The sequence below is a fragment of the Rhopalosiphum maidis genome, chromosome 1 (assembly GCF_003676215.2).
Source record: "Rhopalosiphum maidis isolate BTI-1 chromosome 1, ASM367621v3, whole genome shotgun sequence".
NCBI classification, from domain to species: Eukaryota; Metazoa; Arthropoda; class Insecta; order Hemiptera; family Aphididae; genus Rhopalosiphum; species Rhopalosiphum maidis.
In genome coordinates, this window is record NC_040877.1 from 83,777,982 (window position 1) to 83,922,160 (window position 144,179).

Genomic DNA, 144,179 nt, shown 5'->3' on the forward strand with positions numbered 1-144,179 from the left:
TACAAAAATATCGTTTTATCAACAAACAATAAATATAGAAAAGAAATGAATATTTATTAATAGATTTATCATTATTTCGGTTAACATGACAACGAGTTTACCGTGGTCCGCGAGGATGGCTAGAAAGTCTGAAAGAAAGTACAACTATGCAATTTAAAATATTAGCCGAATAAAATTATTTAAAATTGCTGTATAAGGCACATATTGTTACTATAATAATTGTAATATTGTTCCGTTATCACAACATTTTATCGTGTATTATTTTTCTATTTATTGCTTTATGTTATATTTTATACCCTCATCATAATTCTTAAATTCAAAATTGTTATTATTTAATCATTTTATGTTATAGTTAATTAATTAAATAACTTGTAATATTATACTATATAACTGTAATAGCTTAAATAATTATGTTATTGCATGTAAGAATTAGTGAGCTTCAAGTGAGCACTGAGCACTGAGTAGGGAATAAGGGACATACATTATAAGAGCACGCAGGGCTTTAGTTTGGTAAGTACAAGTATGTTGCTGCAGAATGCTAGAATGCTAGATATGTCTGTAAAAATAACAAATAGTTATGCCATAGGCGCAACTAGATCTCTAAAACGTGGGGTGCTACAACACTTTTAAGTACCTATATCTAGTTGCTTATTTTTCTCAGTCTTACCGGTGTATTCTTACAAGTAGTGTTCTTCTCGATGGTTCTGACTATACTACTTGTTGAACCCATTTTGCTGCCTCTTCTTTTAAATATATCTTGCAATAAGCTTTGAACATTTTTTAACGATTTTACAAGTCGTTAAATTTTAATAATTGATTTATATACTCATAAATAAAAAATAAAACAGTAATTCATTGTGTAAATACGATTTTCAATTTATTCATATTTAAATAACAAAAAAGCTTGCCTAAAAGGCTAACAACATTATACATTTTGATTTTAAAAAAGTGTAAACAAATGAAAAACAAATTCATTTCAGAAAAAAACTTGCCATAAGAGCAGTCAAAAATGTAATACATTTTGACAAGAAAAAAATTGCCATATGGGCTAACAATGAAAAGTTGAAAAGTTGAAAAGTTGAAAAGTTAAATGAATGAGAAAAAAATATCCGGGAAAAAATCGCCATATGGGCTAACAATGTATATGAATGAAATATGAATTAAATTTTGAACAAGAAACAACGATAACGTGATAATAAAGAAACAACAATAACATGAAAATAAAGATGAAAACAAATAAAAAACGTCGACAGGACGACACGAAATCAGGTAAAGGGGGGGGGGATACGAGATGGCGATTCGGTGCAAAAAAGCAATGTATTATAGGCCACTGGTCGCCTCCGCAACGTTTTCCGGCCGGCCCACGAAACAGACGAGTGTCGCGAGATCGTTTCGCTCGGCCGCACGATACGACGACCACTAGACGGCAGGGCGAGGCCCGACAGCTTCGGCCGCGGGAGCGATGGTTGACGGCGAGCGGCTAGTGCGCGATGTCGTGCGCGCGTCAGACGGCGGTGCAGACGGCGACTCCTGGACGAGCGACGGAGACACAAACGGCACGGGGCGAGCGAAGAAGATTCGAGCCTGCGGAATCGGCGGCCACCGGATGGGCGCGACCCGGCCGGCTTCGGTTCGCCTCGCGACGAAAAAGAGAGTGACGCTCTCCCCCTCGCCACTGGCGTGTCCCGTTGTCGGCCGCGTCTGTCCACCGCGGTAGCAGCCGCGGAGTCGCGCGCCACCGGATCCTGTGAAACGCACAGTCTCCACGGGCCCGGCGCCGCTGACGTCCGTGTTCCTAGCCCAATACGATCGTCACTCACCTGGTGCCGAAAAGTCTCCGCCGCCTCCGTCGTGACGAGTCGTCGCCTGCAGCGCCGCCGTCTGACAAGGCGTACCGCCGGGGCGGGATCGTTGCCCACGCCGGTACCGCTAGCCGTTCGCCGTCGTCAACGTCCACCATCGTTCCGCACGCGAACCGAAAGCTGCCGGGCGCCCGCCAAACCGCCGTAGTGATCGACCGCGTCGACGACCGAACTCGCGAAGCCCGCGACGCCCGCCCGTCCGCGAGTGGCCGGAAAACGTGCTCGGGCGACATACCGCCGCGCACCGTCCGTGCTCTTTCTCGTATCCCCCCCCCTTTACCTGATTTCGAAACCGTCGACCTGCCGACGTCTTCGGTGGCCGGGGGGGAGGTGGTGCTTGCGGACGCCGTATCAACGCACGCAGCAGCACAGACGGAGAGCGGCGCGTTTGACCCGCCGCCACGCAGATGCGAAATAACGCCTTCTGCGAGGCAACGGATCAACGCGGACGCTTTCGTCTGTAGCTGCCGCGAGCGGATCTGGCAAACCTGCCAAGTCACTCACCTCCTTGCCCAATTCCCGTAACACCACCGGGCAGTCCACAGCACCGCTCTCAATGACGTCTGGTGGCAGTTGAACGTCTTCGAACAAGTCCGCGGTATCAAACTCCGGTGTATCGATATTTCCTTCGACCAAGTCCGCGGTATCCAAATCCGGTGTATTGATATTTTCTTCGCCCATTCCAATGTGTAAAATTTCCACGACAAAGTTCTCCGACATATAGATGTTGGTGTCAGCTCTTTCACAATCGTTTTCCATCCTTTGAACGATCATTTTTTGAACGTCATTCAAAGCCCGTAAAACGTGAATCGAAATGTCGTTATCGTCGATTAGGTCAAACCTGTCGTTCATCAATTCGAGTTTGATAAAACAAACTGATGTAGACAGTGCCATTGTGAAACGTGTTTAATATTAATAATGATATGTGAGACTGTGTGGAAAAATGAGATACGATGTTTAGTGCGTAGGACTGATGAAAAGCAAGTGAGCTCGAAACATATTTCGTTCGTTACCGGCGCCGGATTTTCGATCATTTCCCAGACGACGGGTGTTGCGATGTTTTTATTACTAGCCAGCGAGTATCTAATCGGCCAGTATAGATATAGTATTTTAAAACGACGATTTTAATTTGTAATGTACTTTTAGGTGTGTTAATCTTTAATCATAATAATATTTCATTTCTCTCAATTGAACTATACATGGGTACATTTTAAATGACACTTTAATACCTAAATAACTTAACAAACTTTAACTTAAGTAGTTGTGTAAAGTCAGTGAGTTTAATATATTATACGCGTTCGTACGTCGGATAATTTCCAAGGACTATACATATAGTTTTATCATCCGTGGAGATATTTCCGATCGATTGATTGGTAACGTAAATATAACATGACAACGCAAAAGTTTGGACGTCGTTGTTGTTTGTTTATTTAGAAAAGTATTTAAATTTCGAAAAATTACCGATGATTTTTAATTTCTTAACCTAATATGTATATGACGTAGATGATTTTGTGATTGTTCTTTTACTTTATCTTTTCATTTAAAATAACTCACATATTACATTATAATACAACCGTCGACAATTATAATATAATAATTTGCGGGTATACGGAGATCTATTAATTCACCGTATTATAATATTATTCTTAACTTAACCATCCACATATCGTTTGTGTTTCACTTTGGGACACCAAACTGTTTACACTACTAATGTCTTGTATTATTTTGTCCGTTCGTAAAGTTTACGAGTGTCTACGGCGTGCAAAAGTTTGCCTGCACCATGGTACCACGATATTCAATCGATGCGCCTTGACTTGAAGCTACATTAACATCACTATATAACTGGAGTCACCAATTAATATTTTTGAAGGGCCACATTTGGACTTTGAAAGTTTTTCGTGGGCCTTTGAAATTCTAAATAGATATTCACATTATTTAAAAACCAATAATATAATGTCGTGATATTGAATATAACATTATGATTTACGATTGCAGGTTTCATTCGGCTGTTTAAGTCTAACACAAAGTTATACAGATCTAGTCCGACACGCGTAACGGATATCATTTTATGTGTAGGTCTGAATTTTTTGTCTACAGTTATCAGATAGGGTGTCACGATTATTCAAAATGTGCCAATAATACGTGTTTAAAATGTCTACGCGTGTACACCCGAAGTCAAAAAATAATTACGAAAATCTGTAAAAATGGTTTTGTGGACGAATGTGTAATAGCTACAGTGCAAGCAAATTCCGCTTAGACCGAACCAACGGTGACGACTAAATATCAACTAAAATGATATTATATTTCAGAATTCACGCATATTATATGAGCCCCCCCCCCATATGTAAAGGAAAGCATTATATCTTATGTACCTATACAAATATATGTAGATAAAACGCCGTTTCACTATTTATGTGAGTACTTTTTTTTTTTCATTTTTAATCATTGTATCCGTAAACTGTATAATTGTTTGTGTTAAAACTTTTTTCTCGGAAAAAATATTAAATTTTGTTTTTAAACAATATTATTAATACGGTCAACAGTAATCTCTTTATCCATACATTATCGACGCATAAAATATTAAAACATTCATGTTACAACGTATAACGGATTTTTTATTTTTTTAATTAGCAGCACAGAAAACGATTAATTTTGTATTCAATTTTGTAGATTTATGCGTTATAGAAATTCACTGACAGAGTCAAGTCGATATCTTACAAATTAATCATAAAGAACGTTGAAGACGTTCGGCGGTATCCGCTCTAGGATTCGGTTCAGTTGATCGTACCGGCCGAAAACTCGGCCCTTTGATATTATCCGATTATTTGACGGGTTTTCGACAAACAGTATCCGTGAGCGATGTGCATAGTACATGAATCATTCCCGAAAACTTCGAGGAGTCTTTCACAGTCATCTTTGCGCCGAATAGAATCTGTGAAACGACTATGCAGAATCACCAAACAATACGGTAATATGTTCACGGACATAAAGTCGCCAGGCCGAATTCCTGCCAAACCTTTCTGACGGGGAACTATAATACATTATAACCGGTACCGCAGGAATACTTCAGTTTGTTGCACTTTTAACTGGCTGTTAACGCGATTTGGTATAAGCACGACGACGACTTCGATGCGGAATAATTCTAAACACTTGGTGAACGGTTCGTGACCAGCAATATAAATGTGACAGAATAAATTTGTGCAAGACCCAACTGACTGTGTGTAAAATTTAAAATTAATTATAAAACTACGATTTTTAACATATCTAGTCATTTTATTTAATAAATTGTAGCAATGTCATCTTTGACGTTTGCAGTGGCTATTCACTTTATACCCATGTAAAATGTGAACGAGATTGTTGGATTTCTATGTTTCTAATAAGTAAAATATATTATGGAAGTATAAAATTAGCTGAAATATTAATCCCGTTTTATTTATCAAAACCATAAGATGATTTTAATCTCCTCACGTGTTTGTTAAAGTTGTAGAAATTCATAGGGTATACTCATAGTGGTTTACGAAATATTCGTAAAAATAAAATATCTTTTACAAAAATATCGTTTTATCAACAAACAATAAATATAGAAAAGAAATGAATATTTATTATTAGATTTATCTTTATTTCGGTTAACATGACAACGAGTTTACCGTGGTCCGCGAGGATGGCTTGGAAGTCTGAAAGAAAGTACAACGGGGAAAAATTGTAAGAATTTAATATGAAACATCAAAATGGCGTTATGAAATTGAAAACCTTATATTATAATAGCATAATATGTATCCAATTGTTTTAAGGATAATATAATTTATTTATTTGATAAATATTTTGGGCACGTGTAATAGTGCATATTAAACTTCATGCATATTGTATACAGTATAATCAATTGGTAATTTTAGCATTATTTATATTACTATAAAATAATTTACTTTTTAATTCCTATTTTATTTAAATATTGCACATGCTTACATATACAAAACATATAATCAAATTACAAAATAAATTTTTTATATTTTTATATTTAAGTATGTTTTTAAAATAATGAACTTGCATACATTAAGCTTATTTTCATTTATTCAGCACTATATTTTTGAATTCACCATTACTTGTTTATTACTTCATAGTTAAATTGTTGAATTTTTAAAAATCTTTTTAATAATTTCTAATAAAATGTATTTTCAAGAACCTTTTGTAAAAAAAATTAACGTCAGGTTCTATAACTGGATATGATCGCTCCCCGTGTACATATTATAATATCATTGTTATATATTCATTCATCTTGTTTATGTATCTGATTTGTTTATTTTGCCTTAAAGTATAAATTTTAAATATTTTTTTAAGAATAATAATACTAACAAAAAATTCTACCCTTTGGTAGGTATATAAATACAAATAAATGTTACGAATAATTCCATTTAAAAAAAAATTCTTTAATAGGTACCGGTATTATACATAAAAATTGTGTACTTATTTAGTGGTGTTTACTACATTTGCAAAGTTTTTTTTTATTGTTGTGTTCAAACAATTTAATGTTATGCCTAATATTGCACTCAATCCATTTTAATTATTCGTTTATTCCATTTATTCAAACTCAACTTTTTATAATTTTATTTTATTACTCTATTATTTAATATTTTTTCATTATTATTTATTACTATTTTATCAATATTAAACTTATTACTCAGGTTTAAAACATATTTGCCAGTAGTATTGACAACATATAAAACTGGTTGGGCTAAGCCTACCCAAGCCCCTTTTCTAGTTGCGTCTATGCATCTTCACGTAGTGCTCAAAATATATTATAATGGAGGAGAGTAAAAAAATACGAGGTCCTTGAAGAGAAACGCACGTGGTTATAATTGAAAAGTCCTCGAGGTGGTAAGAATAAAAAAATGGAGTTGGTCTTCTTGTTAAAGTTTTAGTATATTATGTGTACTTCGTATTAAAGTAGAACCAGAATAGATCTAAAAATCAGAAATGAGGGAAGGGCTAAATTTTTTTCAGGAAAAAAACTATTATAATTTTATTACATAATAGTTAATAGGTTATAAGCAACAATATAGCATTATATAGAAAATATTTAATAATAATATTAAAATTTTCATTTATATTTTGAATTTATAAAATTTAAGACGTACGAACTATATTTGTTATATAAATAAATAACTTTTCCAATGGTGACTGCCTAAAGCGCTAAAAATATCCCTCCCCGAATCCAAGCCTGAAGCAAGCAGCTGTTATTGAGAATTATTTTTTCGAATATATTTTATGTCATCAGCAAATAAAAAAAACTTAACATCAGAAATAATTTTTTTGTTGAATTAATAAATATGATTTAATTGTAACTGGATTTAAAACCCTAGCTGGTTGTTTTGGTACTTAACTTATAAAACTAGGTAAAGTAAATTATTATTTATTTCATTAATTTATAGGTTATTTCAAACTTATTAATAATTTTAAACTATATTAAATTATTGTTTATCTATTTTTAGATTATCAACACTTAATGTGTGTGTAACAATTTAATTATATGTTTATATTATAATATTTGTTGAATGTTTAAGCATATTTTATAGGTACTTACAAATAACCAATAGATAAAAAACTTTCAACTCAATAATATAATTTGTATTTTATATCTACGTAAACTTTTTAATTTCATAGACGATAGCAAAATTGGAATTTTTGTAACGAATACTCTATACGTATATATTATATAAAAATTATTCAGTGGAGGATGAATAATCGAATTTCAAACGAGTGTGTCATCGAGTTAGGGGCAATAACTTAACTTAATAATGTAAAAACAAATACGTATGAACAATCAGTGACTTGTGGTCCCCTGTAAACTGCTATAAATGTATTAATTGTAATATAATATTTTTGTGAAATTTAGTCAACTTAAGTAAACCAATTGAGTGTTTAGTAGTCTTAGATTTAACCAATGTGCCTGTGTGCAAAACAAGTCTAGTTATGTATTTTAAACTATAAGACACAAAAGTTCAACAGGTTATAAGCAGGTCTAAGTAAAAATTTAACTATTTCAATAAATACTAAATTAATTAATATAATACTCAAACTATTTATTATTTAAGCTTAATTTACACGCTGATAGTATATATATATATATATATATATATATATCAATGATTTTTCAATCTAAAGCATTATAGTTTTTTTGTTTCAATGTTAGGTTCTATCGTACAGTTTGATCTATTGTATTTTTAGTATTACATTGCAATGAAATAATATCTATCATCACTGATACTTACATTTTTTTCTCTGCACAATATTGTTGTACGCGTAGGTACATTAAACGAAGTAAACATAATCATTTGTGGAGTGTTATTATATTATTTCATTTTATTATAATATTTGTATCTATAACTTATGCATAATTATTGTTTTATTGAAATATCATGTATTTTTATCTGTATATGGTGTGTGTAAACGTGTTATTGAAAGCTGTATACATTGTATTGTAACTCGTAAATATTTTTACTTAAAGAACCTTTATATAATATATGCCTATTATGTACTTATGATATTATGTAGTAAAAGATCAACCGAATTTCTTATAAGTACGACTTCTCAGATATCGAATTTCATACCAACTAGGATCATTGCAAATTATATACGATATAATATAATATCATAGTTGAATAAATTATAAATTGTAATTGAGAAAATGCAAATAAAATTATACTTTCATTTTTTTATTATTAATTTTCATTTCATAGTATTTATGATATTTCTTATGATTGTTTTGCGACTCATAATATTAGTGATCATTATTATTTCGGTGTAGTAATTAAATGTCCTACAAGTCGTCACCGTGCAATTTAAAATATTAGACGAATCATATTATTTTACATTGCTGTATAAGGCACATATTGTTACTATAATAATTGTAATATTGTTCCGTTATCACAACATTTTATCGTGTATTATTTTTCTATTTATTGCTTTATGTTATATTTTATACCCTCATCATAATTCTTAAATTCAAAATTGTTATTATTTAATCATTTTATGTTATAGTTAATTAATTAAATAACTTGTAATATTATACTATATAACTGTAATAGCTTAAATAATTATGTTATTGCATGTAAGAATTAGTGAGCTTCAAGTGAGCACTGAGCACTGAGTAGGGAATAAGGGACATACATTATAAGAGCACGCAGGGCTTTAGTTTGGTAAGTACAAGTATGTTGCTGCAGAATGCTAGAATGCTAGATATGTCTGTAAAAATAACAAATAGTTATGCCATAGGCGCAACTAGATCTCTAAAACGTGGGGTGCTACAACACTTTTAAGTACCTATATCTAGTTGCTTATTTTTCTCAGTCTTACCGGTGTATTCTTACAAGTAGTGTTCTTCTCGATGGTTCTGACTATACTACTTGTTGAACCCATTTTGCTGCCTCTTCTTTTAAATATATCTTGCAATAAGCTTTGAACATTTTTTAACGATTTTACAAGTCGTTAAATTTTAATAATTGATTTATATACTCATAAATAAAAAATAAAACAGTAATTCATTGTGTAAATACGATTTTCAATTTATTCATATTTAAATAACAAAAAAGCTTGCCTAAAAGGCTAACAACATTATACATTTTGATTTTAAAAAAGTGTAAACAAATGAAAAACAAATTCATTTCAGAAAAAAACTTGCCATAAGAGCAGTCAAAAATGTAATACATTTTGACAAGAAAAAAATTGCCATATGGGCTAACAATGAAAAGTTGAAAAGTTGAAAAGTTGAAAAGTTAAATGAATGAGAAAAAAATATCCGGGAAAAAATCGCCATATGGGCTAACAATGTATATGAATGAAATATGAATTAAATTTTGAACAAGAAACAACGATAACGTGATAATAAAGAAACAACAATAACATGAAAATAAAGATGAAAACAAATAAAAAACGTCGACAGGACGACACGAAATCAGGTAAAGGGGGGGGGGATACGAGATGGCGATTCGGTGCAAAAAAGCAATGTATTATAGGCCACTGGTCGCCTCCGCAACGTTTTCCGGCCGGCCCACGAAACAGACGAGTGTCGCGAGATCGTTTCGCTCGGCCGCACGATACGACGACCACTAGACGGCAGGGCGAGGCCCGACAGCTTCGGCCGCGGGAGCGATGGTTGACGGCGAGCGGCTAGTGCGCGATGTCGTGCGCGCGTCAGACGGCGGTGCAGACGGCGACTCCTGGACGAGCGACGGAGACACAAACGGCACGGGGCGAGCGAAGAAGATTCGAGCCTGCGGAATCGGCGGCCACCGGATGGGCGCGACCCGGCCGGCTTCGGTTCGCCTCGCGACGAAAAAGAGAGTGACGCTCTCCCCCTCGCCACTGGCGTGTCCCGTTGTCGGCCGCGTCTGTCCACCGCGGTAGCAGCCGCGGAGTCGCGCGCCACCGGATCCTGTGAAACGCACAGTCTCCACGGGCCCGGCGCCGCTGACGTCCGTGTTCCTAGCCCAATACGATCGTCACTCACCTGGTGCCGAAAAGTCTCCGCCGCCTCCGTCGTGACGAGTCGTCGCCTGCAGCGCCGCCGTCTGACAAGGCGTACCGCCGGGGCGGGATCGTTGCCCACGCCGGTACCGCTAGCCGTTCGCCGTCGTCAACGTCCACCATCGTTCCGCACGCGAACCGAAAGCTGCCGGGCGCCCGCCAAACCGCCGTAGTGATCGACCGCGTCGACGACCGAACTCGCGAAGCCCGCGACGCCCGCCCGTCCGCGAGTGGCCGGAAAACGTGCTCGGGCGACATACCGCCGCGCACCGTCCGTGCTCTTTCTCGTATCCCCCCCCCTTTACCTGATTTCGAAACCGTCGACCTGCCGACGTCTTCGGTGGCCGGGGGGGAGGTGGTGCTTGCGGACGCCGTATCAACGCACGCAGCAGCACAGACGGAGAGCGGCGCGTTTGACCCGCCGCCACGCAGATGCGAAATAACGCCTTCTGCGAGGCAACGGATCAACGCGGACGCTTTCGTCTGTAGCTGCCGCGAGCGGATCTGGCAAACCTGCCAAGTCACTCACCTCCTTGCCCAATTCCCGTAACACCACCGGGCAGTCCACAGCACCGCTCTCAATGACGTCTGGTGGCAGTTGAACGTCTTCGAACAAGTCCGCGGTATCAAACTCCGGTGTATCGATATTTCCTTCGACCAAGTCCGCGGTATCCAAATCCGGTGTATTGATATTTTCTTCGCCCATTCCAATGTGTAAAATTTCCACGACAAAGTTCTCCGACATATAGATGTTGGTGTCAGCTCTTTCACAATCGTTTTCCATCCTTTGAACGATCATTTTTTGAACGTCATTCAAAGCCCGTAAAACGTGAATCGAAATGTCGTTATCGTCGATTAGGTCAAACCTGTCGTTCATCAATTCGAGTTTGATAAAACAAACTGATGTAGACAGTGCCATTGTGAAACGTGTTTAATATTAATAATGATATGTGAGACTGTGTGGAAAAATGAGATACGATGTTTAGTGCGTAGGACTGATGAAAAGCAAGTGAGCTCGAAACATATTTCGTTCGTTACCGGCGCCGGATTTTCGATCATTTCCCAGACGACGGGTGTTGCGATGTTTTTATTACTAGCCAGCGAGTATCTAATCGGCCAGTATAGATATAATATTTGAAAACGACGATTTTCATTTGTAATGTACTTTTAGGTGCGGTAATCTTTAATTCTAATAATATTTCATTTCTCTCGATTGAACTATACATGGGTACATTTTAAATAACACTTATAATACCTAAATAACTTAACGAACTTTAACTTAACCAGTTTTGTAAAGTCAGTGAGTTTAATATATTATACGCGTTCGTACGTCGGATAATTTCCAAGGACTATACATATAATTATAAATATAAAATATATAATTTTATCATCCGTGGAGATATTTCCGATCGTTTGACTGGCAACGTAAATTTAACATGACAACGCGAATGTTTTGGTGTCGTTGTTGTTTGTTTATTTAGAAAAGTATTGAAATTTCGAAAAATTACCGACCATTTTAAATTTCTTAACCAAATATGTATATTATGACGTAGATGATTTTTTGATTATTCTTTTACTTTATCTTTTCATTTAAAATAACTCATATATTACATTATAATACAACCGTCGACAAGTATAATATAATAATTTGCGCGTTTACGAAGATCTATTAATTCGCCGTATTATAATATTATTCTTAACTCAACCGATCACATATCGTTTATGTTTCATGTTGGGACACCAAACTGTTTACAGTACTAATGTCTTGTATTATTTTGTCCGTTCGTAAAGTTTACGAGTGTCTACGACGTGCAAAATTTTGCCTGCACCACTGTACCACGATATTCAATCGATGCGCCTTGACTTGAAGCTACATTAACATCACTATAAACAGGAGTCACCAATTAATATTTATGAAGGGCCACATTAGGAATTTGAAAATTTTTCGTGGGCCTTTGAAATTCTAAATAGATATTCACATTATTTAAAAACCAATAATATAATGTCGTAATATTAAATTTAACATTATGATTTACGATTGCAGGTTTCATTCGGCTGTTTAAGTAAAACACAGAATTATACAGATCTAGTCCGACACGCGTAACGGACATCATTTCATGTGAAGGTCTGAATTTTTTGTCTACAGTAATCAGATCGGGTGTCACGATAATTCAAAATGTGCTAATAATACGTGTTTAAAACGTTTACGCGTATTCACCCAAAGTCATATTATTATGATAATTATGAAAATCTGTAAAAATGGTTTTGTGGACGATTGTGTAATAGCTACAGTGCAAGCAAATTCCGCTTAGACCAAACCAACGGTGACGACTAAATATCAACTAAAATGATATTATATTCCAGAATTCACGCATATTATATGAGCCCCCAATATTTAAAGGAAAGCATTAAATCTTATTTACCTATACAAATATATGTCGAAAAAATGCCGTTTCACTATTTATGTGAGTACTAATTTTTATTCGTTTTAGTCATTGTTTCCGTAAACTATATATAAATTTGTTTGTGTTAAAACTTTTTTCTCAGAATATATATTAAATTTTGTTTTGAAATAATAATAATACATTTGGTCCATATTAATCTATTTATCCATACACAATCTCTCAGATAAAACATTTAAATATTCATATTACAACGAATAACGAAATTTTTATTTTTTTTATTAACAACACAGAAAACGATTAATTTTGTATTCAATTTTGTAGATTTATGCGTTATAGAAATTCACTAACAGAGTCAAGTCAATATCTTACAAATTAATCATAAAGAACGTTGAAGACGTTCGGCGGTATCTGGTCAAAGATTCGGTTCAGTTGATCGTACCGGCCGATAACTCGGCCCTTTAATATTATCCGATTATTTGACGGTTTTTCGACGAACAATATCCGCGAACGACGTGAGTAGTACATGATTCATTCCCAAAAACTTTGAGGATGCTTTCACAGTCATCTTTGCGCCGAATAGAATCTATGAAACGACCAGAATCCCCAAACAATACGGTAATAAGTTTACGAACATCAAATCACCAGGCAGAATTTCTGCCAAACCTTTCTGACGGGGAACTATAATACATTATAACCGGTACCGCAGGAATACTTCAGTTTGTTGCACTTATAACTGGCGGTTAACGCGATTTGGTAAAAGCACGACGACGACTTCGATGCGGAACAATTCTAAACACTTTGTGAACGGTTCGAGAGCAGCAATATAAAGTGACAGAATAAACTTGTGCATGACCCGACTAACTGTGTGTAAAATTTAAAATTAATTATAAAATTACGATTTTTAACATATCTAGTCTTATTATTTAATAAATCGTAGCAATGACATCTTTAACGTTTACAGTGGCTATTCACTTTATACCCATGTATAATGTGAACGAGATTGTTGGATTTCTATGTTTCTAATAAGTAAAATATATTATGGGAGTATAAAATTAGCTCAAATATTAATCCCGTTTTATTTATCGAAACCATAAGATGATTTTTATTTCCTCACGTGTTTGTTAAAGTTGTAGAAATTCATACGGTATACTCATAGTGGTTTACGAATTATTCGTAAAAATAAAATATCTTTTACAAAAATATCGTTTTATCAACAAACAATTAATATAGAAAAGAAATGAATATTTATTAATAGATTTATCATTATTTCGGTTAACATGACAACGAGTTTACCGTGGTCCGCGAGGATGGCTAGAAAGTCTGAAAGAAAGTACAACGTGGAAAAATTGTAAGAATTTAATATGAAACATCAGGAATGGCGTTATGAAATTGAAAACCTTGTAATGAGGCGTGAGATAATACCTATATAATATCCAAATTTATTCTATTATAATAATTGTGCAATGTTATATACAAAGCAGTTTAGAACTTATCACTTTAATTTATTCGTTAATGTATAACGAATATTAATATAGTTGATTATTTAAAATTAATAAGTTAATACGAACACTTCAAAGTCATAAGAGTTTCATTTCAAAACTCAATGATGTGTGAATGAGCTAATATATATTAAATTAACTATATTATATTAATCAATCCAGATTTATGATTGATTACATATAAATCAATCTCTGCTTAAAGTGATAACATAATATGTTGAAAATAATACAAATATCCAATAATTGTTTTAAGAATAATATAATTTAGTTTATTTGATAAAATACTTTGTGCACGTGTAATACTGCATATTACACTTCTTGCATATTTTATAATATAACATGACAACGCGAATGTTTTGGCGTCGTTGTTGTTTGTTTATTTAGCAAAGTATTTAAATTTCGAAAAATTACCGAAGATTTTTAATTTTTTAACCAAATATGTATATTATAACGTAGATGAGTTTTTGATTATTCTTTTCACTTAATAACTCGTATAATTAATAATACAACCGTCGAATACAATATGATAATTCACATTCACGGAGATCTATCAATTCACCGTATTATAATATTAGTTCAACCAACCACATATCGTTCGTGTTTCACTTTGGGACGCCAAACTATTTACACTACTAATGTCTTGTATTATATTAAATAGGTAATAATATATATCTTAGGTGGAGTATTTCACTACACAGCAGGTCTGTAGACCACGAACACTTATTCTTTTGTCTGTTTGTAAAATTTACGAGTGTCTACAACGTGAAAGAGTTTACCTACACCACTGTACCACGATATTCAATCGATGCGCCTTTACTTGAAGCTATACATTAACATCGCAATATAACAGGAGTCACCAATTAATAATTTTGAAGGGCCACACTAGGACTCTGAAAATTTTTCGTGGGCCTTCAAAATTCAAAATAGATATTCACATTATTTAAAAACCAATAATATAATGTCGTAATATTAAATTTAACATTATGATTTACGATTGCAGGTTTCATTCGGCTGTTTAAGTCTAACACAAAGTTATACAGATCTAGTCCGACACGCGTAACGGATATCATTTTATGTGTAGGTCTGAATTTTTTTTCTACAGTTATCAGATAGGGTGTCACGATAATTCAAAATGTGCCAATAATACGTGTTTAAAATGTCTACGCGTGTACACCCGAAGTCAAAAAATAATTACGAAAATCTGTAAAAATGGTTTTGTGGACGAATGTGTAATAGCTACAGTGCAAGCAAATTCCGCTTAGACCGAACCAACGGTGACGACTAAATATCAACTAAAATGATATTATATTTCAAAATTCACGCATATTATATGAGCCCCCCATATGTAAAGGAAAGCATTATATCTTATGTACCTATACAAATATATGTAGATAAAACGCCGTTTCACTATTTATGTGAGTACTTTTTTTTTTTCATTTTTAATCAATGTATCCGTAAACTGTATAATTGTTTGTGTTAAAACTTTTTTCTCGGAAAAAATATTAAATTTTGTTTTTAAACAATATTATTAATACGGTCAACAGTAATCTCTTTATCCATACATAATCAACGCATAAAATATTAAAACATTCATGTTACAACGTATAACGGATTTTTTTTTTTTTAATTAGCAGCACAGAAAACGATTAATTTTGTATTCAATTTTGTAGATTTATGCGTTATAGAAATTCACTGACAGAGTCAAGTCGATATCTTACAAATTAATCATAAAGAACGTTGAAGACGTTCGGCGGTATCCGCTCAAGGATTCGGTTCAGTTGATCGTACCGGCCGAAAACTCGGCCCTTTGATATTATCCGATTATTTGACGGGTTTTCGACGAACAGTATCCGTGAGCGATGTGCATAGTACATGAATCATTCCCGAAAACTCCGAGGAGTCTTTCACAGTCATCTTTGCGCCGAATAGAATCTGGGAAACGACTATGCAGAATCCCCAAACAATACGGTAATATGTTCACGGACATAAAGTCGCCAGGCCGAATTCCTGCCAAACCTTTCTGACGGGGAACTATAATACATTATACCCGGCACTTTTAACTGGCTGTTAACGCGATTTGGTATAAGCACGACGACGACTTCGATGCGGAACAATTCTAAACACTTGGTGAACGGTTCGAGAGCAGCAATATAAAAGTGACAGAATAAATTTGTGCACGACCCAACTGACTGTGTGTAAAATTTAAAATTAATTATAAAACTACGATTTTTAACATATCTAGTCATTTTATTTAATAAATTGTAGCAATGTCATCTTTGACGTTTGCAGTGGCTATTCACTTTATACCCATGTATAATGTGAACGGGATTGTTGGATTTCTATGTTTCTAATAAGTAAAATATATTATGGAAGTATAAAATTAGCTGAAATATTAATCCCGTTTTATTTATCAAGACCATAAGATGATTTTAATCTCCTCACGTGTTCGTTAAAGTTGTAGAAATTCATACGGTATACTCATAGTGGTTTACGAATTATTCGTAAAAATAAAATATCTTTTACAAAAATATCGTTTTATCAACAAACAATAAATATAGAAAAGAAATGAATATTTATTAATAGATTTATCATTATTTCGGTTAACATGACAACGAGTTTACCGTGGTCCGCGAGGATGGCTAGAAAGTCTGAAAGAAAGTACAACTATGCAATTTAAAATATTAGCCGAATAAAATTATTTAAAATTGCTGTATAAGGCACATATTGTTACTATAATAATTGTAATATTGTTCCGTTATCACAACATTTTATCGTGTATTATTTTTCTATTTATTGCTTTATGTTATATTTTATACCCTCATCATAATTCTTAAATTCAAAATTGTTATTATTTAATCATTTTATGTTATAGTTAATTAATTAAATAACTTGTAATATTATACTATATAACTGTAATAGCTTAAATAATTATGTTATTGCATGTAAGAATTAGTGAGCTTCAAGTGAGCACTGAGCACTGAGTAGGGAATAAGGGACATACATTATAAGAGCACGCAGGGCTTTAGTTTGGTAAGTACAAGTATGTTGCTGCAGAATGCTAGAATGCTAGATATGTCTGTAAAAATAACAAATAGTTATGCCATAGGCGCAACTAGATCTCTAAAACGTGGGGTGCTACAACACTTTTAAGTACCTATATCTAGTTGCTTATTTTTCTCAGTCTTACCGGTGTATTCTTACAAGTAGTGTTCTTCTCGATGGTTCTGACTATACTACTTGTTGAACCCATTTTGCTGCCTCTTCTTTTAAATATATCTTGCAATAAGCTTTGAACATTTTTTAACGATTTTACAAGTCGTTAAATTTTAATAATTGATTTATATACTCATAAATAAAAAATAAAACAGTAATTCATTGTGTAAATACGATTTTCAATTTATTCATATTTAAATAACAAAAAAGCTTGCCTAAAAGGCTAACAACATTATACATTTTGATTTTAAAAAAGTGTAAACAAATGAAAAACAAATTCATTTCAGAAAAAAACTTGCCATAAGAGCAGTCAAAAATGTAATACATTTTGACAAGAAAAAAATTGCCATATGGGCTAACAATGAAAAGTTGAAAAGTTGAAAAGTTGAAAAGTTAAATGAATGAGAAAAAAATATCCGGGAAAAAATCGCCATATGGGCTAACAATGTATATGAATGAAATATGAATTAAATTTTGAACAAGAAACAACGATAACATGATAATAAAGAAACAACAATAACATGAAAATAAAGATGAAAACAAATAAAAAACGTCGACAGGACGACACGAAATCAGGTAAAGGGGGGGGGGGATACGAGATGGCGATTCGGTGCAAAAAAGCAATGTATTATAGGCCACTGGTCGCCTCCGCAACGTTTTCCGGCCGGCCCACGAAACAGACGAGTGTCGCGAGATCGTTTCGCTCGGCCGCACGATACGACGACCACTAGACGGCAGGGCGAGGCCCGACAGCTTCGGCCGCGGGAGCGATGGTTGACGGCGAGCGGCTAGTGCGCGATGTCGTGCGCGCGTCAGACGGCGGTGCAGACGGCGACTCCTGGACGAGCGACGGAGACACAAACGGCACGGGGCGAGCGAAGAAGATTCGAGCCTGCGGAATCGGCGGCCACCGGATGGGCGCGACCCGGCCGGCTTCGGTTCGCCTCGCGACGAAAAAGAGAGTGACGCTCTCCCCCTCGCCACTGGCGTGTCCCGTTGTCGGCCGCGTCTGTCCACCGCGGTAGCAGCCGCGGAGTCGCGCGCCACCGGATCCTGTGAAACGCACAGTCTCCACGGGCCCGGCGCCGCTGACGTCCGTGTTCCTAGCCCAATACGATCGTCACTCACCTGGTGCCGAAAAGTCTCCGCCGCCTCCGTCGTGACGAGTCGTCGCCTGCAGCGCCGCCGTCTGACAAGGCGTACCGCCGGGGCGGGATCGTTGCCCACGCCGGTACCGCTAGCCGTTCGCCGTCGTCAACGTCCACCATCGTTCCGCACGCGAACCGAAAGCTGCCGGGCGCCCGCCAAACCGCCGTAGTGATCGACCGCGTCGACGACCGAACTCGCGAAGCCCGCGACGCCCGCCCGTCCGCGAGTGGCCGGAAAACGTGCTCGGGCGACATACCGCCGCGCACCGTCCGTGCTCTTTCTCGTATCCCCCCCCCCTTTACCTGATTTCGAAACCGTCGACCTGCCGACGTCTTCGGTGGCCGGGGGGGAGGTGGTGCTTGCGGACGCCGTATCAACGCACGCAGCAGCACAGACGGAGAGCGGCGCGTTTGACCCGCCGCCACGCAGATGCGAAATAACGCCTTCTGCGAGGCAACGGATCAACGCGGACGCTTTCGTCTGTAGCTGCCGCGAGCGGATCTGGCAAACCTGCCAAGTCACTCACCTCCTTGCCCAATTCCCGTAACACCACCGGGCAGTCCACAGCACCGCTCTCAATGACGTCTGGTGGCAGTTGAACGTCTTCGAACAAGTCCGCGGTATCAAACTCCGGTGTATCGATATTTCCTTCGACCAAGTCCGCGGTATCCAAATCCGGTGTATTGATATTTTCTTCGCCCATTCCAATGTGTAAAATTTCCACGACAAAGTTCTCCGACATATAGATGTTGGTGTCAGCTCTTTCACAATCGTTTTCCATCCTTTGAACGATCATTTTTTGAACGTCATTCAAAGCCCGTAAAACGTGAATCGAAATGTCGTTATCGTCGATTAGGTCAAACCTGTCGTTCATCAATTCGAGTTTGATAAAACAAACTGATGTAGACAGTGCCATTGTGAAACGTGTTTAATATTAATAATGATATGTGAGACTGTGTGGAAAAATGAGATACGATGTTTAGTGCGTAGGACTGATGAAAAGCAAGTGAGCTCGAAACATATTTCGTTCGTTACCGGCGCCGGATTTTCGATCATTTCCCAGACGACGGGTGTTGCGATGTTTTTATTACTAGCCAGCGAGTATCTAATCGGCCAGTATAGATATAATATTTGAAAACGACGATTTTCATTTGTAATGTACTTTTAGGTGCGGTAATCTTTAATTCTAATAATATTTCATTTCTCTCGATTGAACTATACATGGGTACATTTTAAATAACACTTTAATACCTAAATAACTTAACAAACTTTAACTTAAGTAGTTGTGTAAAGTCAATGAGTTTAATATATTATACGCTTTCGTACGTCGGATAATTTCCAAGGACTATACATATAATTATAAATATAAAATATATAATTTTATCATCCGTGGAGATATTTCCGATCGATTGATTGGCAACGTAAATATAACATGACAACGCGAAAGTTTGGACGTCGTTGTTGTTTGTTTATTTAGAAAAGTATTTAAATTTCTAAAAATTACCGACGATTTATAATTTCTTAACCTAATATTGTACATGACGTAGATGATTTTTTGATTATTCTTTTACTTTATCTTTTCATTATTATGATATAATACAACCGTCGAATATAATATAATTATTCACGTTCACGGAGATCTATCAATTCGCCATATTATAATATTATTCTTAATTCAACCAACCACATATCGTTCGTGTTTCACTTTGGGACACCAAACTTTTTACACTACTAATGTCTTGTATTCTATTATATAGGTAATAATATATATCGTAAAGGTGGAGTATTTCACTACACAGCAGGTCTGCAGATTTACGAGTGTACGACGTTGACGTGCAAAAGTTTACCGGCACCACGGGTACCACGATATTCAATTGATGCGCCTTTACTTGAAGCTTTATTTACATCGCAATATAACAGGGGTCATCAATTAATATTTTTGAAGGGCCACATTAGGAATCTAAAAATTTTTCGTGGGCCTTCAAAATTCACATAATTTAAAAACCAATGATATTTAATAAAAATAATAATTTACAATAATAATACATACAATGTATTAATATTGAATATAACATTATCATTTACGATTGCAGCTTTCATTCGGCCGTTTTAGTCTAACACAAAGTTATACAGATCTAGTCCGACACACGTAACGGATATTATTTCACGTGTAGGTCTGATTTTTTTTTTGTCTACAGCGATCAGATCGGGTATCACGGTAATTCAAAATGTGCCAATAATACGTGTTTAAAACGTCTACGCGTGATGTACTTGCACCCGAAGTCAAATAATAATTATGAAAATCAGTAAAAATGGTTTTGCGGACGAATGTATAATAGCTACAGTGCAGGCAAATTCCGCTTAGACCGAACCATCGGTGACGACTTAATATGAACTTATCTATATGATATTATATTATGCAGAACTCACGCATATTATATGAGCCCCAATGTGTAAAGGAAAGCATTTTATCTTATGTACCTATATAAATATATGTCGATAAAACGCCATTCCGTTATTTATGTGAGTACTTATTTTTTTTTTTCATTTTTAGTCATTGTTTCCGCAAACTAGGTATATAATTGTTTGTGTTAAAACATTTTTCTCAGAAAAAATATTTAATTTTGTTTTTAAATAATATTAATACGGTCAACAGCAATCTATTTATCCATACACAATCAACGCATAAAATATTAAAACATTCATATTACAATAAGTATAACAAAATTTTTATTTTATTAATTAACAACACAGGAAACGATAATTATGTATTCAGTTTTGTAGATTTATGTGTTATTGAAATTCACTGTCAGTGTTAAGTCGATCTTACAAATTATCAAAAAGAATGTTGAAGACGTTCGTCGGTATCCGCTCAAAAATTCGGTTCAGTTAATCGTACCGGCCGAGAACTCGGCCCTTTGACATTATCTAATTATTTGACGGATTTTCGACGAACAATATCCGTGAACGATGTGTATAGTACATGAATCATTCCCGAAAACTTCGAGGAGTCTTTCATAGTCATCTTTGCGCCGAATAATCTATGAAACGACCAGAATCCCCAAACAATAAGGTAATAAGTTTATGAACATAAAATCGCCGGGCAGAATTCCTGCCAAACCTTTCTGACTTGGAACTATAATTCATTTTACCGGTATCGCAGGAATACTCCAATTTGCGGCACTTATAACTGGCTGTTAACGCGATTATGGTATAAGCACGACGACTTCCATTCGGGACAATTTACCTAGGCGAACAGCCGAGAACAGTAATATAAAAGTGATAGGATAAAGCCTGTGTACCACTCGACTAACTGAGTGTAAAATTTAAAATTAATTATAAAACTTTACTATTTTTAACATATCTAGTCTTATTATTTAATCAGATGTAACAATTTCATCTTTGACGTTCGCAGTGGCTATTCTCTTTTTGCCCATGTACTCGTATAATGTGTACGAAATTGTTGGATTTCTATGTTTCTAATAAGTATAAAATATTATGGAAGTATAAAAATTGTTGAAATATTAATCCCGTTTTATTTATCAAAACCATAAGATGATTTTAATTTCCACACGTCTTTTGTCAAAGTTGTAGAAATTCATACAGTATACTCATAGTGATTTACGAATTATTCGTAAAAATAAAATATCTTTTACAAAAATATCGTTTAATTAACAAGCATTAAGTATAGAAAAGAAATGAATATTTATTAATAGATTTATCATTATTGTGGTTAACATGACAATGAGTTTACCGTGTACCGTGAGGATGGATGAACAGTCTGAAAGAAAGAACAAATGGGAAAAATTATAAGAATTTTTTATAGAATTTAATATGAAACATCATAAATAGTATTATAAAATTGAAAACTTTGTGATGAGGCATGAGAAAAACCTATATAATATTCATATTTATTCCATTATAATAATTGTGCAATGTTATACAAAGCTGTTTAGAATCTATCACTTTAATTTTTTCGTTCATGTATAACGAATATTAATATAGTTGATTATTTAAAATTAATAAGTTAATTAGTACACTTCAAAGTCATAGGAGTTTTATTTCAAAATTCAATGATGTGTAAATGAGCTATTATATATTAAATTAATCAATCCAGATTTGTTATGATTGATTACATATAAATCAATCACTGCTTAAAGTTATAACATAATATGTTGAAAATAATACAAATATCCAATTGTTTTAAGAATAATATAATTTAGTTTACCTATTTGATAAAATACTTTGTGCATGTGTAATAGTGCATATCACAATTCATGCTATAGTTGCATATTTTACACAGATTAATCAATTGGTAATTTTAGCACTATTTATACAACTAAAAAATAATTTACTTTTTAATTCCTGTTTTATTTAAATATATTGCACATACTTACATACAGGAAACATATAATAAAATTACAATATTAAGCTTATTTCCATTCATTCAGCACTATTTTTTATTATCAATAAAGAATTTGCTACATTTGTTGTATTGTATTTTGTATCTGATCAATTTATGCAACTTTCAAAATCAGTACTAAATAATAATTTTGTTGTAATATTGATTATGTTCTGTAATATGTTTTTTGGATTTTGAAATTATAGCTTCAGAATTAACCATAACTAGTTTATCGTTCCATAGTTTAATCGTTGAATTTTTAATAATCTTTTAAATAATATCTAACAACTGTGCTCTGTACTGTACTGTTACTGTAAGTAAAATATATAATATAATGCTTACTGGTAATAATTTCACCACTCAATGTTAATTTTGACGATTTTTTGTTATTTATTTATGATAATAGGTAATATAATTATTATTTCCAATGGAAAGTTATTTTTTAAATTAAATTTTCAAATATTTAAAAATTATCAATTACTTTTTTTGAATTAATCGTTAAGTTATCATAACTTTTTTACATCAATATACAAATGCATATTGTATATTTTCAAACTGAAAATTGAAGGCTGACTTCACACTTCACAGAATGTAATACTATAATCAAAACTGTAGTTATTTATCTATAGTACCTACTACCTATTAGTTTATTACTTACATTTGGAGATGGACCTAATCTAACCATAACGTTCTTGGAAAATAATTTCATATAAATTATAATATTATTAACGGTATAGACATCAAATTTCAAATCTCTCTAACTGCTCAAATTCAAAAATTAATTTCTTACAAACTTCCAACTACTCAATGTGTTTAAGAATTCATTCCTACTCATATTGATGAAAATTAATATTTATTTAAGCCTATTTGATTGTGTAACATATAATCTCAGGAATCTGTAAAATCACAATTAACCATATGTGTCATTGAAAATACCTATTAAATACAATCGTTCTAATACCTCTCAAACTCAATTTCTGTAATAGCCTACTACCTTAATAATAAACTATTCTTGTCAAACCTTATTTTGTTTTAAAAGTTATCTATTTTAATTAAAAACTTTAACTTTTACTTTGTGATGGTAATTGGGCTATAATTTAAACTACTCTGATTAGGTCTCATTATCAATACTCAATGCTTAATAGTCTTACTAAGGTAATAATAATAAGTACAAATTAACAAAAATCAGGAACAGAATTTTAACTATTTTAAGTTTTAAAACTTTTTATAAAATATATATTATACATTTTGTTTATATCAAAATATATTAAACCAAAGCGTATATGCAATAATATTAACAAAGTTTACTACCAGAAGCATAAATTATACACTGTATCAGTGTTTGAAAATATTTGATAAATCCATGCCTTGTTTGGCTTCAAAGAATGTGTAGGACAGTGTTATGTCATCAATGTTCTCCATTTTCGGATCAGTTGTATACTCTGGATCAATAAAAAAAAATACTGGCATATCAACCTAAAAAAATTAAAAATCATAATCAATAGGTACTGTTGTTATACTATAGATGGCTTATAAATACTTCTTCATTTGGATTTAACTGTTGTTCTTCAAAACAAAAACATTGTATTTTATTAAAATATTGTCCGGCCTCAAAAGGTACAACATTGTAGGTGCTGATACCCGTGATTGGCTTGTCTAATGGATTTTTAGCTGTATAGAATGCTAATGCTGTTTCACCTGGAGCTACCTAATATAAACATAATACATATTAAGTTTTTCTTATCAATGCTCTATTAAAATTAAAGGTATTACTCTGATCTCATTCTGAAGAGGTTTAAAGCTCCATTGCATACTGGACGATGTATCAGCAGTGAAATGAACTTTGATCTCTCGGTTTCTATTAGGCTTCATTGTTTCTACTTTAGAATCTTCTATATTATGGTTAAGTGTTCCACCATAACTGAATGCCTACAAATGGATCTACATTTTAGTAACTTATCTATGTTATGTACACATAATTAAAAAATTATGAAAATTCTCACCTGACAAAACATTTTGTACAGTGGCACAGCCGCATAACTTAGACCGACTGTTAATACTCCTAATGAAGAAAGATAATATACAGTAGACCGTATTCTCTTTTTTTGTTCACTGTTTGAACTAGTATTGTGTGTACGTTTGTTAAACACAGAGTTTAGAGGACAATGCAAGCCACACATGGGCCGCACTTTATTAAGTGCTTTGAATATCATTTTCTTTTTATCTGGTCTAATGTTTTGATCGAAGAAGCATGATATTTCGGGATGTTTCTTTAATAGAAAAATGTCTTACGATTTTTTATTATGATTATGTTGTACGTACTAAAATTATGGTATAGAAATTTGCATTCAACAGTCGTTAAATCGTAATTGATGAAATATTTATCACTATTATTTAATACAGAGTGGTGCTATAACACAAGGAATAGTGTTTGGCGACTGATGTAAATATTCAATTTGGTATGATTCACTGAGATTGTGACATAATGAGTTAAACATTAGATCATTTTAGTTTTAGCTTTATGTACTGTGTAGTTAACTATAGTAACTATTTAATAGTTAAGTAAAAATAAATAATAATAGATTTAAATTAGTTAAGTTAAAAATAATTTTTAAATTTTAATACTACATTAGTTTCTATTATCATATTTATTGCACAATATTATTAAAAAAAGATAACCTTAAATTGATATTATTGATAACAGTGATAATACGTGATACCACAAAATAGATTAAATACTTTGGCAGCATCTCAGCAGCTATTGCTGATTGGGAAGTTTCTAAATGTTTTTTTGAGTTTTTTCTCAGTAGTCACTACTCGGTACGAACTAAGATAATCACATGTAGAACTAAGAACTATATCTAGTTAGGTTAGTTCGTGGTAGTTAATAGACATAAACATAAGTACTAAGTAATAATAATAAAATTTAGTATTGCTAGTTGCTACTAAAAACCAATTGAATTTAATGTATGTTTATAATTTGCATAAAATCATACTAACCTAACCTATTATTATAATAGCTCCAATAATATATTCATGCATTATTGGCATATTAGTATGTAAGATAACAAAAAAAAAAAAATTCTTTATTGACCATTTATAGGGTATTTTGCTGTTTCAATCGAAAATGATATACCGTCTAAGATAAGATCATTTGGTCATTCCTATTTATCTTGTTTTTATTCCCCTAGTTGGTAGAGACAACATTTGGCTTTTACGATAATAATTGCCACAGGTACTTCTTAGTTATTTGAAAGCTTTTGAAGTATGTTAAACATTAGGTCATATATTTTTCTTTTATACCCCAATGTCTTTTCACATTTCCCAGTGTGCAAAACATGTCTCATAAGCATACATTAGTAAAGGACACATGTATGTGTAATACATAAAGAAAGAAAAACTTAATTATTTTTAATTTTACTTTAAACATGTTTTATGCAAGTTATAGTCATTGATATTCTTTTAGAAGCGGCTTGTTATAAGAATACTAATTTAAATCTAATATGTTTCAGCATAGTGGTACTCATTTGCTTGCCTGTTTTAAGCTATTATAAATTATAACATATTACATATTAATTAATCAATATCATTCTTTTTTTATTTTTAAGTTGGTCAGATTAAATGATAACCAAAATTAAAGTTAAAATAAGTTAATCTATAATTAGTTGAAAAAGTACATGAAAAAATGTAACTTTAGAGGAACTAAAAAAATTGCATTGAACTTGGTAAATTTAGTCAATGGGTGGGTAGTTTATGAAGCTTGCTCCAAGAGTTTTGAAGACTCAAGCCACCACTGTATTCTTTATAAACTTTCCATCAACTTAAAAATTACGGCTACAAAATATCTGAATACTAAAGTAGCTATTTACTAGGATATATATTTTGAATACAACAGATCTAAAAATGAGAAATATTTTTTATTCTTTGTATTACATTTTTCTTTATTTTATGCATATCTATAATGCTATTTTTAAAACACTTAATGTAAAGGATGAAAAAATGTAAACCAAATTCAATAAATGTAATAATTTTTATTTAAAAAATTAAATTTTAAGTTAAATTTTTTATAATACATAGGTATAGCTGAATATAATGTAAGGAAACCAATAATAGGTAACATGTATATATATATATATATTATATATATTTTTTTACTTACAATTAATTTGAAAATTATTCCATTACATACAAATTTTGGAAGTTATTTTGACAACTCAACTAGGATGGAATTATTAGATATTTGTTAACCTAAACATGTAAATAAATTAATAATAATTATAAAATTTATATTTGTTAAAATATGACTACAATTATTAGGTATAATATGAATAAACTTCAAAAATCAATTTTTTTTTTAACTAATATTATAAACTAGATTAAAGATTATAACTTATCAATAATTACATACAATTAGAAGAATTTATGTATTCAATCAAATACATTTTAACAATTTATTATAATATACAAAAATTAAAATGTATCTACATTGATATTTATAAATTTATCTATAAAGTTGTTTTATAGTTATTTTAAATGTTATAAGTAGAAATATTATAATTTTAATTTGTAGTTAATTTTTGATAAACAAACATACTATACACTTATTTATATTTAGTGTAAAAAATTATTTTTTAAAAATATAAACAAAAAAAATAATGACAATTTATAGTTAAAACAAAATAATGGGGAATCTATTGCAAAAAAAAAAAAAAAAATATTTATAAGTATAAAACAACCAAAATGAAAATTGTTTGTTCGTTAATCATCATTAATCTGAGCTCCTAAAATTAAAATTAAAAATATTACAACAATTATATTATTTTTTTGTAATAATAAAGGATTATTTAAAATGATTTACCAGAGGCCACTAGAGCTATGTAACTACTTCTTTCGGGGATGTTAAAAATACTATAGGAAAAATTAGACTATTGATTAATAGTTAATAGAGAACTTTACATTGTTCATGCAAATTAGGGAAGCTTAGGAAGACTGTTCTATGTGAACAATAATAAATTATAGATTACAGTAATCACAATACAAATAACATTTTTTAGTGTCAATTATCACTCTAAATCTAAAACTAATTTTATACAATAATTTGGAATCGGTTAAATCATCTTTAATAATCCTAATAATATATAAGAATAGAATTTAAATATAATAATTATAATATATTATAATCAATATTATTATATAATATTAATTTAATAATATTTTAGTACTACCTGCTACGCCTATGTCTTCGATGTCTATCATATGATCTTGAACGACTACGGCTTCTTGACCTAGAGTATGATCTAGATCTAGATCTGGAAATTGATCTACGTCTATACCGATCACGGCTCCGTGAACGACTCTTAGATTTTTTTGATCGACCACTTCTCCATCCACGTCGTCTATCACCTACAAATAAAATGAGTATCATATAAACTATTAATTTAATTTTGTTACGAAATAAGTATTTATAATTATTAAATAATACCTCTTCCTGAAAATCCATTTGAACGAAAACTGTCAGCTATATCTTTCAGTTTGGGACTGATAGTCTGATTGGCTTCTGTGAGAACTGAAACCAAGTCTGCAGCTTGTTTGGCATTTGACTGTGTAAAGAATGTGTAAGCTGTACCTGTCTTGTGAGATCGACCAGTACGGCCAATGCGATGTACATAGTCTTCAGAATTATTTGGGTAGTCAAAATTGATTACAAACTTCACATCTTCCACATCTAAACAAAAATTAAAATAAATTAAGAAAAATAAATAATAGTATTAAATATCAACACTTGTAGTTGTTAAATGTTGCTGTTCGACCTAAGACTCCATAATCACTTTCATTTACCGTAATGAATCTCCAAAATAACATTGTTAACTTTTTGTTTATTTGCTATTTACCATCGACATCCGGTGTACGTGTTTAAGCGCCCCACACGGGACAACGATTGACGTTGGACACGTCACAACATACACAGACAGGTCAAGGCGGCAGTTGGGGGGACAGCTGTGTGGAATGACTAGCCCCACGTTGCCGCCGGTGCGCGACCACTCAAACTACTTGTGTAGCCAGAGCCGCCACGAACACACAGACCCACACGCAATTATTTATGCATGTCCATTTTCGAGGCACAGCGTCGACAATGCGACAACTTTGATACATTTTTAAAGTATTTTTTAAATTTAGTACGCATTGTACAGCTTGTGTGTGCCTCTGTAATGTAAAATAAAACAAAAAACAGAACATATCAAACACCTATAATTCCAGGTAGTTCTAAAAAAATATACCCATTTTACGTATATATACAAACTTGCGTTAAATTTCAATGCAGATTTAAAATATAAGCTACATGAATCCAACAAATTTAACATATAAACAGACACACACTAAACATCATTAATAGAATGCCATGAAAGCCGTAATGAATAATAATTTCTATTGACATAAATGTAAGAATTACAGATGACACTTAGCATTAATTATGAGTAGTAACAGGGCATAAGGTTATAAAAGTAAAAATAAAAGACCTAAATTATAGTATATAATAATTGGAAAATTGTTTTTACAAAGTTGTCAATTTGTAGTAAGTATATTGTTTTGTTTTTTATTTATATACCTATTTCTGTTGAAGCTGAAAAAAATTTCTTCAGCAAGTTAGCAAATTTTTTCTAAAATCTAAATATGTAAGAAATTTCATTCAAATAAGCAAAAATATGTAAAATACAATTTTGTAAATGAATTTTATTTCATATGATTTATAAAAATGTATAAATATTAAAAGGAAAAATACATGCAGTTGCATAAAAATCCGTGCTTTAGTAATGACCAACATGTTAATTAAGTTCCCAGAATAGTTTTATTTAAATGTTGATAAGATTAACATTAAAATTTAGTATAAATTAATATTGAATAGTATGATATGAAAATTGAATTATAAGTGATCAAATAATAACTTAAGTATTTTGGAGCCGACAAATTTTGAAAAAAATTTGTGAAATAGACAGATTTTTTTTATTATAAAGACTTGTTTTCACAAACTCTAATTTCAAAAGTTGTAATAAATGTTTTTATGATTTATAATGTACATAATGTGAATGAGAAAATAATTTTTTAGAACTAATAAATAAAATTAGTGAAGTTTTAAATATATCTTGTGATACTGATAATTGATGTGTAAACATTTCGTATAAATTTATGATTAGGCTGGGGGGGAACAAAGTTCTCCATGGCTTATGTTGGACAATAAAAGTATTATGCACCGGATGAGCTACTTTTCTATGGGTCCCTGTTTTTCAATATTCCATACGTTTCAGTCACCAAAAAAGTCTGAACATTAAATTATAAGAGAAATAAATAAATTGATATTTAGCAATATAACATAATATCTAATTTCAAGTTTTAAAAATAAATAGATAATAACATGTATTATGTTTGAATAATTTTCTCCTATTATTATGCAAATCTATTATTTTTCATGTATAACTAATACTGATACCATTAACAATATTATACTCAGAAAATAATAATTTGCAAAAGAGAAAGTAAGGAAAAATTTCTGTTATAAATATTTAGTAACTAACATTATAGTGTGATCTTATTTTGTAAATTCTATTATATAATTATTAATTTATTGAACTAATCATTTTTTTTTATTGTGTGGTATAAAATTATACAATTACAGATAAAATTATACAACCATAACAATTTTAACTTTAAAGTTTAAATTAAAACTAAGTTTCTGGTGTCCCAGGGAAAATTAATCTAGGCTTGTATCCAATCATTGAAGAGTTTAAATTTTGAGCGATTTTGGAGTAGATTTCTTAGAATTTCTAATATCAATATGTATGCCTGAACAGGCTGTTTTTTAAAATTATATTAACAAATTATACAAGAATATAACCTATAAAATAAATTATAATAGCTAATATTTATATGTAAGTACAATAAAATAAATTAGAAATGAAGTAATAATATTTTTTTAAATTATAATTAAGTGAGGAGACAAAACTATAAATAAATATTAAAAATGAAAGTTAGTAAGATTTAGGTAGCAAAGCAACTTATGCACAGGATAATTAGAACTATTGTTAGTTGAGAAAACTATAAGTTTTGAACGAGTATAAAAACAAACATTTATACCTAGATCATGTTATGTGATATTTAAGAGTGATATAATGAAAGAGAGATGAATGTCAGCAGGATGAGAAGGTAAATAAGAGATATACAGGATACTATGTAAAAGTGAATAATCGTGGTATGGATGTTTGATTTCAAGAATAATAGTGACATCACCATAACATTTATTTTAAAATACTTTCAATATGCAGTTGGTTCTTGATAATTTTGCTACAACCATACTAAACCCTAAGACAGAGTCAATTAACATTTATTAAAGTCAATAGAATTGAATATTCTTATGGGGAATTTAATAACCTCCAATACTTTGAGTCCTTAGAGAGCCTTATCAATGTTAATATCATAGTCAAAGCTTAAGGAGTAAGATAAATACTAAGATATTTGAAAAGAATGACTTGGTTTTAAATAATGCTGTCAATATAGTAATAATAAAATAAGGGAGAATAACAACTACAAAGTCATTATGTTGAAATATTTTTGAACGTTTAGTTTAATTCCAAAACATTTAAACCAAGCATAAAAATATCAAGTTTAGATCGAACTGACAACTATCTAGAGTGATTTTATCAAAATATGTTGTTATATCATCAGCAAACAAAATCAATTTTGCATTAGATATAGTTCATAATCTTGTTGACAAACAAAATAAAGAGGAGTTCTCTCTTAATGACCATTCGGGAATCTTGGAAAGCATATTAGTCAATAATGAGATAGAATATAAGATATTAATGCAGAATCTTTATCTGTTGCTGATATAAGACATTTTTGTTGTTGTTATAATTGAAATTTAATTTAATAATTGTTTATTTTAAGAAAAAAAAAATATATCTATATAAATATAGAATTAAGTGAATTTATGCATTTAAATAAATTAAAATGATTATGAATAAAAACTGAAACACTTGCAGTTAGGACACTATTTATAATACAACTTTAATAAAAACATTTTTTTTATTAATATAAAGAATACACTAGATTTTAATAGGTTAAGGAATTTTTTAAATCATATTTTACTTTATTATCGCAAACAATTTGTAATTTGATCTCAAACCAAGAACATTAAGCCTTAATTATATTTATGGTACAATCAGTAATTAGACTCAAAAATGTATTAATTTAACATGCACACGTATTTATTTAAATCATATAAATATATTATTTGAGAGTATTTCTTGGCTTTGATGAGCAATTAGTATTATAAAATATAGAAAAAATAATATTATGATGTAAAGTTTAATATGATTTAACTTTTAAGTCATCAATAATAAAAAACTGTTTTCATTTTAAATTGTTAATACTCAGTAATACTTTACAAAACTCAAATTAAGTTTAAATTTTTTTAACTTCTTTAAATAAGATTACTGATGGAAAAGGGAAAATAATATAAATAGTAAAAATCATAGTTAAAGCAAATGTTAATCTTCCAGTTAGCAAATATAATCCAGCCAATTTCACCAATTGTATATCAAATTTTATAATTATTAATGTAAGCATGTAAATTAATATCACGCATTTAATTGTTTTATCAAATGTATTAAATTAATGTACAGGCAGCTCTACTGTAAGCTTCCTCTATCACCACCATGTCATTAATAATCTTCCCTCAAATCTACTTATTGTACATACAGTATATATTTAAACATTATCAATAAATATTCTTTAAAAAACAACTAAATGAAAACAAATTAAAACTATAATTATGTACTAAATACTTTTATTTGCAAAAACAGTAGTACCTACAACATAATTGTAATTACTTATTATTCAAAGAAAATGATTTTTTCATAAAATATATTTTGTTAAATCAAAATATAATAATGTTTTCAATACTATGAAAGATTTTTTGTTAAAAATCCTATTTTAATACTAAGGTAGAATGTTATAGAAATTGTATTCAACAGTTTAAATCATATTACCATAGGTCATACTTCAAAAAATAAAACCTTCAAGAATTAATAATAAATATAATATAATTTGATTTTAATCAAATATTGGTGTTATACTAAGAATCATTTATTTTAAAACCTTAAAACATATTTATAGTTACTCACCAAGTCCACGAGCAGCCACATCTGTAGCAACCAATATAGGATAACGACTATCTCTGAAATCTTTAACACATAATTGTAATTTAATAAAATCTTATTTTTTTTAATATTTAAACAATACAAATATAATAATCATACCTTTTAAAACATTGTCTCTCTCATATTGTGATTTATCACCATGAATACATACAGCCGAATACCTAATTTATTTCAATATTAAAACAACATTTTATCAAATAAATGTATTAACTAATAACTCACCCATGTCTTTTAATCTTTCTTGTGATTTCGTCTACTCGCCGTTTAGTTTCTATAAAAACAATTGTTTTGTTTTCATCTTCATCCATTATTTTCTTTAGTAGAGATATTAACCTAATAAAATATAAAATGTTAAAAAATGATAGAAAGTAAAAAAACAATCCTAAAAAATATATACTTAGTTTCTTTATCATATTCCTGGCAGACTTCAACAATTTGTTGAATATTATGGTTAGCTGCCAAAGTTAAGGAACCAATATTTATTTGTATATATTCATCTAAAAATTCTTCAGCCAAATTCTTCACTTCTTTAGGCCATGTTGCAGACCACATTAATACTTGCCTATCTGGCTGTAAGTGAACATACATATATTTATAAAAAATGTTATAACTTATATTATTTATTATTAACAGCATACTCTTATTTGATCAATAATTTTTCGAATCTGTGGTTCAAATCCCATATCCAACATTCTGTCAGCTTCATCTAAAACAAGGTATGTACATCGACACATATTTGTACGTTCACTTTCAAGAAAATCTAATAAACGTCCCGGTGTAGCAATAACTAATTCAACCCCACGACTTAAATCAGCTGCCTATAGACAAAAAAACATTGAAAATCAAAGAAAGAATGGTAAATAACCTAAATAAATTTCAACATACCTGACCACCTTTTGGTGCACCACCAAATAAACATGTACTACTAACTCCAAACGCATCACCAAAATCATCGCAAACAGTTTGTATTTGTTGGGCTAATTCTCGTGTTGGAGACAATACTAATACAATAGGTCCATCACCACGTGACAATTTTCGTTGATGAGAAATATGTATTAAAGCAGGAACAATATACTACAACAAAATTTAATTATATAAATTAATATAAAGCTATAGTTAAATCAAAACTGCAATAATAAAATACCGATAATGTTTTTCCAGAACCAGTTGACGCAATACCAACTAAGTTATTCCCAGACAAAGCTATTGGCCATCCTTGTGCTTGAATAGCAGTAGGTTCAACAAAACCTTGTTTCCTATGTTCAAACAATATTCATATTACTTATTGATTAATTGCCTAGCATATATTTAATAAATATGGGTTACTTTAATTCTTTGATAATGATTTCAGGAAAGCCACTTTCATCAAACTTAAATATTGGTTTGGGAATATTTTCACCAACTAATGTTATTTCCTTTTCTTCTCTATATTTTTCAATTTCTGATTTTGATCTAAAAATAAAAAAAAATCTTTAAATTAATTGTACAAATATTTTAATTTTATTGGTTAATGTACAAAAATAAATTTAAAATTATTTCAAAATGCATTAAGATGTTATACTCTACTCAAAATTAATAATAATATTTTAAACATCAAAGTACATAATACATAAAAATAAGCATTTAAATAACATAGATTACAGATCTTTTTTAAATGCATACAAGAATTATAGATGTTTATTGATTATTATATAGTATAAAGTAAATTTCAGAGATGGACATGGCCAATCAATTTTATATAATAAGCAATATTATTACTATAAGAATTATTATTTTAACTGTTATTATAGAGTAATAACTATTCCATGAGTAGTATCTAATATACTATATACATATAGGGTTAGAATGTTGGCTGAGACTTTTATATATTTTTTTGTTTACACATAACAGACCAATATATTATTAAGCTGTATGATATTCTACTGACACAGGTGCAGTTATAAAAAAATTTAATTTTGGATAATTGTCTTTTTTAACATTTACCGACATTATGCTTGGCCAGTAATGCCTATACTATCATTACATTCTAATTTAACCATAATAATCATAAAAACAATTATTAAAATAATCTATAACCCACTTATTACTTGTTAGGCGTACTATTATAGGATTCATAGCAGTTAGCAATCCTGAAACTTACGCCCAAGATCAGACTATAATTATTATTATTTAATTCAGTTTAATTATTTTAGAATAGAGTTGTACTTCAAATTTAATTTTACATCTCGATTTTATCAATCAGTTTAATAAAATATAAATAAATTATTTTACCTATTATGGACAGCTTCGTGCGGCAAATAGAAATCTTTTTTAAATGGTTCCAGTTTTTTTGTTTCCCATCGGGGTTTACGTAAGTTAGAGCCTGGATCACCTCTACCTCCTCGACCGCCACCACCACGTCGTCGTATCGGACTTCGACTTCGTCTATCCCGTCCACGTCTACGATCTCTCGACGATGATATTGGGCTGTTTCAGAAAGATATTAAAAAACAATGTCAGTGTTTTATTAAAACCTAAGAATAATTAGACTCGGGTATATGGTCGACTTACTTTCGGCTGTAACCCATACTGGAGACCATTCACAGGTCGGCGGATCAACAACAGTACAAATATGAACTAGAAAATTTACGCTTAGAAGTTATTTTTACTTTTAAGGAAATTTAGCTAAATACACAAATCAAAACATTGACGATTGACGTACGACATAAATCAATAACAACTCCAGAACTGTTTAGTAAATAGTAAATATAAACATATTATTGTGTTTATGGATGAAGTATGTAATGAACTATGAACTCTGTTATTATTTTTAGTTACCTAATTTAGTTTGTATGGTTTGTGATTTGTGAAACTCAGTCTTAGTCAGCGCTCAGCAATCGGCACTCGGCATAGAAAATTTTTTGTTAAAAATGTTAACATGGCGTCATCATGGAGAAGAAACTTCGTACACAAAAAACAATTTTTTATCAAAAAAAAGAACCTTTTTACTATTTGAATAACTATATAACTATATAATGTAGTCATGTAGATAATAACATACTCGATTTTTTTCTCTTATTCATACTTTGTATAAGGTCTATGCTCTAATTAATATTAATTGATAATTCAATGTTTTATGTATTTTATTATCATTTTTATTAAGCACGAAATATTATTTTATTTTTTAATTCATCAATAACAAGATTATTAAGATTTAAAATGTTTTAATGTTTTAATTTTAATTAAAGTAGTTACATAAATAATATATTAATCGTGGTTCTAACTTCTAACACATATTTCACACTGAGCACCCCTGGTTGTTTTGTTTATATTTTAGGAGCGTCTAAACACAGGAATGCACCTTATGCACTCTGCGCATGCGCGTAATTTATTCACCACTATCATTGTTAAGCTGTTATCAATACATACCACATATTATATTTGAAAAGTTAATTATTTTGAATTTGTTTCCGTTTACTACATGTTGTATAAATAATATAATAATAACAATTTAAGTGTTAAAATAATTTACAGTTTGTCATTTCATTTTAGTTGTTAAAAAACATGTCAAATGTATAAAGTATAATAATAATATTTAAAGTGCTAAAAAAAAATCAAAAAACATCTATTAATTTTACTTCTTAAAATAAGAATGTTCAGTTTCGTCACAACTTAAAATATATTTTTTTTTTTTTAGTAGTATAGTATTGAGCTGTTCAGTTTCAACTCTCGTTGGTTTTATTAATTCGTTAGGTTTTTCCTGTTTTTTTTTTTTTGTAGAGAAGAATGTGTCTTGAGTTTTAAGTTTTTTATTTGGTGGTTCATTTACTATCTTACTAAAATCTTCATGTGTCTCGTCATTATTTGATGTTGCATCAATGAATGCTTCTAAAGAGTTTAATTGTTTTAATGCTTGTTTAAGATGTTCACTGTTTTTTATATTGTTTATTTTATTGGCTAGACTAATGGCCTTTTCTTTAAATTGTTCTTGCATATTTTCTGTTTTTTTTTTTTCAAGTGTCTTAATATGAACTTGTATTTCATCATCTTTGTTTGAAGTTGCATCAAAATTTATATTTTCTGTATCTGCTGCTGACAAAATAGCAATATCTTCAGAATTTTCTGTTGACATTGTCTTCAGAGCAACATAATGTATGTGCTTACATATCATAGACTTGATTTGGTAATCAGGACAAGAACATTGAAATGTGTGAACACACAACTTACAAATAGAACATATCATTGGACACAATAAAAGTACATTACTTGAACTTACAATCAATCTGGATAGTGAGAATAACTGGAGTGTTGAAAGTGAATTTACACCAAGTCAGTTTTATAAAATAAAAAAAAATAATGATGATGTATGTTGTCCAATGATATGTTCTATTTGTAAGTTGTGTGTTCACACATTTCAATGTTCTTGTCCTGATTACCAAATCAAGTCTATGATATGTAAGCACATACATTATGTTGCTCTGAAGACAATGTCAACAGAAAATTCTGAAGATATTGCTATTTTGTCAGCAGCAGATACAGAAAATATAAATTTTGATGCAACTTCAAACAAAGATGATGAAATACAAGTTCATATTAAGACACTTGAAAAAAAAAAAACAGAAAATATGCAAGAACAATTTAAAGAAAAGGCCATTAGTCTAGCCAATAAAATAAACAATATAAAAAACAGTGAACATCTTAAACAAGCATTAAAACAATTAAACTCTTTAGAAGCATTCATTGATGCAACATCAAATAATGACGAGACACATGAAGATTTTAGTAAGATAGTAAATGAACCACCAAATAAAAAACTTAAAACTCAAGACACATTCTTCTCTACAAAAAAAAAAAAACAGGAAAAACCTAACGAATTAATAAAACCAACGAGAGTTGAAACTGAACAGCTCAATACTATACTACTAAAAAAAAAAAAATATATTTTAAGTTGTGACGAAACTGAACATTCTTATTTTAAGAAGTAAAATTAATAGATGTTTTTTGATTTTTTTTTAGCACTTTAAATATTATTATTATACTTTATACATTTGACATGTTTTTTAACAACTAAAATGAAATGACAAACTGTAAATTATTTTAACACTTAAATTGTTATTATTATATTATTTATACAACATGTAGTAAACGGAAACAAATTCAAAATAATTAACTTTTCAAATATAATATGTGGTATGTATTGATAACAGCTTAACAATGATAGTGGTGAATAAATTACGCGCATGCGCAGAGTGCATAAGGTGCATTCCTGTGTTTAGACGCTCCTTATATTTTACCCATTATCATTTTATATTAGTCATCTTAATCAAATTTCCTTTTGAATTACTATTATTTAGTATTTACCATTAAATAATTTGAAATTGTTTTAAACGTAATTCTATTTCTACATCGCCGTTGAATCATCTATATTTATTTTGAAACCGAATAGTCTTATTTTTTATTTTTATTACTATGAAATCCACTATACTTTCATGTTTTATATTAGTTGTTTTAGGTCTTTCATTCTTGCATAAAGGTAATTTTATGTTTAAAAGGTGTGGCTATCCTTTGTCACGCCCTTTCATAACAATTATTAAAGCTTTATTTGTCCTGTATAGTAAGTGGAATCCAATGCTATCAATGTTCTACAAGTAGCGATCCAAAAGGATCTGATAATTGTGGTGCATATGAAAAATTCCACAAGGATCGCCATGTCTCGGTAGAATGCACCAGTGATGAATCTCATACGCCAGGCACATTTTGTGTTAAAGTAACCAAACAAGGTCTTAGAGGATTTATATGTGAGTCAAAAGTGTCGAAGAATTGATATGTCCGATATTATCAATATCATTATGTAATAATATACTAATACTAATATGTTTTAATTTCAAGGGGATGGTCGTTGGAGAAATGTGATCCGCCGTTGTGGATCAGTTTCAGATACTGGCGTAACTGGTGTATGTAACTGGGGAGTTGAATGGAATGGAGTCTATTGGGAAGAATGTTATTGTTCGGAAGATAACTGTAATTCGTCTACCAATATTACACCATTATCCATAATAACAACCACACTGTGTTCATTAATTACTATGTACATTTTAAGAAATTGATCTATACTTAATTGTGTAAGCTCGTAACAAATTCCGTCCAAACTTTTTAGTGTGTTGATCACTACATTTTTTTTATACATTTTATAATTCACTTAATTATTACTTTTAATAAATAAACTGTTATATTTTATAATACAAATTTAAAAAGTTAGTTATTTTTTTTTTTTAAATGTCTATCTACTCAGTATCTGGACCACACATCAATGTCTTGTACAGTTTATTAGTTTAGTGTTAGGTATGAATGTAAGATATAGAAAATTATATTTGGGAATACAGTTAGTCGCATTATATATTTTCTATTTTAGATTCATGCTGATTATGATTTTTTCTGATTACCTAATGTACCATAATTTATGCAAATACATATAATTTTTGTACATATATTAATGAAGCAAGAAAAAAAATTGAATTGCATATAACCTCAGAGCTGTTTATGACTAATTCAAGTTCATACAAATTGTAAGCGCATCATAAATAAATATTTGGTAGACAATTAGTTGTTAAATGTAATGTCATTATATTAGTTTATACTTCAAAAAACAAATTATGTAACAGTGACAACTTGAAGTTTTAAAATTGATTTTTGTTTCAGTTAAAGCTCTACCTCTAGTCTAGTCAAAATACAATAATTGTTTTCATGTTTTTAAGTAATCTTATAGTGAAATCACCTCTCATAAAAATTATAAAGAATAATATTTTTGAAAATATGACATATCAATTGAAGAGTCCGGTGAAAAACCACTTTGATTACACAGATCTCAGCTTTTATTCAAAATGTATTTTCTTATATGATCTGATAAAATATAATTTGTTCTGCTTTTCAGTGCAATAATTAGGTAAGTCTATTCATTAAATAAGCTAATAATATAAATGAAGATACTCGGTATACAGTGTACCATGCAAAAACAGGTTATCTTCTGAACAATTTAAAAAAATGTAGATAACCTGTTCTTACACTGAACCTTTCAGTTCATCTAAATAATATTGTCTTCAAATGATTAAATATCTATTTAAAATTACAATTTTTTTTTTTATGATTTTTACAGTCTAACATACAGACAAATAATAATTAATTATACAGTTGATATGTCAAACTTTCAAAAATCTTCCTAATATTTGTAATATACGATTTATTCTACAATTACTTAAAAATCATAAAATAATGATTTTATGTGAATGCATTTTATTTATGTTGCACATGGGTTTCAGAAAGAAGACATTGCACTGTCATCCACTGAAAATAATTTGTTTTTATTGTATTAAGCAAATAACTTTATAGCTAACCTCATGTAATTAAAAGTGAAATTCAAAAAACTAAGAAGAAAAGTTATTTAACAGAAATTCTTTAAAATTAGATATAAGCCGAGCTACCAAAAATAGGTTGTATCTATGGGTCAATAACAAATGTCATATATATTTATATTCTTAAAAGTAAATTTATTTTAAATAACTTTAATTTTCTATCATCTTGCATTGTATTACATAAAGACTTGTATAATTACTGTTTTATATTTTATTTGAAATAAAAACATATAAATAAATAACATTTTTATTAAAATTGCGAATAATATGCAATAAGCTTGGTTAAAAATTTAAAGCTAAAAAAAATATGTACGTACTTCAGTATTACGTTTGCTTCATTATTATCTGTTGTAATATGTATTTGTCACTATAATAAACCATATTTTCAAATGAATTTCTGTTTTATTAGTAGTCATAAAAAAAATTAAAATTTTTTATTTTAAAACAATTTTTAATTCACTAATAGCACTGCACAATTATTGTAAAATATTGTTATTGCTGAAATTTAAAACCAAACTGAATAATTATTCAATTATAGTGATATAACAGCGTTCACATTTTACACAGGTTAGTTATATCTCAGTGAAAAGATAAAGTATAGATAAAAAATTATATAAGTATGCTCCTACATTCTTAAAAAATATGTTTAATTTCAAGATAGTAAACATCTATCTCATTTTTCTCATTAAATTACAACCTTAGTTAATACATTTTTTTAATGTACGAGTTGTAATACTATTGTGGTATTACTTATATTTTGTATATAATATTTTAATTAATCTTCTCAAGGCACAAAATGTATTAATTGTTTTAAATCCCAAAAGTTGATTATGCATATGTGTTGAAACTACTTTGTTGTACTATTTGTACATTATTTTTTTTTGTTTGGTTACCTATCTACATTTTGTAATAACATTTACATAATATTTCCAATTCTTTATGTAAAACTAGTTAATATTTCTTTTACCTTCAAATAAAAATAATACAAACAGTACCTATGATTTTATTGAAAAAACATAACAATCAAATTGTAAAAATATAATAAATTAATTATAAATGTACAATGCTATGGTTTCCAAACTTTTTAGCTTGGTGTACAGCAATATTTTTTTTTATCCTAAATTTAGTCTTGGTGGCCTGCAGCCTGCTGAATTCTCATTGATAACCAGTTTAAGACTCATTCATCTTGATAAAAATATCAGCAAAGTAAATAGTTGACAAAAATTAAATTGTACATATGTTATCTGCATTTATGTAGTATGAAGGCCCCTGATTAGGAATATTCGTTCACAGGTGAATTTGTTAAATTTTATAAAAGTATATACAGTTTTTGATTATCAGGTAAATAGTGTGCTATGTAAAGTGATTATTACTATTTTAATTTTTAATGGACAAAAATTAATTTTATCAAATTCAAATAAACAATAATTACAATAAATTGGAAATAATATTATTTTCATATGGGCCATAGTATAGCCAGTAAAGTACACAATTTGAGGACAGCTGATATGAAGAAAATAATTTGTGGTGGAATGGGCAATAACTGCATTTTTATTGTCTATATAGTATATAATTTTTCACAATTTTATTCATAATCTTTAAACTAGATAAATTAAAATTGTTCTAAAATTACTAATTAGTGAAATTTGTTAGCAACTACATGATTGATATTTTTTATTAATAATATTTTTTGTATTATGTTACAAGTAAAATAAAAGTAACATAACATTCAGTAATAATCATTGAATTTATTATTATTATAGAAATAACTAATGTAGAATTGTATTTATGATTTGGAGACTAATACAAAATCAATTTAATTATAAGCGGTAGGTTATTATATTTAAATTAAATTAAAATTGTACAATGATTTGTAATAATATTTTAATATTTATATAGTTATCATTCTAGACATCAATCAACAAAGTAGTTGTGTATAATATGTTTAAATATATACAATTAACATTTACTTGTTTAAAGACGAACAATTTAATAAACAATTGTTTTAACCAACAATTAAAAAAATAGAAAAAGTAACACATATTAAAAAAATTATTATTTGATATAATATGAAGATAAAAAAATAAATAAATGAGATTCTATAGTATATTTTAAGAGATTTTTGTAAGTTATACAAATTATTTTATAAAAAAGAACTTATCGTATATAGTTAAGTGTAGTAAATCATCTTAAACTTACATACAAAAATAAAGTGGTTTATTATGAAAAGTAAAAATGAAATTGATCATTTACCCATTATGAAAAAATAGTTATTACAAATTAGTACTAATAATACGGAGTTGCGCACAAATTCAAAATGTAGAATACAAAACTATAAATTGCTTTTTAAAACTTAATGTATCAAAAATATAAAATACATGTATATTTTAATTTTAAAGTTGCAATTAATAATTCTAAATAATTTTATTCACAAAATAATCTAAGAATTCTCATGTACAAATATCAAAAAAAAAAAAAAATACAAACTATAAATATTTTTAATATAAATGTTATTTCATTATTAAATAAGTTAAAAATGGACGGATCAGTTACATTTTTCAGTTAATTTATTATGGCAAATACCATAATAGTTTAAACAATATAAAATGATTAGATACTTGATGAAAACTTTATTCTATAATCATAAAAAGTTATTCAGATAAAGATAATAACTACTTATATTGTTTGATGAACACATTACAGCAATATTCTGTAAACAATAAGAGCTGGTGCTAACAATAAGCTTAAAAATGAAAACGAAAAGTTGGATGCACCATTGCATCCATCTCTAGAATTGCAAGTACAATATTCAGTAAATATATTATGTGTGCCTGTTCTCATTAAACAATAACGTTCGTCACCGCCAATGCCAGGTTCACCCAAAAAAGCACAACTTCGATAATAACGCCATTTCCCGTACACTAAAAATAATTTAAATCAATAAATCATTTAGGTAAGCGTTTATTTAACTTTTTTATATTATCTACTATACCTTTTTGACGAATTTTGCGGCACATTGTACCTCGCACACCGGGATATGTGTCCAACTTTTCCAGTTTGCAATCTTTCATTGGCATCGAGTGATTGTCAAATGGATCAATGCATTTGGGGTCGTGGAGTGAATCGCAATGCCAACACATGAGACCACATACTAAAAAATACCAAAAATGAATCATTTAATTTACTGAAAATATTCAGTTGTTAGGTCAAGACATAAACATAAACATGTTCAGATTGTTTTCCTTACCAGAATAAACGCTGTATAAAACAATGAAGCTCATGCAAAACATACAAAGAGCGGACGGCATCGTAATGAGATTTGTATTTTGACGAACGATTTAGAAGGACTCAATTTAAAAGCTTACATTACTGAATGGATTTGTATTATATTAATTGTATTTCAATGTCTTATTTCTTAATTCTTACGAACAATTTCAGTTTAAACTTTGAATCACACGCCCAAAATATTTTGTAAATTGTAATCAAATCAAACAAGTGTTATTAAGAACAGTGCATCCAACTGATAAGATATTTTTTACATTAACCATAAACCTATGACATTAACTAACTACTGGATTTGATGAGCACAGATCGTAGATTCAAAGTTATACGTTATATCTTTATAAACCGAAGTTAAGTGATGGTTTTATGTAGAAGGAAGTATATCGTATATCTCATATTGCCCCGTGTAGATGTATAATGTAATAGTCAGTGGCTGATCTAAATTTTTTGTTTTGGAGAGGGGACAAAAGTTTTATAGTATTATTATATTCTTATTATATCATTTTGTAAACATAATATGTCAATATTTAGGATTGTATTTTAGCCTTTAGACCTTGCCCTCTTCCCCATGAATCCACCACTGACTGTACTGATGTATATAAATTTGGCTTATATATCATAATAATTACTGATTTCTTCAAAAAATAATAAACTTTTCATAACTCAGTAATTTTAATTATTTTTGATCTTAATATTTCAAACTACTCAGCAATTTGAAATTTTTTATAAGTCCCTCCAATTTTGAATTATTGATTGTAGTTTAATCATGGTAGACGTATAATACGTCGATAATTTTGATTTTCTAACTAACCGATTGTGGGTAATGCTTAATATCATTACTTACTATGTTACTTATCCTATTATTATTTTACAGCTAATATAGTAATACATTATAATATACAATGATATATGTATCATATTTTTGGTCAAACTTAAGATTTCAGGCATCTAATATTCTAATCTAACTTAAGACACCTAAATTTCAAAATAATTATGAATGATTTATAAATTTTCCTTGTGAAAAATATTGAATAGTTTTTGAATTGCTACAAAATAATTAAAATTATTAATTTTTGTATAATATCAAATTCTATTTCAACTTGAAATGCCAATAAAAAAATTTGTATTAAAAAAGTATTTTTGAGATTTATAAATTTTTTTCAGAATAACTTCAGAAGAATCTGGTATTGTTCATGACAAACTTCTAAAATAAAAAATTTAATATATTTTTAATAACAAAATAATTTACAAATTTCTGTGATTTTGATGAATTTTGTTATAATTAGAACAGTTCTAAGTTACTCAACTTTCATAAAAAAAACACGTGCATATGTATTTTAAATGCTTTAAGACTAACTTATTAGTGATTTTATAAAATTTTAAATATTTTTTATTAAGCCTAAACAATTGTTTTAAACTATTTTTTATTATACAAGTATAGAAGCTTTAAATTGTAGCTTTACTATATTATTTAGTATATTCACAATATTATTATTAATAATAATAATAATTATGATTCAAATTACTAATATTTTTAGGATAATAAATAATTAGGTACCTATAAAAAAAAAAAATGCTTTAAAGTTATACACACATAAATATATATATTTTAATTTAATTTCTTATACATTTATATTATTTAATATATTATTTAATGTTTGTGCAAATAGTATAACTGAATAATTTACTTTATGAGAACAAATAATAGTAGAAATTACATCTATAATAAACAACAACAAATATAAAATAATAATCATAATTAAAATAATAGTAGAATGAGACATACATTTAAAAATAATACTAAAAATGTAGTTTGGTAAATTACAAAACATACATCAACATATAATTAACAAATAAATGTGAATAAAAAATAAATTTTATTTCATATTAATAAATTTAATACCACATTTAGAACTTGGATCAAGGAATATAATATAAAATAAAATGCACAGCGCTTCAAAAATTAATTGCAATTTTTTTTTTATACTCGAAACAATAATGAATGTAATATTTTGAAATATTGAGCAATGTTGAGAATGTGTTATATACTTGCATTTTTTATTTTAATTTAGGTAGCATATACAAAGAGACTAGTTATATAACTATGAGGCAAAACTAATTTGTAAAAGCTATGTAAATGTAAATGTTAACAGTATTGCTAAATAGCACAAAAAGTTAATTAATGTTTTCAAAAGTAAAATAAAAATTGTCAAAAGTTTTAAAAGCGTTGCTAATGAACCAACAAAATAAAGAGATCATTTTTTGGGGGAAAAAACCTAGAAGCACCAAATAAATATAATATTGTGTTTAGTACAATACCATACCTAATAATATTATATAGTTATTTAATTTATTAAAAGCAAATAGTATAGTTCTATGATTAAGCATTAACATTAAAAACTAATACAAAATGCTAAGTACCAATTGTTTTTAACTAACATTTATGAAGAATGTATTGTAGAACCGAAATACCTATTTGCAAAAAATAAAAAATTACTATTAACTATTATATTTCATAAATAGCAATAACAGCCAAACATCAAAATTAAATATTTAACTGAACTACACTCAACATAAAACAAAATGTTTTATTAAAATTTAAGCAGAAATCAATTTGAAGATATATGATTAAAGTAAATTTAAAATAAATGATCCATAAAAAATAAATTTTCAGTAGTTGTGTAGGTACTACATTAATCTAAATATTATATATTTGTTTAAAGTTTCATATATTTAGACTAGCTACTGAACTATATTGCATACAATATAATAGGGATGAACACTTGCTAACTAATACTAATACTGGTAATAGGCATTTATAGTGTTGGTACTATATCGTTAAGGTCAAAATCCCATGCATAAGTCAATAGGTCAAGATCACTCAATTGTTGTGACATGCCTCCAATAGAAGCGAGATCATCACTTATTTCTGCAACATTTGTCTTCAACAGCGGTACAGCAGGTCGTAATAAATCAGTTACTTTTACATTCACTCTTTTCACCTATAAAATAGCATTAAGTATTAAATTAATTATCATTAAATATATTTATGTACAATTTTAAATTCCATCAATTATTAAAAGGACTACCGCTAACTTTTGTAGTCTTTGTTTTACAAGTATACAAAGCTGTGTCCAAATCAGTCATTCCTAATTAGTATCAAGCCACAAACCCCTAGTTAAAACTTGAATTAATTGGGGATCTACATTTTTCTTGTATATTTATGGTACTCTACTTTCTGCACATGTAAATTTCAAATCTGTTGAGACATGAAGATGAAGAAAAATGAGTGTGTGTAATGTTCTATTAAGAATTGTTAAGTCTTAATATTTAAATGAATACAAAAACACAGATGCGGATCCAGAATAAATTTATGGGTGGGGGAGGGAGAATACTACGCGAGTATCATATTTTAATTGCTGCCAAAAACAGACTTCCTAGAATTCCCACTCAGTCTATGAGGGGGGGACTATCGTCCCTTGGATCCGCGCCTGAAACAATATGCATATTAAACCTTCTTTAATTAAGTTTTTTTAAATATTAGATAGATATTTACATTTTTACATACTCAGATTTAAATGTTGTAAATAAACATGTTGCATTTATGTATCTTTTTTATATTTATATTTAAATCCCATTAGTGTTTATTCATTAAGTTAATAATATTTTATTTATTTGTTGTTTTATTATGCAAGTTAAGCATTTATAAAATATTTCTTAAATTGTATCACTTGGACTGTTTTAATCACATAACTAATTCTTTTTAAAATGTTTAATAAAATATTCAAAATTATATGAATAAAAGTTTTAAGTATTTATTTATATAGAATGCAGATATTTTTTTAGATCATAAGAAAAATAAATATATATAATTTTGTAGATATACATATTAAATGATAATGTCATATGAAATAAAATGATTGTATATAAGGTAAATGTACATTATGAAAGTAATGTTTAAAAAATATATAATTGAAACACACTTGTTTAGTAAAAGTATGAGCCAACAAATTGGGTGCAGAAGGTCTACTTTCTGGATCTCGTTGACAACACAATTCAACAAGATTGTGGAACTCCTCTGTAAACATTCTTGTATATACATTGCTCACAGGCGCTGCATTCACACCAATTGTTTCTTCAGACTGGTATCCATTATCAGCTGCATTATCTTCATAAGGGTAGCATGTAGTGCAGTCAAGCAAGTGTGGAATTAAACCTTTAACTTTTTGTGTAAGCATAAGTGTGGTATCAGTTTCAGCAAAAGGAACAAAACCATTTGCCAGTTCGCATGATGTTATGCCTATACTGTAAATGTCAGACTTTTCGTTGTACCCCAGCAAATTTTGTTCAAGCATCTCGGGACTAGACCAATTCAAGTTATTAGCAGATTGCAATGGCAAGGAATGTAAGTTGGACCGTTTATCGATTGGACACATGCTACGTAAGCCTGACAAGCATGCATGTCCATCTGCACGTATCAATATATGGCCTGCCTTTATAGCTCTGTAGGAAAAAAAAAATTATATAAATATTGATTAATACTAACAGCGAGGAAAAGCTACCAACCTATGCACGAGCCCTTTGTTGTGTATATACTCCAGTCCCAGTAGAACGTCTCTGAGCACAAATGCTATAACTGTTTCCGGTAATCCTTCCACAAAATGGTTGCGCAACAAGTCTCTGCATGAACCGTACCCCATGAGTGGGAACACGACATATAGCTGACTCTTGTCCAAAAAGGAAGTCACATACGGTATGAGGTTTGGGTGCATCAGCTGCCTAGTGTTGTAAATCTCATCCTGTATAAGCTGACAGTCAGTTTTCGACATGCTGTCCAAGTTGAAGTTTTTCATTGCCACCAGGTTGCCGCTCTTGTTGTGTTTGCCTAGGAACACGACCGCCCGGTCCGAGAAACACGATCCCAAAACCGAGCACATAGTGTACTGCTTCAAGTCTGGTTCGAAGTTCATGTTGCGACACGGGTTTCGGATACTCTGTGAACGAGTGAAAGGCGATCTAAGCGTCGCCGGTATAATTATAGGCGAGTGAGAATTGCTTAATGTTATTTGTTGCGTGCGTGCATAGAAACGGAACTCGAACAACTATAATATAACATTAATAATAATATAAATAAGATTAATAACACTCAATTAAATGAAATTTAATGTTCCACTTGTTTATTGATAATTAATACCTAATGTAAAGTATAATAGTGTAAAATATATTAAATATTATAATATTATTGTTTTAGGTACAACATCAGGAATTGAGGAATATCGTTTTGATAACACATTCGACTGTGATTGTGTGAGTCGTAGTCTGACGATAGCCGGATCGTTATCACCACCCGCGCGATCATATGTTTTTATATTTTAGGTTTGTAATAAGATTATTATAAATAGGTACGCCTTGTAAGTATTAATACTTCAAAATTGAAAATATTTGTATTTGTACGGTAGGACACTTATATACTAGTATAGGTACATGGTACATGAACATGATTATATGTTACTATAATTATTATGATAGGTATGCTGCAGGCCCGTATTTAAGGAAGGGCTCGGAGGGGCAATTACCCCTGGCGGCAAAATATTGAAATGGTCAAAAATGTAATATTTATTTATAAAATGTTACCTAATGAGTATAATACAAAAATGTAGAATAAAATATAATCATATATAATTAGTATAAATGTATAATAAAAAATAACTAATAATATAATTACACCAAAAATAGATTTTGAATGTATCTAATAATCTTATGATGAAATAATATTTGAATACTTATTTTTGTTAAATATTAGTGAACAAAAAACCTCAGAAGTTCGTGATGGTGCAAAAAAATATTCAAGAATGATTTGGATGAAACATTTGAAAACGAGTGTGTTCATTTTCAGAGCTTATTTAAGACTCTCAAAAACCCTCCAACAGATATTATTGATATGTGTAAATTTATTAAAGAAAAAAACATAGAAGCTATATTTCCATATGTTTATGTTGCTCTTAGAATGTTCCTATGTACTCCTGCTTCAAACTGTTCAACGGAAAGAACATTTTCTACTCTACGGATAATTAAAATATATTTAAGATCAACCATGTCATCAGAGAGATTGATCAGTTTAGCCATATTAAATATAGAGTCATCCATAACTAAAATAATTTATTACAATGATATTATTAAATCATTTGCTTCAAAACGGTCTCGCAGAAAGTTATGAAGTTATAAATTAATTGAATATTTTTATTTTTTAAGTTAATTTGTCATTTTAAAAATTGTTTTAAATAATATATTGGTTAATGGTTATAACTGAGTTTTAATTTACATTAATGTAACTATTTACTACTATAATTGGGTAATATCAATAAAGTAACTTTTTTTTTTTTTGGAGGTGGCAAATTTTATGTTGCCCCTGGCGGCAATTTTTGTTAATACAAGTCTATAGGTATGCTTATAAAATGTATATCATGGGACATAGGTACTTGTATGAGTTGTATGGCTATATAGTATATAGTATTATAATTGTGAATTTATGCCTCAAGTGCCTTTAGTATTTTAGCATTATCATCAAAATTGCAACAAAAGGCGTGTAATAGGTAGTTGCTAGCTCTGTTGTACAGACGTACAGTTACTAGAGTTGATGGTTTCGAGTGTTCTTATGTCACTATGTCAGTCTTTATTACCTACTTTTATGATAAATTTATATTACAATTAACGTAATTCATTTTACTATTAGTAATACGGTACGATGAATTAATTTTTGATATAAACACTGGACAAGTCATTGTGTGTAAAAAATATAAAAATACGCGTTAAAAGTTTCAAATACCCACGAATAGTATTTTTAAATTTAAACAAAATAACTGAAATTGTTATCCTTCAATTTAATAACTAATCTCGAATTTTTACTATCCCAAAAGGTGATGATAGACTGAAAAAATATACATTATTGTAAAATCAATTATCAATACATTCATCAATTCGCTCAGAATCCAATAATATCCAACTACGATAACTTTATAAGTTCACCAAATTCTTTAATGAAAATCCTAAAAGGTTATAGCTACATTTAAATAATTTAATAACATAAAATCTAATTTTGTTTAAATTGACATTACCGAAAAGTTAATAAAAAATTAATTATTTCACGAAATTCTGAGTGTATACCTAAGTAATTAAAAAGAAAAAAAATATATGTCATTTTTTTCTATTTATGGATTTTTTTTGCTCCTGTGTAGATGCATTTCTTATTTACCTAATGTAGTTATAAATTATCAAGAGATTCAATTGCATATATAAAAGAATTACAATTATAATATTTATAGCTACTTGGTTGTTCTTGTCCTGATGGTAAATAGGCACTATAATAAAATATATTATTTACTATTTTACTAAGCTATAACTAATGTGGTATTTGATATTCAGTGGCGAAACTTGAAAATACGAGGCCCTTATGGCCTTATCTAAAAATAAAAATTAAAAACAGTCATACTTTATTATAACTTTAAAAAATATTGTTTTCTTACATGTCATATAGGTAGTTAATATAATTTTTAGTTAAATTGATTTTTTTTATAAAATCAAACATAAAAATTAACTCTTTTTGTTTTTACGGCAGCAGTCATAAATAATTTTATTTGTATCCAATTCATTATTATCAGATAGTAATACAATAATTCTATAGATAGATAGTTTTTTTTGTCTTATTATTGTCAGACACATACAATTGTCACGAGTCATGACTTACACACTAAATAGTAGGTAGTAGGTACACACACCTACATAATTATGTATAATAATAAAAAAAGTTTTAATTATAGTCTATACCGCTATACTTTGTACCCGCATTCCAGTACCTGGATATAAATCTATGCCTAGATCATCAAAGGTGCATTTGGAATTTTTACGCTCAGAAGCTTTGTACATATTATTGCGGACCACAATCCTTATAAAAATGAAATGTAAATTTTTGAAAATAAAAATTAATTGTATAGACATAAGACATTAATCTCCTTTAAAAAACATTCTTTCCACCGATAAAAAAATTAAGAATGCACTTGGGCTGTGAACTAAACTTACTAGTGAAATCAAAAAATAATTTTATATTTATCTTGTTCAAATAATCTAAACTCACTAAAATAATGGTAATGATATGCGTTATTTTGATGTAATGAAATCATTTTTCTTTTGCGATTTTTATGTTTTACCTTCTATATATAGAGTTAAACTCATAGGTGAAACTAGATACTTTTATTAGGGCTGGTCAAATAAAAAATATAAAAAACAACTTCTATTAACAACTTTATATATTAATTTTGTTTTATTTTAATTTATTTTTAATTAATTAATTTTTTTTAATTTTATATATATATATATACTAACTGCCCGAACTTCCTCTGGCAGAAATTATTTTTTTATAGTTTAATTTAAAAACTTATGACTATTTTTTGGATATACAAATAATATAATATAATTACATATTGTAGTTATCGTTATTGCTTATTTCTGAAAAGTATACATCCTACATTTTGAATTCAACCATTGGAGTGGTAAATTTTATTCTTTTTATTACAGAATAGAGATAAGGTAGAAAAAAATGTAACTATAAATTATTTGTTCAATGAATAATATATATTTTGAATGGAAAAATGCAAGTGCAAACAAATAAATAATTAATAGTTATAATAATAACAATAATAAATAAAGAAACAAATATTTAAATATATAATAATTATTATTATGAGAGGAAATGATAAGGTCAGATACGTTCAAAACCGATTTCCTTCATCTCCAAAATCATGGTAGAGTCTTATATATATATATATAGATAATGGATATTTCTTACAATTTAAATATTTAATAATAAAAAAATATTCTAATTTATAATTACCTCTCCATAATTTTGTAATGTAAAACGTAAGAATCCTGTGAACAATCGCTGTCGCCGGTTAATGATAAAAATATGAATTTATAGCAAAAGAAATAATATGAAAATATTAAAGTACGTATCGACAATAATTTTCTACGGGTATATCACTATATCACCACGTAACAAACATTACCGTCTGGCGACTTGTTACGTAAAATTAACTATTACTTGCTATAATATAAAAATAAATGCCAAATGTCTAAACGAAACAGTAACTAATAAAACCGATTATTTGAGAACATAGAATAGACTACACAACTCCATATTTCCATAGTTAACGTAAAAAATAAATTTTATTATTATATTCATTGAGTAGTGTGTACAATTTAATTTAAGAAATCATATCAAGTCTACATATTCGTAAACTAGGTACGAGTGGTAATTGTGGTATAATGATTGTGCATTTGTGTAATAGGTACGTGACATTTAAACGGAAAATTTCACAAATTTTAGATGCGAAAAATAAGGTTTTTAATTTAAAATAAATATACTATTTGGCATTTAAAAAAAAAATCACTATTATGTTATATTATAATCCTTATTTGTACCTATCTACTATATTATATTATAGTATTATAAGTATAAAACGTAGGTATAAATGTATACGTTTACATTTAAAAATATATTATTTATAATGCCTAAATGATTATATATAATACAAATACAGGGTGATTCTTTTATCATAAAACACTCATTATTTCAAAAAGTATTCATGTTTTCATGTTTTTATTCAACATTTTTTTGCATAGTTTCAAGTTGTTAAAAAGACTACGTTTTTATTAAAAAATTATATTTTTTATTAATTTTTCATACATTTTTTTTAAAGTTATTTACTTTTTTGAATGACAACATAGTTTTAATTTCATATTCCAACACAGAATAATTTTCTGAGTATTTTGATACATAAAAATCGAATTTAGGGCGAGTAGTTTATGAGTTATACGTATTTAAAGTTTAGACAATCGGAGTGGAGTGGTACGGGGTTACCCCGCAAAATGTTTTTCCATTACTATGTATCAAAATACTCAGAAAATTATTTTGCTTTGGAATATGAAATTAAAACTCTACGTTGTCATTTAAAAAAGTAAAAAACTTAAAAAAATATAAGAATAAAAAATATTTTAATAAAAACGTTGTATTTTTAACAACTTGAAACTATGTAAAAAAATATTTTCAAAAACATGAATACTTTTTGAAATAATGAATGTTTTATGATAAAAGAATCACTCTGTATACAAATCTTTAGTCAGTATTAAGTCAGGCCATAGTTTCGCCTAATGGAGTTATAGTTTAATAAACTAAATTTGTATTAGTTATTTTATAAACTTATGAAAATATTGTACATTTCTATGAGTGATGATTCAAATAATAATAATAATAATAATATGTATATAAATAAAATATAAATGATAGCAGAGTCATCTTCTGACTAGGCGAGTGAGAGGAAAATGATCGCATTGCGGATTCTGAATAAAAACTATCGCACGTGTTTTGAACCTTAATGTATTTATCCAAAAGCTCATCGGTCATTTTAACACTAGACAGGTTTTGTGTATTATTTGTGTTATTGAAGTCGAAACAAAATCTTAAACAAATCTTAACTGCAGCTTTTACGCCCTTTATAATATATGCTTCTTTATATTTTTCTTTGAATCATAATACATACGACATCGTACATATATTATTATGAATACTATAATATTATTATTTATTAAACAAACCAGACAAGATTGCATATATCTTAAAAAGAAAATATATGTTACTATAAAATAAACGTGAACATGTATTAACGAAAGTAAATCTTTACTTAATCTTTTACATTATTTGTTTTTATTAAAATTCATAATGATTTATAGTTTAAGGATATGGTTTAGGATTAAAAAATATAGATTTATACTATCTATTGATTTTATTCTCAGTATTTTTAATAACTTAAGTCACGAGACTGTTACGCCCATTTTATAAAGCCACCGCTCATCTAAAGTATATATTATTTACATTTATTATAGGTAGAAATTTCAAGTCTTTTTGCCTGAATGTAACCTCTCACCCTTAGTCTAGGTTTTCCTACGAGTTAGATTATTATTATTATTATTCTGATATAAGACCTATAATAATATGTGTTATATTATTCAATTTTTCAGTGTTTTTAACTGTTCATTTAAATATCTATTATTTGGTATTTGGAAGAAAAAAGCCCAATGAAAAAAACACGAAAATCCAAACACTTCCAGAAAAAAAAAATTATGCACAATAAACAATATAGAATGTGCATTTGCAGCTTTACTTTTATATTATATATAGCTTCATTTACTTAATAATTATTATTATATACTAGAGAGTAAATGTTTTTTTTTCGGGGACTTTTTCTCTAAATTCCTAATATTTATAATATTAATGTACAATAATCTAATCGCATTAGTAAGTCTGCTGGTCGAATTATAACCATTAAAATTGTCTGTTTATTATAATTCATATTACGTATGTATACAAGTTATGCAATTTAATTTTAGTATTATGATTGTTATTGAGACTCATTATATGAACCAAAATCGTTAATAATAAATTAAATATGGCGAGAGTACATATATTTATTACAATTTTATCAAATTAAAACCTTTAATTTTATTAATGATTTATTACAACTGAAATTAATTTTTTCTGCTATAATTAAAATGGAATACAAATATTATAGGTACGTGACGTAATATCATACGTGTGTGCATTTGATTGTTAAAATGTTTTAATAAAGATACCTACCTAAATTGATTATTAGGTTTTAATCTATTGGCCATACCATATTCACTTATAATACTTAGGTATTAAATAATAATATAACTATAGTATAGGTATAATTATTTCATAGAAGAAAATCGTTAAATTAGTAGGTATTTGAAAAATGTATACATGTATGTATCTTGTTAATACCTATACTAGTACCTCTATCTTATAAATTTACCTCGTTCATGTTGTATATTAGTGTATATTTATATATTGTTATACATTGATATTAAATTATCGCATTTTAAAAACGATAATGAACAATATGATTAGAACTAATTTAAAAATTTTAAACTCTCAATTTTGACATTTATTCAACATTATTATAGCGGTTAGGAAAACTACAGTGCAAATCTTGAAAGAATTGATTTCCAATCAATATAGGGTAAAGTGTTACTACTTACATGACATTTAGGAGTTGTTTTACTACTTGAAAAAGTTTTATCAGAATAATAAATATCACCGAAAAATCAATATATTCTTGATTTGATTGAGATTCTAAAAGAACACTATACTCGGGGTTGAGACAATTGTGTATATTTTTGTTATTTTTTAAACACACAATAAAATACATATGTCATATATTTATGATGTATTGATAAAATAATTATGGTCGCATGAATATTTAATGAAGGTAATGAAACTAATTGTATAGAACATTTTTTTTATTATTATTATACTTTGATACGAACTAAAGAACAGATATGTCTTGGTTTCAATTATTATAGCAAAAAATATATCAGTAGGGGAATCACCCCTATTGCTATTTTTTCTTGCATCCGTTATTGAAGGATGAATTCAATTAGCCAACATCATAACAACAATTTCAACAACAACTATAGTTGTAATCATAAATTATTTTATTTTTCAGATAAATTATTGTAACGGTAGTCGGTAGTTATAGAATTGCATTAATTTTATACATTTTCCGCCGTATGCTGTAATTATTGACATTTCATAGTTAAAATTTCTATTATCATTTTATTTTATCCTGATAATATGCATATTAATATATTTTTTTTAATATTAAAGGTTTCATTTATGGTCTATACTCCAATCAATTGTTCTTAAATAATAATTTATAAACAGAATCAATTCATAAGGACTAAACTTTATAGTTGTATACGTCTTATATCTTATGACTAATATTAGACATAAATAAATGATCAATTATACTAGTTAATAATATTTTGAGTGTAAAATGAACTATTATATTAAAAAAAAAAAAAATTATTAGTTAAAATTGGGTTTAACGATTTTCTAAATTATTTATTTATTTTTATTAATATTGGTTAGTATGAACTAATTTTATAATTTAAATCTATTCAAATATTATTTTATTTATTTAAAATTAGGTATTTTGAATATTAAAATGAAACTAATCTGAACTACTCTAACCTATACTAAAAAAAATAATTACATTTTAGTTTGATATTTACAAATTATGTGTGATTTTGATTAAATGTTATTTTGTATCACGATTATTTTAAGTAGCTACAATATTTGAATTTTCCAATTACGTATAAAATTTACTCGATATTTTTGTTTCAGTCGATTATTGATTACAATATTGTACTAATAGGTAGTGGTAGATTAAATACGTACAGTGTACAGCTGTATAGGTATTTATTATATTATAGTTATATTGGTTGTACATAATATTATAGAAGATGGCAAATAAAATTGACAATTTGTTTTTGTGACGTATTGATTATGAATTATGATACCTATACATATATTATATTAGTATTATATGGGCCTTTCACTAGAACCTATAAAGTAATAATTTATTTTACTGTTTTTTATCTGGGACGTATTTTAGTTATTGATGTCGAGATTATAAAAAATCAGTTTAATTAACGAATACCAGTAGCTAGGTGGAAATTGATATTAGTCTTAAAAAATATAAAAACACTTAACTTTTTTTTTGTTTTTTAAGCCTTAAAATGGAACACTTGGGAGCTTTGTTTTGATAAATTATAACTCGTTTATGTAATACTGTAATGAAAAAATCTTTAATCAAAATCGTTTTAAATTGCAACAGGGTTAATTGTGTGTGTCCTTCACTCCCTCGATTGGCATACCAGATAAATCAGTGGCATGTGTTTGATCAATCCTCATTTGCAACAAAAGTGTATTTAAATTTCGGTAAGAAAACTATTCATTTTCGTTTTATCGAAATTTTTTGTCGTATTCACTGCTGGTTTTAAATATTATCATTGCGTGAATCAGCATTAAATATTTTCCTGTGATCTTAGAATTCGCAATGTTCGAGTATTATATTGTCAAATTGTTTGATAATGTACAAACCTATTAAATTAGGTAAACTATTTAATAATACATGTTTATGAAGACTACGGAATATATGAATAAATTAAATTGCACTGCCGAAAAACTGATAAATTAAAGATTACCCAATAATGTCAGATGTAAAAATAAAAAATAAATAGTTTTATCTTTCAGTAATATCCGGTATTATGTGTAGATATACAAAATAAACATGTATATATAGCTGATAAATCATAAAACAAAATAAACATTCACTTACATACATATTAGTTTTAGGTCCTAACTTCCTGAACCGAGCGAAAATACGTGTTGACTTAATGTAGGGTGGCTATACAATTCTACATTGATGTATGTCTTTATTTTTATTTGTTTGTGCTTCAAAGTAGATATTACTTATTTGATTTTAGATTAATGGAAATATAGTTACAATATTGTTGTATTTTATTTCTCTATAATGATTATATAATTATTAAAATATTAGGGGATGTTTTCGAGACTCATAAAAATAACTATTATAAACTATGTAGGCACTTACAGAAAATCATTATTATCTATTTGTATACAAATGATTTATACAGTAGGTATCTTCTAATCATCCTTAAGTTTGTTTACGACAAAACATAATTTTTTACGCTAGTAAAGCAAAAGTATATGGATATTTCATATAATAATGATAATAATTGTTTATTTGCTAGTAAGTTGAATAAATATTATACATATATTTATATATGATATATTCATCGTGTTAGCAGTAAATTGGCAAAAGTAGTGGATAAAAGAATATCTGAATTATATGTATTGTTAACAATATTAAATTTACCAATTTATCATTGATTGACGATTAGCATTGTCTTAGTATATTGAAATACAAGTATTTTTAAATTATAAATTTGAAAAGAATGTTACTTAATTTTTAGATAATTTAGAGCATTTCGGTGCAAATTAACAATATTACTGAATGAATTAAATTAAAATTAAATCAATAGTATAATTATTTCATACGAATAACAAAATAAATTGTTATATAATAAACAGTTGTCTGTAAATTCATAAATACTCAATCGTTTAGATGTTTAGTGTGTAGTTTTTGTATTCTATGATCAGTTCTCACAATCTGGTTTAATTAACCGATACTATTATGCCTATACGAATATGACGACAAACGTAAACCTATTAACACCTTTACAGACACTTAAATAATTTCCATGGTTGGTTTTCTTTCGCGACATGGATGGCACCATATTATTTACTTATATAATAATCAACAAAAAGTTTGGATTACGATGGTTATGGCCTTACGGGTGACGCTAAATTATGCGGTCAGATGCAGGTCAGGAGTAAGTGGCGCAGTTATATTAAATTTAGTAATTTAAATGACTTACGTATAATTGTTCTAGTAGATGATGATAGAATTACGTATTTTATAAACGATATAGTTACTGTGACATGCTGAAATTATTATAATTATTAATTATAATTGTATAGGTGTATACTTACTAGTTAATATAACTAATAATTATAAATTATAACACTATGTATCAGTATATCACTACAATATTATTGATAATGAAGAATTAACTGCTTAACATTTATATATGTATTGATATTCATCGAGTTAAATTTATCAAGTCTTCTTATTTAAAATTCATCTTTTATTTTTTTCAATAAATAAGTACCTAATCTAAAGAATTACCTATTAAATTTTTTTTAAATTTTAACTTAGAGAAATATGAGTTACATTTAAATATGCCTTATAGTGTTGTATATGAATATTTATTTTTGGTAACCTATTCCAACCTATTTCTATATTATTCTTTTGAAATTTTTTCTTTCGTAGCAAATGATTTTGTGCTTTTATTTGTACAGTGACGGCAATAAGTGAAAAAAATATATATTAAATAAAAACATGTAAACAAAAGTCCACAATAAAAAGGCGAATAGAAAATGTGTTGTGGGCACAAAAAAAGAAAGCAAAAAAATGAAACTGCAACTATACTGGCGTCACCAAGACGGGTGTAATCCATTCAAATGGCCACACTATCAACTAGGAAAAAAATATATTGGTTTGTTTTTTTCCTAAGCAGAGATGCGAAAGAAGAAAACATTTTCCGGAAGTTGACAAAGAGGAAATGTCATGATGAAAAATGCGAATCGAATCCAAATAAAAAACCTATGCTGATCCTGACTTTTGCATTGTGTGCTATCACGATGGTAGCTAGAAGATCCGTAAAAATGAAATAAAGACTATATTGGACTATTGAAAAGTTATTCATTTATCGTTTTGTATAAAAAACTTTTATTGAACTGGTTAAATTGAATTTAATATTTAGAAGACACTACAAAAAATATAATAGTATTTCATAAGTAATAACGTACATGCTACTACTCGCGTATTAAAATTATTGTATTATGTCATTAGGATATAGGCAAATATTATAATAATAAACACGCAGTATAATATAACTATGTACATTTTAACTGACGATTTAATGTAAACATATCTGAGTGAACAGAGACGGTCTTGGATAAATTATCATCCCGGACTATCGAACTCTTATGGTACCCTTCTTTGTTAAAAAGTTAATTATATACTCGTTAGTTGAACTTCCAATAAAAATGTCTTACAAATTTGATTATTCCCACACAATGTTTATATTATTATGTTAGAAACAATAAAAATGAGCTAGTGTTTAATGCTAAATGTATAGTATGTGTGCTAGAATATGTATGGAAAGTGAGTGACTTTCTATAATTCTAATAATTGTTAGCAGTAATGCTACCATGTCCTTGAAAAACTAAACATTAAATTTTAATTAGGTACTAATAGTTCTAATATTGATAACAAACAATAATTTATTCGAGTTTAAAAATTGAATTCACGATAAATGTCATAAGACTGACTGGTATGCGGTGATTAGTATAGGTGGATACTTTCATTTCAAATCATAGACCATTGCTATTTTGTTGTGATAAAATATAAAAATATTAAATACATTATCATTGTACTATATATAAATATATACTTCAAAGAAATTCCTATTTTTAAAATAATTATGAAAAATAAAATTTGATATTCAAGAAATATCAGAGAGTTTAACAAAACCTCAAAATTCCCTCAGATACGACCTTATTTATTTATTATACATATTACATATTAAATTTACGCAACATACAATCAAGTTAAGTATCTATTCATTGTGATTGTTTAACTTTTATATAAAAAATTTAATAAAATATTTACTGAAATACAACAGTATTATTAAAAAAATTTCTAAAAACAAAATTAACTTAACAAAGAACATCTTATATTTGTTTCATATGCAATGTATTATTATTTATATTCACAACTTTTATTAAAATAGATACATTCCAATTTTTTTTTTATTATATATATAAAGGTTATAATAATGTAGCAAATTTATAATACCACGTTTAAAAACTCAATAATGAATGTACTTTGGTATTTCTTAAACTTATTTAGAATATTAGTTTTTAAATTTAAAACTTCTTATTAAATAATATTTTATAGACAATCAATCTGGAATTAATTAAGTGCCTATTTTTATTTTCAGAGACTTATTTAGGGTTCTGTCGCCCTAGGTAAAGATTTGATACTGCTTTTATTCCTCCCTTTCATCCATTAAAAAATGAGTCACTGGTAATTATTTTTGTTTTTTTTTCATTGTTTATTCATTGAAACAACTTTATTAGTCTTTGTTAATATCTTATCACTTGAAAGGAGTGAAGTGTTTCTAGCGCACAACTACCCCGTTCTTTAAGAAGAGGATATTTAACGCGTGTAGACGTCACTCCCAGTGGAGTGGGACCGGTGGCAGCAGGGACGCAGCGTGAGCAATTGGATCGACAGCGCAAGAATATGAAGGGTACCTATGCCGGCAAAATATCGTGTGACTAAAATATCGCAACTAAATAATATCGCGAAACCAATAAATCGCATAGAATAAATATCGCCAGTTTAAAGAATAGCATCAAATTAATTATAATATAATATATACAACTTTAAACAGACAATTTACGATAAAATTATTAATGAGAATTTGCCCTTTTACTCAAGTTCTTGATTATTTTGAATAGAAATTTATTTTAAGATGCAGAAAGAAATTTAGGTAAATTAAAAATTCTACAATAAATCATTTATCATACGATTTATTCAATTATTATTATTACCTATCCAATTTTTATTTAGTATTAGCGTATAATTTATAATTTACTTTTAAATAATTTTTGCAGATATTATCTTAAAATATATGAAGTGTGTATGATTTTTCAGGAATATCCAGTAATTTTTGTAAAAATTAACAATATAATATTATTTATCATCATTGATTAAAAACTAAAATTATTCATATAGGTAAATATGCTTGGATTCACTTCCTAAAAATATTTAATTATATAATAAATAAATTGTATAAGACCGGTACAGAATGAGAATGTATTAGATATATGAAAATGATTCATGATGAAGATAAATAATATTGTAATATATTAAAATTATTAAATTTTTTTTTGATTGACATTAATTTTTGTTATCGTCTTTTTTCGTTTTGTTTTTAAAAAAGTTGCATATATTAATTTTGATTAAAAATATATTTAATCTTTTTTAATGGTATTTTTTATATTTAAAAATAAATTACTACATTTAATAATGAGAACAATTAATTATAACGTTTAAATATAACCAAGTAGGTGTGAAATAGATGGTGATTAAAAATAAGCGTTGCACTTATTTTAATGTCCGAATTCAAGAAAAAAATAAAATATATCTAGATTACTTGACAGTAGTTCTAAATTATAATATTGAAGGATCTTAATAATTTATTACAGTAAAATCCATTATAAATATTATGAAACATAATTTAAAATTGGTTCAGGATTGTTTTGACGGGCAAAAATCTTTTATTTTTTAAATTAAAGGAAATAAGTTATAAGAAATTAGATGGTTATGTAGATAAATGAAAATTATTTTTGTGATTTAGTGCAATCAATTTGACCGATTTTGGTGATTAAAATTAGTCTGAAAATTATTGAGAATATGAACTGGGGCTTTTCCGGATCAATCACGTCGCCGCGGGACAATTACCGGTTGTCTAATTTACAACATCACGGGAGGTTAAACCGTGAAAGGCTCTCGAACATTAACCCTAAATAATTTGTGTATTCACTACCAATCAATAACATAGGATATTCTGAGATAACTAGTATTCGACCATGAGCAATTTATATCAAATAACATTTTTGTAAAGAATTCGAGCGAAATGAAAATATAAATTAAAACCTGTGTTTTATCAATTATTAGAATATGAAAAAAATATATAAATAAATACATTTTAGTTACATAATTTTCTGCAAATATTTAATGTCTAAATTTATCAACGATAATCTATTTTTAACTATAATTATACTTAAAAGATAGTAATTAAATACGTTAATATTGTAATTTATATTGAGATAGAAAATCAAACTTTTTGATGTCATATTGAAATAAATTATTAAGAATCTGCCTATAAACTTCATTTTTAATTAAACTACATTTTAATTAAAAAATAACATAATATGAATACATATTTTTTATTTTCTCCTTTGATAATTTAACAGCTAGCTGCACTTAACAAGTTCATATGGGATTTAAATATTATACTTATATTAATATATATATTGTTATGAAATTATACGAGTGCATAATGTGCCTATACATCCTAAATGGGTCACATATCTGATTTTCCTCATATAATTATAACAGAATATATCTTGAGTAAATACCTATATTTTCATAACTTAAATCTTTTGAAATATAAGTTTGAAGTAAAATATTATTTTTCATGATAATTGTCCAATCTTCCAGGAAAACGACATGAATACCAAATGGCTGTAAAATTTGATTACTAGGCACGCGAATAAAAGTTTGAATTTTGTTAACGTTTTAATGCGTTAGAGTAATAAAACTGAAAACTACACGATAGCTTTGATAATAGTTCGATAAAAAAAATATAACTTTATTTCAAACACGTTTTATACTCAAAATTGTCACAGATTATAAAATGAGAACGGCGGTTGCGGAGTTCATTGATGTAAGAGTTGACTAGTGATTGTGTAGTGTTGTATATGCATATCAACTGAGGTTTCCACGGTGTTCTGAATTATCTTATTCTCTCGTCAGCTGCTACAATGTACTGTGTTTAATATGCTATATTGTTATAATGCGTAGCAGTTGAGGTGGCACTTGGGGTGTAAAATCACTATGTATTTTGGAATTACGGAGTCCGCCCTATGCGTTTTGTCGCTTAAAAAATAAATAAAAATAAAACATCCGATAATAATGCACAATAATAATATTATACTCTTTTGTGCCGGTGACGTCATTTACTGTATTTCTGATTGAGTCGTCTGTTTGTTTTGGACCGGGAATCTGGTGAAGGGGATCGGACTTCCATTATAACAATATGGATTGAGTTTCGTACGTGATTAATGACGTTCGAATGCAAATTTATACCGGAAGAGCACAATGGGACAATATCATTGCGATTGTTGTTGTCGACAATAATTTTAGCTATCAACGAAACAACGATTTTCATCGAACAACTATCATTGAATACACGTTATTACTATTTTTATGACATGACGTAATATGTATTTAAGTTAATAATATATAATTCTTGAACGAAATCCATTTGTCGGCAGATATAGACTATTATCCACAAAATGTTACAATGTTAGTTATAGATTGTTAAATCTTATTTGAATTTTTATTTATTTATTTATTTTTATTATTTTTTAATTGTTGAGTAAACTAGTGGCTAAAATAATAAAATAATAGTAATAAAAAAGTATATTTAATAAGATACATTTTATAGAAAGTGTTAATTTGTTACGTTTATAATTTAGCGTTATACAGGAAAATTGTTTGATTATACAATAATAATAATATATATATAAATATAATAATAATTATGAGTATTTGAGTAATTCGATAGTATAGCTGGTACGATAAAATATATATATTATAATTTATTATTAAAATTAAAAAATGATTTATTATATAATTATTCAATGCCACATGAGCTGTTGGGTGACGTGCTTTTAGTTTTAGATAAGTTATGTAATATTATATTAACCATATAGGCAGGTTTAAAATGAAAATAAATAAATATTTTTAAACTTAAAACTTTAATAATTGATTTTATATTATACTTATTTAGTGGTTATTTCAGTAGATAATTCCAGTATGTAAACATGCAAATCGGTATAAAATAATTTGAAGTACATATTAGTATACATTGGAGCTCTGCGAAATTTGTGTGAATATCTGTCAATAAGGGTTTATTAATTATATGAATGTAACAAATAATAATATAAATACAAATAACATTCGGTAAAATAATTGATTAACGTAGATTTCCAAATGTTTAAACCAAATTTATGCTAGCAGCTAACATATTATAACGTATATACTAATTATACTATATAGTTTGAAAATTAATACATTAACTATACAAAATATTGATAAACTATTAAGATTGATTAAATACTAGGATAATAATTGATGATTTTGTAGCTGAAAAGTTATTAAATAGCTAACTAACTCATTACTTCGATTTGGAAGATTGATTCTTATAACTATACAAAAATAAGGATTTACAAACTATTATCAAAAAAATTCAAGATTTAGCATTTGATTTGATATTTTTTTATATTTGATTTGAATATTAATATTTATAATATTAAATAATATAAAAAATAACTAATACGTGATACAGTTGTGTAAACATGATAGTGGGGGGTATAAATGGGTGCTCAAATCCCCCGATTTTTTTCATTAAATTAAAAAGTGTACATGTTTTTATATTATACAGTGAGATATTTTTTCAGGTATTTTAATTTAACCTTTCCTCCTATCTGAAAATGTTGTGTACGCTACTGGGTTTTATTGATAAGAAATTTGAAAATGGTTATTTAATTTGTACAGTATATGGATAGTTAAGTGTAATATATTATTTGTGTAGTAAAAAGTAATAATTTTATAAGTATTATAGTATTGGATATTAAGTAATGTATAGTATATTGGCTTAATAAACTATACAGTAACATGTTACGAAATATGATTAAATGTATTTTTTAGTTTTAGTTATGAAAAAAAAAATTATATTCTTATTATAATAAGAATAATAAAAAATAAATATGAATTTTAATAATATAAAATATATTTTATTACAACATAATATAAACATCAATATGCAATATGCTACGAAATTATTTAATTCCTTTAATATTGAACTTAATAATTTTAAGAAAGTTTTGTATCTACCTTATATTACATTTTAGTTTTAAGTTTAAACTATTTATGTTACTATATAATTATAATAAAACAGGAAATACGACTACATGTCATATAATATTATAATGATTCGCGTATTATGTATAGAACTTAAAATACATTAAACAAAATAACTACACATCATCTTGATAAACAATAATTATTGTAAGCATAAAATCATAATCATTTTTTTCCTCTGATAGAAATAATTGAAGAAAAGAATCTAAATGATTAAGGTTTTTCAATATAATTTGTATACATTATGCCTCGTAATGGTGTAAGTATAATATTAACTATTCAAATATTGGTCATTGCAAATCTTTGGACTATATGTGATATATTATTTACGTTTGAATATACATAATGTAAAGTAACCCTTAGATATTATACGAAAATCTGTCACATACAGATACAGTGATTTTCAATTAAAACTTTTTGTAGACGCGTTACGTTGGTTATGGGGTGTTTTGTAGCAAATCAAATATTAGTCAATGTTGCCAAAAAGAAACATTAACAACGGAAATCATGTATTATTCATGTGCTCTTTGTGATGTTTTATAGTATTTTTCCTCCCTGTTCTCAGTCTATATACATTATTTTCTGCCTAATATGAAACCAAGTGAATCGATAAACAGAAAACTAAAGGACATGATGCTTTTTATTAGAATATAAAGAAGAAATATTTTTGTCGAGGATTATATTATTTATCTACTGTTGAATTCACGACTGAGAGAGGGTTTCGTGTTTCCTCGATCTGTCAGCTGGGTGTTTATTATTATACACCCTTACACACGGGCCGACGTGGTGTCGTTTTCGTTTTCAATTTGTACCCTTTTGTTTACGCGAAGGGCTGAAAAAATCACTTTCTTAGACTCCGTGTCGCATTTCCAGGAGATATCCTCTTTTGTAGATCAAAAGTCGTTATTAATTTTGCGTTTCTGGTTAAAACTGTCAAAGAATATCTCAAGTTTTCCAATTAAATTCAGAACAATAACACCTGCAATCAATAAAGTTACTAAAGTTTTGTTGGAATGGAAGTGTAAGATTACTCGACTTCTGAAAAGGTATACAGATTTAAAATAAATTAGTTAGAGTTCTATGATAATGTCTTTGTGTGAGTGCATTCTAAGCGTTTAGAATGGTATCACATTTAGTTTAAATGCATATATATATCTATTCAATAAGAATATTATTGCACTTGTAAGCATATAAGTTGTATGAACTATATAATATCTTTTATCTGACTTACCTACTTACAAATTGTTTTTAAATATTTTTATAAAATTTAATTGATATAATTTTAATGAATAAATCTATTTACGTTCTTAAATTAAAAATGAATTTATAAATTACGCGAAACTTTTAACTATGACGTAGACAACTTAATAAACTTTTTTAAATGTATAATATTGTATATTATTATATAAAGATAATAGTTATATGTATTGTAAATAATTTTCGTTATTTATTGTATTTAATTACCTTATGATATTGTAATAAAATATTCATCAATAGTTATTTTCTAAAATCTTAACATTATGTTTAAACTTGTAATATTTGTTTATACAGAACATTTAAATAGGTATTTCGTATTTTTAATCATTTTCTGTGGATGAAAAACAAATAAAATACCATTTTTTTTTTTTACGGAAAACAGTAATAAAACATTCGAAGGGGAAAAATTGTAAAAACTTTAGTCTAATTGGTTCAGTGTATTTTTTGCTTGTCCGTGGGCGATTATCATCGTCGTTTCTTTGTAGTACCCCATCAGAGGGAGGTGATGTCGTTGTGAAAATGGGGTGGACGCCCGTTTTCGTAAAGTGTACTTCGGAGAATACGATCACAATAGTGAAAACGAGGGAAAAATATCGAATCATGAGCAACGAGAACCCTCTGGGAAAAACGTCGCCCTGTTGAATAATACCCTCGTCGAATATTCGCTGTTTAAAATGATTTTCTGTCCCCAAAAAGGTGTACCTAACAAAGTTCCCATCCTCCATCTACCATATAAAGCCCCAGGGAACACAAATCCAGTCGAACGTTCAAAAAGCGATTTTCACCCTCTCCACACACGTAAAATGTACTGTTTCATGACTCACAGGAGATACTCTTAATTGTGTCACATCTTATGACGTATATAACATGTACCTACTGCATAACATTGAAAATTGGGTAGGAAGTACACAAAAAAGAATATAAGGTAGTTTAGTAGGGTGAAATGCCGATGACGGTATAAGTTGCCAGAGACGGTTTTTCATTCCGGAAGTAAGTAGTATATAAGGAGCTCAGGATCAGGAAGTACGTATAAATCATGAAATGAAAAAAAAAAACAAATTTGATATCTTTTCCTGTTTAGAATAGCCACAATCCAGGAAGCACTTTGACGATGGTTCTTTCCTTTTACCACATGGAAACACGTCCTTTAAGTCGTTATAACTTTAATAAATAAATATGCAAAATGAGTTCATAACTGTGGAATAAAACTCAAGAGAAGCTTTCAAGTTTGGTATTCAATTTGTATGCTTTATTTAATGACTTGAATATAATTTTTATCGCATAAATATACAAAGTTTGCATGCATACAGAAATAGGTGGTTATTTAAAATAAAGTATTATACATATTTTAAATACATTTTTTTATTTTTGCTTGAAATACGTCTTGAAATATATTTTCTAAATTAAACACATTTACTTTAACTTTTGAATGTTTATAGCTACATGTTAATTATATATATTATAGTTACAGTGTATACCGTATGGTGACCATAGGCGTTGAACACGTTGAACGAATTTGGTAACTGAGGGAGCACAACAAGTTTTTAAATCATGAGACCTATTATTTTTTTAGCCACGAAGAAACATTTATTTTTTATCTTATAAGATAAAAAATTACAAAATACAAATCAAATAATCAAAAACTATAGGTATATATTAGGAACTGCTGAGTTAACACTGTGTGACTTTTTTATTTTTATCCAGACATGATTTTACTGGAAGCACAGTCCACCTGGAGGGCCAGTGCCTACCCGGCCCTCCCCATAAACACTACTATGATGGTGACTTAAATATGTTTTATTAGAATAAGCTGTAATAATAGAATTGTATATTTTTGTAAAAAATAAAAAATATTAATGATGATATTATGCTTCAAACACCATTAAAATTTTTTTTATTAGTGTCTAATATCTATACTATGTATATTCAAAAGTTAATAGAAATTTTAAGGGGCTGTGATAGAAAAGAATTTTACCTATATTTTAGGATGTAACCCATTCGGCTACCGTTTTAAAAAAAGGTAAATTCCTAAACGGCTCCCGTCTAAAAAGGTTATACGAACAGGTAATTACCCAAACAGCTCCGGTTTTTTACAACACAAATTCTTTCCTACTTTATACTGACTTAGGACTGTCTCAAAAGAAGTGTGATTAAAAATGTATTGGTGAACACTAAGTAAATTATAACAAAATATAAAAATTATATAAAAAAGCACGTAGTATTGTGTTAAATTTTAAAGTTAAAGTTTTTTTAAAAAAATCTATAAAATTTATATAAAAAACATGTTATATTAATATATTATTGCGTTATTGTGAATTAAATTAAGTATAAGTTAAAAAAAAATTAAGTGTGTATATATATATAAAAATATTAAACAAATTTAAAATTTAAATTATTGGTAAAGTTTTTTGGCACAATTTTTTTATAAACTCAATGCGTGTTATTTTGTTTAATGAAAACTCGTTGATTATTTGCGCAATAAGCTCCTGTTTTTTTTTCTTCATAAAATTCGTTTACTTATACAAGAGACTTAGAAAAGCTCAAATTAGTATACTGGTATTATCGTTAGCAGTTTGAGAATTTACCTGTTTGTAAATTTTTTTTCGATGGAAGCCGTTTAGGAATTTACCTGTTTGTAAAACTTTTTTCGACGGGAGCCGTTTTAGAATAACTTGAAATAAGCAAACAATGGACGGGAGCCATTTGGGATGCACCGATTTTTTACATTATCATTAACTTAATTTTGTATTAAAGTTGCGTACATGGTACATTAATTGAGTAGTAAAATCATCGGCATTTGTGTTAAGGGAATTTTTTATGAATATTATAGGATTTTTTAAATTTTAATGTTTAAGTTTTTCAAACTCCAATAAAAAAATTAAAAAAAAAATCTGTTGTATACAATTTATCAAATATTTTTTAGGTTTAAGATTTAATATCATTTATAATATATTCTATGTACTTATACAATATATGAAATATGTTTTTCTCTTATTAATTTTGGTTGTATGCATAATAATTGTTAAATATTTGTATCTATATGTATTTTATCTGACCATAATTTTTTTTTCTGTTTGCATTTAAAGTATGCTTGTATATTTCAACAGTTGAATTAATAAAGAATTAATTTTAAGAGGCTTTTACAACATTTAGTATGTTAATTTATGAAAAATTAGTGTTATTCATTTAGCTGTTAAAGTTTTAGCTGTTTTAGCTGTTTAAGTTTTAACTGTTAAGTTGTTTTACTAATCAAAGTATTGAAAAAGAGTGTGCTTCTTGCATTATGTATATAAGCAATAAAATAAATTCTATAAAAAATTTAAATTTATTTTAAAGTCATTTTATTTAAGTGAGATCCTTAATCCTTAATAGTATTTAAAAATATTTTTTCTAGAATGATAACCAATAAAACCCCATTTTTAAAACAGTAAACAAAATTTAGTAACACTATAATTATTTCTTACTCAATTTTTTGTCTTTGCAACTGATTTTTCTCATAATTTATCATAAGTAAGTAATACTTAAAATAATAAATTCGATCTTTTCATATATTAAACTAAATTTTAGCTTAATTAAAAGCCAGAGGTCTAAAAGTTCTGCACTATGTAAGTTTATTCCTTCCGCTAAAACTTGTATAAACACACAGTAATAGTAGTTATTAAGGAGTTAGGAGAAGAAAGAGAGGTTTTTTGCATATCAAGCTCTCATTAAAATGCAGTTTGAAAATCATGTTACAAAAAAAAGTTGTTTACATAGGAAGTAGGTAAACCTGTAAGTTTTTTTTCGAAAGAAAAAATGTAAAGTTTTATCCAGTCATCAACAAAATATACATTCGTTGAAAGGTATTAAAGCCATCGAGGTTTGCTTAATGAAGGGTTGATGCAAACTAGGGGGTAAGTCCCTTCAAGTTCACTTACCCGCATGTGTGCGTATAAAGTGATGGTGATAATGAAGGGAATACACGTACACATGGGAAATGTAAAACGGAAATTAGATAAAAAAAAATTGATGAAGAAATATACGTTGCGCTTGTATGATTGTACAAACCTGTCAAATCTTCGTAGTTGATTAGTTTAAAATGAAACATAAATTACACAATTCAAAAATAGATCTAATTTTTAATAATATATTGTTAATGATTGTTTTTAAATTGTAAAAATTCAAATATAGAACTTCTGTCAAACATCTACATTGCTCAGACATGTGTTATACTAATAATTCAGATATATTAGGTGCATAAATAATATACCTATGTATAAACACAGAACAGTATACATTAGATAGTTCATAGGTGATTACCTTATTTTTATTATTATTAAATCAGTTAAAATGATTCTTTAAAAAAATGTTCACCATTAAAGAATTTATCTCACAAAGAATATATGTATACTCAACAAGTAATACAAATCTATGTATAAGTTGTAAAATATATTATTATATAGGTACAACAATATAAGTATATATAATATATATATATATATAATTATTATATAACTTGATAGTTACAGGTTACCTGTGTGACACAATGATTATATTATGCACATAATGCAATTTAGTATTTCTAAACTCGACAATGTTTTTTATATAGCTATATTACTATTAAGATAAAAGTCTAAATTTGTGTGATCGTCTGATTTTATAACATATCTGGATTTTGTTTCATTACATTTTCTATAATATGTGTTATAATATTTAGTAAACTAATGATATTAGAAAATATTTATAAGTTTTGTAGGGACGTATTTTATCTTAACTTGTTTTTTTATTATGTTAATTTCATACGAATTTGTACAATATCCTTCGTTGGGATTTAGTTAGGATTTATATGTACCTAGTCTGTGAATCGTTCCCTTGCCGCTTTTCCATAGTTGATGTTTGTGATTTCCGACACACAATTTCCTATTTTCCAGCTTTGTGTCAATTTGGAGGTTCACTGTGTTATTTTTTATCCAAAACTGTTGTAGATTTTTTTTTTGTTCGCAAACTCTTACAATATCCTACATTCATTATTTCCACATGTCATTATTTAAATAATAAAACAATGTGTAACACTGATTTATCTTATATGATTGTGGTTGTTTGTACAGTATTATAATTTTTTATAATAATAAAAAAATAAAGAATAAATGGACATATTTATGATATAAACTTGAAAATAATGTTCGTTCAAATATGAAGATTTGATAACTATTGCAAGTTGAAAAGCTATGTACCATATTATAATTAATAAACGATTTTCAAATAATATATTTTACTTAAACGGTTAAATTATTATACATTGTACATAATAATATAATTATATATCTTTATTTTTGTTAGAAATCTACAATGTATACACATATTTTTTGTATAATTAGTATACCTATATGTGATTTATTAATTTACAAGGGATGCGACGACAAGTAAAGGTTTCTTCGTTGACGGAACTTCTGAAGTTAGTTAATAGTTAACATAATTAATAATAACATAATGATTACATTTTAGATTATAATATAAGAGCTAAGAAATATTTTTAACGGCCGCTTTATTCATCTTGTTTTCATATAACGACCCTATGTATTAAATACCTATTAATTAATTAAATTTACATTAAGATAAATAAATATATTTATATTGTTATATTATTGTATAGACTATAAATTGTTTTACTTTAAATAGTAAAAAAGATTATAAAAGTTATCTGCATCAATTTATTTTCAGCCGATGAAGTGTTCTTAATTTTACGATAAATGGAATCGAATAATTTTGGAGTCTATTTCTGAATCTTTTATATTGTAACTAATAATACAATTTAAAGTTTTAAAACAAACAATAACATTAGAGTTTATAATTTTTTTTAATTCCGATCTAAAATTAGATATCATATGAAAAATAGGCCATTTTATTATGAACTAAATAATGTTTATATATATTTTTTGCTTTATATTTATAGTGTAGTGGAACATAATTGCAATTTAATTTAAATTCGATGTTGAAAAATCTATTTTAAATACGCTCAGCATGCATCATGTTAATATGTTGTACTCGAAGTAAATATTACCTTTTTAAATTTATTGCAATTTTGTACGAGTAATAATTTCATACATTGTACCACTGATTATATTTAGTATATACTACCGTAATTGACGCTAAAAAATATTTTAAACATACATGCGTAAGTATTGTTAGGGTTTTACACTTTTTTATACCTGCATGGCTGCATTAAAAATGGATTTATAATAATAGATGAATTCTGCTGGGGTAGAGTTAATAATAAATAATTTAACAATGTTAAGGTATTCCTTTTGTTGAAAATATTTTAGCATTACACATATGTAGGTGCATTGTACGTACATATAAGTAAAAGTCTGTATATCCGTTGCGAACTGTAGTGTTGCGATGTATACATATAATGTAATATTATGCATAATGAATGTGCATTAAACCATAAAATAAAACAAAATTGTTAAAATAAAATATATTATGATGAATCGCGGTGTATATATGTAAATACAATAAATACATAATTGATTAAATTCGTACGCGCTAGTTAAATTATTAATTAAATACAAATGAAGTACGGTAGGTACCTATTGTTTGTTTGTTATATACCGTTGTTAATAAATCAGACCTTTTTCGTTTTTGTTCCGGACTGTTAAAGGAGGAGCATAACAAAACTTTTTCACGTTTAATTTATTGTATTTTGTATAGCATCTTGAAAGTCTCAACATCGCAACCTACGGCCAACAACGGTCTGGATTTTATCCAATTTTCCTTCCCAATATCCCGTAGATGCTTATAGTGTGGTAGGTAGAGACAAACTTCCGGGACATAGCCGGAAATGAGTTTCGAGTAAGTGAATATTTGACGATGTGTTTGGAACATTTAGAAATTGTGTGTATATGACGTTAAGGTTTTGTAAATACACATATTTTGATATACCCATCATGTCCGATACAAGGAAGTCAAACAGTTTCTACATAATTAACAGTTCAATTAATATTGTTAAACAATTTTTATCAAACTCAAAATACTATTTTTTTAAATAGTAATTAATTTTTTTATGATACCGATAAACGTTTTAATTGTCTCACAATATTGCGCACAGATGTATAATATATATTTTTAATAACATGTAAAATTTGGAATCTGACTAATAATAATTTACAAATACCTATTGTTTTTCTTAATACACGGATAAGCATTAAAATGTACGTCTCTGTAAATATTATATTGACTCACATATATATATAGTATCACATATTATATTATACTGTATTGATTAAAAATCGATCGTGAACGTTTATTGGTTAATAAAATATCTGTCTATGTAAATATCATAAATACAATTTGTGAAAAGTAGTGCGCCGTACGTCTACTCTCTTGATTTTTCTATAAAAGCCAAATGGGTAATACGAGATTGATTGTATTTTGTTGCTGTATTCAATAGCGAACACGTGTTTCTTCGAAGGCGCACAAACACATATGTTCGGTGCGCGAGTGTACGTAAGATAAAAAAAAAGTGCCACTGATACAGTGATATTATATAATAAATCTCAATAAACGAGAATTTCATATTATGTTATTACTTATAATAATGCGCGCACAGATATTGTCTGTGACAGAAAAATAGGATAATTGGCCGTTAAGGTGCTGCGTGTGTTATTCCGCCAAGTACCTATACGCGGTGCGCGTAGCTCCGAGATTGCGAATATATTATTATTATATCGGAATTGCCATTCCGCGGCGACATCGAAGACGACGATTTCATTATTATTTTATATAATATTCTGTTGAAATAATATAATATAATATAGTAATAACAGACGGAACGGGTTTGCATATTATAGGTACGTTTAATATTATATTTAGCGTATACACGCGCACGCACGCACATACACACTCGCCACGACGGAATGCAAACGAGGAGTGACGTTATTATAACTGCGCGGAGGTAAAAATAAAAATGGCAAAAGAAGGCAAAGGGATTGAATAAAAAAAAAAAAAAAAAATACTAATAACGTCTTTTACGAGTAAGGTGAAAAATATATAATATAAAGTCTTTTAAGGAGTAGGAAAAAATAATAACCGTTTGGCGGCGGGTCCACCGATCCGTTATAATTGGGAGACACCGTTGCCGCCGCCGACTCGAATCTTTCGGAGCGGACGTAAACGCGTCGCCTATATACGAATAACGTGTGTATAATGTGCACGCGACGGCGGCCGGTTGCCATGGGGACTTTGCCGGGACGCCGTTCGCGCTTTTCGTGTGTTTTCGACCGGAACGTTACGTATACGCGCGCGGCGCAACGTTGTTTATTATTCGCCCGCGACCCCCGCACGCTTGTAACGTCCCCGTCGGGCGGGTGCGCCGGCACGCTATACATAATAATAATAATAATAATAATAATAATAGTAATAATAATATACCGACGTTCGCGTCCCTCTCGCTGTCTGTCGCTATCGCTACCCACGCCGGTGGCGGCGGCGGTGGCGTGGAGTGCGACTGCGCGCTGGTGTCGATGTCGAAATTATATAATATTAAATTCGTCGCCCGTCACCTCTCACAGACGCTCCGTTATGCAATAAAATATATTATTCTATGCTCGTGCAGCATATTATATCTTATTGCAATAATACACACGTGATTGGTTTAGGTGGTATTACACATATTGGTGGTATAGCTGCTGTGATAGATATTATTATAATATTATGATGGTTTCGGGACCGTTGCACATATGGCTTGACGTTGATGTTTTGACACAATCGCATTTACGCTTAAACCGCAGGTACAACGCGTGCATTGCAGAGTAGTGCATCGAAGTCAAATAATTTATCCTCGATGGTCCAATTATTTCGTCCATCGGGTATCCACGAAAGATCCGGGACTCTCGGTGGTTGTACTATACACGTCAATACGATGTCAAACCTACGTTTTGGGTTCAATTCTGTACGTTCAATTCTTGTTCAACGATTTATGCACTTCATCGATCTTCAATCTCCACAAGATATATTTATTAGTTGTGTCTTCGCTTTTGACAAAGGGTAAACTGGATACCTGGTCTAAAAACATTGCTCAAGAGCTTTGTATAATCGGATACGTGTGTAATTATCGAATATTCATCATTGAAATAAATACATGAATATTGAACATCCCATTCTATCAAATAATAGGTGTTGTTTGGTGCAATATCATTTTTATTTTTGGTTGACTTGTTATATACTTGACATTAAAAATGTACAAAATGTAGTAATATTTATTACAACTGAACATTTAAATATCGTACTACTTGTAAATCGTCTACTCGCTTGTAAATTAAATTGTAATTAATTGTTAGATTTAAATTTTTTCATAAGAAAAAGCTTCTTAAAAAGTCACGTCCTTTTTTTTATTTACGTTTCGTTTTGTCAACAAACGTTTTTATTCGATTAATTATTTTACGATAGCTCGGAATGCTGTAGGTTATTATGTCGCATATTGTGCACGCGGTCCGTTTGAACGTCGCCGTTTGACAGACTCGGCCAACCGGAAACGAAATTCCATTGCAACAGGGTAGGTATACGTAATACAGATATTATATACGTATACAGGTGCACGGGAAGCCGACAATTGGCTCCCCCGAGTTTAATTAATTGAAAACGGGACGGTTGCCTGCGGCGGTGCGTGATGTACGACCTCATCCCTTCAGCCCGCACCACTGCATCGCGGAGCCTGCACAATCGAGACATTGACGACGATAACGAGCCGGCGGCGCGGCAGATCGGTGCAGCAACAGAATATTTTAATGCTAATGTTATGATAATGCGCATCATAATATTATATACATAATACAATATTATATCTGCACCCTCCAGACGACATGCAATCGTGGCAATGTGGCACGTTGGGTGGATTTGAATGATTTAATTGAGCGGACTCGGATGCATCTATACGATGCTGTTCTAATATAGGTTGTACTTAGTACTTATCTAAATGTTCCTTTAGTTAATCACTAAAATCACTTATTAAACTATGAATATTTAATTTATATGAGTTATCTAATTGACAATAGATCCCCACCTTACGTTTTATGGTTAATAGGTATACCCCTGAATCTTCTTCCTAATCACTGAATCATCACCTCACAACCATAGTATTTAAAAACTGTTAGGTTTATTCTATGATACGACTTACTTGTATATTAATAATACATAATCCAGAAACATTTTGATCTCAGTATTGTGATGTTGATCGAGTGGTTCACCTTAAAATATAATAATGTACAATTAATACATTTGGATAATATTTTTTAGTTTTTGTTCAGATAACGTTACATTTATTTTAACTATATGGATACTACGATTATAAACATGAGTAATTTAATTAATATAACAATATCGATAATATGATTACTTTTGATATGGTAATATTTTATTTCTAAAAAATGCATTTACCAGGCAAACGAAAACAATATGAGGGTGTTTGGATGACCAGTGACCACTTGTCATAGATTATGTTATGTGACGTAAAATGTTCTATATAAGTTTCAAAATTGATTGTATATGAGTCGATGCGGGCAACTTGTCACATATGGAAAGTCGACAGTTAAAAAGGACTGTTCAATTGTACAGTGATGCTTACTGATCGAATGCAGACGTGTCTGATATATTATACAAACGCTCCACTTATGACGTTGTGATTATTGAAATTTGAAACAAAATAATATTTGATGAACAAAGGTAGACTGTCTAATGGTTGATGTCATCACTTTGTATCCCACTATAATGTTATTGATTAACTTTTCGTTTTGTGAGAATATTCAACTTATTATTCTGATGAGAAGCGTATAAAGTATAAAGTATAAATACGTATACATATATAATATACATTTATATATATATGCGTTATGCGTAGGATGTGCACAAAGTTAGCCAACTACCCATTTAATTGAACTTAAAGAGCAGTTCATCGTCTCATACCTTCTTTATTGAGTTAACTGAAAGGGCTAAAATCAAACCTTTAAGTTTGTTGTTGAGTTTCGAATGGCTTTGGTGAATTCACGAATAGTGGGCTTACATACATTACTTGCATAGATTTCATGTTCTTAGGACAAATTGTATAGCTCATACATATACTTTGTAGTTACTATTAAGTTATATATATTTAGTTCAACCTGTTAATAAATAAATAACTGGGATAGTTTGAAAAATATTGTGCGATAGACAAATGGGTTGTAGTACAAAATTGGTGACCTATCGTAGGATCTTCATACAGTAAGTTACTATGTTGAGTGATATATACATATTTAAGAGCTCGTACGACGTACACTGAAGGTTGAAGATTATTTTTGTTTTATGCTATTCAACGTAGCAGCGCAGCGAAGGTCATAGATTTCATTGTCAGTGGTTGTCACTTTATCAGCCATCTGCCCTCATACATTATAATAAATATTTTACATTTTACGCTTTTAAATTATTTTACTATAATATTTATAGGTACCTATATTTTTTATTGTTTAATGCATATCATTGTACATACATACCTATTAAATATATTCAACACCACGGATGTATTATAATTTATAACACTATCAGTATTACTTAAATACAAACCATGATTTCCTAAACAATAAGTATTACAATTATTATTCTATAAACGAAAAATAATTTATTATTCTAAACACTATGCCGTTGATGTATAAAACTGTATACAGTAGTTTAGTAGGCATAGGATACGAATGCCACACAACAAATATTTTCCGTTATCCGTAGGGAATAAATAAATAAATAATTAAACGATAAGTGTGATGTAGTTCAATTATGTTTTATGTTTCATTTTATGTGTAAACATTGTGTTGAAAACCGTTAAAATTATTGGAAGTAATGCAGTTTAATCAAATATTATCGAGTAGGTAAAATTTAGTTGTATTTTGAACAGTTATATTCAGTTTAATCTAGATAACAGACATATTATACTATATTATCTATATTTTTATAGGATTATTAATGATTTCGGATAAAGTAATATTAAAAATATTGTTGTGTATTTAAGTAATTATAGCCTATAGCTATATGATTTACTCTAAAATGCTATTTTATGAAACTTGTTAATGTTAATTAGGTTTACTGACTACTGAATTAAATTAGAGAAAATCATAGATAATTTAGCTACTTATTATCACATATTTTATTATTTAGACTATAACGTCTAAAACAAAATATTTAAATACGTTATTATTATGCATAATATTATATTAATGTGTTTATTTCATTCGGTACTGAAATTTATATAACACCTACCTACTTTTAGAGAAGTGATAAAAATGTTAATTTAAAATAGTTGTGTTTTTTAGTCTGTTATTAGTTGAGAGTACATGATAGTTACAATATTCAATTTTTGACTCTATAGTTTCAAAAATATAACTTGACAGAGTTCGTGTCAAATTATACATTTAGTATAAAATTATATATAATTTAATCTATATTTATGAGTATGTAACTTAGTTTTAAATTTTGAATCGATATTTAATCAAATACCTTATGATATTACATTATGATATTGACAACTATAATATTACATTTTTGTACTCATCTATTCTTTATTTATTCAGCTTGGTTTTGTATTTTGTGATTTTTTTTATTAAAAATTAGATTGCATAAGACTGATTCAATTAAAAATAACATTATTTTTTCAATCTATCTATAATTTTGTTTTTAATTGGAATTTATTATAAAAAATATACATTCAAACAAATTTAAATTATATTTATATTTTATCTGGTAATATATTATTCTTACTATCATATATTTATACCACATACATTAGTAATATATAATACATATATATATACTATGTGGGTACATTATAATAACTTTAAATGGTAATAATTCAAAAATAAATATATTATTTATGAGTTATGACTTATTTTATTTAAAATAGCGACTCAATTATAATTTGGATAATAATATTTTTAGCTAAAGGAAGAAAATGTACTAAAGTAAAATATTATACCATCATAGTATACATATGCAATATGATCATTTCTACTACAAGTTTTAATATTCGTCCAAATTATAATATTATGTTATGCAAATTAAATTAAAATAATATTCGTATTTTAATCCCATTTGCGAAACAGATAATATTGATAAATATGATGTTACAGTATTTTTAATAGCTTATAAAATAAACATAAACTTGAATATTTAACATACTTAGAACTTAGTTTTAAACTAATATTATTAAATACATTATATATTCTAATAATAGTAATGCATTTTCTATAGTTATTATAAGCTAATAAAACTAAATTTCAATTACGTTTTAATCAAAACCTAGGCAATTAATATGTATCTATAATAATGGTACTTATTAAAAGGTAAGTGGAAGTGTATGAAATTATATGTAATTGAAAATGAAATGAAATAGGAAGTAAAGCAATGAAATATTGTAACTTTATTGATTGAATAGTGTAGACGTTAATTGACTTCTAATTTCAGTCTATATAAAACGGCATACCTAATAGTTGATTATACGTTTATACCTTCTTGAAAATCTTATGAGTTATGAATTATGGTAAAACTAAATTGTACATGTCCTTTAATCGGTAGAAGTAAATAGTAATTAAAATTAATCAAACGAATTTACTAATTATGTATGTATAATAATAAATCCACAAATTAAATATGAAAAAGGTAGGCAAGTGAGTTCAACTCTACTAAGTGATCACTGTAATGTGTGTGGAAAAATTGAATTTAATGATACATAATTGTATACAAAAATTGATTTCGAGTAGAGACGGTCAGCTTATATTACTAAATATATTTCACGATATGTTTTTATTATAATATATGTATTAAAGTAATTTATTTTATTTTTAATATTTAGTTGATTTAATTTTTTCCGAAAACATAATAATTATACTCGTATTATTAGTATTTAATTATTATAATAATATATATTTATAGATACCATATTATATTATTGTTTTTCACTTTTTAGTTAATAATACCTTATTGAAAATACAGTAAAATGTTGTAAATATCTAGGTTCATTTGATAGATGATATTTTAAAACTAATCTACATATTTCGAAAATTTAATTTGCGTATAGTAAAATTAATTCATGATACCTATACATAAAAGTGTTTTTTATGACCCACCAAACTACTAAAAAACCAATTAGATCCAATTTGTTAATAAAAACCACCCCCAAAATTTAAAATCGTGGCATTTTTAGTCTCAAAAGGTAATAACTGGATAGTAAAACAGCATCAAAAAACGTTTTCTGAAAAAACTAAATATTGTAGAATATTAATAATAATAATCATATTATGCAATTTCATAACGTCAAAACAATAATTAATAACTTACATTTTTTGTATCTAGTTATTGGATTACAAGCTATCCTAAAAAAAAAAAAAAAATTTAATATTCAAAATCAGAAAAACGTGTAAGGTATCAAGTTCTATTTACTCAAAGTGTGTGTAATACGTTTGAAATTTCATACGTTTGTTTATCAAACCACCAAATCAAAGATAATTTGTCTACACGTCCGTTTGACATAACTATATGACGCGCCCTACAGTGTAACGAGCAACGAATACATCTGTCTTGATTTCATCTGCGATAAAAACCCCTTTTACGATTCACGTGAGGGTGGAAATGTGCATGATAATAATATTGGGGTTTACTTGTAAGTAACCAAAAATAACCGACGTTCTTGCTAGTAATGGTTTTCTAACCCCTAGCTGTTTTCGATTACACAGAATCCTGGGGTTAAGTGTTAAGTTTTGAACAAATACAATAGAAGTGTGTTTGGTTATGATTAAAAAAACCAAAACGTATATATTGCATAATATAATAACAAGTTATAATGAACAGTAATACAGTATTGTTTATATACACAATCTATATAGAACTATGACTAACTGAGCGATAAGTGTAAAGCGTGTATATAAGCGTAAATGTTTATTTTTTTTGAATGATTAAAATTTTTTAAAATTTATGTATAAAATAAATAACAGGTGATGGATTTTAGTATTTATTTATTTGTACGATCTATATTATAAGATTTAAAAGTGTAGGTAGGTTTTATACTATTACTATTATGTAAACTATATGCATTTATTAAAAAAATGATTTTATTTAAGTTGTTTTAATATAAACAAGTCATATATTAATACTGTATATTGCATGTTTTTATATTTATATTTTTTCAACATTTCGACAGAAATTACAATTAGTTACATGATATATTTACAGTAAAATATTTTCATTTAGTTTTGTTAAATAAATAATTAATTTTGATTTAAAAAAATAATTGTTATGCACATATGAATAATTTTAATAATTCGCTTATATTTTCGACTGAATTTAGCTATAATACTAAAAATCGTAAAGTTAACGCAACTAAGATAATCATTCGCTCTGTGGTATTAAGATGATTATTGTTACAGTTGAATCATGGACAATGTGATTCATTGAATATAAATCGTATACATTATCTGACATCAGTATAAATTAGTAAATTGTGGGAGTATAAACTTAAAATATTTGTTTAAGAAGGTTAAACATTATATTATATTAATTAGTTTGATAAGTTATTTCATTTTAACGTATTGAATTGATACCTTTACTTTTGCACTTAATAACGAAAATAAATCCATTGGATTTGTGCATTTGACAAAAGCGTTTTTCGATTAAAATCTTCCTTTGAATAACTATCTTAAAATCAGTCATACGTATAATATGTGTAGTGTGTACGTGTCTAGAAGTATGTGAGACAGTCTTATCGAGAACCGAAAGGATTTTCATCAAACAAGACAACGTGCTTAAACCTCTTATAGAATCGTTTTTATATAACAAACACAAACAGCTAGTGTAGACGAATAAATCTGAATTACTCTACAAAAAGCATCAATAGTAATAACATTTATCTAAAAATATGATGAAATAATAAAATATTTAACGTCTTACTAGATTCCATATTATTAGGGCTGTGACTTTGATACACTTAAGAAATTAAGGAATTCCTTATAAAACATTCATTAATGCTTTGAAAATGTAAAATTATTTACTATGAAATGCATTAAAACCCTATCTTAAATTTTTAAAACTTAACTTGCATTTTATATAGAAATATTTTATTCTAATTGCTTATCATGGTAATTTTATTTTATTTAGTTTAATGATGACTAATTTGATTTATTTGTCATCAGTGATTATAAAAAATAGGTATCCGAGAAGTTATCTATAAGTTTTTTTTTTACCTTATTGATTTTATTAGTTGTATAGAATTTTAAATATAAGATTAGATAAGTATTAATATTTGAATTGATAGTAGAATGTAATATACATGCAATTCCATTATTATATGAAAATACAATTTTATACATTATAGCTATCACTGTAAGAAATACAAGTTAATTTAAATCTCAGTCCTAATTGTTATACCTTTTTAAATACCAATAGGTTAATATTTCTCATTTAGGTAGTAAAAATATTGTTCCAAAACTTTATACTAAAGTGATAATTATAGCAATTTGCATTGTTTCTTTTAAAATAGTTAAAAAAAATATTGTGCGTTTTCCTTAGCATACAAATTAAAAAGATGAAAAGGTAAACAATCGGTTATTCATAAAAATCGGCTGTACATTAGGTGTTGAATAGGTCACTATTATGGTTGTGTTAAATTTCAATTTAATGATATTATTATTATACACAAAAAATAATTTAGAGCGGAGAATTTCGTTAAAATTCTACCTTAAATTGTATATAAAAATATTATTCTTATATATTTTTAATATTTTATATTTATAAGAATAACTTATATGGAATTTTGACTAAATAAATAACTCAAAATGAGATGAAAAAATGTTAAAACACTTAGCATATTGAAAATTCAAGTATACACTATTAGTTTTTATGAATTAAAAAAAAAAATCTCTTGGAAAGAAATAGTTATTATATGAATTAATTGTAATACAAATTTCAAATGCTCAAAAAAAATTAATTTGGTTTTGGTTATACAGGTTGAAAAACTTAAAAATAACCTTGTATTCAATCTTTAAATCTTAAGTATCAACAGACATTTTTTTGTACTTTTTATAGTCACAAAAAAAAACAACATATTATAAAATTAATATCTTCATTGCTCCGCTCAGAATCTAAAATTATCGGAAAACACTAAGATTATTTTTTTTTAGTATTTTCGAGATTAATTAATATTTTAATATTATACTTAATTTAATTCCAACTTTTTTTGTAGAAAGTTTCTTAACTATTCTCTACAGAATATGTTCATATTATAATTGTTTAATACACACAAAAAAGTTTGTAAAGGGGATGATGAGTTTAAGTTCTGATTATATTATTACGTTTATGGACAGAATAGGCAAAGTTTTTTTTTATTTGCTGTATATATTTATATTTTTCTAGACTAAATTTATAACAATTTGAATAAGAAAGAAAAATTAACTGAAAGCACAATTTTCTGAAACTTACTTATTACACTCATAAAATGCAATATTTTAATTTTATTTCATCGTCCGTGAAATGTATATAATATAATATAATGATTAAGTATACATACATAAATTAGAATGTATAATTATATTGCGCAGCGTTCAACCAAGTAATATAAGTGCGTTTATACTCAATCAAGTGATACTTTATAAAGGGTATATAAAATTGATAATGTATTAAACTTAAACCGATGACTTATTCTGTTTATTTTTTAGATTATACCCTATATAGGGTGAGTGAGTAACATGTTTGTTTGTACAGAAAGGGTGTTCAATACCTTTATGTAGTAATTATACTACAGGGAGCTATACAAATATAATAGCCTATTTATTTTATACACGTTATTTTGTCATTTATAATTTTTTGATTATGATAGATTTCAAACATTATAGGTTTGAAATTTTACAACTTTACAAGATATAGTTTTTTATTTTATACATAATAATTTATAGCGTGGAAAAATATGTCATTTAAAATATTAAAAATTATTTTTTATGATTGATCAATACTTTATATATCTAATATTACGAAGACATATGAAGTTCAAGATATACAATATTATTATCAGTTCAAAAATATAATAATAAATTCAATGTATTTTAAGTTGAATAAAATATAAATAAATTTAATTTATCTAATATATTATAGTTTATTTATATGGTTTTTAATTTATTTTAAAATGTTATATTGGTTTGAAAATAATTTTAAAAAGTCTAATAATGCATAGATATAGTATAGTAAGTCGTAAGTATACTATATTATATTTAAAATATTAATAAATAATAAAAATGCATTAAGTGTATTATTAACATAATATTAATAAGTATAATATATTTTCCCTGATAAAGAATAAACAGAGTTTAATAAAAATTAATAACAAATTTTTATTAGGGAAGTAGAAGAAATGGTATAATTCCTATATTTTATTGATATAAATGCCTTGAAAATTTGAAACACCAGACAAACTATAGTTAAAAAACTAGAGTCTACAAATTATTTGATCTAGTTCTATAGGTCGACAGGGTTTCGAAAAACACTATGTGACGTTAAAATTTATCCGTCTTATATATTTTATATTATATATGTATTAACAGTTAACACTATAAACTAAAACCAGAATGAAAAAAATAATCTTATTAAACATTGTACCCAAATATGCTGTATTATATATATATTAATAACGCACGTGTATAGTGTTTGACCGGCTGCACCAGATGTTGAGATGCAGAACTGGTGAAAATATAACTGCAGGTGGAACAAATGTTTGCCTTCGCTATATAGTGTTACGCAGCAACACAAGCGTACCTATTATAATGTAGTGCGCTGTGCTCGCTGTAGGTGCATAGAACATTTTGAGAGAACGAACGGAAAATAATAATAATAATAATAATACCAAAAACACAAGAAGAAAAATTGCCACTGTGCATAAAAAGAGAATCGTTTAAGCCACACGAGGCTGCCACCATCCTCCGGAGGCGGAGACGCGGTATTCGTCAACGTCACTGGAACCCACCGTTGCAATTCCTCATCCGGCCCGAGACCCTTCGTCACGTGGGGCTGCCCGTTGAGCCCGTACCCGGCCATTGTGTATTTGTGTGTATCGGATTTTAACACAAACAAACGTCCCGAGCTGATTTATCGCCCGGCTGTATCGCACCCTTTACACACACATGCATACCCGCTCGTTTGGAGGTTTGTCATAAATTTATCGGCCCTGTGGAAATACGCGTAACTATTATATTTATATATATATATGTATATCCGTTCACGTGTGTACGTACGCATATATATATATATATATATTTACCAGCACCGCGGGGTTGTTGAGGCGATACCGTGGAGCGAGAGAGAAAATATCATAAGGACTATTATTATGAAAAATAAATTGATAAAATGACGTAAAAATATTGCTTGAGCATAATATCATGTCGTCTCCGATTAGTTTAGTCAGCGTAGTATAAACACTATAAACTACTATACCTTTACACAACAGTGCATAAATTTCCGAAAAGAATGTCATTAAAGCAAAACACTCGTTATATATTATTGCGTACACGACTACACGAGTATCCGCCGCCCTTAAATTATACATCAATATCGACGAGGTGTGATGTGCCGGATTACGGCTCGTAAATCGCAGTCGGCCAATTATGTCGATACGAATCGGTAATAATGTATGAGCAACCGAATGGTATACAAAGTACGAGTGTGTTACGAATTGATATTATAAATTATACGGAATTCATCTGTGCCCGACAATAATATTGTGCTTACAGATTTACAGTGTTTATACTCCACTTGAAACAGTTGGACGCGGTCAGTTTTATAGGCATTAATACGACGTTATTGCGGTGCAGCGGTTGAAGATGGCTAACCGATAACCGACTATAGAAGTTTATCTCGTATATTATTATACTCATATAGTATATATTATATATAATGGTTACAATGACTAATATGACCTGTACAACTTTAATAGTTCACGTTAAGCGAAACAGAAGTACAAACTATAGGGTTTTTATTTTTGTATAATGTTATAATTTATAGACGAATAGTCATACGCGCTAAATATAATAATATATTATATTATAAATAATATTTAGATTGCAATAAGTGCATTGGCATTGTCACAATTTCGAAAATTGTTTAGGTGAGGCTAGATTTATATAAGTTGCAAAGACCCGCAATGGTTTCACTCCCTCACCTTTTGTCATAAAATATTTTCGAGTAATAGTTAGGTTTAGAATTATACATTACTCGTCAGCAAAAACCAAATACAATATATCTACACATTAAACTTGATTGGAAAAATAAACAAATAAGTGTGGTGTGTATTGGCGTGTCAATATATTTAAATACTGAATTTAACATTTATTAAATATACATTAAAATGTATTTGTTTTAATAAAATAACTTTAAAGAATAATTTACCTTTACGTCATAATGTTTTTAATTTTACATAACTTATAGTATAGAGATGATTATAACCTATCAGATTATTTATATTCTTGCTGTTATACAACGATTTGTTATATCATTGATTTTAAATATTAATATTGATTTTTTGAAAACTTGTTTGTTCATTGATTATTTAGTGGGCTATATAATTTAAAAATTATATTTTTTTTTTTAATTTGACCTCTTTATGGATTAATTATTAAAAAAATAGAGGCGCTATTTACCCCACAAGTGTACATATAAATAAGTGCATTCCATAATATACACCGTTACATAATTCTTATCAAAAGTATATTATATTTTTATTTCATTCAATGTGATTGACTTTTATTTAAATTTAAATATATTTATATAATTATTATAAAAGTTGATTAATCATTAACATAGCCTTGTTGGACGGCGTATTGTTAATGATAATAATTGCTAAAAGTTCGGGGTATACGTATAATATAGCTAATAAATTAATACAAATAACAATTATTTAAGAAAATGTACTTATATTATGAAAAAGATTTCTCCAATTAAATAATATAACAAAAACATATTTATTTATGAAAAACAATAAACTATTTTCAATAACTATACTATGGGCTATATGTGCCTATCTATATGTTACGCACAACAAAACAACCGACGCACGAATTTTTTAGTGCGTTTCCACCACGTATGGCGCCTACGTCGAGTCGTAGGTACCGTAAACACTATTCCACCCTCGCTGCTGGCTAATGAATCCAAAGAGGTATATACATCGACTGGTTTTGTTATTTGGCCATTTTTAACATCGACCGAAGCTTGCGCGGGAATGCGCTCAAACCCGGTCGCTTCAGTTGTGCCAAATGTCACGTGAATGTTCGGCATCGAACTACACAGTTTCTTCGGCGGACCGACCAAGTCGCCGCTCGCCACGGCCGGACCCACCAAAACTACAGGCCGCGTTGATACCGAAGACGGCGATTGCGTCTCAATTGCATCGCCTGCACCATTCATCACAGCGATGTTGGGCATTGAAAAATATTGCCTCGTCGTCAGACCAGAAAACTCGTTGTATACTTTTTCTGACTGACCGTTTGCACCACACATCACCATTATGTTGGGCATCGAACAATATGGCCTTGTCATCAAGCCGGGAAATTTGTGGTATACTTTTGTCGACTGACCATTCGCGGGTGGTTCAGCTGAAACCGGTAGTATCGCCTGATGCTCGGCTGGAGCAGACGGCGATCGGATCTCGCCGTCGGATGTAATAATATTATTTACCATGATAATGCTGTGTAATATTCGTTGATATAGTAAAGTTGAACGATAAATAAAAAGGAAAGGAAGTAGGAACAGAATATGATAGACGACGTGTTCTTCGTAACAATAACACTACAGTAATGAATAAACTGTGCGACAGAAACAAACATTATGCATTTCAACACTATGTACATAGTTGTCAATAGTAGCAGCCAGCAATAGATGTTTATAGTTTTTGTATCCTACATTTTAATTTTAATATATACAACATAATACATGTTATTTATTCTTTTTTCAATAATTACAACTGAATTTTTAAAACAAAGATATCCGCAAACGCAATACACTGTTTTTATCTCATCCATAATACATATATATATAAATACATACATTTATATATAATTTATCTAGTTGATATTGCCGAAAAGTTTTGTATGTAAATAAAAGCCAATATTTAAATGATGGTTAATTTAGTAATTTTCATTAATAACTGTATAATATTTAATGCATATAAATTACAAGGTATTAGGTATTATACATTTATCTTATTATAATAAGTTTAGATTTGTATATTTATTTTGAAACCAAATTAAAATGTATTAATATAAGTATACAAGGTTATGTAATAACGTAATAAATGTAATAATGTAGTATAATGGTAGTCTATTTAAAAACTAAGTTGGTTGAAATAAAAATAAATACTTTTAATGCTGTATAAATAATACTTATTTTTTGTCCTTATTTAAAATAATATTTACTTGTTCAGTAGTATATATTTAATAATATGATACATTACATATAAAAAAATAGTAGTTTGTAGGTATATTATTTTAAAACCGTATAAGTCATAAGAGATAATATTATATTATAGTTTCCATTTTCATAATAAATATTTAAATATCTTTTGTTTATTTAAAATGTTTAAATAAATAAAGTAGTTGAAATTTATATCTTTGAGTCTATAGTATTTATTTGCAAAAACTATAAATGCAATTATTTACATTTAAAATAACATAAATAACAACATTAAACAAAAATATAAAATACCTATATTTCAATGACTAAAAAATAAAAATAACCGGTATCAATATTTAATAAATTAATTTATGTAATTCTTAATTTAATTTAATTATAAATTTGAATTTGAAAAATGTATTTATGTATTTAATTTACTGAATTGTTCTTATTTAACTTAACATAGCGATAGCATTATATGATGTTAGAGAGAATCCAAGAATATAATTTTTTTAAGTGATGTTTTATAATTGCAAATTTTTTTTAGTAACTGCTTTTGCTGGTATTATAAAAGTTATAAAAATGTTACGTTACTTTTTTTATTGGTTGTAAATTTACTCTAAATGGTTCTTTGAAACCTACTGCTTACTATTTATTATAAGTGTATTAATTTATTAAAATAAATAATTGTCATATAAAACTTAAATTAATGTTGCATTATACAGGCTGTATTGCAATGCAAGACATGTATATTAATGTTTTAATATTTTAAAACGTAATTAATAAAAATATTAAATGTAATAAATTGACAATGTTATGTTAGTTTTATTCAATATTTAATATAGTATAATATATACATATTATATATTATGTATAATATATAAATATATGTTATACTATGTCTGGCATGATATAACAAATGAACCGCAAGTCATTTTATGACAGCTAAGTAAAATGTACTAGAAAGCACAATATATTACATATTTTATCTATAGAAAAGATATGGTATAATCTATATGAGTATACTCATATTATATGTTGATATATCTACAATACATTTTATAGAAGCAATTAAATCGTGAAAAAGATATCACATGAAACAAATACACATTACGTATTGATAAAGGTTAACATTTAGAAGTGATCTTCTTTAGTCCAAATTTAACAACAAACGAGATCTTACGATTAAATATACTCAGTTAAGTAAGGCAATACACTTAGGTAGTTGACTTACATACTTGGAATTTGAAAATGAGAAACACGCCTTACAGTAATTAATAACAGTAGACAAGGCAGATAGAAAGCGAAGGATCGAGGGTAAAAAGGACTTGGTTGTGAAATTTAAGAAAAGCGTAATATAGCCTGTAGGTTTATTATAAACACCACAGTTGAATTAATACTTTAAATAACAACAATAAAAAATATCATACGATGGTAATTGGTTTTCAAATTCCCAGTGAAACACTATGATACTATAAAAAAATAATAGATAATGCATTACACAGATAAACTATACTTAATTACTTTTTCTTATAGATTTCAAACTGAACACGATTTGTAGATAGATTGTAATATAAAAGTTGGTGTTTGAAAGAAATTTTATATTTTAAAACACAATCGGTAAATTTATTTATTGAACAAAATTGTTTTTTTATTTATTATTACTTATTTAGTTATTTTATAATGTAAAAAGTAAATATTAGATTACTATGCTATTTTCATGGACAGTAATGGCGGCTTGTAGTTTGCGTAAGGATGGTGCACAACAAATGTTATGACATAGGTACCTAGGTATATAGGGTTTCAATAAAAACTATTTTTTACACACATACTAAAATAAACAATGAAATTGTGCTCCACAAAGTAATTTACTTGTTAAAACCAAATACTGGTAGAACTATTTATTTTTACAAATAATTTTTAAATTAAAAATAATGTACATAATAACCAATAGCCCGTAATTTATTATACAAACTTAGTATTTCTCTTTTAACATTTAAAATGAAAAAATATACTAAGTAGTAACATTGTACTCGGGTATATTTTACATACAAAAGTAGTATATTTTGAATTATGTAACTGAGGAAATATTATAAGTTTATAACAATCCCTATACTGTTCAGAGAATGATCGTACAGTTTTATCCCCTTCATTGTTAATGACCCGTCGCCAATGACTGTATAGTTTGGGGCTCAAAATGAGGAACTATTATTGACAAATCATCCAAATGACGTTATACACGATAACTAGGGCGCAGAAATGTATACAATTGTGTATATTTTCTGTAAGGGAGAAAAACGCACAAGTAGCTATAGACCACAGGGGTTTCGGAACGAATTATTTCACCAACGAATCATAACATAATAGTTACAGAGGTCGTAGTGAATTAAATACAGTGATATAATGTCAGAGTTTGACATATACTATAAAACCGAATTGATTGAGTAGGTACCTCACGATAAAGTGTTTTATGGGTATTTGATTTATTTTTCAATTATCATAACAGTAGGTATACATATATTATTTTTATTTAATGGAAAAAAAATACGCACTATATTTATATTTTATCAAAAATACCCATACAGCTCTTAATATAATGACATTACTTTACTTTTTTTTTTTAAATTAATAACTTCTTCACCCCTGTGAGTATATAAAATTCCTTGTCGTGTTTTGTTTAATATTTAAGTATTTGTCAGTTTTTAAACAATAGGTATATTTAGTGGGCAAGGAAAAATATCTATTATTAAATTACACACGGTGTAAAATATATTTATATTTTTTTAGGATAGTAAATAAATAAATGCTTCTGAAAAGTCTGCAGGACGTCATTTAAAGTATTAACAGTGAATTGTAAACAAACATTAAAATTCACTAAGATCGTCTAAACGATTGTAAAATATAAAGTTATTCCGTTTCTTTATTATGACATATTAAATTCTAATATGCTGGTCGATTTAAATTTTTATGTATATCAGTAAAATAGTAATAAAAATAGACACAATTGTGCACCATTAAAAACTGCATACTAATGTATACCAAGAATGCAGAAACGAGGAACAAAAACAAATCTAAAAGGAAGTAGTTGAATTAAATGTAAGAATCATAGTGTAATTATATACTAATAAATATATCACGAGAACTTCTAATGTAATACACAATTTTAAATATAAAACCAACAAGTATAATTTTTTTTTTTTAATTTTACTTTAGTTATTTAATTAGTGAATGTTACTTTTAATTTTGAATCAAAAATTATATCCGTGTATTTTTGTTTCTATAACATATTGTATATTATACATATTAATATATAATACGTATTAGATATTTGCTACATTTTCCCTTATAATTTTGATTTTAAGTTAAGACATAGTTTCGTTTTAAATAAAATATAAATCAACATCTTTAGATGTAATTTAAAGAATTGTATATTGTTTAGTCTGCATCTGTATGCATCTTACATGTGTTATTAGAATATATTAATATTTATTATTCAATATATATAAATAATATATTAATTAAGTAAATAAATCTATTTTGAACAGTTAAAATACCTATTATATTGAAATAATATAATATTTAGTATGTAAATTCGGTTTGAACGAAAACATCGTCCGATGATCGCTCTCCACAACTTGTTATTAAGTGTTGAATTTTATGCTATAGTTTATTTTTAGTTTGTGTTTATATCGTTTACATTGAGAACTAATAGCTTATGAACGACCCACCGGATAGCAGCCACTAGTCATCACATATTGCAAAAAAAGAATTAGTCATGATAGAGCAACCCATAAATATATGTAGTTTAATTGGCTTTATTGAATAACTATTCATAGAAACTATTATATACACAAAAACGTATAATAGGTCATAAATATTTATTTTTTTTAAATTTGTAGGTAATTATTGTAGAGTTATTATTATTTATTATCTATTCAACAACGTATGATTGTGGCTTTTAAATTTTAATCCATGTTTGAATGTCTTATCCACATTGTACTGTGAGTAGGTACATAATAAATAATAAAATGAAAGTTAACGAAGAGCTAATGTAAAGTTATAAAACATGCTATTGTGGTTTTACAGGAAGAGTGACGTATTGAAGTCTATAATAAGTAATAATTAATTGAAAACATAATAATTATGAGATAACCACAAATTATATTTAATTTACTCAGTTGTTACAGTTGACAAAATACGCATGCAAAGCAATACGTCTCGAATTTTAATGTAATATACTTACGCTCATGAACCTCAGATATACTGTTTTGCTACATTACCAGCATGTAAATAATGGTTATTAAAAATCAAATTTGTTCGAAATAGTTTTACTTGTACATAGCAAACGCAAATGTAAACCATGTGATTGAATGAATTAAAACGATCGAACAAGAACGAATGACACACGGCGAATATGAAGTTTCGTGCATTAAATGCCATTATACATAAGTAAGTCGCTTCCAATCAGAAACAAGAATAGGATAACGGAATACACTGGGATATATACTTGCTAGACAAACAATATTGAATACTTCTCCGTCAACATTTAACACTATCAATGCAATTTATTTAATTGACTTATTTTTTTCAATAATAAAGATTTAAAATAAATATATTTATATAATATACGCTGGTTATATTTCCAAATTTAATTCATATTTTAATAAATAAATATATCTGATACATAATGTATTATATTTAATTATACATTTAACGCATATGTATATAGTCGCAGTGCCTCAGCGTGTTGTTTTTATACATTAACCGCTCAACTATCCATCTCCAGCCTAATCTTTAAAACAACTCTATAATGTTGATTGTATAAATATCAATGATTTAAATTACAAAATGCATTGTTCAGTATAAATTGTTCTCAGTCTATTTCCCAACGCATTTATTTGTGAAGACGTTATGAAAAATGTAGATGATTGTAACAAATATTATTATTTAGGTATAGTATCTAATTTTATGAGATTTATGCAAAATATTCAGTAATGCAGTCTTTTGAATTAATTTTTTGCTTCATAAAATGTAGTCTTGTATAATATTATCACTATTATCTAAAAATTGAATTTAAAACAATTTAATTAGATTATCCGATTTATACATGTAATAACTAATTAATTTTTTAGTTTTTTTGTTATAATATTGTTATAATGTTAATGAACTGAAAATCATCAATATACTTTCAATAATTGGAGGATTATTGGAGATTATCGAATTTTAATTAAAACATTATTTATACTTAAGACTTTTTAAAGAAATAATTACATTTTTTGTTAAGGGTTGTGAATAATTTTATTATAAATCAATAGATATTTTATATCTTTTTTATTTATTGTGTTAAGCAACATGAACATATTAATATTTACCGTACTTTTATAGTTATAGTATAGGTTAGGTTAGGTATTACTGAATACTTTTATTACCGTTTCCAAACTATCGTAACCTGTTGCGTTGAACTAAACTTATGAGTGTGAAAAAACTACGTACGTTTTTTGGAGCTTATTGGTTATGTCGAAATTTACAACAGGTGTTTCATCGTCTGTTTTTTTTGGTAGACACTGTTATAGCAGACGATAAAAAGGGCGAAAATTGACGATCGCTATACACAAGCGAAAAATTTACATACCACCCAAACCTGAGTAGAACCTCTTATACCGTGCTACCGAGTTCAAACGATAATATTTTATAGTTATACGTACACTTTAAACCATTTGAAAGGTTTATATGCCCACATATAGATATAATATAGGTATGTATATTTTTCTCAATTGTTGACGATCGTAGTAATTTTTTTTTTTTTTTTTGGTCAAACGTAAGTATTGAAGTAGGTATATTGAGTTAGTAATAATATAATAATATAATAAACAATAATTATTATAAGTGTATGTCCCGCTATATATCTATATCACTATATAAGCAATTGGGTGGAACCTAATAACTCCAGAAAATTTCATAGCTTCTCTACTCCAAAAGAGGCATGACTTACAAGAAAGAAAAAGTAGAAAGAAAACAATTTACCGAAAATAGTCGTTATTCAAAAGACTTTTTTATTTATTTATAAGTTTTATAAGTTAGTGTGGAAAATGGATATATTTGTTGATAATCTGAGAATTACATATTAATCATTACTTATTATGTACCTTAAGCTTCGTTGTACTTAGAGGCTGTTCCTAGAGTATGATTATTGATAAGTTATTACAATGTTATTTTTTAAAATAAGCACGTGTGACAAGTTGACAATGAACAAGTAGTTATAAAATCCAAGATTGTTTTTAAGGTTTAGAAGTATTTAGTAATAACAAAGTAACAACATATTGGATTAAAAAATAAAAATAAATGTAAAAAATTCAAAATATTTAAATTATTGTTAATTAAAAATGGATAATTAACAGAGATAAATTAGTATGGAAAATAATATAATATTTATAACATGTATAACATTTTTATTTCTAGCCCCCATTCCACTAGAAATAAATAAATAAAGTTATAGTTTAGATACACTTATTAGGAATTTATATTGAATCGTCATATTGTTATGTTTATATAATTATTGATCAGTTTTATTTTCTCAAATCCAGTTATTATTTATAACTCCATATTGGTTTTTCCTCCCGTCTTGCTTATTTTTCTATTCACTTGAACACTACATTTTGAAAGCTTCCAAGAATCTTTTATCTACTTTATCAATAACCTACGTCTCGTTACCACGTACTTGTGTATTGCATTATATATTTATACCGTAACTATATTACCATGAACTTCAGGCATGGGTTTTTATAATTATTTTCTTTGTTGTTTTATTTATGTACGCTCATATTTTCTCGAAATAACGATTAACTACTAATTTCTTGGTAAATGTTTTTGGTCTTTCACGTTCTATCTGACGGCAATGGCCGGAATATGTGGTTGTCGAGTAGTCACTTGGAGGGTTTTTATACGCGTATGACTGTGGAACTATATTATGTTTCCCGAATAGCGTTGTCCGGAAGGAAGTAATAAAACTCATACCGGCAACAGAACTAATGTCTACCTATCATATTTATTATTATTGTTTTATGCATAATTTTTTTTTTTTTTTGGTTTTTTTACGCGTTCCAACCGACTCTGTGGGGAAATCCATTTGCCTTCGAATTGTAAACGATAAGAACCCGAGTCGAGAGACCCGTGTTTACGACGGCACGCGCGATCCACTATATGAATATTTGATGGCCGGACGGGGACTCGGTCGACCTGCAGTACAGTCGACGCGGCTGCAGCGGGTGGGCACTACACCGTTTAGCGCGGTGTACGAGACGTATTTTCTCGGTAGGGCAGGCAGATCGGTGCAACTGCGGTCCGGCGGCGACGGCGCGCGACGTGCCACCGACACCGGGACACCACGTGGGCAAACAGTTCTCCGCGTGTCGCCGTCCCGGTGTGTCGCGATTGTCCCGCGCACGAGAGTCGACGGCGCCGTACCACGTTCGGTGGTATAATTTTTTCCAAATATTATATACTTTCGTTACCGTGGTTAGTTCATGGAAATAAATGTATAAAAAAAAAAAAAACCGATCGTTTCAATAGTTACAATATAGGTATCTCTAACGCTGCACACAGATCGAAGTACTATTATAATTATTATTATTTCGTAGAAATTTATTATAATACGAACCGTGTGTAAAAAGGGAGTCACAGGCATCGGTTCGGTTCGTGTTTTATCGGGGAAAAAAATATAATAAAATAAAAATGGACCGCTGTGATGCAAAACCTGACGGAGACGGACACTAGATTGTTGAACTAAAAAATAGTAACAAAACAAAGGTAAAAACAATCATATTTTGATGATTTTTAGATTTTTATTTCGCTGTAAATAATATAATATACTTACTCGTAATGTACTATATATATATCTGTCGCATTAATTGTTGTACCTGTCTATGACCTATAAGTAAATAATACATATAATATTAGATAATATTATAGTATACAACATACATAATAATGGTAGTATATGGTTGATAAGAAACTTTACGTCACTTAATGTTTGACTTTATAAATCAATAAATAAGTATAGGTATTATATATATACAATTAAAATATGAATAGAGGTACCTAGATTTTACTCATTAAAAAAAAAAAAAAATTAACTAGTTAAAATCACGCAAAACAATAAATTTCTTTTGATGTTTTTTCCGTTAAATGTATTAATAAATAAATATGTATAAATGTATACAATTTTGGTTAGATTTATTATGACACTATTAAAGATAGTATTAATTATTGTTATGTTGTTATAATAACACGTATTAAATGTATTTTTTATCATCAGATAGATATGATTTTAGGTATAAGGTAATTTAAAGGTATTGCTTATTTATTAATTAGGTATAATTATAATTAGTATTTCTCTTCAATATTTTCTAAACGTTGGCTTAGTATTATTGAGAGAGGCATAGTACTTTTATTGTTTTTTTTTTTTTTTTTTTAGTGTAAACTAAGCCACTTAAATATGAGTGAAAACAATTTTCATTTAGTTCCTCCTATATTTATTAGATTTTGAAAGATGGTACTTCAGATAGTTTATAAAAATTAATTTTGTTATAATAAAGTAGGTAGTTTTCTAGAAAACTGTAAAGTGTATCAAATGTGCTTATTATTATGTTTTAAGTAACATTGCGAACCTCGGATCAGAGGAAAATCTTTTACATTTTTGAAAAATGCTTAGAAAAAGATGTCTCTATTGATTGTTTACCTTGATGTTTTATAGTTTTAATATAAATATATACTACATTTGCACTTTTGTAGTGTGATTATGAATACTGAAAAAAGTTCTAGAAAAATAGTTAAAATATTTATTTTTCTTCAAGTTTTAAATATTTAATTTACTATTTTAATAATCAATATGTCTATAAACAATTTTAAAATAGATTTTTTATTCAAATTATCATTGTAATATAGAAAATAGCAATCAATTTTTTCAATATGTTGTTTGTATTTAATGTTTATGTATACCTACCTGAAATCTAAATATTTTATTATTAACTTGGAAAGAGCCCTCGAGCATTATCGCATACTCGCATTGTTGTATTCCCATCAGATACATAGTACATACATCATAATTTTCATGGATTTGTTTACTACAATACCACATGATTATTATCTATACATATTTATGTACGATACACAAGAATTGAGCACAATAAAAATGTGTTGAGCCTATTTTGACAGGTGATCGACTGAAAGAAGAATAACCTTTAAGGACCCAGTACAAAAACACCACGTGTGTAGTTAAACAGAAAATGAGGTAGGTACATTAACACAAAGGAAGTCTATTGAAATTGTTTGAATTTAATTTTGCTCAACAGACAAGAGGAATTAAAGATAAACCCTCAATAATAAATATATATTTGACATACATAATAAATTGAATATAATGTTGAAGTAAAAATATTGACGACCTATATTTATAGGTCTACTATTTATTGTACTTTTATTTAATCAATAGTTTTATATATTTTTAATTGTTTGTCTTCGTTATAACATATATTATATACTATATTATACATAATACAACTGTTATATTAGTAAAATAATAAATGTATTTATATATTTAATAAATAAAAATAGGAAAAATATATTTTTATTAAGTAAATAAACATTTATAAATTATATACTACATATAATATAATATTTAATAATGTTTAACAAAACTCAATTTACGACAAGTTAATAGGAAGTTTTATAAATGTTGTAAGTGACTAATAAAAAAAAAAGTATATAATTATATTGTAAAATCTATAATATCTTAGAAAAGATAATGAAATATGATGGACGTGTTTATAAAATATTGTAAGATAAGATTTTCGAAATGTTAAAATGTAAAATGTATAATGGCTAATTAATCATATAATATTAAACTATGAGTTATAAATTTGAAAATTAAACATCGTATTGAAATATAAAATATACAAAATAAAAGTAACCAATTAATCTAACCTAACTAATTTCATTGTATAGTTAAAATATCATATAAAATACCAAACAGCCAAGGCTGTACCTAGGGGGGTTTTGGGGGTTCACCCCCCCCCCAAATTTGTTCGAGTTGTATTATATGGTTGTAAAATAATCTCTACAATATTATAATAAAATTATAATATAATTTTTTAGCTTAAAACCCTTCCAGAAATTAATTTCTAGTTTCGGCCTTGTCAACAGCACTTCTCATAATTGTACATACAATTCTTTTGTTTGATTATTTTGATCATCAATTACCTAAATGGTAATACCTTATGTCTTTCTTTTATTAAATTCAAGAATTCCAGTAAATAATAAATATCCTAAATAATGTTTACTTTTATTTTACAATGCATTTTTGCTTTAAAGTAAGAACGGTTACTATAAACTAATTTCTTTCCTACATCACTGATCCTATATAATCTGCTATGTTGCCAGTGACTTGTATTAAAATAAAACACCCTAATTTTGAAACTTAAATCTGAATCAAACAGACATTTATCATATTATGAACAACAAACACAACTTTGGTAAATTTGTTAATTTATTATATGATGTTTATTATTTTTTAATCGATATAATGCTGTATTTGTAATAACAAATAAAACACTTCAACAGTTAAACTGTTAGAAACTATTCAATATAATAAAACATTATATAGAAATAGTATTAAAGATTTACCGTATTAAACATTTAAACGCTTATAATGGAAAATAGTTTGTTAAAATGTACGAGACTCTTAAAGCATACAAAAATATGTATTTCAATCTATAACTGAATAAATATAGAGTATGCAATTTAACAATAATATTGACGTAATTTGCTTAATAATTTAACTATGGCTGAAACTCTAAACTCTATTTGCATGCATTCATAAAATATCAGTTTTAAATTTGTTTTAATAAAGATCTAGTAACATTAGGTACTTATTCAATTACTAGCTTATAATTATATTGAATTTTTAGATCTTTAAATTTAAATTGCTTTAACTAAACAATAATTAATGTAATCTAAATATATTAGAAATGTTATTGTATAATATGTAATAATATATGTATTGGTAAAAAATTTCAAGTTTCATAAACAATACTTTTTAAATTACATCGAACCAACTAAAAAATCTAATTTTTTGGAAATTGAAACTTGAAATAGAGAAAAAAAAATTATGCATTAGTATTTTTGATATTTTATGTGTTTCATAAGAACAATCACTTATAAAAAATGTAGTTATTATATTTGTATGTCTTTGCTATAAAAACAAAATTGCATAAATGTATTACTACGAAATAATTTTAAATTTTTCTTGATTTTAATAAAACTTCAAACGCTTAAAAAAAATTGTCCATATATTGTTTTTAATATTTTTTTATTTCTTTATTAAAGGTTACGGTCATTAGTCACACTTATTTACATTAATGATCTCATCATTTAATATGTTAACAAAATTTAACGAGTTCTATAACTGCATTCTCTGCATGTTCCATGTCGGCGTGTGAACGAGTATATAATATTACTAAATTACAATATGACGTCATATCCATACATTTTTAATGTGTCCATGTGGTCTATATAATTGCATAAGTGTAACATGATTATAAAAAAAAAGAGCATAATATAAGATACATTTTTTTTATTTTACAGGATAACAACATACACAGATGGGGTTCTTCACTATTGTCTTACTATATTGCTTGTCAAGTGCAACAGGTCACTTGAATGTGTTTATCAGTCAAAAAGAAGTCAAAAGGATTATGGGTTAGTATTTTATTTATTGTAATATATCTTTAATAAAATAATATGCATCTTTTTGAAATGTTTTAATGGTGGTTTTTTTATTTAATTGAATTTAGAAACCAGCTAGAAACCTATTTATAAACAATAATATTGAACATATTGAATATCCACATTATGTTTAAATTACCGTCAAAGTTTATTTTATTTTTATGATCAGTTCTTATTAAGTACGATGGATTATGATTTGCATTCATGTTATAAAACCTATTATTATAAAGGGTTCATAATAATAGTTTTATTGTTACATATTTTTTATACATATTCTTATAAACTAGCTGTTCAATGGATCGACGCATTTAGTTGTGTTGTAGAATAACACAATATACAATTTACATAATGATTATTTTACTATAGTTTTTTTTTTTAAATAATAAGCAATATTATTCAACATTAAATAAAGTAACTTTTTTACCACTATTCATTTTACTATCCATGATTATTATCTCTACTTGGTTTAAGTTATCGTTTTATTACAAAAATAAAATGAAATATTAATTATGTTTAAATACATACATTTTTTTAAGTAATAGCTATAAATAAGTGGTAGGTCTTAATTATGTCTTAATAATTATATTATTATATCTACGTATTTATTATTTAATCTAAGTGAGTTTAACATATAAATTAAAATACAAAACAAAATCAGATGGTAAATATTTAAAATTAGATTTCATTGTAAATTTCAATAATTGTTTTAATGTTTTGAATAAAATATTTTATATTATATACATTTATTATACATCTAAAATTGAGATAATATTCAATAAATAAAATTATTTAATCAATATGAGTGCTTACCTCTAAAATAATCGCGTATACTTTATATTATAAACACCTCATTTAAGTGTTGAAACATTTTCTTTCAATAAATGTAAATTCGTTTTATTTTTTCGTGTAGTATTTTCGTTAAAATTACGGTTCGTATTTTATTTTATTTTCTTTTATAACTACATTTCATTTCTAAACGTTTGTATAACAGCACTTCAATCGTGGTTATTCGTTTATTTTCATTTTTACTCTTCTACTGCAATACTCGTTTCCTTACAAAATATCGCAATTTTTATTTTCTAAACGAAGCCGCGTGAAAAATGTCTATAGTCGCCTTATTCGAAATTAGATTTTGCCGCCGTCGTTGTCTCCATTAAACTTGGTGGGCGCATGACAAAGAACCCTTTTACACCACTAGCTATAACATCGGGTGTTTGACCTTAAAAAAAATAAAGTGCGTTATTTGAAAGCGCAAAGCTTTTTATGTATAAAACAAGATACCTAATTGGCAACTACTGGATGGGTGAGGGGTGTGAGTTATTCGTGAACCAATCGAAACAACGTAATATTACAAAATTAAACGCTACGTAATAAGAATGGAAGTGAGAAAAAGATAAAAGTAAAGTTAATGAAGAATTAGATCATTTTAACTTTTATTCATTACAAACGAAAAATACCCCTCTTATTTTCATAGCATCACAAAATAAGATAAAGTATTTTATTCATAATTTCTCTTTTATAAAAATAAAAATATTAATATATTTTTGATGAAATATTAATTGTATTAATATTATAAAAGTAAAAAGTTTTCACTAACATAATATTATGTTTGTTCAATCTTATAAATAATTCTTTTCAATTTTTTCTATTACGTCTTAAAGGTATAATGATCTAACAAGAGTTGATAATTTTTAAGTTTTCTTTATTACACGTATTACACGTAATTGGCTATTTACTATCGATTATTCTAAATAGTATAAGTAATAAATTATGAACCATAATAATTAGTGAATATTAATTTACAAACTAATAAGTTATATACTTTACATATTATATTATGTAATTGAATACTTATTAAAAATAACTATTTAAAAATAAAACAGTCATCGACTGATAAAGTTCGACAATGCGCCTATATGATGAATGGAAAATCACATACTAATATTGGTCTAAACTATACTACGAAAGTACTAAAAAGTGCACAAAATATTATATAAATTCGTATATACGAGTATGTTTTCTACCTATCATTTTAATAATTTAATGTGAATTTAATTGGAGACTTTTAGTTGATAACTATTATAATTTATATTATTTTATGTTTGAGTTTTTATTTTCATTTATTTTTAGTATTTTTGTGTAAAATTTGTGTTGGTTTTATCATTAAATAATAATAGCATCAATGAATTGCAGAATATAAAATTTAATTTTTGTTAAATTTCAAAAAATACTGAAATATTTATCGTTCACAATATTTTAACAAATTTATTGTTAATATTTAATTATATTTGTTTCAATAATTAATCAATGATTAATTTTATTTATATCTAATTAATCAAGAAATTCTTAAATACATAGAAAATTATTTTAATGGTTATTGTTCGTTAAATACTAATACGTATCTGCCACTTAAATATTTTCTATGCCTATAGATATTATGTTTTGTTCAAAAGTAAAAACATCTATTATCTACAACTGTATTGACTACCATACTTGCACTTATGGCTGTTATCATACATGAAGATCAATGATAAATTTATTTACTTACGTAGTTAAATATAATCACACTCGTTGGTATTTAATGTACTAAATAATATGATTTCTTCATATAATTTTTACTTAAAACTAATAAATATTCAAAAATGAAAAAATATTGAAACCAAAAATATTTAGAAATACATTGTTAAACAAGTTAAACAGATAAAGAAAAAGAAAACTACAAATAATTGAAGTTAAAATTTGGAATTGTTATATTATACAATTCTGTTTATTCTTTTTAAAAAAGGTAATAACAAAATATAAAAATATATTTTTATAAATGGCTTATTTATAATACGTATTTATGAAGTGCATTTTTTTTCCGATGCATTTTTCTTTGATAAATTGACAAGATACCGCCAAAATGTCATAAACTCATAACTTATTGATTCACTGAATTGTTGTTTTAAAATATTAACATGGAAAAATATTAATTAATTATTGGATATAAGTAAAATTGAATATTAACAATGAATCCGTCTTTAACAGTGAATAAATTGTTTGTGAGTTTAGTAAACTAACTAGTATGCACATAAGTATTATGTAAGTAAATTTTACCTAGTGCATTGTGTATTTATTCAGATAAATTTAAGTGAAATTATCTTTAGGTACATGTGTTTAGTTAATTTGTGTATTATGGGTAAAATTGAGTAAAATTATTATGGTCACGTTTGCTGCATTAATATATGATAAACCCATATTCGACGAATTTCACCTCTTTGAACATATTACTGTTATTTTATGTATCCATAATAGTTAATACTACGATTTGTATTAAAGGTTTAAGACTAGTAACGACTACGCACGAAGCAGATTTAATTTGTATGTATTTTATATTATCATCCATAATATTATATTCTGTAATAATAATTTTCTAAAATGTCACAAAATTTTTACTAATGTACAGAAGACAGAACTAATGTAAATTGTTTTTTATTAATTACATATTTTGAAATGTATTGCTTATAAGTTATAATGATACCACTGTGATGGTGTACCTTCATAATTTAACGATGTAACGTTTTATAACTTAATTAATGAAAGCAAATTAATCCATAGAAAATGTATATATGTATACAAAAATCAATATAAAAAATACCAGTAAATTTGTTTTAAACCCGTATATCAAAAACAAATTAAATACATAGTGGTTTTTCCTTTACCCCGGAATCCTAGAATGGCGGAAAACGTCACTTATTTACAAAGCTATATTGTTTTTTTATTGTTATTATTATTTTGCTAATTGAATCTGGAGACACCCTACTCATGTCCTCCGCAATCTCAATAGTTTGTTTTTGCACTGGGAAGGTTTCTATGTATATAAAGAATAATATATATATATATATTATATATATATTTAAAAAATAAATATTATTACAGGCTTTCCTGAGAGAGAATTGCAATACTGCTGCTATTCCAGGGGTGGTATATATGCAAAATGCAGCAGGCTACAGGACGACGGTTGAGTGAGAGCGAGAGCTTTTTGGAGTAGAGAGCAACAAAAGAATAACAGCGTATTAAACGTTAAAAAGCCCTTAGCCCCGAAGGAATTAATTTTCGTGTGCCGCTTCCGCCTTTTCAATGTAGACTTGCTAACATTAAATATTAACCCTTCGAAAGCTCTTTCTCTTTCACTCCTACTCAGTCTATCTCTCCCCTATTTATTTTTGTGGCATTTTAACAATCTAAAACAATACGATATGACCATTTCTCTTTTTCTTCACCGTTTCATTTTGCATTGTTATTTTACGTTAATGTATTAATTTCAACTGTTTTCTTCATGATATGCGTTACGAATTGTAAAAAAAAATTATATCTAATTACAATAAATTAAAATTAATTTTTGCCGTTTTTAATAAATTATTAATCAAACCGGATGACCGGTTATGAAATTTAATGAAAAAGCAAAGTGGTTCTATTTTTCTTGTTTCGTTTGACGATTATTATTATTTTTTTTTTTAAATAAATTACGCAATTTTTAAAGCTTTTAATAAATTAAAGACAATTTGACAGTTTTTTTTTCAGATAATGATTCTATCATTTTTAACTTTCATTATAATAATATGAATCGTTAATATGGCTTGTCACCTATGACTATTTTATCTGAATTAAAATTATTTATTCTTTTTAACCTCCGAAACTACGCTTTAATGATCGTATTAAAATAAAATAATACAGCTTTTGTTTTACCGTATAAACACTGTAACACATTTGTTTATACTAAGAAATAAAATCGATGAAATCCTTATATTAAGAATACTCGCTGATTTTATTTTTTAATCTAGCTGTCATTTATTGTATTCTATCCTTTTACATTCTGAGCGTGCGGAGCGATAAATTTTACAATAATGTGTGTGTGTTTTTTCTGTCTGTTATCACCTTTTAGGGTAGTAAAAATACTTTGATTTTAACTTTAGGTGTGGTTTCTGGTAGAAAATTAGACCTAATTGGTACTTTGACGAGTCAAAATTAAAAATTCCTAGAAGTTTTCTTAATGATTGGGAAAAATAAAAAATTGAAACTATTGAAATATTATAAATTACTAGTATTTTGTAGAGAAAAATTAATAACATTAATAAAATAAAAGTAATAACATTTTTGAAAATGTAATATAATATATATAAGGATTTACTGGGATTGAGACCGTTATTTCGCAATTTTTTTTGTTCTTGGGAACTTTTTACTTTTTAACTCCAGCTAGCTAGAACAATTAGTTCTAATTAGTGTAAATTGTACAAGCCGAAATCCTCCTCAAAGTTAAAGGTTGAAGCATTATTACTGCTTCTAAAGGTAATATGAGATACTCATATAAACACATTGTAAAATTAATAAATTCATCGGAGCGAAGTGTTTGAAATTTAAAATAAATAGTACTAACAGAATACAACACATTTAATCATAACATTTATCTAGAAATATAAATAATTAACTTGAAGAATTAATTTTATGTAGATTATAATATAAAATCGATGTAAAAATGATTTTTTTTTTTTTATTATAAATAGCAAATGCAATTTATGCCAGTCAAACTAAAAATAATACATTTTAATCATAAAATGCTTTTAATGTTGGCAAACATATTTTTGTGAAAATCCGGTAAATGTGTAAATGTTAACCAAATGCAACGCTTTCAGCAATAAACTTTTGTATTTATCATAATATGTTATTTTTTAATTTAAAACAAATCCTTTTTTAACATAAAATATAACTTATAGAGACCAAAGCAATTTGTTTTATAATTTTTATAGAATACAAATATTTTTTAATTTGTAAAAACAACATTTTTAAGTTTAAAAATATAATTAAAAATCAATAAGAAAAAAAATTCACTTTGAAAAAATGTTTTAATTCCGTGAATGATATGATATAAATATATAATGGTCCTTAAACATATTATAACCTCAAATTTAGTTATTCAACAATATTAAGTTATATATTTTCATTCGCCTATTTATGTCGACGATGGATATTATTTTTATAATGTATAAATTATAATAGTTATGTGTGAATTATTATTATTATTTTTTTTATTTTGTATTTTATGAATTAAGTAGATAGGTTCTTTTTGAATGTAATGTTTTAAATTTCCATATTATGAATAATCTTAAGTTTTGTTCGCGAGAGTAATGTTGAATGATTATTTTTAATATTTAGTGTGTATGCTGTAAGTACGATTAAAATTTTATAATTTCTAAAATACGAAACTACTTTATGATTAATACAAAATTAATATCATTAATAAATCTGGGTAAGATTAAGTATAGTAGATAAGAAGATAGTAGTATAAGTAGATAAGTAAAATATGTATAAATACATAGGCTAGAGTATGGCCTGTATAGAATAGTTTATGAATATTATATGGTTAAAATTATGATTTAAAATATTATTAGTAAAATATTAGTTGAATATTATATTTTCCCAATGTTTATAGTTTATACTACCCACCGTTAAAATAAAAAAAAAACAGTCGCTCGGGGCGGTCGTGAGTTTTCCAAAAGGTTTGCCGTGTAATTTCCTTCCTCTTCTATAAGCCCTCGACCCAAAGTAAAAAAAAAAAGAAAAAAATGAATTCGCCATGGAAAATATGAACGAAAGAGGAAATTACCAATAAAGTTTAATGTAAGGAAAATACACAGTACATACGTACACTGTACACACAAACATAAATATCTAATACATATATATATTTACATATCAAACCGAGACTGACTTTTGTTTGAAAATAATAAAAAAAATCATTCGTATGTTATTATATATTGTGGAAGTTTCAAGTGACTTCCGTTTGTTGAGTTCTATAAATTTTATATGGATTTTTTACTCGTACAGTTGTGCTTTCCGTACTTTTGTTGGCCATTCGAATTTTTATTCTTCAAAATCAACTAGAATTTAAATCTTAACTTCAATTTGTCGTATTCTAACATAACAAGTTTGCATACTCGATTTAATTTATGATAAAATTTTTACAATTATTGCATTTACGGTATACGTATAATACTATATAATATATTCTTTGTTTATGAATTTGAATTTAAATTCTAATAATAAATCTATTGGGTATCAATTGTTTTTTATAAACTCGATTAAAATCATAATTGGGATCAATTCCTAATTCACAAGCAAACTGTATTGAATTATTTATACAAACTTATTCATCGTCATTATTAATGTAATTTAAAATTTGAAAAATATCAATAGTATTATTTAATAACATTAATGTATCAATTACATTTAGTTCTATTAATCCAAGTTTCCCTGTTAAAATGTTCATTTCATACATAATTTTTTTCGTAAAATACAAAGCAATAACATTATTAAATGATAAAATTTTTTCAAAAAGTTCAATAGCTCATCTTGTATTTTTATCCAGTTTTTGCTCAGAAAACATTACTTGAATTTCTTCTAAAATTATCTCATAAGATATCCATACAGCCTTTATCTACTATGCTTGAGCAATACACCTTGTTTTTGAAGGATTTCGTAAATATAAGGAATTTTTTATCCCGGTTAATTTGTTGTGTGAATAGACGTTGTTTTTTTGTACTTAATGAAAAAAAAAACATACAATTGTTGTTAAAATTAAAAAATAAGTCTCCAACCACAGTATTTGTATCACAACAGTGTTCCTACATTACAGTCTACAGTAATGACTCGAAAAGTCAAAACCATAATAATAACTAAAATTCACAATTTTTTTTTAAACATTTTTTTACGTATCGATAATCAATAAAATTAGTACTTTTTCTGCTTTTTATTATTACTAAATTTACTGACTTCGTATACAATTCATATTTACAAATAAAAACAAGTAGGGGGGTGTCCAACTTCCCTATACCCACCATTCACTCCAGCTATGACGATATAAATTTTTTTATCACATCACATAATAACTAATAAGTTTGAATAATTTATCTTTATCTTATTATGCTGGATAGCATAATTAATTTATTTTATCAATTTTATCAATAGATAATGATATAATAAAATATTTTATGAAGATTGATAAAATTGTACATATTTTTTTGTGGTATTTAATTTTATTACATAACAATAATTATCAATAGTAAAATCCATTAAGATCGAATATTCTTGATGAAAATGTTTAATGCATTATGCAAGTAATAACTGTTTAAGTTAATCTTTTATAGTAATTTTACAATCAGCTGACTAATATAAAATGTTTTATTTGTAAAAAATATTTGTTATAATATAATAATATAAAGCTTTAATTGAAATGTGTAAAATTGAGAACTGCTGGGAAAAAAATAAATAAAATACATCTAAAATACGTATTAATACATTTATGATATAAACATTATTAATAGGCATGCTAAATTTGAAAAAATAAATAGTCATAGTATTTATAAAAAGTATACTATATGCAGATTATAATCTTGACATTTGAACACTATACAAATAATAATTGAAGCTTTATGAAAATTATTACGTTTTGTTACTGATAATATTATTGAAACCTCCCCTTTAGTTTTTTTTATGGCTCAATACAAATTCGTTTCATAATGTTGCTAAGCCATGTATGTATAAGTTATTTTGCATATTTAATGCATTTTGACGCATATTAATGTATGGTGTATTATATTTTTATGGGGTTCAAGCGCGTGTATGAGCATAAAAAAATACCACCCTCGGCTTATGAAATTCTTCTTTGGTTTTTAATATTTTTCTATATATTAATATATAAACAAACGAAAACCAGAGAATATTTTTTTATCTGGTTATAATATGTTTATTCTCTTTTTCACGATAAATTCATTAATTGTTCGGAAAAAATACTAATTTATTGTTGTCTGACCCATATTTAAATCATTTTTTTCGTACTTAAAATCACTTATGAATTTTTAAACTAAAATTCACCTTTTATCTATGCAGTAGTATAAAAATATTTGACAAAAGTGTGTAGTACATTTAATAATATGTTTAAAATCATTATTTATTAAAAATATTTATTATTTTTTTGAAAATAATTGGTAATGTTCTAATCATATAATTAATGCAATGAACAGTTATTTATAGTTTATTGTATAAACATTAAAACTTTTTCTCATCTCCGTGCAGAGATAGACAAAATTAAATTCTATGCTTTTGATCCTACAATTCAATTTTGCTGACGTAAGTCTGAAGCAGCTCTTGTGTGTTTGTGCAGTGTCCAAGGGGCGTATAGGATAAAAGAAACAGCGTGACGTCCTGCAGGACAGTTTTAATGTGCTCTCGATCATCCCTCCTAAGTGAAATATCGTCCTAGCATTGTTGCTGTTGTCACCAGAGGGTGGCAATTTTTTATGATTATCGTTTAACTACTGGTGCTTATGTATAATTTATGTATCGATTCTTACAGTTACCCTCTCAAAACAAAAATAAAAACATGAGTGTTGCTTGCGGTGTTTTTTTTAATGTTATTATTATTTCTTGTTTAAAATGTTGTTATAATACCAAGAGTGCATATAAAATATCAGAAGAGTCATTTTTACATCGTAATTTATCAATACGATGTTAGGAACTCAAGAAATGAAAGTATCTTATTAGAAACGTATTATTTATAATAACCTAATGAGTAATATTCGTTAAATTACTTATGTCGTGTAAAGTATACGCTTTTGTTAAACACACGCATTATTTATTACAGAGTTATAATTAAACCTAATTTAAAAAGTTTAAAAAATTAATAATAACTTAAAACGAAACAAAATAACTCATTTTCTCCGAGTGTAATAAAAATAATTATCATTTAACTATTTAAATAAAATGTACTATAGATAATTTTGATGACCCATACGGTTGCCTAATTTATTAATTATTTTAATTCAAGTATGTATACAAAATGCATTTATCTGTATGTACGATCATTATAGTGTGCCTGTTTTGTTGATCCATTGGCTGAAAATTAAACATGTCAACTATCGCAAAATGTAATTGATTTACAGAATTTATAGACTATGGAGAATATCGAAAACAATAGAAGGATATTAAACGATAATAATTTTTAAAACAAATGACGCGGTTACGGTTACCAATATATTTATATATAGTCGTTTTTTCTCTTTTCCCTTTATGATTGTTATTTCAAATGTGTATTGGCAATATTAAAACCTCGGCGAAATAGTGACGGTAGGGTGTACAATGTGCATAGTGGAACAGCCGGCGGTGCAATTAGAAACAGGGGTTCGCAAAGGGCCATTAAAAGCACAACGGAAACGTCAGTACGAGAAAAAATCGCCCCATCACCACCAACCCAGTCCAACCAGGAAAATATCATTAATTTGGTAAACCACTGTAATTGTAAATTGCCCCTAGGAATATAAATCTCAAAATCACTGAAATACAATGTATGCAGGGGACAGTCTCTTTGTTCAACTTTTTAATTTATTTAAAATTTAAAATTTTAATAACGCCTTTTTTATTGTCGAAAATCCTCAATGTACACAATTCCTTTGCTCCTTATATAATCACTGCTAAAAAATATATATCTTGATTTTTTTCTCCTGAATATTATTACAAAGCGTTTCCTTCACAAACGAGCAGTTTCACTTTTCTACACGTTACCATCATGATGGATTGAGCAATCTCCTATAAACGTCTTAATAATAATAGCCATACTCCCTTAGCTCGTTAATAATGTTTACTCCCCACTTTCAACCCTACCTTTATTTATTTTTTTTACTTCAGACAGAGTTCATTTATAACAATTTACACAGCTATTAACGTTAAAAGTTTCGACAGCTATGTATAATTTCTGTCACATAATTATATTTCTTCCAATTTTTTATTTAAATTTTTGCAATGTCAATTATTAATGTAATATTGAAAGTTACACGCATTGTATGTATATATTTCTTCTGTTTTCTATAGTCATATTTAATTAAAAAAAAATTTCAAATGAAATAAACTACAACTGGACTGACTATGCAGATTTTTTATTAAACAGATTACGTGACAGAGACTAATGACATGCATACGATCGATTTGGCCTTTAGGGGTAAGGGAAATAGCGTACCACCTGAGTTTTATTTCCATTAATTTCAATTAAGTTTGAAAGTAAAGGCTTAATTAAGATAAAATAATGATTGGAAGTACAACTATAATGAATAATGATATATCGTTCTGGCTTATATAAAATCATTTGTAGTAATTTATACATATGTATTTTTTATGATACTCATTATTTTCATGAATTAAATGACCTATTTGAATAATTTAATAAAACTAACAATTTATACGTGAAGGTTGTTTAGTTCACGAAGTAAAAAACAATATTACATTAAGTAATTAATTATATTTATAACTTTAAAATAATTTTATTGATCACATTATAAGATAACCTTCAAATATTGTGTATTTATACCTAAATACTGAACAAAAATAATAATTATTGTAACTTTAAAATCTTTCAACGGATCAATACGCACAATTAGGTATGACAAAAAAAAAAAAAAATTGGAACTAGATATATTATTAAACGATCATAGTAATATGGCAGTACCTATAAAACAACTATTATATCTACTGGTATATTTAATGTGTTTTACACTATTTATCACAACAATGTAAAATACACATAATATTTACTGTTTATAGTTAAAAGAATCATAAATAATATATCAAATTGTTTATACATTTATATAAAAACCATTCAGGTTATGAATTCGAAATTATATTAATTACTGAAAGTGTACTGAATATTTTCTTATCTAATTCGTTTGATTTACCTGTATCGCGTGTTTTTATCACATTTCACAACCGTGGCATCCAGTTCATGAATAAAGAGATCGATTTCACCGAATCGATACGATAATACGATATGTTATAAATTATCTATAAAAATGATACCACTCAATATTCATAAAACATTTTATTAAAATATAGTACATAATTAATGATTATATTTAATATATGAAACATGAGATCAAACAAAGCTAAAATAAAAAGTTTAATATTTTATTTAGAAATAAAATACAACGATTTTTAAACAGAATTTCCAGAGAACTAGCTGTTCTTATTATAACCTTGTTATCAGAATAATTTATATATTTTATTTTATTGTACGAAATAAAAATCATTTGAAGTATATTGATCTATAAATAAATAATGTAACCAATATTTTGCTGCTATTTTATTTATTATTTATATGTGAACTTGAGAATTCGCAATGTTGATCTCTCTGATGTACCATCAGTCTTCAGTTTAAAGGGAGCCATATGAAACTTCTAGAACATTTTTAAACTCTCTCTTTCTTTATTTCTTTCTCAAAAAAGTAACATTTGTTACCTAAAACCAATAGCTGTTCTCGATATATTTAGATCTAAAATTACGATTCCTAATTTAACCTTTGTTATTAAATTGCATTTTTATCATTATTTTTTTTTTGTATTGTACACGCACTGGTTTAGTTATTGGTTATATGTTTTGCGTGTGGAAACTCTGTTAATGTAAAATTGCAGTTGTTACTTGAATTAAAAAAATAATTAAGTACATTAATTTATTAATTATACATTATGATGAGAGAATAACTACATTTATACCTATTTTAATAATTATTTTGTGCAGACCAATTATTTATTTTAGATTGTCACTGTTACAAAACTGACACATATATTGTGTAGCTAATCATATTATACCTGATCAAAGAAAAAAATACATCAACTTTGTTTATTAAAGTAAAATAACAAATATTATCAGGTTGTTTTAAAATGATAATTATTATTATTAACTTTAAAAATGGAATTACCAATTCTTAAATAATTATAATTTTATAACATATTTAATAATGATATAGGCATGATAAATTATAAAGTTATCTATACATAAATAAGTAAATACTTCATCTATTTTGTATATTTAAATTCATGGCTGTTCAATTTATAAATATTTTGTAAAAATGATATAAGTAATAAATTAATTGGTAAATACATATAATTACTATTTTTTACCCAGGTCTATCATCTGAGCTCTACTATGTTCGTGATGGGGTTGTGAATACATACGCGATGAATTTTGAAGTACCAGTTCCTGCGAATATTGGTGAACTTGAGTTTTGCTGGCAATCACTGACTCGACATTCGGTAAGTAAAATTATTTTGCGATCATTTTGAGCACTATCTATTGCACGTGTAAATGTTGAAACTTTTTCGTTCTCGATGAACATTGCAATTGAGCATTTTTATTCTTTAGAGGTGCAAAAAAAAGTTTAACGGACAATAAGTCTCAGATATTATTATGTTACGGACGGTTGACGGTTTAATTAGACGTAACATTAAACCGACTATATGAAGGGTTAGCTTTATTTTGACTTGAAAATCACGTAGTGCGTTCAACAAGCGAAACCCAAAAACTTTTGCCAAAAGGGGAACCGTTACGTGATTCATACACTTAGGCACTCATTGAACGTGAACTGTCAAATTATGGAGAAATTGTCGATTTACATTTTAGATTTTCATATTACATGAATGGAATTTACACAATGATATATTATCTTTAAAAGAAAATATAATATTGTTTTGTGTTGTGTAAAAATATATATTTTAAATTTACTTTTAAAAACTATTTGATCATACACAAATATGATACATAAATTACTATACGAAATAGTTGAGCAACCAACCGACCAAGCACAACTAATTATAAGTGCCGATATAGTAGAGCTTTACTGCTAACATAAGAGAGTAGAAAAGTCAATGTAGTGAAAATAAGTGTTAAATGTACTTGTTTTTTCTACAATGATGGGATATTTTTATTTTGCTATTCATATTCTTTATTATTAAAATGTATACGATATATGTAGGGTAATTTTCCAAGTATGCTCATTTTTATTTAATTCTTTAATAATATATATTATATTTGACTTACGGTTAGATTTTTAGAATGTTTAAGTATTTTTAAAGATAATATTTAATAATACCTTGATTTTTTTATTCCATTTAAGAAAGTCTCCTGTGGTGATATAAACTTTCTTTTTTTCATATGAGAACGGTGCTTTTTCACTGAGAATCGTTAGTCACACGATTTATTTGAAAATGTTGATGTATTTAAATCAAATATAGAACGAGTACAGTTTCTGAATTGTTAAGCTTTATGTACTAAAGAATATATTTCTTATTTATAGCTTTGTATTGATTAAATATTTAATTATTAAAATAGGTCAATTTATAAAAAAAATTATAAAATGTCAATATTCAAATTAATATTAATTAATAATTACTATAATTTCCAAATCATCATATCTATATATTATCAAAGACAATTGACTATTATCCTTGATTTATATAGTAGCTTGGATATAGTTAATACTTTTGGGTAGAATCGTTTTTCATACTTGATTTATCATTGAAATCAAATTTAATACATAAAATAAAGTGACATAAGAATATTCAATTACTCAATATCAATGTACACATGAATACATGACAATCAACATCTACTGTACTTAGAGTAAAGCAATTACTTACTTTTGCTTGTTTAAACATTTGAAATTCAAACTTTTAAAGAAAGGTATTTTTGATTTGTATATATTTTCGTTATCTATTTTTAAATTGCTATTGGAACAATTTTCGATGAAACTCGTAGGATATTCGATATTTTCTAATCATAGAAAAGTTGCATTGATTTCATAATTAAATTTTTATTTTTATTATTATTACTCTATATCTATTTTAAAATTCAGATACATTGTATAAACATGGGTAAAACTAGACATTTGTGTAAGGGTAGGCCATAGTATTTTAAAAATTGCACTCCTCCCTTGTCAAAATTATATTAGCTATACATTTAAATTTATATATTTTTTAATCTAATAGAAGAATCTATTTATATTAATACAACCAATACTCTAAGCTTTTTTTTTTATTAATGTTAGTGATTTAATATGTATTTAGGTACTCAGTACATTTTTTTTGTATTGTTACTATTTTATTAGTTTAACTAACATCAAATTTTCAGAAAATACACAAATAATTATTAAATGCTACAGCTTATTTGCGGTATGTCACCGCAACGATAAAAAAGCCTGTAGAAATTTGCCATCGCCACTCTTCTTATTACTTAGGTATTTCTATAAATACGTGTATTTTTAACGAAAACATATAGTGAAAATCCCTCCACAATGGAATGTATTTTATTGAATTAGATATGAATAAATAAATTAAAGAAATAAAAATACCTTAAATTAATTTTAATTTGTTGATTTTAATAAAATATTTTAAAACCTTATTCTTATTTTTTTAATTGATTAATGTAATTATACATGGTAAAAGAGCCTTATATTATACATCCCATATGATATATTATTATTTTAAACAGTTTGATAAAATATATTAATCTATCGTTCTCATCACTACATTTAGGGAAAATAACCACAAAAACAGTGTTTAATTTTTTTGTATAAGAAATTTGTATGTACCTCATTTATATTATTTCTGAGGCCGATAACCTGTCGGCATTAAATCAGAATATGGTCTGACTGACCTGGTTCGTAATTTCGCCTACATGTATAAAGTTTTATTAAGATTTTTTATTATAGTCTAAATATTATCGCATAATTTAATACTTATATAGATTTATTATTTAATTAAATATTTTCTATATACTCTATATATGTTATTTGATAAATAATGTTTTACTTTTGAGTATATACATATTTACACGCATTTTTAATTTTAAATGCATGTTAAGCGATTTTTCTTATATTTTTCTATGTAATTATCAGTAATACTTTTTTTCATAACTATCTAAATGATATATGATTATTTTTATTTTTAAAATATATTGTGATGACTATTAGGTCTTTTAGAGTTCCATAAGTACTTTTTTTCTTGAAATGTAGTTTTCTGGTCCCCCTAGAAATTGAAGTTATGACCAAATCGAGAGTTCCAAGTCATCGATAAACGGATATGAAGATTTATTACATAAACGCAGATATTTATAACATGTAGGGCCCTACTGTGGTCCGGACGTCGGTTATACGGGGAGATAATGCAAGAGAAAAGTTACACATTATCCCGGACAAGGCTTACTGGCGCCGGCAAACAGACACCCCTCGTCCTTATGACGACGAACATCATTGATTTTATGTACTTCGGGAGAAAGCATGCGGCATTATCATATTTTAAAAGTTATACCATTGCGTAAAATGGAAATTGTAAAAAGTTGATGAGGATAAAATAAGAGAATTCATGTGTAACTAGTTTAGGTAACGATAGAATTTTTTAATTTTATAAAGTTGATCATAAATAAAATGTATTTAATATCTGATTTAAACACGGTTGACTTATTCTAGTTATTATAATATGTGTGTGTATAGTAATTCGAAATGCATACTTTAAAAATCGCGATAATTGCATAAGAACATTTGATGCGATCTCTATAGATACTTATATTATGATATAAATGACTGATTTTTATTAATTATAATTTTTTTATGATTTAAATACGTTATTAATACATTTAAAATTTGTAATGTGTAGGTACTGTGTATGTATATTATTAATATAGTCAATGATAACTATTTTTTATTATATATTAAATATATTTTATTAGAATATTGAATAAAAACTAGCACCTATTTTAGTATTTTGTATTAATTTATATAATATAATAAAGCATAAAGTATAAAGCAGCTTCTAATTATTCTCTAATTAAATAATGTAACTGATACGTAGTCATAGATCCTATTACTTTTGATTTAAATTTGAATAATATAAAAATCTTGATAATAATTTTGCGTCATCATCTTTAGTGTTATTTATTATTAGTAGTTATCACAATGCATTATGTATTATAATAATTTATATTTTATATCTATTAAGTTGATGACTGTATATCTACTAAGTTTGTCCTGAAAATAGTTTATAGCCGTTTGTTATTTTACGGAAGAATACTCTGAATACTGCAAACAATTATTACGATTTGAAATGTATTTGGCTCTTTTAAGTGTACCATAAACGATTTCATCAAATGAATCCTATACGTCAATTCACTCAAGTAATATGAAAGAAAATTGCACGATTCCTTTCAATAACGATGACGTCGTCCTTTAGCGCATTTGGAATTCTAGCCTGCGTAAACTATCGACTGGTATTTTATTAAGACTGTCGGCGGCGGCGGCAGTGACGGCCAATTTTCGCCTGTCCCTTTCGGTTGAAGATATATATAACTTCAAAATTGAAAAATATCAGCTCTGGAATTCCGGTTCTTATGATACTGCGGAATAGTAGGAAGGGAAAGGGTGATGATATCCTGAGAAATTTTTGGAATACCTTTGAGCCGTTTATGTGGATAAAAATATCGTCGTCCATCGTTTATTCGAAATACAAAAAACAACAAAACCGACGGGACACGTCCAAAACGTCCGTGTAGTTGGTCGATGGCGTCGGATAACTTAACACTATAGCCGGCCACAAGCACAAGCATACAAGCAGTGAAATCCAATACGAGGCTTGTGTGAACGGATTTTAATTAATTCTTGTTAAAAAGGATTCTCTCTCCCTAGCGGTGTGGTGAGTCGCGGCAGCGGCGTTGTTACGTTTATATAAAAGCGGATTAAATTCCCCGACACCCAGGGACAGACCGGCGCCTTTCACTCGCACGCTGCCGCCGCTACCGATATTAATTTGCCCGCTCTAACGCTCTTACACAACTCACCATAGAGAATAGGAAAAGGAGGACAAAAAAAGTAATACCCTCGCCGACATAAAAAAAAATAAAACGAATAAATAAAACGCCAAGGCGGCCGTAACTGTTTTCGTTTATACTTAGTAAGAGACAAAATAATTTAATTGTATTGTGTTGGTCTCCTGGACTGAATAAATCGACGGATAACTGAGTAATGAATGTTTTGAATTATTATTCGTCGTCGGTGTAAAATAGTGGGTTGTATCAGAATAAAAGCGCATTTTTTTTCTATATCATATACTTTAATAGTAAACTATTTACTATTGTGAAAAATAGATACTTCGAAGTTCGAACAGAATGCAAACGAGTTGGATTAAATGTATTATTCAAATTAATCGAAAACGCACTGCATTACTACAAATAATATATTTACTAGACAGGGGTTCAATCGAATGTATTTTGTTCTGTATGATATATAGACTGCTCAGATGTATTTATTTAGGCGAGATGATTTTATAAACAAAGATTTGATTAAAATTATTCTTGAATATTTTTAATTTAAAAAAATGTATCAATAGATAATCGCCATTAGTAGATTTATTATTAATGTTAAAATAATATAATTAGAAAAAATAATATATTGTTTGATTTCTACATTTGTATTCTGAATTCGTCGAAATCGATAATTATAATATAATTAGTTAGGTATAAATATTTGAATAAAATAAGTTGGACATTTTTGTGTTATCAGAATTTCCAGGTTGAATATGTATTACTGTATTAGTCATAGTTTTATGAACCAGAAATTTTAGCTTTGACCTTTGGTCATTGACCATTGTACAATAATAACAGTTAGTATACGAAACTTTCAAATGAAGACTGCAATAATATTAAAATATTTTATTTAGGTTGAACGCTAAGTATTTCCTCGCTTCCAGTAACGAATTTCCTCTCGTAAATAACTGAAGGTAAAATTTGCTTGACCGGGAGATTGTTATTGCGTTGCTGGATTGGGATTGAGGATATGATCTGTAGATCTAGTATTATGGAATCGTGGCAATAGTGGCGACCAATTAACTATTTAAACGGTATAATGACTAAACGGGGATTCCGGAACATTGCAGGGTGTTAAGATGCATTTACCGAAAATATATTACACGTGATCCATTTTCGACATTGCACGTTGGTGTATGTATTTTGTTCATCATTATCTTTAAGAGGATTGAGTACCTATATTTATTATCTCTGTCACTCACGCATGAAACATAGATAATTCACCCATTTTGTCTTTATTTACAGTACAGGTTAATGCAGTTAAGCGATCAAGATAATAAAAACAGATTTGAATTCAATATGAAGTGTACATGAGATCGACCAAGCCATTGTTTCTAATTTAATTTTAGTTGTTTTAAATATATACAAACTTTCAAATCGAATTTTCGAAAGTTAGGATGTACAATTTAAAAAAGTGAATTGAACTATCTCATGTAGAATTAATGCCACCTTTAAATTTACTTTTTGAATCATTATCATTTTACTACATCGATTGTATTTATATTGATGGAAACAAATGGGATTTATTTACTATGATATACATATATCGGTACCTTATTTTCGCGTACAATAAATGTATAATACACAATTGCTAGAGCACTTCTCCTATACACTGTCAGAGGAACGTAATTTTAGCATTTATTTGGTTTTTTTTTAAATATGACACCCCCAGACCCCTTTCACATTTGTGTAACAAATAAAATAAAATACAATTAAGTTAAAAACTATATATAAAATAATAAAAACGATAGCATAACATTATAAGTTATGCAATATTGGATGTTTTCATTGTTTTACATTTGTAAACTGTGAATGCATCTATTGTTTTATCCAAATATGGTTATACTTAAAACACTTTTTTTTGTTTCCGATTTTGAGATATTTTAGACGTATTTCTTATTTTATATTTACGTTAATTATTATTTTAATTTTATGATATAGTATAGTATTACTATTAACTAATTTAAGTAAAATATTGTTTCATATTTCTGTTCGTATTTTTATTTTTATTTTTAAATTAGGTACTAAAAAATTAAAACGATAACTAGTTTAAATTCAAACCATCGTATCTGCATGGTTGTATCGGAGCTTCCTTGAAATATATTCGCTGTGCCTAAATAAAGGTGTGCAAAAAAAAAATCATAAAAATAGGTGTGAAGGCACACCCTACGCTCATACTCTGCAACAAATGACAAGCTTGTATCGTTGTCGTCGTCGTCGTCGTCGTCATCGGTCGTATCAACAATTCCGGTTCAAAGCCCTCCACGACCATGTCGCACGCGTTCAATCCATTTACTTCCGGTACGCCCGATCCCCTTACCCTGCCAGTGTGCCAACCGTTATTTCTGGCCCCCGCGCGTCGGCTGGCTCAAAGAATCTCCTCGGCCCCGTTATCAGCGCCCCGCGGTAATAATATAATGTACGGCTGGCCGGTTCGAGGCTCGCGTGTAATACACCGTGTAAAACCGTCGCTGTTAGTGGTCCATTTACGGATATTTATCGATCGCCATTATTCTATTCCGTTTTCGCCGTCATCCGTGCACTATTATATTATACATCTACCTGCATTACGTACATGACGGTCCATTTAACTGATAACCACACTAATTTTCTCGGTCAATTTTTGTGATTTTGTAGCAAAGAAATGTTTCTATTCTGATTTCCCTAGAATATAATATAATTTAATGATAGTATTATAATATGTTAAATTATTCTGTATTTTCAGTCTAAATTTAAAATATAAATAATTATAAATTTAAAAACGAGAGGTAAATAAATCTAAACATTAGACATATTTTTAATTTATTTATATTGATAACTAACTATATAAAATCGTTTTTTCTCTCTTCGAAATCACAAGTGTTGACTGAAAAATAGTGTTATACTTTAAACTGTAAAAGCTAACTTATCAAAGGGTAACAATTAAACTATATTACATTTTACATATATATACTTCTAGGCATAAATAGTATATACTGAGGTAGTCACGTAGTCGTAGATAACGTTTATATGTACGTTTTATTATCGTCGCTTTGTTCAACCACCGCGTTAATTATTTTACCGGTGTTGCGGTGTCTACAATCGTCGCCAAAATCCGGATAACGTCGTGACATACTAATCAAGCAATCATGAAATAAAAATTACGACCGTCAGAAGATTGTATTTGCTACTATATTGCGTGTATTGTGTGCGTATGTGTATTACGGCAGCAACAATGTAGGAAAATCGTTTTGTTCATGACGGAAAATTCAGTATTCATACAATCTTAAGACTAATAAATGTGTCTGCACCACAGATTACCATGCGATAACTTTTATTGCCTTGAAATTTAATCCTAAATCGTTTCAAAATGAATTATTTTGTTCGCAAAAGAAATTTACATATAAGATTTAAATAAAATTGATCAATATAAAAATTCGTAATTGAGAATTTATATTTACATCATAAAATCTGATCGAACAATATTGTTACAGTCTTGTTTATATTCAACTAATGGGTATTATTTAGTTAACATATTTTGTTGGGCTGTATCCAAATAAAACTATTAATGTTAAAAAATATGAACGACAACATGACATTTGGCTTTTAGTGAATTGTTTTTTTTTTTTTTTTAGAAACGTGAGACTACCAAGGTGGTCTTATACTCTGTGAAATAAGAACATAATTATTTAATATTTTACATTGTAAAAAAGTAAGTTCTCTGCACGGTGGTAAGGAATAAGGATAAGAACGATTTTTGGTCGCTCTTAAAAGTGCATTATTATAATTTATACAAATATATAACCGATTCCAAACTTAGTATCGTTCTCGACTTAAGAGAAATAAATTTGATAATAATAATTTTGACAACCACAGGAAACATATATTATTGAAAATTATAACAAAGCTTATATAAGTTATCTAAATTTTACCCACGTGTATGTAATTTGTGTGCTGTGTTTTATTTTCGAAAATGGTAGTGCATATTAGATTTCAATAAAAAAAAATTACACAACATGAAAACAATTGCTTCGGTTTCACCTAAAAGTCTTAATTATAATTACTTTTATTATTTTGTGTTATATTATAATAAAATTGGTATATTTATTTATATATAACGATTATATTCTTTAAAATAAACATAAAAATGGCACGATCAATAAATAAAATTCAGTTATAGTGTTTTATTATGATTAGAATAAGCATTTTATTACCTATCATAAATATATTTTTTAATCATTTAATTGATTTATGGAGTTTTAATTTTTTGTTGCTTTATTTTGTATTTACTAGATATTCAATATTTTAACCTCTTAGTATTTTTATTTTGTTTAATAACTCATCAAGTCCGTTTTTTTTTTACTTATAAAAGTTTGAATTGTTTACTTTTAATTGGTCTTAATAGTTAGTATGTCACGTTAGCATGTGTAATTAATAATTACGTTTTTAATGACACCCTATTCCGTAATAATTTATATTGTTTATTGCATAATAAGAACTTGGAACCTCTTTATGCTAGAATATACATTTTTTTTTACAGTTATCCAAACTATATTTTTTCAAAAATTGTTCACAAAGTTTATACGTAAATCTTTAAAAATTAAAATAAAATGATTTACTATGTTTAATTATTTATATTAACGTACATCGTATATTACTAATTAATAATTATTAATGGTATTTTAAAATGTAATAAGATAATTTTAAATAGCCAGAGTCAACCTATTTACAATAAATATCAGTTGTTTCAGATCAATTGATTGATAATAAATATTATCTTTTATAAGTGATTATATATTATAAACAGAATTTCTCTATACTTCATCAACTCTCTTACCTATGAAAAAATATTTATTCTGAATTCTAATTTTTCAGAGATTTTTATAACTAAATATGATTACCTACCTATTTAAAATATTTTATTGAGATAAAATTTCATAATTTCTAGTCAGCAAGAGATTATTTGAAAAAAAATAACAACAATAGTTACAAATCTTTTTTATATAATCATTATTAGTAATTTGAGGTGCGTATTCACATAAAATAAAATTTAAAATGTGTTTATAGTAATGAAAATGTAAATAACTTTTCATAATATCTTAACGTTTGATGAATTATTTATACTAAATGCATGTTAACTTATAGAACTTTCAACTTAATGTTTGCACGATACATCATTCATCATTCTCTTTTACTTATCAAGAACATTTTTATTATACATAATATATAATCACTAAAATTACAAAGCATTATTGGTAAACGAACATAATAAGAGTATAGTTGAGGTATAATATTAAACTTTTAAATTAGTAATTTACTCATTAAAGTTTGTTTGTAATTCATGAAAAAATTATGTAAAGTAGATTCTAACAGTAAGTTTATAAGTAATAATGCACATGAATTGGTGAGAATAAACCTAATATCAATGTTTCAATTATTTTTTTTAAATAATTGTTATTATTTATAATTAATTCTTAATAAACATTATTAATATAATATAGCTAAGTACATTTAGCGAAAGTAATAGGAAAACAATTCACATGGCATTGTTTGTTCAAAATAAAAAAAAAGGATTTTAATTTTTTTTGCGAATTTAGCTTTTTTTTAATACACATTAAATTAGGTACGTTTGGTACCTATCTACTTTTCTTTTGAAAACAGGTAGTTTTATTGGATTTTGGATTATATTAGTGTTATATATTATGATATAATATGTAAATTTAAATAACTGGTAAAAAGAACGACGTTAAGCGTTAGCTACTACAAGCAGGTGATCCAATAAGCATATATTTAATGATTTAGCTGTGATAAATTTATCAAAACGAAACTGTAATGTACGTCTATATAATATATTTGGATACGCTTGTCTTACTTTAAATTAAAGAATATTATCGTGATGAGTTTTACTTGGGAAATATAAATATGGTATAAAAATAGATAGATCGCCGGCAGCCAACAGGCAACTGACGTTTTGATTATTGATTATTATAATAAGTATTTGATAGTCAGTGGCCTATTATTTTATGAGTTACATCAATGGAGTTATTTTTTAAATAACTAATTTTTCAATAATTATGTTTCTTTTAAATTTTAATCTATTAAGAATTAAGATGGATGAAAATAAAAGTATTGTATTATATTGTATTTAATAATATTATTATACTTAATTAAAAATACTATCTACTTGTTGGATAGTAATACCAAAATATACTTGTGTTTAAATTTTACTACCTAATCTGAAAAAGATATGTAATGTAATTATTATGAATGTTTATTCATTAATGTTGCTATAGGTGCAAAATATTTTAAGAAAAATTATGAAATGTCTAAATAACAAATAAAAATGTAAGGGACATATGTTATTTATACTATATAATATTTTTTTAACTGAAATAATATGTGTTCATCAGATAGTTATTACTTATTACAAATAATAACTAATGTAAAATATGCGAATCTCTTACTTAATTTTAGGATAATACATTTATTCAAGTAGAAAGTGAAAAATTACAAAAATTTGGTTTTTGTAAACTTGGAAATTTAATTCAAAATAGAATCGGAGACAATTTATTTTATTCCTTATAATAGGCGAGTAACAAAAAAAAACTTGTCCAAATAAGAAAAAATTAAGTTAATTCTGTAAAACTTCTAAAAACTTTGATAAGTATGAGTAGCGTACTCGTCTGTGTCAAGAAAAATTATAAATATTTTTGAAACAAAGCATTCGTACCAGCATAGTATCTGTCTCTTGGTTGTATGTATATTAACATTATATCTTAATAAACGTGTTTTTATATACAAAAATATAATTATTATTTATTTTGTCAAAATATTTCTAGATTAATAATATGTATGTTGTATATCCATAAATAATTTAAATTTGTTACATATTAAATGATCTCACTAAAATCAGTAAATTTATGTCAGGTTTTTAGGAAGGGATTGTTCTTTTTTTTTGACAGTCATTTTAAATGCAACTTCTTTATCGTGTGTTCCGATAAGCTTTATCGCTCTTTAAATCCTACTTAGAAATCGAAAACTCTGTATATAAATGATGTTTGACATTTTATTTCCTGTCCTTTTGGTATAGGAATATATCACTATTTTCTGTTATATGTTTAAATGAAAAAAAAAGGTTAGCTGCTTAGTTATAATTTAATGGTATTTCTACCCAAGCAATAGCATTCAGATATATTGGATAATTCAAAAGCTCGTTGTTTACCTATCTTTAATTATTCCTAACTTACATAATATTATATATTATATTGTTATCCAGTGCTTTAAATAATAAATTTGGTTTTATTTACTCATTTAAATACCTATTCAAGTGAAGTTATAATGAAAACTTTACTATATAATATTAAAATAATAGTTTACTACCTAATTACTTATAATACAATTTAATCGATATAAATAAAATCAATAATTAAATAAATATATGTATATATGTTTTATATTGTATAGGTATTGAATTATATAATTATTTAGGTACATTTTTATATACGTGATTATCTAGGGAATAATTGAAAAAATAAAATACTTTCTTCGCTTTATTTAGTTAATTATGTTAAAGATTAATAATAATATATATATATTTGTTTAGCCACAACTTTTATTGAAGATTAATTGCAACTTCTAATTCACAATACTATCTATAGCATTCTTGTTTAATATGGATTCTCATAGACAATATTTGTTGTCTACATTTCGCCGTCATAGACTTAAATATTTTAAAAGATTTACCTATAAGTTATAATTATATTTTTCCAAGTGTTATGAGTGTTATGACAATCAACGGAATGTTTGTGTGACAACACTTATTGCATATAATAACTTTTTATACATAATAATATTGTCGTGTGGTAAATAATATTAATTCAATATTTTCAGATTCTATAAAAATGTGAGGTTTAGCTAAGTATAGCTAATATACTCTTAAATTTACAATTTCGTCAGACAAATTAACACATCTTATAAAAAAATAAACTTTTTTTTGTAGTCTTCTAAGTATGATTTTAATGAATCATCTAGGCGGTGTCTTATATTGTGTTGGAAATAATTATAGATGTGACATTATATGTTAAAATGTGTTGTAATATTAGACTTAAACCACAGGATTCACCCAGGGGCGTTTTTCTCTTTGCCATAAACCATGTATGGTCTGTGCGTAGTTTATTTAGTACAATTTCTTAGACAGCGATTTGTATCGGCAAAATTATATCATAAATGTTGTGCGTACGTTCAATAATAGTTGTCCGTAGTGTTTTTAGCTGTGTAGCGGAAAAGTGCATTAGTAATGCTAACTTTCTACTACAATATTGCAGATATAAATGGTTTTGCCGCAATTGCTAATTGAACATTTTAAACGGTTATAGTAGGCTATACTATTGAGACGTGATGGTACTTAGATCATTGTTTAGGAAACAATAAAGAACCACTTTTATTGTTTGTATAACCGACTAACTTAATAAATGCGCTCCGTGCCGTCGAAAGTGTGCAAACTCTTCGCTATATGGGCCGGCTCGTTAAAAGTATAAACAACCCTAGACATACCGTTATGGCATTATTTTTATTTTTTGTTTTATTCTTTGCCTTTGCCATCAATCGATATTACTCAATTTATTAAAAAAAGACCCCATCAAAATATTAAATGTAACATATAGGTAGGTACGTTCTATATACCAGAGTGTGTTTAGTTAGAATTCGGGCGATATCGAAAAACTTAATAATATGTTATTAAACTGTCACTTTTTGCTTAACTCTAAAAGTATTATATTAGATGGAAAAGTAACTATAAAAAAAAAACAACATTTTATTAAAATTCGGGTAGTCTGCGTTATTGTACTATAAAAGCTTTATGTAAAATATATGCAACCATGATGTACTTGTAATACTGCAGATATTATTATCCATTAATGAACTTATATTTTATAATTTTTTATTTTGATTTCGTTAAGATTAATATACTTATTATACATTATTGTTGTCGTTTTAATCATCCATTACATACAGTTTACTGAATTTGAGTAGATACTATACACTATTAAATGTGTACATAGTAAATTACGAATAAGTGTTTAATTATATTATATTTAAATAAGTATTAAGTATACCTGTATATGACTGTGTGATCTCAAAGTGTGGTTCATAAATTTTCAAGATAAACCGAAGTACAATTTGTATTGCATTTTAATCAAATAAATTTGAGTAAATTATTATTCACCGTAGCTAGACGCACAAACGTTGTTTAAAAGGGAAACTATGATTGGTGAAATAGAAAGAAAGATACTGTGAAATGTACGAATAAGTAAATAATATGGCTTTGAAGAATAAAATTAATATTTTACAGTTGAACTTGAGAATAATAATGTTTAAAACAATTTTAATAGGTATTCTAAGTTACAGTCACAAGATTTGTTATACGATCAAATTTTATAATTAGTAATTTTTACAATTAATAAAAGTGCCTATAGATATCATATTATTCTTAATAATAATATTATTATGAACAAAACACGGATAATGTGTATGGTGGTCAATATATGAGCCACCTTTAGCCTCATTTCTAGTTTTTACACATATAATTAACAAAAGGAAAATGGGAATTGATAGTGGTCTACTTCAATATATATTACATATATACTAAAGACAAACGCGAGATTATACCATTTGGATGTTTTTCTCCATTCATAAAATGTAATATAGGTACATTTTGTTTTCTTTCTCTAATTATTTATAAATATTGTACCTGACAGTTCAGATTAAAAACAAATTGTAGGTATTTTATGCGAAATAGAATAAAATGTACACGTATAATAAATATATATATATAATGTAATAAATTATAGTGTCGCGGTAGATATAAGGGTGGTGGCATCAATATTTATACGCATATTTCGTGCTGTCGTCGTAATAACTAATAACTATACATACACCCACACATAGCAGAATATAACAACAGGTACGTAATTACGCCACGAATTAATTGTTCCGCATCCGGTTCCGGTGCGTGGCCATTCCGGTGACGTATAAAAAGTGTATTTTATTATTATTGCTATTCGTGGTGGGGTCGATCGAGGAGGAAAAGACGGCGGCGACCAATTTAACGCGCCACCAAATGGCCGGCAATCACGGGGTATCGCGTGACTCCTCTGCTTCCGCCGCCTCCGTCGCCTCCGCCATTATATCGCGTATGTATATATATATATATATATATATGTATGTATGTATATATATATATATATATATATGTATATATTTATATAGGCGGTTACCACTTCGGTATTAACCCACGTCCTGGTAACCCATAATCCCCGCGTGGTTGCCGCCGTTGCCGACACCGCACGTTTTGCGGCCAGGTAATTTAACGCCATTAGACCCTTCCTCGGACGCCGTCGTATTTGCCCCGCACCACCAACAACTCGACGCTGTATTTATACTATATAGATGTGCCTATATACCTCTTGGCGTAGCACATTGCCACCGTCGTCATCGCCGTGTTGCCACGACTAATTTTACATCGGAAAAACCTCCCCGTCCATCCTTCCTCTGTATACGCACCCTTCCGATCCTTTATCCCTTATATATATATATTTATGTATATATTACGAACGCTTTTCCCGTAACTATATATTATGTATATGTACGTCATTGTTGCGAATATTCTCTTTGGTTTTGGTCGACGAATTCAATAGCGCGACGTCATGTCTAAGGTATTTCTCATATATATATACACAACAGAATATGGTTATACACGATACGCCACTACAGACGGTCCCGAGTGAGAGGCGTGACCCGAAAGAGTGGAGCGGGGATGATGGACAAAGGCAAGAGTAGAAAACCGTGTTGACTGTGGAGGTGAACGAGTTGTGAAAAGCTTGCTTGTTCGAGTTGCCCTCGCCGGAACAATCTGTTTCACCGTTGCGAACAACAACTTTTTATCCACTGGCTATAATATTATAATAAAGTGTAATATGGAATATCTTTATTTTAATATTCAATACGATTCATTTGTAGAAAATATGAATTATATATATCATATTTTTACTTTTTTTCGTATAATTCTGTAAGCTAACCTTTTCCGTTACTGTTCTCCAACTTTTCCAGTCCTAAATTCTATGTTCTCAATTCGTCACTTCTATAGTGTTTTGAAGTATTTTCTTATTTTATCTACTCATCACTTTGTTGGTATTCCTTCAGGCCCTTTCCCCGTCGGTTATCATTCGATTGTTGATTTTATGTCTGTTTTACGTGTAGCCAAACCACTGGAATTTCGACCTCTAATGTAACTTCTTAACAGCGTAGTACTTCAATGGTTTATTTTAGATCTACTTTTTTTTTTTTACTCTACTTGTTTAATTTTCTTTTAAAAAGTACTGCTTATTTTTTTAAATACCTTATTTTTGAAATCTTTATTATTTTTCTTACTATGATCATAATGCACTATAGTATTATCTGTCCTTATTATAAATTAATCTTGGTTTCTATAGAAAAAAAATCATGATTTAAAATATTTGAATACTTAAGTATAATGTAAAGTTGGTTATATGCGTAAAAAAATCTATAATTTACATAAAAACCATTGACATAAATAATATACTATTATAGAGTTAACTCTGACAAAATGTATAAGTTTTTGGTCATTAATTGTATCAATGTAAAACAATGGTCTATGTTTGCAAATTATAACATAGTGTTGTTACTATAGAATTTATGTCTAGTTCAGCTGTATATTTGTTTTATTTTTATTCCAATAGAATATGACATGTACTCGTATTTGTAAAAATTAATAGTAGGTTATTAAATATTTGTTGTAAGTGTTTTAATTTAAGAACGGAATATAATCATAACTAAAATGGTATAAGTTCGTAGATCGAACAGTGAAAGTAATCATAGTTAGAATTTATTAAAACCATATATGTTTAAAAAAACGTATTAAAACTATAAAAGTTTTGCATTTTGATTATTGTATCTAAATAATATATGTATGTATATATATCACACAGTTAATATAACATAATATATATTGTATAGTGTATGGAAAGAAATAACTTTTATTTATTATTATTATTATTATAATTTATATATTTAATGATTAAAAAAAATTAATTTTTAAAGAATAAAATTACATATTCATATTGTATATTTATCAGTTTAGTTGCAGGTTAATATAAATGTGTCATATAGATTTCATTATTGTCACAGATAATGCTATCCCCCAAATGTGATATAAATTATAAATGCGTTTCATTATTATGTCACATGACCACGTGTAACGGATTAAGGGAAAAATATACAAACCTTAACATGATACTCACATTGACACCCTACCATTATCAGCTATTACGGTATCTGTGACTACTTTTTGAATACTTGAGAGTTAAAGTACATATTTATGTATTATTTTATTTATCATTAATGGCATTATCCAGTTTTCGCTTGTATTCTATTATCGCATAATTGTAAATTGAAAATTGAGTTAATATATTTATGTAGAAAGATAGCAAAATTAATAGTTGACAAAATAATTATTATTTAAAAAAAATAAGTTATAAAATTCAATCTTTCAAAATTAAATAAATTATCTATTAGTACAGTATTACTTTACCACTTGTGCATTAGTCAAGCCTCAAGCGTACAGGAGTTATATGTCCTCTAATATTATATAAAATTAGGTGTATTTCTTCGTCAACAAGTTATCATGTGATACCTTGTGCCTTGTCACACCAACCAAATTAGCATATTTTCAATACAAATTATTATGGTACAATAGTATCTTCTTTCCTCGATGAATTACTATAAAAATAATTTACAGTTTTATAGTTTTAAATTTTAAATTATAAAAAAATTTATATTATATAAAAAATAAAATTATAAAACTTATATAATTTATTTTTATTTATATAAAAATTATCTGAATATATAAATTTTTTCAATATTAAACCTCCCTGAAATAGTGCAATAGTTATTATTAAATTATCAAAATTTCATTATCGGTACTCATTTATATTGAAATATTAAATAATTATGCATATTAAACATTAGTTTTAATATGTGGTGTATATTGCATTAGATTAATTACTCGTTTATATATTTTACTTTCATTGTAGGCTCCTCCTACCCATTTAATATTAATGATATTATACAAATATATTATATTTATATATTCAATAGTTGAAAAAAAAGTTTGCTAATTAAAACGCGATTCTCCAGTGGTTGTATTGTTTATTGTTATTTGCTACAGGTAACAGGCAAATTATTTAACAATAAACTGTAATTTTATTGCTGTGCGATTCATAAATATAAAATTAATTATTGGTTTTTAAAAATGTTAATATTTATATTATTGTACTATATCGCTACTAGTCCGTACACTATATATAGGCTTGTACGTAGCACAAAAAACATTTTTACATTATAAATTAAAATTAATTAATGTATGAACGTACAAAACCAATTAGATTCAAGCATCTGTAGAAAACTTAATTTTTCCAACATCCAGGTTAATGAAAACGGTTTACGAGACCTCGGTCAAAGGGCCTTTTCAAAGAGTTTCAACGAGTTACTTCTCGTATTTCAAAAACGATTAATTCCTCGGAAATTCCATTAAATCATGATTAAACAATGCGAAGTGATTAAACATGCATGTCGACGAGGGTCTCGCGTAAGCTCCACGGAATCAATATATGTATATATATTGTATACATACATTGATATTATTATAGTATAAACCTGACGCAAACCAACATTGCAATATCTGATTACTTATATTTTAGTAATCGAAATTATAGTGGAGGTTAATATAATATCTACGTACTTCCATAATTATTTGACACTGCTTTTTTTTGCTTATAGAAGAATATTAGAGTAGTAGGTATAAGTATTGTTTGTTCAGTAGTATAATTTATAGATATTAAGGGATGGATTTATTTTTTAAATGATAAACGAAGAAAAGTAATATTTTACACCAGAGTATCTACTAATAATTTAATATTAAATAGTATATAATATAGAATAAATATCAGATTATATATGACGTAAATTTTTGGTCTATCGACCAAAGATGAGTGCCTTTAATAACTTTTTTATTAACCAAGCTCACAACAGTGTGGAATATAAATTGTGACTGTCTTATAGTTTATACGATGAGAGTATTTTTAATTATAACATTGATCAGCTATCGAGTTGATATTAAACTAATGTATGCAGCATAGTTTATGAATCTGTAAGTCAACACAACTGATACCATCGTGGTATCGTTAAGCGTAACATCATTTCATCTGTTATCTTTCTTATTTAAATGTTAGTTTATTTATCGGTCAAAAGCTTCTATTGTAGCTTAATGTATTTTACGAAAATAGGAATGCTGTACCTATTGAGTAATGAAATATTATCATTGTATGTACACTTGTCGAGTGTTATTCCGTTATTTGGTAATTATACTTGCAACTACCTATGTATTATCACAGGTTATATGAAATATAGCAATCACGTGTACGATAAATTAATATTTTGTCTTATTACTATACATCACGCTGGCGATATTGGTTGTTGTGTGATCTACGTACACATAGGTCATATGATTTACGGTCGAGAGAACGGCGTCATCGTATATCCGCGTACGTATAATAATAATTATATTATACCGTAATATAATAATATAATATAACAACGTCCGTAAATACTATACACACGTCATATACCACGATGACAGACGACAGTCATACCGCATCGTTGTTATACAATGTTAAAATATGTGGACAACGATAAGAGGTGTGTGCGCTGCTGTTGTTTGTGTATATAATAATATAATATACAATATTGTAATCGCGGATATCGTGTGGCCGGAAGAACGTTGAAATCTGATGATAAAAATTTTAGACGCTGCTATAAACACTGCAGTGTATACTATAGTGGACACACACACACACACACGCGTGCATATATATATATATATATATATATATTTGTTTAGTGTAGGGCGTACATCGAACGGAAAAGGGATAAGTATTTTGGGCGCCGTAAACACTGAAAACAGAGAAAAAAAGTAGTACAAACGGAAAAAAAATTGGTTAAAAAACAAATACACGTATAACGACTTTGGACGAGTGTGGGGTGAGTCGCCGGAGAGAGAGACAAACATTCGGTTACGTTTCGTGACAGCCACAACCGACTCTAGGGTTTATTTACATACAAAGGTCGTCATCTCTCTATCTCTCTCCTACTCTCTCTGAGTTTGTCTCGCGGGCTCTGTGTACGAATGGTCGTGGCGTCGGTTTGGTACAGAGGGTAGAGAAAATGGGATTCAATGGTCTATTCGCGCACTTTACCGTACCACAATATACATGTATACAGTCGGCGTGGTGGCAGAGAGAAGTTGCCGGGCGTGGGGGATTTGGCGCGCCGCGTGTGACACATGTGTCAGAAACAGGGTCGGAAATCTCGGCAAACTTATAGTCGCACGAGCCTGTTACCCTCTCCATCTCTTCCTCGAAAAAGAGCTTTTGTAATCGCTTTATACAGACACAGGACGAGAAGGGAAAAGGTCTCGCGTACACATGCACACAAACATACACGTATATGTATATGAAGGTGTGGAAAAAAACATTTACAAATATTTATATATACGCAGGTATTATATTACTCGTGAGCGCCCTCCGCGTGCGCTCGCGTGTGTGTGTGCGTGAACAATGTTTTACCCTAAAATACTATTGTTGAGTCGCGCGGAGGTGCATTATGCGCATGCACACACGTACAACACATCCCGTGTCGTCGTATATAATATGTACCTAAGTTGTCTGCACCACAGCAGTCGCACCGATGAACACCGATGCGCGCCCCGCACGCAGAATATTATTTTTATTGTATAGTTGACGGCGACGAATAACGATATTATAATAGTTCATCCCCACCCTGGCCGCCGCTCCGACGAGTAACGCACGACGGTATTATATTATATTATGCGCGTTTAATATAATATACAATAATAAAATGCAGCAATAGGTACGAGCAGTTAATATAAAATATATATAATGTTATACACACAGGTGACTGACGTGGGATTTACGCGATCCCTCTCCCATTCCTGCTCTGCCCACACACAGTTCCTGGTGATAATTCGTCCCCCACGAAACATATTATAGTCATTCGCAACGGCCCGGAACACACCGCCGCCGATTATATACATATAATGATATATAATACACGACAATGATAATTGGACACGAGCCTAAGTCCCGTGTCAAACTTACACCACCGCTGCCGCACTTCACCCGCGGCCTATATTATACACGTCGGATTACTTTCTTTTTCATTTTTCGAATCCCTCAGACGTCCCGAGGTGGTCTGCTGGTCCGGGTACCCCGAAAAAAGGGTCTATATTATTATATTCTCCCTCTTATAAATAGGGCGATAATGGTTTTTCGAGGGTCTTGTAACGAACGGAATCGCAGCGGACTTTCCTCATTATTATAGCTGTAGAATTACCTTTCGGAATGTGCATAGTATATAATTTTTCATATATTCATATACATGACGACATGGCCGTGAATCAACGGCAGATTTCGATTATTACATTTTCCACCGTCAATTTTTTTTTAGACGCGATTTTTTAAAATGTCCATCATTATACACTATGGTCTGCAAAATGTTCTGTGTTTGAAAAGTTTTTTACTCTAAACAAATTAAATGTTTTGCGTAAACGATATTTCATTAATATATGTCATTAAATTATTTTATTACATTTATTTCAATTCAAAAAATACTTAGTTAAAATAAATAATTGAAAAATTAATAGTATGTTATGTATTTAAATAAATGGAATACTTTATTTTTGTCGTATTTCATTTACTATTTACATTCAATGATTTAAAATTGTTTTGACTATACTTTATGTAACTTACTATTGTCTATTGTCTATTATATGATATTTTATCTTAAAATGATTTTTGACATTTTGTATTAAACACGAGTGTTAAGTATGATACAAAAACCTCGATGAACGACATTCAATATATAAACATTATGCTAATAATGAAGGGAAGATTTATTGATGCGTAATAATTAGAACTATTTTGAATACTAATTCTACTATTTGAATACTACGATATTTTGGAGATTTTAAAACACTTTTTCTATGATAAAGAGAAAACTATTATTTTCCACAACAAGATAAGTAATAATAATCTAATTCGAAATCTTTAGGTTATTTTGTTCGTTTTATTATTTTATGATTTATTATTATAATAGTAACAGTATATATTTTTCATTACATATAAGAATTCATTTAAGTGCATTTATTCAGACATCTATTATAAATAAAGGTTGACGTTACCATTTTATACTATAACAATATTAATTTTCTCTCAAAAAAAGAAACCGATGTAATATTTGTACTTTATATATTATGCACATATTATATTGTATAATATAAGTTTATTATTTTGAACATAAAAAAATTAATATTACTGATATTACAGCATTTATATTAAATTAAAAAGTATATATATATATATATAATATAATTAAAAAATTAAAAAAACATACTTGTATAGTACTATGATATAGTACATCGTATACTAATACTGTTATAGTACGTCGTCTATCGAAGATCGTCTACGTAAATTCTACATTTACGTAGCTACATTGATTAAATGTAGTACGATTATTTTAACAGTAAACTCCTATTATCCCGAAAAGTATAAATATTTTTGAATCATTCATATTATTATTATTTTTTATAAGTTTTTACTTTTTTTATACAATATCATGAATATAGTTTTATATTTTGAAGCAAAATATACTTTAGAAAGTTTTGGTTACATTAGTTTTTCAAATTAATTTAAATGAGTAGTTAATACATTTTTCAGTTTGTTAAAATTCTCGTCAATTTCCAAAAAACAAAAACAGTGTTCTATTATGCCGTTTTTACAATATATGTATTTATATTTTAGTATAAATAAGTGTAAATGAATAAAATTAAACAATAAAAAGCTATTTTTGTTTTGCAGTTACCGTACACGTGGAACGTGGAGTCCAATAATGGCATAGCTTTGAAGAAACCAGAACTGGACATCCCGGAGTCGGGATGGGTACCGTCTCACGTCCAGGTGTTCCGGCTCAAGTTGCCGTGCACGGGTGTAGTGAGCTCCGAGGTACACGTTCTGCTCACTATCAACATAACTGCCGTTAATCCGAAACACGGCGATATATCATTGGTGTTTCACCGGAACAAGATATGTCTGAAGACCACCGACATGCTCTTAGACTCGCTCATCGGTAATAGTATATTAATATTGTTATCGTTGTTATTATCCGTCCTTCTCTAACGAAATCACGATAATATTATGTCTGTGCTCCGCCTCACCATATTCGTAATCATTTCTCTAAAAACTTCCTATTTTGACTAGGTACTTATTCCCTGACTTCTATAAATTAAATTTCATTACCTACATCCTCTTGAATAACTGAATCTAAACACTTGAACTTCTCAACCAAATCTATAAGTCGACCACCTTCAAGTTTATATTATATTATTATCACGATTATTGTTGATGTAATTAATCACTACTGATTATATGCTGCATCGCCGGCATTTGAGACTCGAGTGGATTTGTTCACCAATGCCAATGAACAAACTCGTTTATGCATTTCTTCCCGACCCTTTACAGTGTTGTCTAACGCCTCAAACCATCCCGGAACACCATTACACTTTCGTCCCGTTTTGCATTTCAAATTACTCGCATTGTGGTGTATTTGAACTACATTGCCTTTGAAGTGGAGTTGCTGTCGGCGGTTACATTAGGTCGATCGAACCACTACCGTCAAAGGTTATGAACGGTAGTGGCGTTAGTTGTTGGGAATGGGGGTGGTACGGAACTCGGATACACTATAGGTATATACACCAAATAATTATAATAATAATACGAGTATGGTGGTGCAGATTAGGCTGTTCGATAATAATTAATCTGACGGTGAGTGGCGGGGCAGTGCACTACTGCCGCCGGCTACGATTTAATTAATTAAAATTACTACGTAGAATAAAGTTTGAATATACGGTGTATTATGTCTCTTCGTTTTGAAAACGCATAAAACTGTTTTGTGTGCCAGACGTACGTTTTAATTTTCATTGTTTACGGTATGTCGGCGCAACGTGTAGTTATACGAGGTTCAATAGCGCGTGGAAATCGATACAATATATTTATACCACATGACATAACGTAATGTTATGAATACTTACATGGTATATAATATACTATTATACTATATAACTATATGTTATAATACATACAAAATCATTCTTTTATCAATAAACATTTATTCTTTTGGAAATTACTTGTACTTTTCAAAATAATATTCCTACATAGTTTGACTTTTTATAATGACAATAAGTGAGTACTTACAAATTTAAATTATACCAAATACTTTTTAAACTCAAAAGTTTGCATTAAAGTAAAGGTGTTCATTAAAATGTGAAAAATAAAAACAACTACCTACCTATAAAAATTGTAAAACTAAATTAGATTTTCTTTTTAAAATTGTAGTTTTGTTTGTACTTAACGATATTAATAAACTTTTTGAGATAAACACAGAACTTAACCAAAATAATAATGCCTGTGTTTAATATGATAATAATTACCTTATACAATTATACATTATTATTAAACGCCACTAAAATTTCATATCGAATAACTACGATATGATTATATTAATATTATTATTATGATAAACCATATTTACATTATACAAGTAGTCGTTAGTTTGTAGTATGGCAATACAGTATTCTATATTTCAATTATGATGATGATCTGATTATAATTAATGCAAGTCATTGTCGGTGGTAGTGCGTTTATATTATATACTATCTAATTTTACATCACAAGAGGAGTATTTTTGTCAAATAACAATAATGGTATTAATTTAAATAAATTAATACAACGAAATTAAAATATTGTCAGACAATTGAAGAGAGTAATATATTGTTAACGGCGATATAATGGTGGTTTCATGTCTGAGAGAAAACATACAGTAGATAGACTCTATTTGATTAATTTTGGTACCTCGTTTATTGTATGTGGTTGCTAGTAAGTCGAGGTAGGATTACAGAATGTGAGAAGTTATCTTAAGATCTATGTGAAGGATTCAAAGATATGTAGAGATTCGTCATCATTGGAATCAGTGATTAAGGTAAGGCGAAATAGTGGGTTGATCAGAGCCCAGAGGTTAAACAAGAGTGGGGTTAGCGCAACATTTCGGAGTAGGTACACTAATTCAGATTGGGGAAGTATTAGATAGTTCCAGTTTTTATTGAATAAAAAAGTATCTTTTCTTTGGAAACTATTTTACAATATAGGAATAATAGAATGTAAGAATACATTTGTGTTTGAATAGATGACAAGAATGCGAGTTTTTGTCAAACGTTTGTGCAATGTATATATAAAGTTTTTTTCAGAAAATACAAAAATATGTATATTAACTAGGCGGTGAATCTGTTGTATAGTGAAGTGGTTATTGTGAAAACTTAATTTTTGACTAGTATAGTTTATATAAACGTATACATTTGAGTATAAGTTTAAAAAAACAATGGTGAATAAGAGAATTAGACTAGTTTTAAACGTTTAAATTTCGTATCAACATTATTTCATTCGATTATTTTAATCTAGATAAGGTTTTGATTTGGTTGTTTTAAGTGGAGGAGCGTAATGTAATTAAGAATTGTTTGAGAATGATTCATAAAGGTTTGCTACTAGGCAGTAAAGAATATTTTTGATTGATGTTTTTATACGTGGTATATCATTTGTAGTCTATTAAGTTAAGTTATTTAACAAAGAGTACATTTTGTTGGAAAGTCTATAGATTTTGTGTAAGGTGAGGATGAATGATATACCAGCTTATGACACATATTGGGGAGTGAATTGTTTTTTCTTTAACTTTTTGTTACGTATTCAGTGACATGAAATAATTTATTTAATGTATTTTTCTTAATAGTAAAACCATATTAAATAAATGATAAAAATATATATTTTAAATATTTTTAAAGCGTAATTTATGTGTAACCTTAATATTAATAATGTCTTTAGAGGTTGTGTAATTTGAATTTGTGAAAACACTCGTTAAAATGTTAAATACGTCATAATCTCATTAAACTCACCAATTTATTTTTTCACTATTAACATTGGATACAAAATATAGTGTTTAGTTAAACTACAAAATTAATTTTTGATTTATTCAAATTAAAATTTATAATTGATTTTCCTCATGAGTGAACTACAATAATTAAGGCTTAAATAATTGATAAGGTTATTAAATAATGTTTACAAAATAAAATGGCAAATAAACAATTTTAAAACCTAACACTGTTTATTTATTTTAATAAATCACGGTTTTTAACGTTATTAAACAAAGATAAAAATAGACAAATCAATTAACTAGTAAAAAGTAAAAAAATACTTTTTGCTATAATAATAATAATCATGAATGAAGAAACTATTCTACTACGGAATTAGATATCTATGAATAAAGCTATTTATTTAATATGATAATTCTTAATATAATTAATAAAATCATGTTATACTCGTATTGTTCTTGTCGGCGTGGTTAAACGGGTAAAGAAATAATCTATACAGGCTCTAAATGATTAGGAGATAGAAGAAATATTGTGGTTTTTCCTAGATTTCTCGTTGATTATTATTTTTTCCTCGCTGGTAAGAAGTGAAAACAACCGTGGAAACAAATATTTACACACAGATGTAGCAGCGTAGTTATTCGCGTGCCATAAAAGTGATGGTGTTAATTTGATTTGAGCCGAACAAAAGGTTAAAAGAAACGAAAATTGTACAAAACACGAAAGAAGTTTTGTCAATTTTGTGTCCATTATACATTTTGTTATAACTGTTGTAGGTTATTAATAAATAAATGAAAACATCAAACAATAGTTTATAATATATTTATATATATATATATATATATATATATATATATACACCACTAACTGAACGATTAGTTAGGGCGGCAGTTCACACATAAATCAGGATCATCATTACGGTCCAAATACTGCGGTTATACAAGTGTTATTAGGTTTAACCCAATCATATTATATAAACTTTAGTACGGTTACAATAAAATATTAAAATCATAATTGTTAAATGAAGATTTCGTTTAAAGGGTATCACAATTACATAATTGCCTCTCGTCGTTATTAATTCGAATACACAGAAGCACAGATTAACTTCATTCTGGACTGTCAGTAAGTATCTAAGAGGAGTGAGAGGACCCATATAGGCAACAAGTAACCGCAATATTAGGACTCTCCCCCTAAACAAAATCCCCCTAAATTGTTACATTTTGGGTTTTGATTATAGAAGAGGTTAGCGCCCCTTCAATATTGTTATGAGTTAACTTGACTTGTGCTTTTTTTCATTAACATTTCTGAAAAATCTCACGTGTCTGTCTGTAGGTAAAGATGGTTCGTTGGAGACCAACCTGATTAACGAATTGCCTCCAAGCCAACAGCAACAGCCTGCAAAGTCTCCAGCCCAACCACCACTGCTGTCGACACGACCACAACCCGACAACGAAAAATCATTGATAATGCAACCTTCGTATAGTGGAACAGCCGGAACTGTGCAGGTTGCAACTGCTGTGGCGACTACTGGCAGTGGAAATACCGCATTAACTTCGCCCAAACAAGGTGACGAAACGCCTGAAGAGTTGGTACCCACGCACGGTGCGTTCTTCTTTGCACTCGGTTGTGGGTTTGCGCTTATAGTCACTCTGGTGGCCGTTACGTTCGCTCTGGCTTACAAGCGCACCAACAAATCGTTGCTCATCAGGTCTAAATCCAAAGAGTCATTGCAGTGAGTATATATTATAACATTCGAATAGTTTTTGCGAATCATTGTCAATTAACTATGAGATTTAGTAACAAAATAGAATTTCATTCGTAAGAGTAATTAGAAAAAGTATTCAAAAATATAATAAAATAAACTGTAATATTCCATTTATTCGAATAGTTGATGAATCCAAGTATGACACAATTTAAAATATCTGAGTTTTTGACCAACTGGTTAATACCTATATAATTTGTGAACCATATAACTCGAACAATATATGTGATTACGTGATTGTGTTTGTGCCTTGAGGTAACTTTTAAACAACTTTTCGACTTCTGGGACCAACACATGTTATGATATGTTTATCATAATATATATATATAGTATTGTACTGGAAAATTTACGATTAAGTGTTTTAAAACAATGATGTTAGAATAAAATAAACCAATTTTACTGACCAAGTCGTTGTTTTATTCATTTTAAATTTTTATCTTATTATTACTTTTTGCAATTTCGTGATCTCTAGTAATGATTTTAACTCAACAAAGCATGTATAGTCTCTGTATAGTATATAATATTGCTTGGTATTTGTATAATCATATAATTTTCGGTATATCACATTGAATAGGAACTATAACTACTAATCATTAATACATTATACATCTGTTGACTGTTGCATAATTCATAGTAGGTAATTACTTATGCTGATTTTATTTTTTGAATTCAAATGAATCAAAAAGATCCATTAATTTTTTTTTTTTTTAATAAAATGAATTAACAATATTTAATTTTAAACTCGGCTGATCTTGGTTATAAACGTTGTACGTATTGTATTAGAGGTTAAAATCAATGTTTGATTTAGAGAAAAACTAGCTAGATATGTGTTTTTTTTCAAACTTTTTATTTCATTACGACTATACGTCTGAAAACAAAGTTCTTTTGGCAGCCCCCTATGTAGCATTATTGCACTCTTATTATCTATTTCAGACCAAATACGCAATATAAAATAATTATCTAATTACTTTGAGTCAAGCACTGTTTCTTTTTATTAGTTTTGTCAAACTAACAAGTATAAGAAACTTTTATACTTCTTTTTACAATAGTTGACAATGGATATTATTTACAATACCATTTTAAGATGTATATATACTAACGAATTGGATTGTACTTAACATTTTAAAACTACTAATTAAAACGTTAAAATTAATCCTTTTTTTAAACACGAGACGTAGATTATTAGTTCTGTGATTTAAAAAGTTTCTTCATTTCAATGTATTAAATTTTAAAATTTAACAGAAACTTTTCAAATGGAAATATTAATTATTATTGATAATTATAAAATAAAGTAGACACTTAAAATAAAATAAAAATATTCACAAGTTTTTCTTTTCATTTAATCAAGAATTGTCTGCATTTACTATTAGCCATACATTTGCACCGTTATATATAATAATAATAATATATAATTATCATAATACTTATAATTGGTGAAACAAATTTACACATTGTGATTACTACCTATGCATATCATGCATCAAATTCAAATAGCATTGATTGGTTTTTTTTTTTTAATTTCATTATTTAATTTATATTATAATTAGAATAAGTATGTTAATTTAGTTTTAAGTGTTTATTTGTTTTTTAATTAATTCTGTGTTTTTGACATTAAACGTTCTTCAACAATATAAAAAATTAGAAGCATCATCAAACTTTCTAGAGTACACTTCAGTAAAGCCTTAAAGCAATGAGTTTCACATTTCACGAGCGAAAAAGACATTTTCCAGAGAAATTTCAAAGATCTGAAGTTTTAAAGAATATGCACTTTATTATTTTCAAATAAAATTGTTTTCCGAGTTACTATTTACATGTTTAAATGTTATGAACACAAAATTCAACTTGTTCGAAACGCATTACTTACTTATAGTATTTCG

At 27.8% G+C, this 144,179-nt stretch overlaps 6 protein-coding genes across 10 annotated transcripts in view; 2 read left to right on the forward strand and 4 right to left on the reverse strand.

Moving 5' to 3' along the window:
- Window positions 1–24,309: 24,309 nt before the first annotated feature.
- Window positions 24,310–25,676, reverse strand: LOC113557005 (cytochrome c oxidase assembly protein COX11, mitochondrial). The gene is made up of 4 exons (XM_026962271.2): window positions 25,054–25,676; window positions 24,824–24,979; window positions 24,591–24,758; window positions 24,310–24,526 (listed from the first exon to the last, which is right to left on the reverse strand). Exons 1-4 carry the CDS (start codon window positions 25,261–25,263, stop codon window positions 24,386–24,388), a joined length of 675 nt encoding a protein of 224 aa, XP_026818072.1. The 5' UTR covers window positions 25,264–25,676; the 3' UTR covers window positions 24,310–24,385.
- Window positions 25,677–27,195: 1,519 nt separating this feature from the next.
- On the reverse strand, window positions 27,196–36,212 carry LOC113557004 (probable ATP-dependent RNA helicase DDX5). 4 transcript variants are annotated; one of them, XM_026962268.2, is made up of 13 exons: window positions 35,815–36,197; window positions 35,536–35,730; window positions 34,591–34,716; window positions 34,409–34,520; window positions 34,150–34,338; window positions 33,903–34,082; window positions 33,662–33,834; window positions 33,487–33,597; window positions 33,364–33,425; window positions 33,229–33,288; window positions 28,533–28,775; window positions 28,276–28,453; window positions 27,196–27,298 (listed from the first exon to the last, which is right to left on the reverse strand). In XM_026962268.2, exons 1-13 carry the CDS (start codon window positions 35,841–35,843, stop codon window positions 27,283–27,285), a joined length of 1,674 nt encoding a protein of 557 aa, XP_026818069.1. In that variant the 5' UTR covers window positions 35,844–36,197; the 3' UTR covers window positions 27,196–27,282. The 4 variants fall into 4 exon arrangements, 3 of the variants coding, with proteins under 3 accessions (XP_026818069.1, XP_026818070.1, XP_026818071.1); XM_026962269.2 differs by lacking the exon at window positions 27,196–27,298 and adding an exon at window positions 27,692–27,831 and having other exon boundaries at window positions 35,815–36,193; XR_003405566.2 differs by lacking the exons at window positions 27,196–27,298; window positions 28,276–28,453 and adding an exon at window positions 28,942–29,254 and having other exon boundaries at window positions 28,633–28,775; window positions 35,815–36,212.
- A 2,202-nt stretch (window positions 36,213–38,414) lies between these two features.
- LOC113557007 lies at window positions 38,415–39,489 on the forward strand. Its single transcript, XM_026962272.2, has 3 exons — window positions 38,415–38,776; window positions 38,859–39,041; window positions 39,133–39,489. The coding sequence occupies exons 1-3, from the start codon at window positions 38,713–38,715 to the stop codon at window positions 39,348–39,350; spliced, it is 465 nt and encodes a 154-aa protein (XP_026818073.1). The 5' UTR covers window positions 38,415–38,712; the 3' UTR covers window positions 39,351–39,489.
- A 3,680-nt stretch (window positions 39,490–43,169) lies between these two features.
- Window positions 43,170–44,125, reverse strand: LOC113557427. Its single transcript, XM_026962938.2, has 3 exons — window positions 43,900–44,125; window positions 43,645–43,803; window positions 43,170–43,573 (listed from the first exon to the last, which is right to left on the reverse strand). Exons 1-3 carry the CDS (start codon window positions 43,958–43,960, stop codon window positions 43,350–43,352), a joined length of 444 nt encoding a protein of 147 aa, XP_026818739.1. The 5' UTR covers window positions 43,961–44,125; the 3' UTR covers window positions 43,170–43,349.
- A 1,717-nt stretch (window positions 44,126–45,842) lies between these two features.
- On the reverse strand, window positions 45,843–64,447 carry LOC113556653 (STE20-related kinase adapter protein alpha). Of its 2 annotated transcripts, XM_026961739.1 has the most exons (4): window positions 64,442–64,447; window positions 48,501–48,928; window positions 47,918–48,437; window positions 45,843–46,936 (listed from the first exon to the last, which is right to left on the reverse strand). In XM_026961739.1, exons 2-4 carry the CDS (start codon window positions 48,902–48,904, stop codon window positions 46,751–46,753), a joined length of 1,110 nt encoding a protein of 369 aa, XP_026817540.1. In that variant the 5' UTR covers window positions 48,905–48,928; window positions 64,442–64,447; the 3' UTR covers window positions 45,843–46,750. The 2 variants fall into 2 exon arrangements, with proteins under 2 accessions (XP_026817540.1, XP_026817539.1); XM_026961738.2 differs by lacking the exon at window positions 64,442–64,447 and having other exon boundaries at window positions 48,501–49,121.
- Window positions 64,448–97,341: 32,894 nt separating this feature from the next.
- The window catches only part of LOC113556298 (tyrosine-protein kinase Dnt-like), a 64,272-nt gene continuing 17,434 nt past the window's right edge, over window positions 97,342–144,179 (forward strand). The window contains exons 1-5 of the mRNA XM_026961154.1: window positions 97,342–97,756; window positions 101,591–101,704; window positions 114,716–114,843; window positions 137,428–137,695; window positions 141,873–142,272. Coding sequence (XP_026816955.1) covers window positions 101,608–101,704; window positions 114,716–114,843; window positions 137,428–137,695; window positions 141,873–142,272 — 893 coding nt within the window. The 5' untranslated portion in view covers window positions 97,342–97,756; window positions 101,591–101,607. The remainder of the gene's footprint in view (window positions 97,757–101,590; window positions 101,705–114,715; window positions 114,844–137,427; window positions 137,696–141,872; window positions 142,273–144,179) is intronic.

Excerpts from the sequence above, each read along its gene's own strand:
- LOC113557005 (XM_026962271.2), bottom strand. The coding sequence starts at position 25,263 with ATGATATTCAAAGCACTTAATAAAGTGCGGCCCATGTGTGGCTTGCAT. Across the intron at positions 24,980-25,053 it reads TGTACAAAATGTTTTGTCAG|GCATTCAGTTATGGTGGAAC; the intron begins GTGAGAATTTTC and ends ATCCATTTGTAG. Across the intron at positions 24,527-24,590 it reads AGTTAAATCCAAATGAAGAA|GTTGATATGCCAGTATTTTT; the intron begins GTATTTATAAGC and ends TAATTTTTTTAG.
- LOC113557004 (XM_026962268.2), bottom strand. The coding sequence starts at position 35,843 with ATGGTCTCCAGTATGGGTTACAGCCGAAA. Across the intron at positions 34,521-34,590 it reads ATCATTATCAAAGAATTAAA|GAAACAAGGTTTTGTTGAAC; the intron begins GTAACCCATATT and ends GTTTGAACATAG. Across the intron at positions 33,289-33,363 it reads GAGAGACAATGTTTTAAAAG|ATTTCAGAGATAGTCGTTAT; the intron begins GTATGATTATTA and ends TATGTGTTAAAG.
- LOC113557007 (XM_026962272.2), top strand. The coding sequence starts at position 38,713 with ATGAAATCCACTATACTTTCATGTTTTATATTAGTTGTTTTAGGTCTT. Across the intron at positions 38,777-38,858 it reads TCTTTCATTCTTGCATAAAG|TAAGTGGAATCCAATGCTAT; the intron begins GTAATTTTATGT and ends TGTCCTGTATAG. Across the intron at positions 39,042-39,132 it reads AGGTCTTAGAGGATTTATAT|GGGATGGTCGTTGGAGAAAT; the intron begins GTGAGTCAAAAG and ends TTTAATTTCAAG.
- LOC113557427 (XM_026962938.2), bottom strand. The coding sequence starts at position 43,960 with ATGCCGTCCGCTCTTTGTATGTTTTGCATGAGCTTCATTGTTTTATAC. Across the intron at positions 43,804-43,899 it reads TTTATACAGCGTTTATTCTG|TATGTGGTCTCATGTGTTGG; the intron begins GTAAGGAAAACA and ends GGTATTTTTTAG. Across the intron at positions 43,574-43,644 it reads CCGCAAAATTCGTCAAAAAG|TGTACGGGAAATGGCGTTAT; the intron begins GTATAGTAGATA and ends AATTATTTTTAG.
- LOC113556653 (XM_026961739.1), bottom strand. The coding sequence starts at position 48,904 with ATGAACTTCGAACCAGACTTGAAGCAGTACACTATGTGCTCGGTTTTG. Across the intron at positions 48,438-48,500 it reads AACAAAGGGCTCGTGCATAG|AGCTATAAAGGCAGGCCATA; the intron begins GTTGGTAGCTTT and ends TTTTTCCTACAG. Across the intron at positions 46,937-47,917 it reads CTCATACTTTTACTAAACAA|GTGAAAAGAGTGAATGTAAA; the intron begins GTGTGTTTCAAT and ends GCTATTTTATAG.